This window comes from Scyliorhinus canicula, chromosome 2 (genome assembly GCF_902713615.1).
Source record: "Scyliorhinus canicula chromosome 2, sScyCan1.1, whole genome shotgun sequence".
NCBI classification, from domain to species: domain Eukaryota; kingdom Metazoa; phylum Chordata; class Chondrichthyes; order Carcharhiniformes; family Scyliorhinidae; genus Scyliorhinus; species Scyliorhinus canicula.
The window spans coordinates 66,375,230-66,519,408 of record NC_052147.1 but is presented as its reverse complement, the minus strand read 5'-3'; positions in this window follow the sequence as shown (position 1 = coordinate 66,519,408).

Genomic DNA, 144,179 nt, shown 5'->3' with positions numbered 1-144,179 from the left:
CACCTGATGATTATTTCAAACCTTTCTTTCTCAAAATCATTGAGGGGGATTCTCTGTCCCCCGTTTTCTGGTTTTCTGATGCGGTGTGCCCCTCCGGCAGCAGGATTCTCCATCCCGGCAGCTGGCCAATGGTGTTATCCATTGTGGGCCCCCCACGCCATCGGTAAATCGGCGGGCATGAGTGTGCTGCCGTCGAAACGGTGGTTTCCGCCGACGGAGAATCCAGCCCATTATTTATGGATCACATTCTGTGGGAGAATGTTGTGTCTCCATCTCGTGGGATTGGCGTTCATCAGTCTTAGTGATTACATAGATTGCATAGAATTTACAGTGCAGAAGGAGGCCATTCAGCCCATCGAGTCTGCACCGGCTCTTGGAAAGAGCACCCTACCCAAGGTCAACACCTCCACCCTATCCCCATAACCCAGTAACCCCACCCAACACTAAGGGCAATTTTGGACACTAAGGGCAATTTATCGTGGCCAATCCACCTAACCTGCACATCTTTGGACTGTGGGAGGAAACCCACGCACACACGGGGAGGATGTGCAGACTCCGCACAGACAGTGACCCAAGCCGGAATCGAACCTGGGACCCTGGAGCTGTGAAGCGATTGTGCTATCCACAATGCTACCGTGCTGCCCCATGATGATTTGCATGCTGCAATTGCGATGTGATGTGTGTGTTGCTCATGGTATTCTCCATGTTGTGCTTGCTGTTGATGACGTTGTTGACGTTGTCTTGCTCATTTGTGAGCTTGATGGAGTTGGTGATCTTTTCTGATTTTCTTGTTCTGGTTTAGTCGAGTGTGAGCGCTCGTCTTTCTCATTTGCTGACCAGTTTCAGTCTCAGTGATGTAGGACTTTGGAATTGCTGCTTCACACATTTGCAGGGTTACAGGTTTGAATGATTGGATCCTGTGCACTCAATTTGTCCTCTCAACAACTCAGGCATGGATATGGCATGTTTGCTGAAGTGTTGGCCTTCTAACTGTGCATCAGTGAGAAGATGTCTTACTTCTTCCTGGACAATTAGAGGACCTATTTTGCTTAGCAAATTTGTCTTGCACTTTCTGGCATTGAGTAGCTCAGCAGCCAACTTCATGTCAGCCTTGAGAGATGCTGCTTGGAGTGACAATGAGTTAAGGTTTGGTCCTTCCTTTGTCTCTCAGCATTTTATGAGTGTTCTCTTGATCATCTGGGTGTGTCTTTTTATAAACCTGCGATCCCTTGGGTGATGTATTTCAGTCCAAATGCAGCAAGACCTGGACAATACTTAAGGAAGTAGTCCTAGAAATAGTACATCCATTGGTGGTCATTTTCCAGAATCCTTTGGACTCTGGAATGGTTCCTGTAGATTGGAGGTTGGTTAATATAACCCCGCTATTCAAAAAGGGAGGTAAAGAGAAAGCAGGTAACTATAGACCAGTGAGCCTAAAGTCGGTAGCAGGAAGTTGCGAGAGTCCATTATCAAGTATTTCATAGCACAGCATTAGGGAAGCAGTGGTGTAATAAGACAAAGTCAGCATGAACTTTATGAAAGGGGCATCTGCTTGACATATCGCCTGGAATTCTTTGAAGATGTAACTAGTAGAGTTGACCAGGGATAGCCAGTGAATATGGTTCATTTAGACTTTCAGAAGGCTTTCGATAAGGTCAGTGGGGGGTCTCCCTATTACAGAGGTCCCTATGGGCAGGGTCTCCCTATTACAGGAGTCCCTGCAGGGATCATTGGGGTCATCTCTCTATTAAAGGCACCCCTGAGAGACTCCCTTTTGCAGCGCCTCCTCCTCCCACTTGGTGCCTACAGGGCTCTGCCGATCACCCTTGGGACGGAGGAGCAACTGGTTTGAGCCCTGGCTGCCCCTGCACCACCTAGCTCTGACATGGTTCCCCATGGTCTGCACCATCATGTTGACGCCCTCGACGATGCTCGTCAGTGATTGGGACATGCTCTGCAGCGCCTTGGCAATGCCGACCTGCCACTGAGGCAAACTCCGCAGCGCCTCAGCCATTTGCATCTGAGAGCGGGATATATCCCACAAAATCTCATCAAGGTCAGCCTGGTACTGGGTCATATCACACAGCGAGTCAGACATTCTGCCTGGACCCTCAGTCACCGACTGCACGGTGCCTTGGATGCCTTCATTGTTGTCTGGTACTGTTGTAGTGCACCAGGCTCTCCACTGCGGTCACCACCCCAGCATTGTTGGGTCGGTGCCACTCAATGGCGACAGCTCCAATGCCCGTAGCTTCTGGGATTCCTCCAAGTGGCAATGTATCTGCTGGAATGATGCAGATATCTCCCTCTGAATGTCCCACTCTAACATCTCCATCAGCTCCTGAATGACCTCTTCTACAGGCTCAGCATCAGGCTGTGACCCAGCTGGGTCCTGGGATCCAGCAGATATCCGACTGCTGCCTTGCCTGGGGGTTCCTGCCTCCACCTGATGTATATCAGCAGCAATGTGGTGCTCGCCAGATTGTGCCCCAGGATCCTGACCACTGACATGTCCCATCGAGATGTGTGTATCTGCATTGATGGAGGGTGTGAATGACAGCTTTGATGCGAGTATTATCGCGAGTGGCATCCTCCATAGTGGTCTCATGGGAGACTGAGGAGTGGGTCTGGGTCGAGTGCTCTTTCGGAGGGTCGGTGCAGACCCGATGGGCCGAAGGCCTCCTTCTGAACTGTAGGGATTCTATGGATTCCATCTTCTGAAGTTCTTTCCACATCATTTTGGGTAAAATAATTCAACAGATTCGCCACTCTCCGGGTGAAGAAATTTCTCATCTCAGTTCAAAATGGTGTATCCTGTATCCTTAGACTGTGACTCCTGGTTGTGGACTCCCCCACCATCAGGAACATCCTTTCTGCATCCACACTGTCTCGTTCTGTTAGAATTTTATAGGGTTCTATGAGACCCCCCTCATTCTTCCCAATTCCAGTGAATATAATCCCAACAAACTCAATCTTTTCTCATATGTCCCGCCATCCAGGAATCAGTCTGGTAAACCTTCACTGAATTCGCTCCATACCAAAAACATCTATCCTCAGGTCAAGAGACCAAAACTGGACATAATATTCCAGGTGTAGTCTTACCATGTTCCAGGTATTGTCTCACCAAGGCCCTGTATAATTGCAGCAAGATATCCCTGCTCCTATACTCGAATCCTCTAAATATGAAGGCCAACATGCCACTTCCCTTCTTTACTTGCTGCTGCACCTGTGTGCTTACTTTCAGTGATTGGTGCGCAAGAACACCCAGGTCTCGTTGCACATTCCCCTCTCTCAATCTATAGCTATTCAGACAATAATCTGCCTTCCTGTTTTTGCTGCCAAAGTGAATAACCTCACATTTATCCGCATTATGCTGCTTCTCTATGCACTTGCCCACTCACTCAACATGTTCAAATCACACTGAAATACCTCTGCATCTCCTCACAGTTCACCTTCCCACCTATCTTTGTATCATCTGCAAATTTGGAGATATTCATTTAAGTTCCCTCACCGGGCAGCATGGCAGCACAGTGGTTAGCACTGCTGCCTCACAGCGCCTGGGACCAATTTCAGTCTTGGGTAACTGTCTGTGGGAGTTTCCATGTTCTCTCATTTCTACGTGAGTTCCCTCTGGGTGCTCTGGTTGCTCCCACAGTTCAAAGATGTGCAGGTTAGGTGGGGTTATGGGGGTAGGAAATCTATTTTCTAAACCATTAATATATATTGTGAATAATTGGGGAACTAGCATTGATCCCTGCGGTACCCCATTAGTTTCTGCCTGTCATTTGGAAAAATATCCATTTAACCCGATGCTTTGTTTCCTTTCTGCCAACCAGTTTTCTATCCGTCTCTCACTCCCATGCGCTTAGAATTTACACATTAATCTCTCATGTGGGAACTTTGTCAAAAGCCTTCTGCAAGTCCAAATAAATCACATCCATTGGCTCCCCTTGTCAACTCTACTAGTTAATCTTCGAAGAATTCTTGTAGATTTGTTCAGCATGATTTCCCTTTCATAAATCCATGCTCACCATGTCCTATCCTGCTGCTGTTTTCCAAGTGTTCAGCTATTAAATCTTTTAAAATGAACTCTAGTATTTTCCCCACTACCAGAATCAGGCTGACGGTTCTATAATTCCCTGTATTCTCTCGACCTCCCGTTTTAAATAGTGGGGGTTACATTAGTTACCCTCCAATCTGTAAGAACTGTTTCAGAGTCTATAAGATCTTGGAAGACAATCACCAATGCATCCATTATTTCCAGGGTCACCTCCTTAATTACTCTGTAGATTATCAGGTTTATCAGCTTTCAATCCCATCAATTTTTCCAACACCATTTCCCTACTAATACTGATTTCCTTCAGTTCCTCGCTTTCACTAAAACCTGTGTTCCGCCAACATTCCTGGTGCAGTGATTTCTGATTAGGTTTATCAAATCTGAACACTCTGTGACCCTGACACTCATTTCCTCTCATGGAGCTCTTTTTCAAGTTTATTTTTTAATTCAATTGATACTTTAACTGGGGAGGTGGTGGGGTAAATCGGTGGTTTCTACTTTGAATCATTAGTTATATGATACTCAAAATCTTCAAAGTATTGAACCATCTCATGAAAAAACTCTGGATATGTTTGGGCCAGATCTTTCTTGCTTCTGACTGGAGGGCACTTTTCAATGGGTGTACCACCTCAGAGACACCATCTTTGTCTCATGGTCCCCTGAGATCAGTTGTAGCTCTTCGCAACTGCTCAACACCATCTGTTTCAGTAAGGTACAATATACAGTTAATCTCTCTTCCTATATGTCCTCTGATTTGGGTTGTCCGTAGCTGTCAAATCTCAGTTCCACCACATGCCGCTGTCCACATTGCATTGGTCGGTTTTTTGAGTAGCTTTCTTTGGATCACCATTTTCTCTCCAATTTTCAGGGAAGAGTTCCTGTTGGAGTCTGAGTGGGATAAAAGGGCAGCACGGTAGCATAGTGGTGAGCACAATTGCTTCACAGCTCCAGGGTCCCAGGTTCAATTCCCACATTGGGTCACTGTCTGTGCGGAGTCTGTATGTTCTCCCCGTGTCTGCGTGGGTTTCCTCCGGGTGCTCCGGCTTCCTTCCACAGACCAAAGATGTGCAGGTTAGGTGGACTGGCCATGCTAAATTGCCCTCAGTGTCCAAAATTGCCCTGAGTGTTGAGTGGGGTTATGGGGATAGGGAGAAGGTGTGGGCTTGGGTAGCCGTCTCTTTCCAAGAGCCGGTACAGACTCGATGGGCCGAATGGCCTCCTTCTGCACTGTAAATTGTATGTTGTTCTGTGCTCTGGTATCAAGCTTCAAATGTATGGGTGTGGGCTTAATTGTTATCCTTTCCCTGGTCTGAATGGTTGGGTGAAATTCTTTTCCTTGAGAAATGTCACATCAGCTATTTCATGCAATGGGGCAGTTTATATGTCTATTGTGCCCTGAAATACATTGTCATTTTGCAGGCTATAGATATTTTGGTTTCTTGTACTTCTCATTATCTCTCTGTTGCTCTGCCTCTGTTAACTCTTTTATCATCTTCTTTCTTTGCTCTGCACAATTTTTCCCAGTAAGTTCTCCACAAGCTCTGCAGTTGGATCAATGTGCAGGACATTTCCTTCTGTCTGTGAGTTCACGTGGTCATCCACAGCTCTTGAAAATCTTTCTCTCTCTGCATTCTTCTGTTGTTGTTTAACTGCATGAGCTCTGCTGCCTTTGCCTTTGGGTAGTAAGCACCTTCAATTGTCTCTTCAAGGCTTTGTGTATGTAGGCAGCGTAAATCACGTGTGATATTGTGAGCTTGTCTTTTTGATTCAAGATTTTTGGATTTCAGATTGTGCAGCATTCCAAATGAGCTTGTCTACAGCCTTTCATCCAGTTCTTTGAATTTACATTTGCTGATCACATATCTCAATCTAATTCTTTTTAAATGTCAACAGGCTCACCTGGTTCCTGCCTCAGGCTTTGAAATTCATGATGTGAATCTGATGGCTTGACTTTGACTGGAGATGTGTGCTAAATTTCTCAAAACATTTGTTTGTATTTTTACTATCATCCTCATTCATTTCCCAGCTATTGAATAGGCTTAAACTCTTCCTCCCGTTCACACAAGCATGATCCATTGAATATAGAGGCTGGTGGAAGGTGAGGAAGAGGAAATCGATAATGGTTCTGGGAGGAAGTGGAAGGGGTGAGAGTAGAAGTGTGTGGGGATTGGACATGGTGCAGGGCCCTGTCAACCCTCATATTGAGTTGGAATCCTCGGTTGACAACAAAAGAAAAACACACCAAGGAGTGTCGGTGTGGAACGTTAAACCATCAGAACAGGTGTGACAGAGTCAATGAAACTGGGAGAATGGTAAAGAGTCCCTGCATGAAGCAGCTTGTGAGAAAGTGTGGGCAAGGTAACTACGAGAATCCATGAGCTTGTAGTGAATATTATTTGACAGCTCATCCTTAGAAGTGGAATCAGAGAAGTCAATGAAGGGAAGCGAAGAGTCAGAGATGGACCAGGTGTAGGTCAGGGAAGGGTAAAAATTATTAACAAAAGCCAATGACATATTTCAGTTTATGGTGAGAGCAGGAGATGGCACCAATATAGCCATCTGGAAAGAGAGATGAGTGAGGGGGCCTGAGGAGGACTGGAGCAAGATATGTTCCACATATGGCAAAGAAGACAGGCATAGCTGGGACCTATTAGGGTACCCATAGCAACACATTTTATTTGATGAAAAGGAGTTAAATTGAAGAAGAAGTTACTTAGAGTGAGTACAATCTCAGCCAGGTGGATCATAGAATCATAGAATTGTGGAATTTACAGTGGAGGAGGAGGCCATTTGGCCCATCAAGTCTGCACCAGCCCTTGGAGCACCCTAACCAAGCCTGATGGAGCCATCAATTCACGAGACACGTCCTTTAAGATATGAACAGTGGTTTTAATCTACTTACTACAGAGCCAGCCTGTTACCCATTGAACTCTCGATGAACTGCAGGCTGGCTCTGGACATGGTTATTTATACAGCAGTCAAGGGGGAGGAGTCATGGGCGGAGCCAAGGGTGGAGCCCTGTACAAACTCCTGAGCATTCCCAGTGTTACTCCCCCTAATGGTCGGATAACGCTACTGCGCTTACAATGGTATTGGTAAATACAGTGTGAATTACTACGTTACATTCACCACAAAGCCCACATCGCTACCCTATCCCCATAACCCATAAATCCCACCCAACCTTTTTGGATGCTGAGAGAAATTTAGCATGGCCAATCCAACTAACCTGCACGTCTTTGAACTGTGGGAGGAAACCGGAGGACTCAGAGGAAACTCACACAGGCACGGGGAGAAGTGCAGACACCGCACAGACAGTGACCTAAGCCGTGAATTGAATTTGGGAGACCCTGGAGCTGTGAAGCAACTGTGCTAACCACTGTGCTATTGTGCTGATGGGACTGATTGTGCCTCCATTCAATGAAGAAACAGACAGCTTTGCATTTATCCTGATGGGGGATGACAATATAGAGAGTGGAATTGGACATCCATAGTGAATAGGAAAAGGTTTGGGCCAGGACTCTGAAAACTGTTGAAGTGGTGGAGAGCATGGGAAGAGTCACAGATGTATGTAGAAAGAGACGGTACAAGGGGACAAATACAAGCTCGGTACAGGGAAAATTCATTTCTGTGGGGCAGGAACAGGATGAAACAATGAGTTGAGCAGAAAAATCTTGTTTGTGGATTTTGGGAAGGAGATAGAAGGTGGCTATTCACGTTTTCGGGATGGGAGGGCAGGAGGGGGGGGGGGGGGGGTGCCACGAAAGTGGAGACTCTAGGGAGGAAAATCTCCAGAGGGGATGAGGGTCCGGACAGTCCTGTACACAATGATTTCATGTTTGATAGTGAGATGAAGGTTGAAGCGGATGTAGGAAGAAGTGCTGGAGAGTTGGCATTCGGCCTCTGCTAGATAGAGGTCAGGACAGCAGACAACAAGAATGGCAACCTTATGGTGCTAGCGTTGGACCGTTGGAAGAGAAAAGAGTGAAATAAGTTCAGGAGACAGATTTTAGTGAGTGAGAAGACCAGAGAAATTCAGGAAGCCAATATCATGCCAGCATTTCTTGATGAAAATATCAAGAGAGGATAAGAGATCAGCAGAGGGAGAAAGGATCCAGGTGGAGGAAGAATATTAGAGATGGATAAACAAGTTTCCATGCACCTGGAATGGAAGGAAACAGATTTTTAGCCCACTGCATTCTGTCAATATGTCAGTAGAACTGGAAAGGATGGGAGGAGATGATTGAAGGATGTACATCGTTGATTCCTCACCTATTTTAAGTCATTTGATTCGCTGGTACCTGTGAAGTGTCACTTACCACGAACCTGTCCGTTTGTGGGTGAATGTATTGCAAAATATTCAAATAAGACAAATGTGTTTCCCATCACTTACACCACAGCAACACTGGAGTCAGGAACAGCTTTTCACTCCCAGCATGCAGAATTGTCGGGATGGCAGATGAGAATGTTCAAGATTTCAATACACAGTTTGGCAAAGTATTTGAAAATGCATCTTTAACTATCTTCAGAGAGGACAAACAGCAAGCTGCAGTATGATGGACCACTAATAATCAAATTATTCCTTTCCGGATGTATAATCATCTGGAAGGGAATAATTTGATTAGGGATAGTCAACACGGTTTTGTGAAGGGTAGGTCGTGCCTCACAAACCTTATTGAGTTCTTTGAGAAGGTGACCAAACAGATGGATGAGGGTAAAGCAGTTGATGTGGTGTATATGGATTTCATTAAAGCGTTTGATAAGGTTTCCCACGGTAGGCTATTGCAGAAAATACGGAGGCATTGGATTCAGGGTCATTTAGCAGTTTGGATCAGAAATTGGCTAGCTGGAAGAAGACAAAGGATGGTGGTTGATGGGAAATGTTCAGACTGGAGTCCAGTTACTAGTGGTGTACCACAAGTATCTGGTTTGGGGCCAATGCTGTTTGTCATTTTTATAAATGTCCTGGAGGAGGGCCTAGAAGGATGGGTGAGTAAATTTGCAGATGACACTAAAGTCGGTGAAGTTGTGGACAGTGCGGAAGGATGTTACAAGTTACAGAGGGACATAGATAAGCTGCAGAGCTGGGCTGACAGGTGGCAAATGGAGTTTAATGCGGAAAAGTGTGAGGTGATTCATTTTGGAAGGTATAACAGGAAGACAGAGTACTGGGCTAATGGTAAGATTTTTGGTAGTGTGGATGAGCAGAGAGATCTCGGTGTCCATGTATATAGAACCCTGAAAGTTGCCACCCAGATTGAGAGGGTTGTTAAGAAGGCATACAGTGTGTTAGCTTTTATTGGTAGAGGGATTGAGTTTCGGAGCCATGAGGTCATGTTGCAGTTGTACAAAACTCTGGTGCGGCCGCATTTGGAGTATTGCGTGCAGTTCTGGTCGCCGCATTATAGGAAGGATGTGGAAGCATTGGAAGGGTACAGAGGAGGTTTACCAGGATGTTGCCTGGCATGGAGGGAAGATCTTATGAGGAAAGGCTGAGGGACTTAAGGCTGTTTTCATTAGAGAGAAGAAGGTTAAGAGGTGACTTAATTGAGGCAGACAAGATGATCAGAGGGTGGACAGTGAGAGCCTTTTTCCTCGGATGGTGATGTCTAGCATGAGGGGACATAGCTTTAAATTGAGGGGAGATAGATACAGGACAGATGTCAGAGGTATGTTCTTTACTCAGAGAGTAGTAAGGGCGTGGAATGCCCTGCCTGCAACAGTAGTGGACTCGCCAACACTAAGGGCATTTAAATGGTCATTGGATAGACATATGGTCGATAAGGGAATAGTGTAGATGGGCTTTAGTGGGGTTTATCAGGTTGGCGCAACATCGAGGGCCGAAGGGCCATACTGCGCTGTAATGTTCTATGTTCTAAAGCTTGTTGTTGCCAGTCACTGCATATTTCCTTCCAGTTAGACTCCCTGGAGAAGGCTAGCAGCCTCATAGAAATTAGATAATTAGCCGACAGGATTTTTGATGAATGCACCTCTTTGAGGGCAGACCGATATTTACAACAATAATAATAAGTTGTGCCAGGTTGAGTAAAAATGTTAATTCTTCCAGTCTTTTCAATCCTTTTCATCTTATATTTTCAAGCAGCTGAATGTCTGGAGCTGAAGGGTGATCGTCAGGAGAGGTGGGAACTATCACAGCCATTCAGATGTATGAGGGCCTTGCGTTAGAATATATTTATAAAAATATGTTGCTACAAGTTAGTATTTTTAGGGATGTCACTACATATTAATACATATTAAGATCGGAGACGCACTTGAGAAGACAAACATTTTTTAAAGTGACATTTCCATGACACCTGGCACTCCCAACCTGCCAGTGCCCTTGCCAGTGTCCCTGGGATGAATGTGCATTGATCCTTGAAAGAGGCAGGACATATTGAGAGAGTGGTTAGCAAAGAATATAGGATCTTGGGTTCACAAATTGAGTATTACGTACAAAAGCAGGGAAGTTATGCTGAACCTTTATAAAGTTCTGGTTGAGCCACAGCTAGAGAATCATGCACAGTTTTGGTCACCGCATTTTTGGACATATGTATGTTCCCTTGAGAGGGTGGAGAGGAGATTTACCGCAATGGTTCCTGGAATGGGGGATTTTAGCCACAAGTTAAGTTGCAAAATCTGGCATTGTTTCCCCTTGAACAAAATGACACCGTGGAGATGACGGATTGATTTCCCCCACGGGATTCATGGAGTACAAGCTTTCCCACTGAGGGGCGGTAGCCCAGCAGTGGACCCGTTAGTTCCCCAAGATAAAGTCACCCCAGGGGGGGAACCCGGCAACTCGAAATGGTCCCAGCTGGGACTTGGACTGTTGGTCAGTTGTTGTGTTTCCTAGCTGTGGAGTAGGAGAGAAACTACATTTGAGTCAACTTTTCAGGACTCCTCATTGACTACAATATTTGTAACGAGGATACAACGGAACTACAGACGGCACTGCAGGCCATTCAGATTACGGCTGCTTCTAACACAAAGGAGCAAGGTTTGGACTGTTTCAAAAATGCAGCTCTCCCATAGACTTGAGGTGTTTGATGCGAATGTGGAAGACTGGGCTCAGTCCGTGGAGCACATGCGCTATTTTTTCAGGGTGAATGCTATTACTAGGGAAGACCGCCAGAAGATGATTCTTTTGACCGCCTGAGAAACCCCCACTTTCAGCGTCATGAACAGTCTAACCTGCCGTGTGGCCCCAGACTACAGACTTTGAATAATTGGTGGCGTTCGTAGCAAACCACTATGGCCCTAAGCCGTACCTGTATGGGTGTTGGTTAACCATCATGACGGACCAGAAGACACTGCTCAGATTGTTTAAAGAGGACAAAGTGATTCCACCAATAACATCTGCCTGGATACAACGTTGCGCCCTATTGTTAATGGCGTACAATTATGTCTTTGAGCATTTGGCGTTCCCCGACACGCTACAACACCCCCGACCCAGATCCATAACAGCCAGAAATGCAACCACGGGCGAAGCGGAGAAGACAACCTCCACCCCTCCCTGCAATTGTCATGAGAATGTCACTTTAAGAAATGTTTGGCTGCTCATGTTACTGCAGTGATGTCAGAGTGTGGGTGGAGTTAAGCTCTGGCTCTGCTTTTTAGTTTCACTTTCAGAAAAGCTTGGGTGTGTCTGTTTTTTTTTGGTTTCGTTTCAGTGTTGGAGCTGAAGCCAGACAAAGCAGGTGTACTGTTGTTCTCTCTGCCATGGAAAGACTAGCTCTTGATCATTTGGTGAATCCAGGATTATAAAGATTCTCAGTAGTGAATTTAAACCTGATGTGCTTCTGTTAAAAGGTGTTTCTTTTGTCTTCTGGATGTTGTTTGGGAATTTATTAAGGATTACTTAGTGTTGTATTCTTCGGGGGTTGTATTTGAATTAATGGTTGCTAAGATGTTCACTGTATATTTTAAAAAGGTTAACTTGAGTTCATAGAATAAACATTGTTTTGCTTTAAAAATACTTTTCCATTTCTGCTGTACCACACCTGTAGAGTGGGCCATATGCTTCCCATACCACAATCTATTAAAAATTGTGGGTCAGGTGAACTCCATGATACACTTTGGGGTTCTCTATACCCTGGCCCATAACACAACAGAGGGACTTTCGGATTGGGGGGGGGGGTTGGGGTAGAGATGTGATAACCTCCGAGACACCCACCGGGATGACCCGATTGATCGCTCCGTGGGGCTTGTGGAGTATGAGCTCCCTCTTGAGGGCTGGAGGCCAAACAGTGGGCTTGTTAATTCCCTGAGATGAAAGCCGGTCCAGGAGGGAGCCAACATCTCAGGATGGTCCCGGCTGGGACTCGGACTGTTGCTTCATTGCTCCAAATCCTACCTGTGAGTAGGGAATAATCCTTTTTGTGCTGCTCACTGACTATAATACCAATCTAAAGAAGGGGATACGGGCAGGAGTGACTAAAAGCATGCCAACAAGAGATGTAGAAAGCTGAATATGGGAGAAGGATTTCAGAAGATATTCCAGAATATTTATGTGGCTGAAGAGGTGCTGTCAATAGTCGAGTGAAGTTGGATGTGCATGTGGCCAAATTCAGAACAATGCTGGGTTTAGGAGAAGGAGAAATATTAAGACTGACCATTGCATGGATCTAACCTCTGGAAAAGTCTAAATGGTGTAAGATAATGTGGAAATTGGAGAGATAGTAGGTCAGGGATGGAAATCACTGGAGTTAAAAATAACGAGAATCCACTAGGTCATCCGAGCTTCAGCAGATCTGATTGTGATTGGTCAGTATGCCGTGAAGCAATGTATCTTTAACAATGATCCAAGCTGCCATTACTTGCGCTCATGTCACTATCCATGCAGGCAGGGTGTTCTCTTAAATCAATAGAAACTATTTGGATAAAAGTTTGAATGGGAGAAAGTTTCAAGGATTTTCAGAAAGTACAAGGGAGTAGGACTAATTTGACAATTTTATCAACAAGCCAGCATAGGAATGGTTGGTCAAATGGCCTCTTCTGTGCTGTCTTATTCCATAATTAATTGTATCAATTTTTAAAAGTACGTGCTAAAACTTAAGTAAAACTAATGTATAGAAGTGCAGATGTAAAATGAACCTTGTCAGCTATTCAGGAAAGAAAAGGTTTGTGTTTGAATAGAACGTAAATTAGATAATCTGGGTAATGGCATTGATTGAAAATGACGATAGATCTAAAATGGCCACTTTGACATGAATGAACATAATGGACATTGACATAAAATAGCTTCAATTACTTCTATCTGATTGAATAACTTGTCAGATAATTATTTAAGTGGAATCAACTGTATAGTCTTTTCACGTAATTGCAAATAGACAAGACGGAACTGGTCTGACATTCTCAGTGAAGCAAGCTTCCACATCCCTGAGACCAGTTTTATTATCACTTCAAAACAAGGCCGATTTAGCTTCACAGTATAAACCCATTGCAAAGTCATTCAAATTGATCTCAGAAAAATAAGATGACATAACATTGAAATGATGAGGATTAGATTTAACTTGGGCAATAACTCATAACGGGTGGCAGCAGATTGTTTCAAATTCTGTATTCCGATAGTTTTTTCAGAATGAAGTACTCCCAATTCCTGACATCATTATACAGTGGGAAGGACTCTCTGTTGGGAATACTGTGGGTGGGATTCTTCGTCCCTCCGCACCCATTTTCTGATGGGGCGCACCCCGTTGGCAGTGGGATTCTCCGTCCCGGCTGCTAACCAATGGAACCTCCCATTGTGGGCATCCCCACGCCATTGGGAAATCAGCAGGCGTGAATGGGCTGCTGGCTAAACGGGAGATACAGCCGACGGAGAATCCAGCCCTATATTCACTCGCCGGAGCTGAATTGCACGTGATTTGCACTTACGCTGGGTGCGCAGGATTTACATTGGGGGGGGGGGGGGGGGGGTGGTGGCCTTACGATAGACTTTGGGAGCAACTTCCTTAAAGAGGCACCCCGTTGGCCCACCACTAGGCCCACTGCGTCAGGTACGTGCTTGTCAGGACATGGACCAATCTTTGCCTACGTGATCCCCGGCACAGAGAATCATGCCAAACTGGAGAATATGGTGCCCAGCCCATTAACAGGATGCAAATGGGTCTTATTGTTGGGTTCTTTTGGTTGGAAGTTGAAGAGTTGAAGAGCATGCTGCACACTGGTGAATCATTTCAACTGTTTATAAGTAGATTTATAGCGCTAGATCAGGTGGAACTGTCAGGGATGTGAATCAATACTGGTAGGATAAATTTGGTGGGAGAAGTTGTGATCAGGGAATTTCCTGAACTGAACGACATGTAACTTGGAGGGCAGTTTGCAGGTGGCGGTGTCCTCATGCATCTACTGTAGCCGAGGTGACGGGTTTGGAAGGTTCTGTTGAACAACCTTAGTGTGTTGCTGCAAAGCATCATGCAGATAGTATACACTGCAGCCACTCTGCAATTGAAGAGAGTGAACGTCGAAGGTGCCGAACTAATGGGCTGCTCTGTTTTGATTGATTTGATTTGATTTGATTTATTGTCACATGTACCGAAGTACAGTGAAAAGTATTTTTCTGCGGCCAAGGGAACGTACACAGTACACATATAGTAGACAAAAAGAATAATAAACTGAGAACATTGACAAATGGTACATTGACAAAACAGTGATTGGTTACAATGCGGAACAAAGGGCCAAACAAAACAAATACATGAGCAAGAGCAGCATAGGGTGTCGTGAATAGTGTTCTTACAGGGAACAGATCAGTCCGACGGGGTGTCGTTGAGGAGTCTTGTAGCTGTGGGGAAGAAGCTGTTCCTATGTCTGGATGTGCGAGTCTTCAGACTTCTGTAACTTCTGCCTGATGGAAGGGTCTGGAAGAAGGCATGGCCTGGGTGGGAGGGGTCTCTGATAATGCTGTCTGCCTTCCTGAGGCAGCGGGAGGTGTGTACAGAATCAATGTGGGGGTGGCAAGCTTGTGTGATGCACTGGGCTGAGTTCACCACACTCTGCAGCTTCTTGCGATCTTGGAATGAGCAGTTGCCATACCAAGCTGTGATGAAGCTGGATAGGATGCTCTCTATCGCACATCTGTAGAAGTTTGTGAGAGTTGATGCAGACATGCCAAATTTCTTGAGCTTCCATAGGAAGTAGAGACGTTGTTGGGCTTTCTTGACTTGACTGTCTTCGATAGCGCTGAGTTTATTGTCCTTCGGAGCTGCACTCATCGAGGCAAGTGAAGAGTATTCCACCACACGCGTGACATGTGCTTTGTAGATGGCTTTGGGGAGTCGTAAGTTGGACTACTCACCACAGAATGCCCCACCTCTGATATGCTCCAGTAGCAGCATTATATAAGTGGTTGGTTCAGTGAAAAATGTGTAAGTTAGGATGCCAGCATTGATGTTTTGGTGGAGTTCAAGGTCATTTGGAATGGAATTCAGAAGTCCGTTAAGGATAGCATTGGAGTATGGTGATGATCCATCGTAGATTTTATTTGGTACATTTCCAGTGGTTTGAAATGTAAAGTAAAATGTATCTGCTTGGCTTGGCTGTGTGCAAGGGTGAGGTGTGCCAATTGGGCACTGCAACCTGGGTCTCTTGAAGAGGGTGGTGAGGGTGGTGGCGTGAGGCTGAGTGAGGAGGCAGGTGGAGGGTAGGCTTGGCTGTGTGCAAGGATAAGGTGAGAGCCAGTGAGGACGAGGGGTCACCAAGATGCAGCCCTCAGAAGTGGAAGTTTAAGGTGCTTTGAAGATAGGAGGGTTGTCACAGGTGATATAGGTTTCATTGAGATGTCTGTTCTGTATGATTTGTGTTTCTGGGTGCACCATGTAAATATCTCATATGTGTAATGGTCTGAACATGCTTCATGTATTTCAGAGGTGATGGGCAGGGGAGTGGTGTGTGACATGGGGTGGGCTTCAAACAACATTTCAGAGGCCGTAACCTGGCATAAGGATGACAGGATGGCCTCACCAGGAATATCAGAAAGGTGGAGGCACCCTTGCCCTCACTTTCAAGCCATGCCTCGTATGTCTAGCTGAAAGAAGAGAAAATCGTGGACTCCCCGGTCTCCCTGCCTCCCATAAGGTTCACCCTGGAGCCCCTCCGGTTCCTCCCCAGCGCAAAGTTTAAAGCCAGTTCCCAGAGGCAGCTGAGGACAATGGAGGAGCCAACTGTAGTTAATGGTGGTAGTAGGAAGGCACACCAGTCAGGCGGGAAGGCCAGTTAGGCAGCAAGTTCCCATTCCTCCGATGAGTGCCTGCGAGCCCTTGTGGAGACGGCAACAGTAATGGAAAACATTCTCATACCGAGGGATTGAAGAAGGCCACACACCTCACCAAGAAGGCCGGGGCAGAGGTGACAGCTGTCATTAGCAGCCATGTCCTTACCTGGTGCATTTAAATCCTACGCCTGGAAAGGTTCAAAGAATTCACCCTTGCCGAGCGCAGTAGATCAGAATTGGCATGGTCTAGTCTGGAGGACTGAGGGGTGCCCGTTTATTGTGGCAACCAAGCGTATGGGATTCAGGAGTCTCAGACCACACATCTGACCGTGGCCCTCAAGGCTGAAGAGAAGATCAGGTGTGCAAAGGGGTGGTGGGAACTTTTCACAAGCTGTTTGGGGGGTAATCTGGGGTAGGGGACATATGTTGCTGGAGGTGGGGAGTTGAGTACTCAATAGAGCTCTGTACTTACTTGCAGGAGAAACAGGGCCATAACAACAACAAGGAGAGATCTGCCACTGCTGCTAGAATGCCTAACCTGGCAAACCTCACCAGCTACGAACTGGGAACTGGAGTTCGAGAGCAAGCGGGGAGCGAGGTATCAGTCGTGGAGAGGCTGATGACTCTGAGGAAGGTAAGAGCCCAGTGAGCTGAAGCGTGACAGGCTGAGAGTGAAAAGAATGCATGGAAGTCTCATCCCTCATAAGGAATTCAGTGCTGCGCCAATCACTAAGCCACTGTGATGCCAATGATACCAATCGCACCGGGCAGTATGTCGTGGAAATTTACCATGTGTGATATGACTAATAGTTTGGACCATTTTTTTAAATTCCTAAGCTGAGCCAACCTCCAGAGACGGCCAGGAGGCTGATGATCCTCCATTGACACCAGAGCAGGCGGCCATGGGAGATGCACCTACAGCACATCTTCACACAACACCAAGCATCAGCACAGGTACTGACATGCCGGTGGGCAATAGCATGTCGGCTCAATTGGTAATGCACAGTGGTGAGGGCTCATTATGATCGGTGGAGGCAAGGAGAGCCCAGTGATCAGCAGTGAGACGACTGCTGGAGACCAGGACCATGCAGTCTGAAGCAGATGATGAGCTTCTGGAGTCGGAAATCAGATGGGAAGTGTTGGATGCCCAGCAGGATGCATGGGCGGCACGCTGACACAGTAGTTAACACTGCCGTCTCATGGTGGGAGGGTCCAGGAGTCAATTCCAACCTTGTGTAACTGTTTGGAGTTTGCATGTTCTCCCCGTGTCTGGGTGGGTTTCCCCCGGGTGCTCCAGTTTCCTCCCACAGTCCAAAGATGTGCAGGTTAGGTGGATTGGCCATGATAACTTGCCTGAGTGCCCAAAAGGTTACGTGGGTTTATGGGGGTAGGGAGGGGAAGTGGGCCAAGATATGGTGCTCTTTAAGCGGGTTGGTGCGAACCCGACCCTCTTCACTGTACTGTAGGGATTCTAATTCTATGGGAAGTCGGCAGAGATCCCTGAGGGCCTCTATCATGGAGGAATCCTCGTAGAGCATGAGTGCTGCGTTGACCCTTAGCTACGAACACACAGCATCATCCATTGAAAGAGCAGTTCCAGGAATGGAATGAGGAGTTCATGGGGTTGCACTCGGGCCTGCAAGCCCCCATACTGGCACTGACCTCAGGGGATCCTGTCAGTGCAGGAGAAGGTTGCAGCATCCAGTTCCTCAGGTGGCGTCCATCCTTCATTGCCAGCAGGGAGGTAGGACACACCTCACCATGGTGGATGAGCTAACTGTTGTCACTGCAGCCTCCTCATGGCACCCCAGACAAGGGCAGCAGCTCTTCCACCCCTCTGCCAATCATCGTGCCGTCCTTGGAGTTCACAGCAACTGAAGGGTATCCAACAACGTTGCTGAACTCACCCTCCCAGGCAGTGTCTGTTCAGGCCCGCCCAGCCGGACAGCAAGGTCATCTATGACAACAGGGTGCCACAGCAGCAATCTACCTCTATGCTTATGTCGGGGGAGGGTGGGGGGGAGGGGGTGGATATGGAATCAAAGCTTCCCGAGTGATCCTGTCTCCCTGAAGGTTCCTAATTGCAGCCTCTTCATCCTCACAATCTGGACGGCCAGACTCTGCATCTGAGTCTTAATCGATTTCCTTATCTGAGGCAGGTGCAGCAGCATAAGCATCTCCCTGGTCACCAGAGAGTGAGAGAGAGCGAGAGAGAGAGCGGAATTGTGAAGAGCCTGAAGAGTGACCTTTTCTCTGGCACATATTGCTGGGCTCTCTGGAGCAGTCCAAGCATCCGCACTTCATCTTGAGCAAGCCAATAGTCCTCTCCACCTCCCTCCTTGCAGAGACATGGCAGTGATTGTATCTCTCCTCTGTGTCTGCATTTGGGCACCTGAGATGCATCATGAGCCAAATTTTTAAAGGGTACTCCCTGTCAGCAATCAACCATCTGTCGAGGCGAGGTGGAACCGTCAACAGCCTTGACACATGAGTGGCGTGCAGGCATCATGACAGCTGCCAGAGTACCTTGAACAGACCTGAAGAATCTGTCACAAATGATCTGAACATTCATGGAGTAAAAGTTCTTCCTGTTGACAAAGACGTCCAGCTGGCTCGCTAGCGCCTTGATTGCCGCATGGATGGAATCAATGGCATCCTGGATGTGGGGGATCCTTGAAATTGCCGCAAAGCCTCTGGCCCACTCAGCCTGGCTGACCTGATCAATCTGCCACCAGCCTGAACAGAACGTCAATCACCTGCTTGACGCAGCTGTGTGAAGCTGACTGGGAGACTCCGCAAAGATCACCTCCTGAACCCTGGAAGGTTCCGGAGGCAGAAATGGTAAGTGCCATTGTGACCTTGAGAGCCACGGGCATTGGGCGTCCACCAACACATTTGGAGGTTACCTCAGGCCCTATCATCTGTCAGATGGTTGTGACGGCTTCCCTTGAAAGCCGTTGCCTCCTGTGGCACTGCATCTCGGTTATGTCATGGTTGTTAGTTCACTGCCTGCACTGAATGCCCTGTGCTTGCGTCTCTGCTCTAAGGTGATGCATGCGACCACCTGGCCTCCTCTCTCTGAGTCTCCTTCCTCCTCGTCAGGGGAGGTGCTCCCTACTGAGTACACAATACCCATCTGCAGAGATGCAAATGGGCTTACCCATGCATGACAGAGGCCTTCTGTCTGTCCCTCACTTTTATTTTCTGCAACTGAACCCCCCACACTCCCTATTTAATTTAAAGCCCTATCTGCGGCCCTAGTTATGCAATTCGCTCGGACTCTGGTCCATGATTCAGATGAAAACCATTCCTTCAGAACAGGTCCCCTCTTCCCCAGTACTGGTGCCAATGTCCCATGAATTCAAAGCCACCTCCCCCACACACCAATCTTTGAGCCACACAGATAGCGACTTAATCTTATTGATCCTGTGCCAATTAGCTCGTGGCTCAGGTAGTAATCCAGAGATTATTACCTTTTTGGTTCTGCTTTTTAAATTAGTTCCCAGCTGTTCGTATCTATGTTGTTTCTTTCTCTTTCTAGTTTTTATCCGATTCCCTTTTGAAGGATATTTTTGAATCTGTATCCACTATCTCATCAGGCAGTGCATTCCAAACCCTAATCATTTGTGGGTTAGGTACGTTTTGGTGCAGCCATTTGGGCGCGGCCGTTGTGGCGCGGCCGTTTTGGCGCCAGCCGTTTTGGAGCCGGCTGTTTTGGCGGCGGACGTTTTGGCCATAATAACATTTCTTTATTTGTAAATTAGCCTCAGTTGAGTTGGCTGCTGGTGCGGGTCCGCTGTCACAAGTGTTTCGTTCCATCACCATCTTTTTATATATTTTTTAACTAAACCAATTCGCATACCCATATGATGGCTGAGGAAGTATCAACGAAACGTGGTAAAGAAAAATTTGTTCATAACGGATTCCTTTACGTCTTTGACAAAACAAGCAAAGGTGACAGCGAAGTGAAATTTTGGCGTTGTGAGCAAAAAAAACCGGTGCAAAGCACGGCTCCATACTAAAGCTGCAAACGTGGTGAGGCAGCTGAACAGCCATTCGCATGATGCTTCTGCTGCACAAGTAGAGGTTGCACTCGTGAAAACTAAAATAAAAAAGAGAGCACAGGAAACCCTTGAGGCACCGACTGTAGTTGTTAATGAATGTTTGACAGACATATCCCAAGCTAGTCTACCAGCCATTCCTAATAAATCTACTTTGAGGAGAATGATAAGCAGAAAGCGTAATTATGTATTGAACGCCCCCACCAATCCAAGTGATTTACAACAATTGATTGTGCCAGAATGCTACAGGATATATGTCCCTCAACCAGGAGTGGAAGAAATTTTTTTACTTTGTGATAGCGGACCAGGTCACGACCGGATATTAATCTTCAGAAGATAGAGCTGGCTACAGCACTTTTTGACATAAGAACATAAGAACATAAGAACTAGGAGCAGGAGTAGGCCACCTGGCCCCTCGAGCCTGCTCCGCCATTCAATGAGATCATGGCTGATCTTTTGTGGACTCAGCTCCACTTTCCGGCCCCAACACCATAACCCTTAATCCCTTTATTCTTCAAAAAACTATCTATCTTTACCTTAAAAACATGTAATGAAGGAGCCTCAACTGCTTCACTGGGCAAGGAATTCTATAGATTCACAACCCTTTGGGTGAAGAAGTTCCTCCTAAACTCAGTCCTAAATCTACTTCCCCTTATTTTGAGGCTATGTCCCCTAGTTCTGCTTTCACCCGTCAGTGGAAACAACCTGCCCGCATCTATCCTATCTATTCCCTTCATAATTTTAAATGTTTCTATAAGATCCCCCCTCATCCTTCTAAATTCCAATGAGTACAGTCCCAGTCTACTCAACCTCTCCTCATAATCCAACCCCTTCAGCTCTGGGATTAACCTAGTGAATCTCCTCTGCACACCCTCCAGTGCCAGTACGTCCTTTCTCAAGTAAGGAGACCAAAACTGAACATAATACTCCAGGTGTGGCCTCACTAACATCTTATACAATTGCAACATAACCTCCCTAGTCTTAAACTCCATCCCTCTAGCAATGAAGGACAACATTCCATTTGCCTTCTTAATCACCTGTTGCACCTGTAAACCAACTTTCTGTGACTCATGCACTAGCACACCCAAGTCTCTCTGCACAGCGACATGCTTTAATATTTTATCGTTTAAATAATAATCCCGTTTGCTGTTATTCCTACCAAAATGGATAACCTCACATTTGTCAACATTGTATTCCATCTGCCAGACCCTAGCCCATTCACTTAACCTATCCAAATCCCTCTGCAGACTTCCAGTATCCTCTGCACTTTTCGCTTTACCACTCATCTTAGTGTCATCTGCAAACTTGGACACATTGCCCTTGGTCCCCAACTCCAAATCATCTATGTAAATTGTGAACAATTGTGGGCCCAACACGGATCCCTGAGGGACACCACTAGCTACTGATTGCCAACCAGAGAAACACCCATTAATCCCCACTCTTTGCTTTCTATTAATTAACCAATCCTCTATCCATGCTACTACTTTACCCTTAATGCCATGCATCTTTATCTTATGCAGCAACCTTTTGTGTGGCACCTTGTCAAAGGCTTTCTGGAAATCCAGATATACCACATCCATCGGCTCCCCATTATCTACTGCACTGGTAATGTCCTCAAAAAATTCCACTAAATTAGTTAAGCATGACCTGCCCTTTATGAACCCATGCTGCGTCTGCCCAATGGGACAATTTCTATCCAGATGCCTCGCTATTTCTTCCTTGATGATAGATTCCAGCATCTTCCCTACTACCGAAGTTAAGCTCACTGGCCTATAATTTCCTGCTTTCTGCCTACCTCCTTTTTTAAACAGTGGTGTCACGTTTGCTAATTTCCAATCCACCGGGACCACCCCAGAGTCTAGTGAATTTCGGTAAATTCTGATAAACATCTGATATGTGGTTTGCAGATGGCACATTCAGTATTGCTCCCAGCCTCTTTTCTCAGATTTATGTAATTATGGTAAAAAAAACACGGAGGAGTTACTCCTACGGTTTATGCTCTTTTGCCCAACAAGCAACGCACCACATATGCGAGAATGTTCGCATTATTGAAAGAAATCAAACCCAACTTGAAACCCAGTTCAATCGTCTGTGATTATGAACAAGCTGCGCACAGTGCTATGAAAGACACATTCCCTGATGTTCAAATAAAAGGATGTTTTTTTCATTTAGCTCAAAATATGCAAAAACGTCTAGCTAGTATGGGGTTCCGTAGTTTGTATAACACTGATCCAGATTTTGCGTTAAAAGCTAAAATGATTATTGCCATTGCCTTTGTACCTTTGAACAAAATCGATGAATATCTGGATGCTTTAGCGACCCAACTGCCGCAAGAACTTCAAGATTTACTCAACTGGTTTGAAGATACATATGTTGGTCGTCTGAACAGACAAGGAAATGGTAGACGAACACCTTTATTTCGCCCTGAGAATTGGAAATTTTATCAGAGAACATTAAACGGGGAAGACCGCACAAACAATAATGCGGAGGCAGCCCACCGTCGATTCAAATACGAACTTGGCATGCATCATCCCACCATATGGAAACTAATTGATGGCCTGCGTAAAGTACAGAAAGGTAGAGATGCATATTATGAAAGGTTACTAGCCGGCCATGAACCGCCACAAAAACTAAAAAAGTATAGAGATGCAGATAAAAGAATACATGAAACTGTTCTTAAATTTGAAAACATGGATGCTATCGAGTACTTGAGGAGCCTTGCTCATAATTACCAAATGAATTAAACTAAATGAACTAATTTAAGGTTTTTAACTAAATGAACTAATTTAAGGTTTTTAATTTACAATAAAGTTAGTTTAAAAACTTTTTAAAGCTCATCTTTTAATTTACAGTTTTAAGCTTGCTTTTAAGTCCTTCCTTCGAATGATACTGAATCTTGCAACAATTTACTTGCAACAATTTACTAGCCACAAAAAGTTAAAAAAATTCTGTCGTCTGCGCCCAAACGGCCGCGCCCAATTGTCCCATACCGATCATTTGTTGCATAAAAATAAAATGTCCATGTGACGAGTTCTTTTGTCAATCACCTTGAACCTGTACCCTCTGGTTATCAACCCTTCAGTCATTGAAATCTTATCGACTACCCAATCCTTCATGGTTTTGAACAATGTCTATCAAATCTCCTGCAGGCCTTCTCTGCTCTAAGGAGTACAAAGATGTGCAGGTTAGGTGGATTGGACATGCTAAATTGCCCCTTAGTGTCCAAAGGTTAAGTGGAGTTACAGAGATAGGATGGGGCCTAAGTAGGGTGTTCTTTCGGAGGGTGAGTGTAGAATCGATGGCCTCTTTCTGCACTGTAGGGATTCCATGATTTTAGGATTCTAGCCTCAACCTTTTCAGTCTATGCATGTAACCCTTCATAGAATTTACAGTGCAGAAGGAGGCCATTCGGCCCATCGAGTCTGCACCGGCTCTTGGAAAGAGCACCCTATCCAAACGCACAACTCCACCCTATCCCCATAACCCAGTAACCCCACCCAACACTCAAAGCAATTTTGGACACTAAGGGCAATTTATCATGGCCAATCCATCTAACCTGCACATCTTTGGACTGTGGGAGGAAACCGGAGCACCCGGAGGAAAAACACGCACACACGGGGAGGATGTGCAGACTCTGCACAGACAGTGACCCAAGCCGGAATCGAACCTGGGACACTGGAGCTGTGAAGCCATTGTGCTATCCACAATGCTACCGTACTGCCCCTTCATTCTGGAGCAATCCAGTAAATGCCCACTATACCCTCTCCGGGCCTTCACATCCTTCCTGAGGAGTGGTGCTCAGAATTGGACACAACCATTTCAATCGGTGGGGACAAACTAGTCTTTGATATGGATTTAGCATAACGCCCTGGCGTTTACACAGTGTGCCTTTCTTTACAAGTCTCAGAAACACATACGCTTTCCTTGCAATCTTCAAAGGTTTGTGCACAAACACACCCATGTCTCTTTCTCTTCTTGAACTCCCTTTAAAATACTGCCATTTAGCCTGTACTGTCTAACCTCATTTAATTGTTACTTCTTTCTCTTGGTTACTGGCATTTCCCTAGTGATGGTTTGCAGCAGCTTTTCGATGTTACTGAAAGAAAGAGAAAGCAGTTCCACAGCATGTTAATGTACCTTTGTAGTCCACTACATTTCTAATAAGAATCTTTATTAGCGTCACAAGTAGGCTTACATTAACACTGCAATGAAGTTACTTTGTGCCAAAAGTGTCCTCAGCCAGTTCATGGATAGGGAATGGTCGACTGGAAAGGAGGAACCTGAATCCCTGGGTCAAGTTCAGCATGAGGAAGGTCATTTATACATGCCACATGTTTCACTGTCCCAGTCACTCCTCTATTTTAGCCTTTCCCATGTTGCGTGGGGTCGCCAAGGCACCTTCCATATCAACTATCATTTCTTTGTGGGATTTGGTGGGTACTGTTCCAGCCAGATGTCTTCCTGCTGCTAACCCTCTCGGGGCTGGGGACTGCCACCGATCCATTCTGACTTGCCTGCATCAGTGGCTGAGTCAGCCTATATTTTCGGCCTTAGTCATGGACTAGTGCATAAGACAGAAAATAAAGAGAGGGCAAAACTGCAATGTCCTTGAAATTAACTTTGAAATGTGATCCAAAATTATGGGTCCAGATCTTTGTGCCCAACGTGGGATGTGCCAAGGCTGGTAAATCTCTGTCACAGGATTTGCGATGCTCATTACACTTCGTGAGGCCTAACAATAACTCACAAGGTGCCGCGATTGAGATCGCGGCCTCAATGGGCATAATCCAGATTTGCATATTCAAGTGAGTAGTTAGTCTCACTTGGTGTCTGTGCCAGAGTGGCCCAAGGCGCAGGAACTAACGGCTCCACCTCAGAGATCCTGAGCGGAACCTGTTTAGCACTGGTTTCCACAGATGTGGACCAGTTGTATCGGCACTTGTGGGGTGGGTGGGGGGGGGGGAGTTTCTCAGGCGATCTGGGGCCACCGGATCGTTGGGCTCTGGGCAGGGTGGAACTCTGGCACTCCCAATGCCAGCCTGATACCCTGGCAGTGCCACCTGGGCACGATGGCAGTGCCACCAGTGTGCCCCTGGGGGCACTGCCAGGCTGGGAAGGGCACTGTGAGGGTGCCAGGTGGACAATGCCAAGGTGCTTAGATTGCACCTTGCCCATGCTGGAAATCGGGCGCAGAGTGCCCTGCCCTCATGAGGTGGGGTGCGGGGGGCTCAATGACCCCCCTAATTGGAAAGTAGGGGAGTTGAGGAGGTCCATAGGCTGCAGTGGGGGGGCGGGAGTGGTCCAAGGCTGAGCTCATTCATGCAGGAAATGAGTCTGAGTGCAGCCTTGGTGGGGGTTCCTCGCCAAGGCCCAAAAATGAAGCAGAGTCCCATTTCCGTGAAGCAGGACCGTTCTCGGCACTGTAAGGGCTGGGAAACACCTCGCTAAATTCGCCCAAAACAGGACTCTGTTTCATTTCCATGAAATGATGTCCTTAGTCTCCATATGGTTGGTGACCAGATGACCCTGGAAGTTTCACTTTTGGATCCCTCAGAAGATCTCCATGAGAATTTTGCAGGAAGATTGAACTTTCAATAGTAATTCACCTCCTCTTTGGGACTCACTGAAAAAGTTTCCAATTCTAAATTATAGTCGGAGATTTCGGAGAGTTCTGACTTACTTACCAGAATAATAACTCAAGAACTCAAGTTACCATTAAGCTATTTTGCTGGTAGGGACAGCTGGTTTTCAAACAGTCGTGCCAGATTGGCTTCAGCAGTCACAGGATGTGGAATTTTACGCTCGTTGAAGAGACCGGAGAGGTCACTCTCATTCTTGCTTTTTGACTTGAACAGTTTTTCATTGAAGAGCCGAAAAAAAACCTAGTCTAACTCCTAGTTTGACACAAAAGTGACCTTCAATCACTAACCCCCCATCCCAGTATAACCCTGAGCTCCCCCAACCCGACATGACTAGCCGCTACCACCCAATTGTCCCTTCGCTGAACCCCTGCCTTTCCTGCCAACTCAACCTGACTAGCCCTTGCCATCCAAACTCAATCCCCACTGACCTGACCCCTTCCTGAGCAGATTCCCCGTGGCTGCGGCCTCCGAGATTTGCTGCACTGGGTCCAATATGAGGGCTCCACCATCAGAAGATCACTCCGCAAAAATCTGGAGCAAGCTAAGTGTACATTTTATTCCGCTGATCGGTGTCGAAATTAAAGTTTCCGACCTTGATCAGACGATCTGGGCCATGAAATTCAAGTGAGGAAATTATGACAATGAATTCTTGAAATTAACTTTGAAATGGGGTCCAACTGTATGGGGGGGGGATTCTCCGTCCCGCCAAACCCGTTTTCTGGCGCGGCCTCCCCACGCTGGCAGCGAGATCATCTGTCTCAGCAGCCGGCCAATGGGGTTTCCCATTGTGGTCACTTGACATCGAGAAATCCACAGGCGTGAGTGCACTGCCGGCGAAGTGGGGGATTCCGCTGATGGAGAATCCTGCCCATGATATTTAACAAAGAAAAATATGACATTAAATCTATTAACTCAATGAGACTGCGTTAGTCCTACTTTCTGAGATCTCACCTCCATATCTTGCCAACTGACTGAGAGGAAACCTCCCAGTAACTGTGTTGATGAGGCTCATTATTATGTTAGAATTATGCATTGCCTAGCAACAAGTAGAAATATAGCTGATAAATTGACATGATCTGTCAGGGTAAAATCATCTCCTAACAGACTTGCTGTCTTTACATTATTCTGGTTGGGGCCTGACATGAATTATTATGAATTGTTTCAAGTTATTACTCCCACACTTCAAAAGACTCGCCAGTGATCTGCATTCATTGCAATACTTTCTAGCTAACGCATCCAGTTTAATAGTTAGGTGAAAAAGGCAATAAAATTGACTGCAGTTATGCCTCAAAGACAGAAAACTCACAAACATTCCACATTTAATTATAACGGAGTTAATTTTTATTAAGAACACAACAGAAGTAAATGTTATCCTTTTTGCAATCGGCTTACGGGATTCAAGAGATGTTTCATTGGTGTATATGAGATTAAACATGGATTATTGTATAGTTTCTTTCAAAATGTCACGTTCTCCAATTATAGGTATTGAACTGTATAAATAGCACTGGTTTACAACACATAGAATTCATGATCCTAAGGCGATGACTCAAACATGTGCTCCTGATGCCCACTAGTCTACAGTTCTGCTGACTGAGAGACAATTGATGGGCATCTACAGTTAAATACACCACCATTTATTTAATGACCATAAATTTTTTTAAAAAAAATTTAGATTACCCAATTATTTTTTCCAATTAAGGGGCAATTTAGCGTGGCCAATCCACCTACTCTGCACATTTTTGGGTTGTGGGGGCGAAACCCACGCAGACACGGAGAGAATGTGCAAACTCCACACAGACAGTGACCCAGAGCCGGGATCGAACCTGGGACCTCAGCGCCGTGAGGCGGTTGTGCTAACCACTAGGCCACCATGCTGCCCTCTAATGACCATAAATATGTGCAAACATTGGTCTAATGGAACCTGTTATAATCCTTAAACATGTGAAAGACATATTGCACTTATTATCGCGGGCCCTTTGACACTGCTGTAGAGAAAGCTAACTGGGCAATGTGTTCTCTGCCCCCACCAAGGCAGAAAACTGAGTGCCCATCCACGTGAAATATATTTGAGGGGCATGACTTGGTTCAGGACGACAATTTGCCGTTCCCATTTGGAGAGGAAGACGCGCATTAGAGAGCTGCAGGCCAATGAGGTTGGCTGGCAGCTCTGTCATCCTAGTTAGTTGGAATGGTGGCTACTAGTGGGACCTACAGCCAGAACTTAAAGAAGAGGAGATGATGGAGGCCAGGCTGAAGGTAAGTCTGGGTTATCGGTGAGGCCTGGCTGGCCGGCTCCAACAAGGCAGGTGAGGGGCATAGGTTAGGGTTAGGTGTAGGGTTCATGGGGATTTATTACCTTGAGGAATTGTCCAGGGCGTCCCCAAAGGAGGAGTCCCAACCCACCTTCTTCAACACCAGCCTGCCCAGTAAGATCTGCCAGTCTACCCACATGGAATGGCATCCCCCTGCCACAGTAAAATATGGAGGGTGCAAAAGGAGACGTTTAAGTCGGGCCTCAATAAGCCCAAGGACATGCAAGCTGCCCAATGCCCCCCCCCCCCCCCCCCCCCCCACTCCCCATCCCTCATGAAATGGGAGATCGGTCGATGATGTGCAGGTGGACAGGAAGGTGGTGGGCGGATCATGGGCTACATTTGACTCCACTCTCCTCTCTGCCGCCTTTCTCCAACCCCTGCTTCCTATATTTGGGGAGGGGGGGGGGGGGGGGTGGTGGTGGTAAAATCCAACTAATTCAATGATCTAATTCCCTTTTGAAAGTCTCAGTTGACCTGCCTCCACCACATTCTCAGGTAGCTTTTTTTCATGTCACCGTTGTTTCTTTTGCCAATTGCCTTAAACCTGTGCCCCCTCATTCTTGCTCCTTCCACCAATGTGAACAACTTCTCCCTATCATATCTCTCCAGACCCCTCATGATTTTGAATATCTCTATCAAATCTTCTCTCAGCCTTCTCTTCTTCAAGAAGAACAGTCCCAACTTCTCCAATCCTTCCACATAATTGTAGGTTCTCATCCCTGGAATAATTCTCATAAATCTTCTCTGCACTCTCTTGAATGCCTTTTTTCCTTCCTAAAGTATGCTTTGCTGAGCTGCAGTTCCCACTCACTGTGGCCTTGTGAAGTTCTGCACTATCCAACTCATGGTTCACTGTAATTGCGTGAAGGAATCAATTATTCCTAGGACCGCATGGCGGCACAGTGGTTAGCATTGCTGCCTCACAGCACCAGGGACCTGGGTTTGATTCTGGTCTCTGTCCGTGTGCAGCTTGCACGTTCTGCCCGTGTCTGAACGGGTTTCCTCCGTGTGCTCCGGTTTCCTCCCACAGTCCTAAGATGAACGGGTTAGGTGGATTGACCCCTTGGTGCCCAGGGATGTTCAGGTTAGGTTATGGGGTTGTAGGGATAGGACGGGGTGGATGGGTGAGTGGACTTGCGTCAAGTGTTCTTTCGAATGGTCAAAAATTCTTTTAGTCTTTTATTCTCTAAGAAAAACAGTCCTAACTTCTCCAGTCCATCTTCGTAACTGCACTTCCTCATCCCTTGAACCATTTTGTGAACCTTTACTGCAACTTACCGATTGCTCGACAATATACATCCTTCTTAAAATGCGTAGCTTAACACAACACTCGAGCTGAGATTGAACTGGTGACTTATTCAAGTTCAGTACAATCTCCTTGCAGTTGTATTCTATGTTCCTCATAATAAAGACTGGGATATTGTATGCTTTATTAACCATCCTCTCAAACTGTCTTGCCATCTTCAATTACTTATACATATATACACCCAGGTCCCTCTGCTCCTGCACTGTCTTCAGAGTTGTATCTTTTATTTATATTGTATATTCATGTTATTTTTAGCAAAATGAATCACTTCATGCTTCTCTATATTGAACTTCATCGGCCACCTATCTAGTCATTCCAACATCTTGTCTACGTCCTTTTCAAGTTCTGCACTTCTTTGAGACCGGTCTCTATTATAGCCACAGCATCATATTTCCACATGGAAATCTGCGCCTGTAACTCACCAATCTTAATAACCACACTCTGTGCATTCACATCATGCATAGTAACTCTACCTATGAACTTATGAAAATGAAAATTGCTTATTGTCACGAGTAGGCTTCAAATGAAGTTACTGTGAAAAGCCCCTAGTCGCCACATTCCGGCGCCTGTTCGGGGAGGCTGTTACGGGATTATTATTCCCTACTCTCGTGCCATCCAATTGTCCCAGTATTGTGTGCACCTTGGTATTCCTCTGTGATATAATCTCCTGGTTCTCCTGCCCATGCCAAGTTAGCTTAAACTGCAAGGGATACTGTCCCACCCTGTTCAGTCTGCTCTGCAGTCTGTGCAGTTCCGGTTTCCTATAGTGTAGGTCCCAATGCCCCAGGAGCTTAAAGTCATCCCTTGCGCACCAACCTCACAGTCATATATTCATATGTCTTATCCTCTTATTTATGTGCTCACTTGCATGTGACACTGGGAATAATCTGGAGTTTACTATTTTGAGGTCTTGCTTGCAAATGTTCAACCTAAATCCTTAAAATCATCCTGCAGGACCACATCCCTATTTTTACTTTTGTCATTAGCACCGATGTGGACCACAACTGTTGACTATTCATCCTCCCCTCTCAGGATGCTCTGCCGCTGCTCAATGACATCCTTGACCCTAGCACCAGGGAGGCAATACACCATCCTGAATTCACATCTACTGCTATTGAATGATTATCTGGTCCTCTAACTATCGAGGTTCCTCTTGCTATTGTTCTTCCAGTCTCCCTTGTACCCATTGTACAGCTGAGCTACCTGTGAATGTAGCTCTGGTTGAACTTCCTAGATGAACGATTGCTGTCAACATTATTCAGAACTGAATACTGGTTAGAGAGAGGGATGCAATTGGTGGAGTCCTGATTTGCGTGCTTGTTTCTTTTTGATAGTCTGCTGTTCACAAATTCCCTCTCTCCCTGCATGTTCATATGCAGGGTGACCACATCTATAAATGTTTTATGTACATAGCTCTCAGCCTCCCAGATGTATCACAGTGATGCCAGCTGCTGCTCAAGTTCTGAACCACAGAGCTGTCGCCACTTCCTGCATGCATGCTTATCCAGGACACAGGAAGCATCCTAGTGTTCCCACATTTGACAGGATGTCCACTCTCATGGTTGGAGCAGCTCTGCCATTTCTCACTTTATTAACTGATAACCTCATTACTGTGAGTACACTTTATTACTGTGATAAACTTTACCAGTGCTAATAAAGCTTTACCAATAGTAAGAAAACATGTCATTAATAAACCTTACAAATACTGTTAAACCTAACCAACATTTGGTACACTTTACTAGGATAATAAACTTCACCTAATAATAAAAGTTAAGAATCACTGGTTACTCACTTTTTACTAATAGTTAATAATTTAAACATGGTTTAAATTCAAAGTTATTTGGACTCAGTTCCTAAGCAGCGATGCTCGTAAGTCAATTGCTGTGATGTTATTGTTCACTTATTTCACACTCAGGGCACTCCTGGATTTCTTTCTGCCTTTCTCCTGAAAGCATTCATCTGAGGAAGGAGCAGTGTTCCGAAAGCTAGTGATTCGAAACAAACCTGTTGGACTTTAACCTGGTGTTGTAAGACCTCTTACTGTGCTCACCCCAGTCCAACGCCGGCATCTCCACATCATTTCTCCTGAAAGTAAGTGGTGTAGTTGTTGCTCCTCGGATTGCATTGAACTGCTCCCGGCTCTGTCTCTCCCACTGACCTGCTCCTCTCTCCCGAAGGTAAGTGGCGTTGGCCTTGCTCCTCGGGCTGCATATCCTCTCCCGGCTCTATATATCTCACTGATCTCCTCCTCACTCAGCCTCTCTCCCGAAGGCAAGTCACCTAGGTGAGCTGGTGGTGTGGACAACGTTTTTTTTTTAATTCTTTTTTTTTTCTTTTTTTTTTAATTTAGAGTACCCAATTATTTTTTTTCCAATTAAGGGGTAATTTAGTGTGGCCAATCTGCCTATCCTGCACATCTTTGGGTTGTGGGGGTGAAACCCACGCAGACACGGGAAGAATGTGCAAACTCCACACAGACAGTGACCCAGGACCGGGATTCGAACCCGGGTCCTCAGCGCCGTAGGCAGCAATGCTAACCACTGTGCCACCATGCTGCCCTGTGTGGAAAAAGTTGATGTCTCTCTGGAGTCTGGGAAAGCAGTAACATGAGGCCATTAGCAGAGATGGCCAAATCGGAGATTCAACATGTGCAGAAATTTCCTTGAGCATGGTAATAACTGCAACTGAGATGGGCCTGTGTAGCTACTTGAACTGGATCCAGTGAGAGCAATAATCCACAAGAATAAGAAAGTATTTTATCCTGAAAATCATAATGAAATATCCTGAGACATTCCTGTGGTTGGGATGGGTAGGACAATGAGTAGCTACTTATGGGGCGTGAATCCCGACCCCGCCGGCTGCCGAATTCTCCGGCACCGGATATTCGGCATGGGCGGGAATCGCACCACACCTGTCAGCGGGCCCCCCCTTGGCGATTCTCCGGCCTGTGATGGGCCGAAGTCCCGCTGCTGTAATGCCGGTCCCACCGGTGTGAATCAAACCACCACCCTTACCGGCGGGACTGGCGGTGCGGGCGGGCTCCGGGGTCCTGGGGGGGGGGGGGGGGGCGTGGGTTGAACTGGCCCCAGGGGGTGCTGCCATGGTGGCCTGGCCCGCAATCGGGGCCCACGATGGCCGACGCGGAGGTGACCCCCCCCTGCGCAAGCGCGGGGATGACGTCAGCAGCCGCTGATGCTCCCGTACATGCGCGGAATTCCGCCGGCCGGCAGAGTCCCTTCGGCCCCGGCTGGCATGGCGCCAAAGGCTTTTCCCGCGGGCCGGCGGCGCGCCAACCACTCCGGTGAGGGCCTAGCCCCTAAAGGTGAGGGCTTGGCCTCTAAAGGTGCGGAGGTTCACGCCATTCCATCCTGCCGGGACCCCCCGCCCCGCCGGGTAGGGGAGAATCCAGCCCATGGTCCAGTGACGGATGCAGGATTTTAGATATATTGGATTATAAACATTTGGCAATTTAAAGGTTAACAGCATGGGGTTAGAGTGTTTGATTGCAGTAGTCATGTTTTTTAAAATAATCTTGTTTTGCAAGGCCAGAAAGGTTTTAGGATCCAGAGTTGAAATTGACCAGAGTAATGTGCTTTCAGCCTGGGGAGTTAATTTATTTCAGCTTGGGGAGATGATGTCATTGCACTTTGACAAAACTTTCTGAGGTGAGTTATAATCTGGCTACCATTTTAGACCACAAGTAATGTATTTTGCTCCCAGTAGGATAGTTAATAATGTTTAATAGTATTTAAAGCAGAGCAGACTTGTCTGCGGACAAAGGGAAAGCACAAAGAAACCAGTTGAAACAGCAGTTTGAAGAGATCTGGCCAAAGTCTGCAGTGGATTCTAACCAGAGCAAATTCTGTGCTGGAAAACAAATACTAATCCCACGGTAGCATGGTGGTTAGCATCAATGCTTCACAGCTCCAGGGTCCCAGGTTCGATTCCCGGCTGGGTCACTGTCTGTGTGGAGTCTGCACGTCCTCCCCGTGTGCGCGTGGGTTTCCTCCGGGTGCTCCGGTTTCCTCCCACAGTCCAAAAGATGTGCGGGTTAGGTGGATTGGCCATGCTAAATTGCCCGTAGTGTAAGGTTAATGGGGGGATTGTTGGGTTACGGGTATACGGGTTACGTGGGTTTAAGTGGGGTGATCATTGTTCGGCACAACATCGAGGGCCGAAGGGCCTGTTCTGTGCTGTACTGTTCTATGTTCTATGTTCTATTGGGATGTCTGATGGATTGAGAGTATCTTTTTCTTTCTTGGGATTGTCCAATTGAGAATAGAGATAGCAATTAAGGGTATTGTATTTACTGCACTGAGTAGTATTGTTTAAGGTGTAATTATTAGCTATTTTTGGGTGTCATGTTAATGACTTTAATATTGTGTTAATAATAAAGTTTTATTTTAAAATACTAAATCCCTATTTCTTGTTGCAATCACTCCTGGAGTGAAATATTCTTTCCGCAGAGTTTTACAAAATAAAATAAAATACTGGTGTTTCGGTGCAGTATCCTAGCCACTGTTGAGGTGTGGGGCGGCATTCTCCCCTACCCGGCGTGACGGAGGGTCCTCGAGTAGGGGTGTGGCACCAACCACTCAGGGGTCAAACCTCCCCAAAGGTGGGGAATTCTCCCCACCTTTGGGGGCCAGCCCCGCGCCGGAGCGGTTGGCACCAGAAGACTGGCGCAAAAAACCGGCACCCCCGGCAGCGGGGCTGGCCGAAAGGCTTTCGCTGGTCGGCGCATGCGCCGGCAGTGACGTCAGCGGCAGCTGACCGCTGACGTCACTGCCGGCGCATGCGCGATGCGGGGTTCTCTTCCGCTTCCGCCATGGCGGAGGCCGTGGCGGCCGTGGTGGAAAACAGTGCAGCCAGGGCACTGGCCCGGACTCTGAGGGGGGGCCCCGATCGCGGGCCAGGCCACCGTGGGGGCACCCCCCCGGGGTTCGATCACCCCCCGCCCCCCCCCAGGACCCCGGGGCCCGCTCACGCCGCTGATCCCGCCGTTCCAGAGGTGGTTCAAACCTCGGCGACGGGAGAGGCCTCCCAGCGGCGGGACTTCGGCCCATCCGGGCTGGAGAATCACCGCAGGGTCCTCTCCGATCGGAGTGGCGAGATTCCTGCCGCCGCCACTTCATGGGTGGCGGAGAATCTCTGCCACGGCGGGCGCGGGATTTTTGGCGGCCCCAGACGATTCTCCAACCCTGCTGGGGGTCGGAGAATTTCGCTCCTAGTCTGGGAGAGTAATTGCATTTATGACCTGGACACATCATAACACCATTCATCTCCGGCATCATGCTCCATGGTCCATGAATGAGAATATTGTGTCAATGGCAGAGAACTCCGTTCCAGCCTTCTAAAATGCCAGTCATGGTACCTTGACAGATCTTGGGTGCTGAGGCAATTCCAAAAGCTAAGTGATTAAAACAGTGCCAGCCAAAAGGCATGATAAATGTGGTGAACAATTTTGACTCCAATCAGATTTACTTCGAACTGAGCCCCGTGCAAGCTTTGCCAAGCTTTCATCTACTGATGCCATGGGCTGGGTCTCTTGTGAGGTTCACTACAAATGTGAAGTGAGCAGTTAGGTTTGGTTACAGGCACCATGTTTGAACAGCAAGTAGTGGGTTGCGTTACCAGAGATATCACTCCCTGTTGGAATGTGGAGTCAATCCCTTCACTCACCTCTTTCAACAGAGGGTATGTGACCTTTCATGGGGTAAATAAGCGCACAAGCATGGCATCTGAATTTAATGTAATGTGGTGAGCTGCATAAAGTTTCCCGAGGCACATAAACAATTTTAGAAATTCCCTTTTGCATTTATCCTATTTCAGCTGTTCAGCTCTTTTACCTTGTAAAGAAACTGGAAATCAGAGCAGGATCCTTAATTCAGCACTGAGCACTGCTGATTTGGGATAACATCGAACATTTCTGTAATTTCGGTTCCCTTATAGCAGTGTGGCAGTCATCTGTTCTTGCACCTTGAGTGGGCCATGCAATCAAATGGTCAACGGATTGAGAAGTTCAGGGTTCAGTATATTTACATAGAATTTACAGTGCAGAAGGAGGCCATTCGGCCCATCGAGTCTGCACCGGCTCCTGGAAAGAGCACCCTACCCAAGGTTAACACCTCCACCCTATCCCCATAACCCAGTAACCCCACCCAACACTAAGGGCAATTTTGGACACTAAGGGCAATTTATCATTGCCAATCCACCTAACCTGCACATCTTTGGACTGTGGGAGGAAACCAGAGCACCCGGAGGAAACCCACGCACACACGGGGAGGATGTGCAGACTCCGCACAGACAGTGACCCAAGCCGGAATCGAACCTGGGACCCTGGATCTGTGAAGCGATTGTGATATCCACAATGCTACCGTGCTGCCCCAAATTAGACTTTCAATTCTCACAGATTTTGATTGAATTCAAATTTCACCATCTGCAATAGTGGGATTTGAACCTGGGTCCCCAGAGATTTGCACTGAATCATCTGACTTACTAGTCTAGTGGCAAACCCAATAGCCACTGCTGCACCCATGTCCAACTTAAAATTGGTTTGGTGGCCATTGACCATGATGTCCACAGTCCAACGATGTCCTTAGCTTTTGCAACTTCACCCAAGAAAGGATCTTTGTATTCCTTTATCTTTTAATTCACGGACACTGCTGATCTGATTTGTCTCCTTTTAAACTTTTGACCTGAAAATGGAAGGTTTCCTGCTGCTATAACATAACATTTCAAAATGCATCCTTTTGAAACAGGAGGGCAGCTGGTATTGATGGCTAGGCAGGCCCCATTCCAGTGAGGTTTTCACCTTTCGCAATGCAGACGTGGAAAAGCGGAGTGAACTGCGCCCTCTTCAAACCGGTTCTGGTGTCTGGCAGATCGCCCTTGGGTTAACAAATTGGACCAAGTTGGTGGTCTTTCCCAAATAAAAATCCCCATCACCCCAGAATAGTTGCCTGTTTTGCCTGCCTGATTAACCGTACAGCTTTTGGCAAGGTGAAATCTCTAGACTGCAAGAAGTTTGACAATGTTTAACCGACCAGCCCCACCACCATGCAGTCACTGATGAGCTCCTCAATGTTCCATATTCACAGTTAGCTGCCAGGTGAAGCAGGTCATTTATAAAAGAATCAATATTCTCTCCAGATTTCTGGCCATGCCAGTTGAATTTTGTCTGGTCTAGTATGGTATTGCACCGTAGACTAAAGTAGGAATCAAAGGCTTTGAAGACCTTGTTGTAGTTAGTGGTTTCTTCCTCAACATCCTGCCTTCTTAAAATGGCATTGCCACATCTGCGGATTGCATAAAGGAGAACACTGTCCTAATCCTTGTCTGATTCTGAGCAAGTCTAGAGGTAGTGGCATTAAGGGTAAAGTAGTAGCATGGATAGAGGATTGGTTAATTAATAGAAAGCAAAGAGTTGGGATAAATGGGTGTTTCTCTGGTTGGCAATCAGTAGCTAGTGGTGTCCCTCAGGGATCCGTGTTGGGCCCACAATTGTTCACAATTTACATTGATGATTTGGAGTTGGGGACCAAGGGCAATGTGTCCAAGTTTGCAGATGACACTAAGATGAGTGGTAAAGCGAAAAGTGCAGAGGATACTGGAAGTCTGCAGAGGGATTTGGATAGGTTAAGTGAATGGGCTCGGGTCTGGCAGATGGAATACAATGTTGACAAATGTGAGGTTATCCATTTTGGTAGGAATAACAGCAAACGGGATTATTATTTAAACCATAAAATATTAAAGCATGCCGCTGTTCAGAGAGACTTGGGTGTGCTAGTGCATGAGTCACAGAAGGTTGGTTTACAAGTGCAACAGGTGATTAAGAAGGCAAATGGAATTTTGTCCTTCATTGCTAGAGGGATGGAGTTTAAGACTAGGGAGGATATGTTGCAATTGTATAAGGTGTTAGTGCGGCCACACCTGGAGTATTGTGTTCAGTTTTGGTCTCCTTACTTGAGAAAGGACGTACTGGCGCTGGAGGGTGTGCAGAGGAGATTCACTAGGTTAATCCCAGAGCTGAAGGGGTTGGATTATGAGGAGAGGTTGAGTAGACTGGGACTGTACTCGTTGGAATTTAGAAGGATGAGGGGGGATCTTATAGAAACATTTAAAATTATGAAGGGAATAGATAGGATAGATGCGGGCAGGTTGTTTCCACTGGCGGGTGACAGCAGAACTAGGGGGCATAGCCTCAAAATAAGGGGAAGTAGATTTAGGACTGAGTTTAGGAGGAACTTCTTCACCCAAAGGGTTGTGAATCTATGGAATTCCTTGCCCAGTGAAGCAGTTGAGGCTCCTTCATTACATGTTTTTAAGGTAAAGATAGATAGTTTTTTGAAGAATAAAGGGATTAAGGGTTATGGTGTTCGGGCCGGAAAGTGGAGCTGAGTCCACAAAAGATCAGCCATGATCTCATTGAATGGCGGAGCAGGCTCGAGGGGCCAGATGGCCTACTCCTGCTCCTAGTTCTTATGTTCTTATGTTCTTATGTAGTCCATTTTCAATTGAATTGGCAATGCCTATTCCTCCAATACACAGCTTGGTCAAGGCCCTCTGCAAGGTCCAGAGGTTTGAATAGAGGTAAGACGTCCTCCATGGATCTGTGCACTTCCAAATGGCTGTTGTGGGACTCTGATTGCTTCTTCGGGAATTTTCTTGAGTGTGCTTTGTCGGCCGATGGCTTTCACTCTCCCTCCATATCAGCGTTGACTGGAATCCTTCATAAATGGTGCACAGACCATGTATTATTCTCACAGCTGTGTTCTGGGTGCTTGCAATAGAGGAGAGCTGGAAACCATGCTGTTGCAAACGAGTGAACATTTATTGATTGTGCACTATTTACAGTGGACTTTAACAAGACTCCATTTGAATTTTCTTCCCTCAGGTTCCTGTTGCACATGATCTGACATCACTGATGATGCACTCTTGCTATTAGCATGATAACTATTAACCATTTACAGCACCAACCAGGTACAGAAAATGCTTAAACATTTTCAACTACACCCTGTGAACATTGACTTGCATTGGCCATATGTCTGGGGCAAAATTAGTTTTACAAGGTCTTAAATCATTGATTTTTTTCAGCATTTGACACATCTCATCCATCTATATAAATTTACGAGTTTCTTATCACATCTTCCTGTTGTGTTCTCACCTACTCAAACATCTATTGCAAATGTTGAACACTCTTGTGAGAAGGCAGAGTTGCTGGGAGCACACCAAACTATTTTCCTATATCTGTTCGGACCTGTGCTCTCTTTCACTGTCACAATTTGTTTTGGATTTACCATTTTTTCATTGCCTCCTTTCAAAATTGCTGAACACAATTTTCTTAATGCCCAGTGATGAATTGGAACTTTGCTTCCATGCACTTCAAGACTACAGTCGTTGTTTTACTGTTTATCGTTTATCCTGAACACGTTTTGTCCTGTTTTCACAGTTATAGGCAGTTTCAGAAAGCAGAATGAATTCCAATCGAGCAAAACGTGCTAGCTCTTACAAGACTTACATGGCTTAACGGGCCTTAAACATGATAAACCATTCACTGAGGAAACATGGGCTCATCGCCATTTTCTTTCCCCGCCAAAAGGTGGACAATGAATTTCCTTTGGGAGATATTTACAGAATAAGTCTTATTTGATCAGCAAGATACTGAGACGCAGCAATATTTAATAATTCAAATGTAGGTTCAGTCCATTAGGCATTAATCTTTATAGAAAATTGTTTCTGATGAGGAACACACTTTGGAGTAAATGAGTCAGGTTTTCGCTTAATGGACTGCTAACCTGCATTATTATGTCTGAAGATCAGCTTGGAAAGAGTTTCAATCTATTGCCAAAACTAAAGTTAAGTGAGCAATGCTATGAAATATGCCATCACTCATGTTATGGTAATTTCCTTGATGTAAACGGAAACACTCAATGAAGGTAAAACAAAAGGCAAGGTCCACATGCTGGATGCACATCTTCAAGTGACTTTTAACAGTAATTGTTTTCTGAAGAAAATTTGAACCAACAAAGAAAAACATCTTTAGTTTGTCAGTTCCCATTGTGTATACAGACTTAGCTGACTGCAATGTAGTCAGTTAATGTGTTAGTCATGACGGTCAACAGATTCCTCCTGATAGGCAGCTAGTGGACACCATTTTGAAATTGGATTCTTTCCTAACCAGCTGAGGTAATGCAGAAGAAAACACAACCCAGAATGAAAAATCATTAAAAACCAGGAAGCAAGAATACTGGTCCGAACTGGGCTTGTATACCTTAAAATGAAATGCCAGTAAATACTGGGAAATAAGAACACTGGTCCGAACTGTTTTTTTCCTTTTGAGTTGTGTTCGTCATTCATCAAAACTGACATAGAACAGCTCACATACTATCCATTCCTCACCTTAATGGCTGAGATTGAAAAATTGGCTGGTTGTCCAAGCAACACTCGGAGCAGCCTCGGTTAGATTCCTCGTTGCTCTCCTGTACAGCAGGTAGGACCAGCTCAGGTAAATTGACTATCTAAACATTGGTTCTGGTTCTGATGAAAAAGGTGATAAACCTAAACTCCGTTACTCTCTCCACCGACACTGCCAGGCCTGCTGAATATATCCAGCATTTTCTGTTTTAGCATCAGATCTCCAGCATCCACAGTACTGCTTTTGCCTCACCATCTTTCTGATTGTACACAGATCAAAAGATGGAAGCTTAAGAAATCCAAACCCCTAGTATCGAGCATGGAGAAGAAAAAGATTGAGCATTCCACTTTTGTTGATATAAATAAAAATAATATAAAGAAAACAATTGTTGTGACCTTTTAATTGCAAAATAACAATTTATATTGGACTAGGTGAAGATGTGTCAGCTAATCTTTCATACATCCATCTGGTTCAAAGCTATTCATCCCTATTTAGAATCGTATTAAATTATCAAACTGCTATGAATAATTCAAAATCAATCGAGCCCACTGTTACGATGGCCACAGATATTGAGGGTTTTTTGCACAAAATGTCAGTGTAGAAAGCAGACATGAATTAATCTGCAGAACGCAAGAAGGAAAAGTTTATAAAAGAATAATTTGCCAGTAGCTTTTGGCAAATTTTCAAGTGTTGGAAAACATGTGTATATATTGCAGCCGGATTTGTTTCGGCCGGAATTCTCTCGCTTGTGGCGGGATTCTCCAGTCAGGCCCGCAGCAATCCGCCTCCCTGGGATTCACTGGTGGCAAGGTATGGCTTCAATGGGAATTCCCATTGACAGTGATGGGAGCAGAATATGCCGCCACCAGCAAATAGCGCGCTGCACACCGCCAGCGAGAAACAGACGGCTGAAAGGCTGGAGAATCCCGCCCTACATCTTTATTTAAAGCATTACACAATAGGGCAGCACGGTGGCACAGTGGGTTAGCACTGCAGCCCCACGGTGCCAGGATCCCAGGTTCGATCCCAGCTCTGGGTCACTGTCCGTGTGGAGTTTGCACATTCTCCCCGTGTTTGCGTGGGTTTCGCCCCCACAACCCAAAGATGTGCAAGGTAGTGGATTGGCCACGCTAAATTGCCCTTTAATTGGAAAAACTGATATGGGTGCTTTAAATGTATTTGTTAAAAAAAAACAGTACACAATCACGGTGCTTAGTTTTAGCTTCACCATGGCAGAATAGCAGAGAGCTTACACTGCGGCAAGGATTGCAGCTATAATTCAAATATATCTCCCCTTTTTGCTACACTTGACTGATACAATCAGCAGATGGATTTTTCTGTGAATTCTCGGGTGATGCTTTTCAGATCACTCTTCTCAAATCATTGCCGCCTGCTTTTGAAACCTGGATATACGATTTATCAAGATGGATTAAGATGCGTCTCAGAGACTTCGCACCATCAATTGTGAAGATGCACATGAGAGGTTGGATTACATTAGGAACAATGTATCCCATCTACATTTTGCCCATTAAAGCTCACAATTAACTCTGGTTCATCCTCCAAAGTTACAACCAATTAATATCTATTTTAGCACGATAATTGCAACTGTCCCCTTGGTGATCTGGTGATGAGATGATGATGCTGACCGCAAAACATTCAGCGAGTTTTGGGAATATTGTCCATTTTGCTAAATTATGATATGATGTGGCAAATATTAAAGCGGTAAATTCAGCTTCTCAAGTGGCACCAATACTGTATCTTTTTTTGAAAGATATTGTAGGTGTGGGGTCTTAAGTGTGTGTTTTCATGTACAATTACCCACATATGGGCAGCACGGTAGCGCAGTGGGTAGCACTGTTGCTTCACAGCTCCAGGGTCCCAGGTTCGAATCCCAGCTTGGGTCACTGTCTGTGTGGAGTCTGCACATTCTCCCTGTGTCAGCATGGGTTTCCTCCAGGTGCTCCGGTTTCCTCCCACAAGTCCCAAACGATGTGCTGTAAGAACATAAGAACTAGGAGCAGGAGTAGGCTATCTGGCTCCTCGAGCCTGCTCCGCCATTCAATGAGATCATGGCTGATCTTTTGTGGACTCAGCTCCACTTTCTGGCCCCAATACCATAACCCTTAATCCCTTTATTCTTCAAAAAACTATCTATCTTTATCTTAAAAACATTTAATGAAGGAGCCTCAACTGCTTCACTGGGCAAGGAATTCCATAGATTCACAACCCTAAAAAAGTTCCTCCTAAACTCATCCCTAAATCTACTTCCCCTTATTTTGAGGCTATGTCCCCTAGTTCTGCTTTCACCCGCCAGTGGAAACAACCTGCCCGCATCTATCCTATCTTTTCCCTTCATAATTTTACATGTTTCTATAAGATCATCCCTCATCTTTCAAAATTCCGATGAGTACAGTCCCAGTCTACTCAACCTCTCCTCGTAATTCAACCCCTTCAGCTCTGGGATTAACCTAGTGAATCTCCTCTGCACACCCTCCAGTGCCAGTACGTCCTTTCTCAAGTAAGGAGACCAAAACTGAACACAATACTCCAGGTGTGGCCTCACTAACACCTTATACAATTGCAACATAACCTCCCTAGTCTTAAACTCCATCCCTCTAGCAATGAAGGACAAAATTCCATTCGTCTGGTGAATTGGACATTCTTAATTCTTACCCTGCGTACCCGAACAGGCAGTGACTCGGGACTTTTCACAGTAACTTCATTGCAGTGTTAATGTAAGCCTACTTGTGACAATAAAGATTATATAGATTATAGATTTTGTACTCGTCAGTAGATTGTAAGCAGAGAGAGAGATAGATCACAGCATAGTTAAGATTAGATAGAAACAGCACGTGTAGTTTCAATTAGTTATTACTTAAATATAGATTACTTTATTACTAGTTGTAGTTCTGTGGAGTGTGAAAACTCAATATTAATCAATAGTTATTCAACAAATTAGTTTTGCTATAAATTAGAAATTGGTGGTTTCTTTATAATCACACCATCAGACCATTCTGGATTATGAAGCAAAGAGTAACGATATACTACCAAAGAGTAACGTAACATATCCTTCCGCTGGCCAATGGAGTGCCACTTCCGCTGCCGGAAAGAAATCCCGCCAGGGAGAGTTGGAAAATCCCAGCCATTGTCACGTATTATTCCTTCAGGAATGCCTTGCGCAGCGAGGTGATATTGCTGAGGTGATTATTGTAGCTCTCAAATCTCTCACCTCTTTCTTTGTTCTGCCTTTCTTTTCCCAGTGATTTTGTTCTTCACAAACTCTGTAATTCAATTCATACGCAGGACATTTTCTTCTGTGAACCCATGTGGTTGCCCACAGGCCTTGCGCATCTTTCTCTCTTCCTAGAGTGCGTTCTTTTGTCACGGTCTCACTGCATGAACCCTGCTCGCTTTCTCTCGACTTAACCGAAGGCCAGCCGTTTGGATAGTCAGCATCTTCAGCTTTTTATTTGTGGCTTCGCGTGCTCTGGTGGTGTCTGTGGTCTGCAATTTTGTGAGCTTGTCCTTTCGAACTAAATTTTTCTGCACTTCAACGTGTGTCGGGGCCCAAATAAACTGACCCAGCAATTTCTCGCCTGTGTCCTTGAATTTACATTTTCTACCAACATTTTTCAGTCTTGTTAAGAAATTGCTCAGCCTCAGGCTTTGAAATTCATATCAGTGGATCCGATGATTTGACTTTGGCTGGAAATGTACACCAAATTCTTTTTTAATTATCCGAGTTTCTGCTGTTGGCTTCACTCGGCTTCCAGAAATTGAAAAGTCTCTTCTGTCTCAAATAGGATGTCGCTGACGCTTTGCTCTTCACTAGTGTTTTAGAAAACTACTGAATGTCAATCCAGACTTTCGTTTCAACTCCTGAAATGAGTCTATGACACTGTCATCCTCCCATTTTCAGCTCAGATTGTTGCAAAAGCAGCCATTTCATTTGGGTTTATTTTTCAATCTAATTCAGTGCTAAATTTGTTTAATATGTTTGCGTTTTTACTCCAAAGCAACCCCACTGTAACCATGGCATAATTAATGTCTTCTGGTTTGCAGAATTTAAATAGTCAACCTTTTAGAGTCAAAATGCTGATGCTTTGTTGGGTGCATTTCTTGCTTCATTCCATGTGTTTGGTTGAGTGATATACATTGCGATAGAATATTGATTTGTTTGCCAAGCGAATGCGTTGCATAAAACAAGTACAATAACTTGATATAAATAGTTGCGTCATCACAGGAAGTGATGCAATGTCATGAGTGATGGAACCATCAATTCACCAGACACGTGTTTCCGATGTGAATCTAGGCTTTAATCGACTTCAGAGCCAGCCTGTTACCTGTCGATGAACTCATAGTGACCCAGGCTGACTCTGGACACGGATACTTATACAGCTGCACTAGGGGGAGGAGTCGTGGGCGGAACCAAGGATGAAGCCCAGTACAAGTTCCTAAGTGCTCCCAGCGCTACTCCCCCTCGTGGTAGGATGGTGCTACTGCACTTAAAATAACAGTGTGAATTAGTATATATACATTCATATATTACATTCACCACAATGAGCAGCAGTCAACTTTGTCAGTCAGCAACAGTCAGTACATGCAGCAGCAGAAAGAGGAAACCTCTTGTAATGTTCTGTCTTTCACCTTAATCTATATGCATCTACAACAAGATAATACAACGTGGTGGCAGTGGCGGTGAGTAAAAAGCATTGATCTGAATCTCGAAGCAACAAACTGAATCAGAAGCGTCATCTGAGGTGCTGAAATGGTGTCATAACTCTCACAATTGGACGGCAATAGTGTGGTAAATTGAAGGTGATTGGAACACACTGCTGGTTTTGCTCAAACAAACAAGACAAAAAGCAATGGCAGTTTCAACTGCAGAGATCAGCATGGATTACATGTTGACGTGGATTCCTCCCTGCCATCGCCACACTTACGCACCGTTACCAACACCAATGCCAGTACCCCTCCTGTCTGCAAATTCACACTGCAGCAACACAGTTCAGGGGTGCGAGTCAGCCACCCCATTGTTGCCGGTGCAGAGCCAGGCCCAATGGGTGAATCACTCAAAAGCCCCAAATCAGACGCCACACTGGGCCAATCATACGTCATCGACTGGCTCCGCCCAGGACGCTGGCTGACAGTGCCAGAGTACCCACACTCCAGGTTCTCACTGCCTGGTGTCAGGCCCAAGGTGGGGGGGGGTTCTTGGAGGGGAGGTGAGGGAGGGTTTCCGGGTGTCTTCCCAAGGATGGAGGGATCAAAAAAGCAGGGGAGGCGCCTGAAAGGGGGGGGGGGGGGGGGGGGGGGGGGGGAGAATGGGGCCGTCGGACAAAATAGCACCCAGATCTGCAAGAAGCCTTTTCTGGGAGATCTCGCCAGAGCACCAGCAGAAAATCCCTCCAAATGTGGCCTCGTCGGAGAGAAACTTCCCGAGGTCAAAACGTGCCGTTGGATAGCGGGATGTTTCTCGTTGCTGCAGCCATTGAGAAACGCCCCGCTCAGCTTGCCCGTCAATGGACTTTAACTTCTGTCCGCTGAATCCAGTCCAAAGCATGGCTTGTGCTCCGTTCCGCAGCTCACTGCAATTTTTAAATTAAGATTTTCCCTACAAGGGAGGCTTAGATAACGGCAGAAAGATTTTCAGCGATGGGCTGGAAAACATCTAAGTCCAAGATGAATTCAAATTGTTTAAACAGAGGACAGAATTGTGCTTCCTGGGCCATGAGGCTGTGGACACAGTGAGGCAGGATGTAAACATTAGGATCATCATAGGAAACAAAGGTCTCTGAAGAATCAGTACCTCTGGTTTATATGAAGTTGACTAGAAAGCTCCATCAAAGCTATGGGCAACATTAAAAAAATAAGTTTAAGATTAAAGTAAATGTCAGTGCATCACCTGGCACTCACACAGTATGGACAGAAAGCCAACGAGAGCTTGGATGATTTTGTTAACCAACTCAGAGAGAAAGTAAAAGAATTAACTTTTCTGCTACTGAACTCGTAGAACTAATTATGAATAATATTATTGCTTCTATTCCTATTTCAGCATTCATAAATACCTGCTTGAAAAGCTGAAGGTACATGGCATGAAGAGTACATTACTGGACTGACAGAGATACACGACACTTGTTGCAGGTGTTTGCAAGGCTTGGGGTCCAAAAGGCTTATTGCCAAAAAAGCCAAGACACCCAGGCAGAACAAGTTATGTGGTAACTATGGTCTCTCCCACAAACCTCATAGATGGCCGCCAAATGCAGACATATACAAAGCTTGCAAACTTAGAGAACACTGGGCCAAACTTTGCAGAAAAAAATCCAGGACGAAGCCAGAACGGACAGCACCCAAATTGCAGAAAACCGCCACCCAAGGCGAAGGGAGGCGAGATACCTCCAGGCATCACCAGGAGCATGAAATATGGGAATGCTTGACCCAAATGGATGAGGTAGATCAAGATGAAGAAGCTCGCGGTGAGCAGCAATTTCAGTCAGCGGGAAAATATCTGACAAATGGAGTAGAATGTGGGAAAATATGAAATTGTCTATTTTGGTGACAAGAATAAAAAACAAGCCTATTATCTACAGTGCAGTGCTCTGTGATGTCAAGGGATCTGGGTGTCCTAGTGCATGAATCAGTGAACTCTACCACAGAGGTACAGCAAGCAGTTAGCAAAGTTTTAGACTGTTATCAATTGTTAGGGGAATTGTGTGCAAAAGCAGGGAGGTTATGTTTCAGTTATACAGGGCATTGGTGAGATCACATCTGGTGTACTGCCTTGAGTCTCCTTATTTAAGAAAGCATACTAATGCGTTAGAAGCAGTTCAGGGAATGTTTACTAGACTAATACTGGTAATGGGTGGATTGTTTTATGAGGAAAGGTTGCTCAGGCTAGGCTTTTATCTACTGGAGTTTAAAAGAGCAAGTGGTAACTTGATTGAAACATAAGATCCTCAGGGGATCTTGACAGGGCGGATGTGGAGAGGGTGTTTGTCTTGTGCGAGAATCATGAATTAGGGGCCATTGTTTAAAAAGAAGGGGTCATTCATTTAAGACAGGCATGAGGAGAATTTCTTATCTCAGAGGAGCATGAGTCTTTGAAACTCTCTCCCTCAGAGAGTGGTGGAAACAGTTGTTGAATATTTGTCACGTAGAGATAGATAGATTCAGTGTTTGCATGGGTTTCACCCTCACAACCCAAAGAAGTGCAGAGCAGGTTGATTGGCCATGTTAAATTGCCCCTTAATTGGAAAAAAATAATTGGGAACTCTAAACATTTTTTAGAAAGAGATAGATAGATTATTGATTGGAAAGGGGGTAATAGGTTATTGGGGGTAGGCAGGAATGTAGGACTGAGGGTGCAAGAAGTTCAACCATGATCTTATTGAATGGTGGAACAAGCTCGAGGGGCAGAGTGACCTACTCCTGCTCTCAATTCATATGTTTGGATGTATGTTCACAGATTCACCAAGCAGAACAGTATATTTTGTTGAGAAAGCAGAAAGCTTTTGTAAATGATCTTCCATGGTAAGACTGAGAGTGAAGATTGGCACAGATGTAATGAGAAGATCGACACAGATGTAAATTACAACAATCTATCTTTCCACATTCACAAAGGCATAAACCAGATGTCATGGAAGTCAGTGGCCCAACCCACAAGCATGAAACTTACAGCGTACACGCAATATAAGAAAATATTTTTTCAGACAGCGAGCTGTTAGGGTCTGGAATGCACTGCCTGGGATTGGGGTGGGGGCAGGGTCAATTGAGGCATTAAGTGTGAATTAGATGATTATTTGAAGAGAGACAATCTACAGGGATACAGGGTGAAGACAGGAGAATCGCACCAGGCGAAGTTCACATTTTAAGAGCTGGTATAGACATGATGGGCAAAATGGTCTCATTCTGTGCTCCAACAATTCTGTGATCCTGTCGATGGCTCAGCAATAAAGTATCTTCCACAACCATCTCGACTACAGCTCCTCATACACCACTTCCCATAAGGGCTTCATCCTATTCTCCCAGTTTCTTCGCCTCTGTCACCTCTGTTTGATGATGCCATCTTCGCAAACTTGAGACATATCTGCAGTCTACTGTTTTCCATGTTCCCAACGCGGTTTTCTTGACATCAAGGAGACCAAACCTAGACTGGGTGGCCGCTTTGCAAAACATCTTCGCTCAATCCACAAGCATGACCCTAACCTTCCTGTTGCTTGTCATTTCAACTCACCATCTTGCTGTCGTGCTCACATGTCTGTCCCTGGCCTCCTGCAATGTTCCAGTGAAGCCAAACAAAAACCTGAGGAACATCACCTCATCTTCCAATTCGGCAGGTCACAACCTCCTGGGCTCTACATTGAGTTCAACAACTTTGGACTGTGACCTTTCTCTTCCATCTTGACCCTTTATTAAATCCAAATGTGTTTCGTCTCAATGAAGACCCCTCTCCCCCACACTTGTTCTTCAGTTTCACTTTCACTGAACAGTGGCCTTTGTCCTCCTGGTAACACACTCCGCTCTCTTACCTTTCTGCAGCTATCAGCACCGGCTATAGCCCTTCACACTGCCATCAACACTTCCTTTATTTCATACCCCACACATTTTGTGCAATCCACCTAGCTCCCACCTATCACTGATCTTCCAGCTGCCCCGCTCCCTCTTATACAGTATAAAACACATCACATTTCTCCCTCTTTTAGCTCTGAAGAAGAATCATATTGTCTCGCAATGTTAACTCTGGCAAGGTTTTCTGACCACCCCAAGGCAGCCTTGGGAGGCAGCCAACTGTTAGCTGGTGCTGTGATCTTCTGGTTCCACTGCTGTCAATGGGATTTCCCATTGAGTCCATCGCATATTGCCAGAAAACCTCCAGAGGGTGTGCACCGTCGGTGCATCTGGAAGATCCCATCAGCGTGAATAGCCAGAAGATCTTGCCCTTCATTTCTCACTCCACAGATGCTTCTAGACTTTCTGAGTTTTTCCAGCATTTTCCTCTTTTTATTTCAGATTTCCAGCATTTGTAGTATTTTGCTTTAATTATATTAAAGCATCTATGTTCCCTCGTCCTGCTATACAAGAAGAAATAGTCAACATGGCCTACAAGATGTTCCACACCAGGCATTTTCAAAGTGGATGTCGCGACCCGCGGGTGGGTCGCAGGCGGGTGTTGGGAGTGTTGCGGAGCCATCATCGTGGCATTCCCAATCGCGGCAATTCACGCGTAACAGCCGCATCAGCTAGCTTTTAACAATGTCGGCTGCGAGCGGCTTTAAACATGGCGGTCGCAACCAACTAAAAAATGCAGATGCGTGCCCGCTCATCAGGGCGCATGCGGCCTGGGCGTGTTGGGATCTGAACCCGGGGTCAAAGTGCGATCCCGGCATGGCAGTGGCTGACTGCGTGCTGATCATTGATGACGAACAAGGCTATGACCTCGATCTGTTTCGCATCCCTAAACATTACTCAAATGATCTGGAGAGAGAATATATTCCTCATGATTTAATCATGGACAGACTGAACGTTTGGCAAGGGATTAAATGAAAGCCATGGGAAATCATCACTTCATCGTCCTCTGTGTACTGAAATGTGGCTATAAGCTTTTTGACTATATTAAGGCATTGAATCAAAACAGTGACCAGTCAATCCCAATGACGGTGGACTTCATCCACTTGAAGAGTTACTGTAGTGATCAGTCAACAGGGGAGCTACTCAGAGTTTATGAATTGAGCTACGAAATCCACCCTTTCCTCCGCAAGAAACTGTCCTCTCTGGCTGATTCCTTTGCTGATGAAACTTGGATGCTAACTATGTCTTACCTTGCAGACATCTTTTCAATTCTAAATGAACTGAACCTCACATTGCAAGGAAAGGATGATGATTGGTTTCGGCACTGTGAAGAATTTGTAGCTTTCCAAAAGTCATTGAAAGTTTGGCAATTGCGAGTGCAAAGCCAAAATTACTACATGTTCTCCACACAGCTACAACACATCCAAGAAAACAGCATTAGTAAGGACACTATTAATTGTCTGGCAAGTCTGACTCCAAATGAAGCACCTCAGCTTTGACAGCACATTGAATACATGGCACCAGTCAATGAACTTGTCACCATTCTGGAGTAGCGTCTCTAAGGAGTATCGGAGCTGAGTAAAACAACCTATATGTGCGAGGTTGGATTTTCTGTCCTCACAAAGATGAAGATGGCACAAAGGAACCTGCTGAATCCTGCATCCAATATGTGCATAGCACTCTCCTCCTGTGAACCTGATTGGAGTGAGATTGTGAGGACCAAGCAGGCTCACCTCTCAGATTAAAGGTCAGAGAAAATGGTGGGTCGCGAATGTCGGCCAGCGTGGGTCACAAAGGTTTACAGGCGTGGGTCGCGAAGGCTGGCCAGCGTGGGTCGCAAATGTCGGTCAGCGTGGGTCCCGAAGGTTGGCCGGTTGGTAAAAATGGGTCCCTGGAAAAATCTTTGGAAAACACTGTTCTACACAGTGGATTTATCCAGGTTAGCAGAAGCAGGACTGCAAGTTCGCAACGAACACAACATGGTCACCAACCATGAGCTGACCCAGTCAGAAGACTGCAAAAGTCAAAACACGTACACTCCAATTGATTTGGTACAGACTCTGCAGGGGTTGTATCCAAACTGATTTGACATCATTCAGAACTTACACAGGAAACATCCTTTAAAGAAATGGCAATGCTGTCAATCAACCCACTGTGAAATCTCAGCGTGTACATTCGAGAAAATTAGAATATGGAACTGGATGGGATGGAAAACCAAGGCATCATTTGACAAGTGCAACATTACATGGATTGGTGGAGTTCTATTATCTTTTTTTATAATCCCTATTGTCACAAGTAGGCTTCCATTAACACTGCAATTAAGTTACTGTGAAAATCCCCCAGTTGCCACATTCCGGCGCCTATTCAGGTACACAAAGGGAGAATTCAGAATGTCCAAATTACCTAACAGCATGTCTTCTGGGATTTGTGGGAGGAAACCGGAGCACCCGGACGAAACCCACACAGACACAGTGAGAATGTGTAGACTCCGCACAGATAGTGACCCAAGCCGTGAATTGAACCTGGGACCTGGCGCTGTGAAGCAACAGTGCTAACCACTTTGCCACCGTGCCACCCACGTTATCACCGCCATGCAGAATGATGGTTCAATTTGACTTTGTTTAAACACAAGAAGGTTACACAAAGCTTTAAAGACATGGCCTCATAAGATTCTAATACTAGAAAAGGTAAATCTGGAATGAAACACTTTTCCAAATTAGACACAAAAAGCAGATAATGGTCTGTTAACTTGTCAAGAAAGTTGCAATGTTTTGAACTCCTTTTGGCAGGTACTGTTTCTTCCGTTTAGCACTCGTGCTGTCGGTCAGCCAGGAAATATTTCAACAGAATACGGACCGGATAACGGAATAAACACTGGGCTACGTTGCAGATGACATTACTGTTGTAGGATATACGAACTAAAGCATGACAGAAACTGAGGGAATCCACCAGATGTGAAGGTTTAGTTTTCAACAGCAACAAATTCTTCATTAAGTCAGATCATTTAATTTTTTTGAGTGCCATTTACTGAAGCTCAGGTATTTTCCAAGACTCTGGGAAGATTGGAGATATCCAGGCAATGCCGACACTACAGGGAAAGGGCAACCTCCAAAGGCGTCTAGGCCTATTCAGCTTCCTCATTGCACAAATATTGAACTTCTCAAAGGAGGCATCTCCACCATGGGAAGTGCTGAAGAAGGACATGTCAGTCAGGATTTACCAGCCTCATTCCGCCTGACCTAGTGTTGCAACAAGGCCATTGAATCTCATGAGAGACCTTTTGCAAGATTCTCGCTTTTTGAGACATCTCGTGAGATTTAACCAAACCTTGCGAGATGTCGCGATCTGGATCCACGCTGAGGAACTAACGGTTAGGGAATTAACAGCCTCTCCAGCCAAGACTTGATGATGCGCTGTTTAGTATGGGCCACACAAACGTGGACCAGGCATAACGGCACCTGAGGTGCCGCCTGAGGTGTCGCATTCCGTTGGAGACCCTTGGTGATCAAGGACAGGGAAAGGTGGCACCCTTGCTCTCCCTATGTTATCCAGGGTGCCGAGGTGCCACTGCCAGGCTGGTAGCAGCACTGTCAGGGTGCCAGATTGTCAGTGCCAGAGTGCCCAGATGCCAGGGTGGCACTGCCAAAATTAGATCCTGTGGGAAAGAATGCCCATGAAAGGGAGAATGAGGAGTTATGAAGGGTGGGAGGGTGAAGGGTGGGGATCCTTAAAGGGAGGGGGGGGGGGCGAAATGAGGGTTAATAGGCCTGAAAAGGAGGGAACCCGGTGACCCCATAGCGAGATTTCTCACATTGGGTGGGGGAGGGTTGTGGGGTAATGCGCATGTGTGGCAGACAGGACCATAAAATCTACCCCAACATGTGGGCGAGACCAGGGAGAATCTATCCAACCCCCAAAAATTACTAAGTGTGTTTTAATGCCAGTGAGGATTTCACCCAAAAAGCCAATGGGAAACAATTCTCCAAACCCGCTCCGAATGACTGTTCAGAATTTTTTGATTGAATTCTGTCCATTATTCCTTAGGCAGGACGATCACCAACATGCATGCAATACATTAAAATAAGTGCTGCCAGTCGTCTCCTGTCTTCAATACTCTGGCCCTCGAAAAGCGACAGCATTATAAATGGATACATTACAAAATAGCATGCATACTTCAAGGTGACAAACATTTGATTCAAAAGATCAGTCGCCAGCACAGGAAAATTACTCGAATATCAAACAAAAAACTCTTGCTCCTGTCTTCGGGATCATCAGGTTCCACGCATACTTATTCGAGAATGAGTTCATGGTCGAGATAGACCATAACCTGCTGGAGGTGATCTGGAGAAAACAGCTCATAGGTGCACCACCTCGACCCATCAAGATTCAGGACTGAGGGCAGCATGGTGGCCCAGAGGTTAGCACTGCTGCCTACAGCGCTGGGTTCGATCCCGGCTCTGGGTCACTGGCAGTGTGGAGTTTGCACATTCTCCCCGTGTCTGTGTGGGTTTCAGCGCCACAACTCAAAGATGTGCAGGTTAGGTGGATTGACGACATCAAATTTCCCATTAATTAGCAAAAAGTAATTGGATGCGCTAAATTTCTTTTAAAAAAGATTCAGGGTTGTAACCGTGATGTCAGATACAAACCAAATGGTCAGATGGTCCCATCAGACACTCTAAACAGGCTGTCTAACAGGGGGAAAATGTGAGACATACCTCTCGACTTTGACATAGACAAAGTCCGTGAAAGGTTGGAGGATGTCCATAACACAGATCTCATGTACTTCAGCCATGTCAAGAGAAGAATTCCAAAGGTAAACGTTTCTGGATCCTGCACTCGCAGCTCGATGGCAGTCATGAGAGAGGGTTCACCTGAGATTATCGTGATGGATCTGGAAATGTATTGGACACAGAGCGATGAAATCTATACATGCAGTGAAGCACTCTTCAAAGAACATCAAGTACTCACTGCAACGATTCTTTAGTCTGACACACTTGATTAGCTCCAGTCAGGGATCATGGGAATGAAGGTGAGAGGACCTGCTCATGAGTCAGTGTTCAGACTCAGTATCAGCAAGGACAGCGGCCAGGTGGTAAGATCTTGTGATGCAGTTAAGGAACATTATGCTTGTCAACAGAAAGAAATTTTGCGATGGCATGGTGTGCCATTATCTTCATGGAACAAAATAGTGACATATCTATTGACTGTGGCAGAAAAGATTATCCGCTATTGACCGACTACCACTCCAAATATCTAACCGTTCAGAAACTTTGGGGCACATCGAGCGTAACAGTGGCCAGAATGATGGCACTATCTTTCGTCTTTTTGGTGCCCTGATTTAAAAGGTATGCAACAGTGACCCTCAATACATTGGAAAACTATTCCATGGTATGTGTGAATGATAATCCATTGATCCAGTGACCAAGTCACATCATCACCCCAATATCCTTCTTCGAATTGGATGGCTGGATGTCTGTCGAAAAGGAGAAAAGGAACAACATGTAAACTATTACAGTCTCATATATTTCTTGTACAGTGTAAAAATGCTAATTTTCATTAAAATATTTTAAAAACAGTGTTTATAATTTGTCAAAGTATCCAAGTTGCGTTATTGCATCTATGCACAGCGACATTACACTCCAGATTGCTATTGCCTGCTGAGATTCTGTTTGGTTGACTGGTGAGAACCGTACTACCAAACCATAATCTCACCAAATAATCCATGTCAGAGAATGTCTACATGAGAGGCGAAATAAGATGAAGGATGTACAAGGCAAGGGTCCTCCTGTTGCTATATTTACTCGCTATAAATAAGGTTGCCCTTCTTTGTCTAGATATTGATATTATATTGCTTTCAGAGTCACCAGGTATCAAATGATACCACCACAAGGTTCAACCGGATATCGATCAAAGACCCACCAACCAGTTCAATAATACTTTATTTACATACAAGATTATCTTATACATGCAACATAAACAGTACAAGCTAAATTACACCTAACACTATGACAACCTGTACTTAACTTCAGGCACCCGGTTTAGGTCAGCGGAACAGTGGCCTTTGTTCGGATCTGTATCTATTGGGTCTATAGAAGTAACTGCGGTTCAGCTAGGCTCATCCGTCTGGTAGCGAGCGTTGAACTTGGACTTGCTTCTGGTCGTCGTGCGACAGTTGGAGATAGAAGTTGCCGGAGCGCCAGGTCCAAAAGAAATCGAACACATGGCAGTGTCTCTCTTTATCCTCGGGGGGTTTCGAGCTCTTTCGGGCGGTCCTTAGGTTTGGACCCAATTCATTGGGCAGTTCTCGATCACTGCCTTCGATCTGAACCAATAAAGGGGCAGGTGCCTTGATGGCTGGACGTGTCCCAAGTGGTTATTGACCTTGCTGTTTATGCTTCCTGAGTAAAGGGAGTGGCGCCGATGTGTCTGGAATTGTATCGGTTACCTGAGTACAAGTCCTTTGTCTTAGGGAAATGGGTCATTAGAATGCAAATCGGCTGGGGGTTTCGATACTGTCTGGTTCTCTGCTTACAAATATACATTTAGGATCTGAGCCTGCCTGAATCTCGTATTGGCCATACTCCCCTTGAGTCTTTGCAAATGTCCAGGTTTCTTGATCAGTGGCCATCCCAGATGGCTACACTACACCTACAAGAACAGGTAGGGATGCCCAAGATGCACAAGGAAACATTTTCGTATGAGGTGACAAAACCAAATGGTGTGGTACTGCAAAGGAATCAATCTCACTTCAGGGAACTCTCTACTAGCCAAATGCAAGGTGACCAACCAACATTGCCTACATGCAAGTATCTATGTTTTGTAGATGAAGATAACAAGCAGCAAACTGAACATCATATTAACTGTGCACAACCAGTCCAAGCACAACATCCAGAGTGAAGGAACAGGAGGTTCAAATTCAAATCTTTGTGTGATGGTTATAAGGTCTGATTGGGTCAGCCAATGACCAGGACTTCAGAGACTGCAAACATAAGCAACACCTTGAAATGGGTAATCCAAACGTTCTCCTTATGAGTTAAGAAAATATGTTGCATAAAATAAATACAATCATTTGCATTCATGTTTATGTAATTATGTCATCTTAACTGCAGCAGCAAGAGGAAACCTCCAATAAAGTTCTATGTCCAACCTCTACACTGGTCCTTTAGGTTTTGTATTAGGGGCCTTGGATAGACAGTTGGTTTGTGATGCAGAGCAAGGCCAGCAGTGGTGGTCCAATTCCTGTACTGGTTGAGGTTATTCATGAATGCCCGGCTTCTGAACTTTGCTCCTCGCCTGAGGTGTGGTGATCCTCAGGTTAAATCACCACTAGTCAGCTCTCCCCCTCAAAGGGGAAAGCAACCTATGGTCATCAGGGACAATGGCGACTTTACCTTTACCTTATTCATCTTGAACAAGATCATACAATAATGCACTAATTGTTACTCAGCACATGACAGTAGTGATACAATGAATTTTGTGCCCAGTGATATATGTTCAACTAACATCCATGTTATTAATGAAGACCCCACCTCCTCAACCTTGCCCTTTGCCTGAGGTGTGGTGACCCTCAGATCAGATCACCAGCAGTCAGCTCTCGTTCTCAAAAGAGGAAAGCAGCCTATGGTTGTTGGGAATCATTGTGACGTTAATTCACCTAATAATTAGTTCCACGCTCTTTTACAAATAATATAATAACACAACATAAGTAAGATCATCTGGATTTCCTGAGTAATTACTGTTCCAAAAATATGGGCTGGGATTCTCCGAGCCCGCGCCGGGTCGGAAAATCGGCGGGAGCGTGGGAAATTCCCGCCACGCCACTCAGACACCGGCCCGCCAATTCTCCGGCAACCGGGGAATCGGCGCCAATCACGCCCTCGCGGTCGTCGCAGCGGCAGTTGGGGGCAGCTGAAATAGGCCCCCACGGCAATTCTCCACGGGCGGCCTGCCTCCTGCCACCATGATTTACATCTGGTACCACCCGGCGGGAGCGCGGACCCGTGGCCGCAATGGCGGTCCTGGTGGCGGACGGGAGGAATCTGACTCCGGGTGGGGGCGGGCTCAGTGGTGGCCAGGCCCGCAATCAGGGGCCACCGATCGGTGGGCCATCGCGATCTGGGGGGGACCTACCATCCTCCGCATGGGCCTGCTGTGTGGCTCTGCCATGTCGGTGATTCCCGCACTGAAGTGGGCTGCCCCGCGCATGTGCGGACCCGCTCGGCCGCACAGTCTGGACTGCAGGACCCCGCCGGCAGTGAGAGCTGCGGGATGCATGCAGGGGCTCTGCTAGACCCCTGGAAAATGGAGAATCACCCCAGGCTTTCGAGGAAAAAGTCGGGAGTGATTCTCACCCATTTTCCGGCGGGCATGGGGACTTAGTCCCCAAAAGGGAGAATCCCGGCCAGGATATTTCATTTGGTCATGTCTGTGATCCAAAAGCACAATGGTTTGCTAAAACATAGATGGTGAATTATGTTGCTACCATGGGCGGCACGGTGGCACAGTAGTTAACACTGCTGCAACACAGCGCCAGGGACCCAGATTCGATTCCACCCTTGGTTGACTGTCTGTGTAGAGTTTGTACGTTCTCCCCATGTCCACGAGGGTTTCATCCAGGAACTCCGGTTTCCTCCCTCAGTCCAAAAATGCTCAGGTTAGGTGGGGTTATGGGGATAGGGCGGGGGAGTGGGTCTAGTTAGGGCGTTCTTTGGGAGAGTTGGTGAAAACTCAATGGGCCTAATGGCCTCCTTCTGCACTGTAGGAATTCTATGGAAAAACAAGGCCCTGGGAAAATACAGTAGGTCAAGATTCTATGTATTTCCCTAAGAGCAATGTTCGTGATTTCTAAAATTAAACATGGACAAACAATGTGCAAAGGAATGATCCCAGTATGGATTAAGACATCAGCAGCTATCAGCCTCTCAAGATACAAGGCACACTACATCACTGGCAAGTCATTTGGTGGATAACTTACAGAAGGATGTGTTATCAACTTTCAATACAGCACATTCAAACTGTCACAAAAGCACAGAAGTCACTGTGTGCCCATGTTCAAGACAAAACTCCTTAAAAAGAAAAACTACAGTACGGTGGGGTAACTGCAGGTTTTCCCATCAAAAGAATATACCGAACTAATGCATAAAGTGTAAGAAAACAAAGAAAGGAGAATGTGATATTATTATAACTCCCACAAGGACCACGGGAAAACCATTATTGATCTCCCCATGGGAACGGTGGAGTACGAGCTTCCCAGATCAGGGGAAGAGGCCGACCAGCTGAAGCTCGTTACAAACGAACATAAAAAACAGCCCAGCGTTCTCCGAGCAAGGACTATAATGGGAGCGAGTTGCTGCCCTGGGCAGATTTTTGTAAATAGTTAATTCATAATAGTAAATCAGCCTAGGGGCTGATTTAGCTCACTGGGCTAAATAGCTGGCTTTTAAAGCAGACCAAGCAGGCCAGCAGCACGGTTCGATTCCCGTATCAGCCTCCCCGGACAGGCGCCGGAATGTGGCGACTAGGGGCTTTTCACAGTAACTTCTCGTGACAATAAGCAATTTTCATTTTTCATTTCATTTCATTAAACAGCTATTCTATTTCACTGACCTCCTCAAGTTACTAAACTGGCGACGAGGGACAAAATAAACTTTGGACTCATTCATGGAACCGTCGAGCTGCCCAAAAATTTGCTTTCCCCGATGAAGGGACAAAACAGTTCAAGATGCTACTAGTTGGGAAATTGGAAGCCATTGATGCAGGCCAGAATGTGGAACACAGGAGGAATTTCTTCCAGGTCAATGGGATTTTGGGGGAAGACTGTCAGAAAGGCATAAAGAACTAAGCACTGCAGATAGCCTATATAGAAAGTGCAAGGTCAAAGTCAGAAAGGAAATAAGGAAATCAAAGAGAGGGCACGAAAAAAAGATTAGCAAGTAAAGTTAAAGAAAACCCAAAGGTATTTTATCAATATATTAATGCTAAAATGTTAGTTAAGAAAAAAGTGGGACTTATCAGAGATGAAGAGGGGAACTTGTGTGCAGATGCAGATCTGTGGGAAGGGGTTTAAATGAATATTTTGTTTACAAAGGAAATGCATGATGCACAAACTGTAGTCCAGGAGGAACACTGTGAGATACTGGATGGGATAATCATAAAGGGAGAGGAAGTACTTAAAGGATTGAGATCCTTGAAAGTTGATAAGCCACCAGTTCCACATCAATTGTTTCTGAGGCTACTGAAGGAGGTCAGGGAGGAGATAGCTGATGCACTGAGTATGATTTTCCAAAACTCACTAGATACAGGGGAGGTACCAGAGGACTGGAGAAATGCAAACGTGATTCCATTGTTTAAAAAGGGATTGAAGAAAATGCCGAACAATTATAGGCCAGTTAGTCTTATGTCAGTGGTGAGCAAATTAGTAGAATCAATCCTGAGAGATAAGGGGCTGGATTTTCTGATCCAGCATGGGAAGGGTGAAGAACTGGCGCAAAACGGCCATTGATTCCCCGTTTAGCTGGGGACTAATAGGAAGGCAGCGTACTGCACCCGGCTCTAGCTGCCGATGAGGCCTAGAGAATTTCCAGGACCATGGCCACGCATGTGCACGGCGGCGGCTGGCAGCAGTCGCGCCATGCTTCATGGCGGATGCCGTTCACGGGCCCGGCCTGCAAAATAGTCCCCCCTTCGGCCGGCTCGCGCACCCTGGACTGTCCCACCACAGTGTCTTCAGCCCCGAATATGTCCATCCCTACCCGCGGATCGGTCCTCCCCGACTGTGGCAGCGCTGGACTGAGTCCGCAGCCGCCATGCCGAGTTCCCGACATGCCGACGGGTGAGACAACATGCGAACTCGGCCGGTCGAGGGAGGAGCATCAGGGGGCGGGCCTCAGGCAATGTTCTGAGGCTGTGGATACATGGCACGGCATACTCGATGCTTTGGAGGGGGCGGAGTATCGTGAAAGCGGTGCTGCCCCCGATTCTGTCGGGAATTTGGCGACCGGAGAATCCAGGAGTTTTGTTTTCCAAATTTAGAGTACCCAATTCATGTTTTCCAAGTAAGGGGTAATTTAGCGTGGCCAATCCACCAAGCCGGCACATCCTTGGATTATGGGGGTGAAATCCATGCAAACAGGGGAGAATGTGCAAACTCCACACGGACAGTGACCCAGAGCTGGGATCGAACCTGGGACCTCGGCGCCATGAGGAAGCAGTGCTACCGGGCTGCCCCTGAGGGATAGGATTAACTGTCACATAGAAAGGCATGGACTAGTCAGGGATAGTTAGTATGGATTTGTTAAAGCAAGGTCTTGCCTCACAAATTTGATTGAATTCTTTGAGGAAATGGCAAGAAAGGTTGATGAAGGCAGTGCAGTGCATGTGGTGTACATGGATTTTAGCAAGGCGTTTGACAAAGTCCTACATGGCAGATTGGTCAAGAAAGTGAAAGTCGCCCATGAGATATATTGGCAATATGTCAAACTGGATAAAAAATTAGTAGAGTAACAGGAAACCAAGGGTAATAGTCGATGGTTGCCCTTACAATTGGGTAGTTATTTCAAGTGGTGTTCTACAGGGCTCGGTGTTGGGACTCTTACTATTTGTGTTATATATTAATGATATGGAAATTAACATAGGGAGCATGATTGGCAAATTTGCAGATGACACAAAGATTGGCCAAATGGCGGGCAATATAGTGGATAGCTATAATCTCCAAAACGATATAGATGGATTGTGGAATGGGCGATAAAGTTTACAAGAATGTTGCCAGGGCTAGAAAAGTGTAGCTACGGCGAGAGATTGGATAGGTTGGGGTTATTTTCCTTCAAACAAAGAAGGCTGAGGGGTGACTTAAGTGAGGTGTACAAAATTATGAAGGGAAGAGACAGGATTGACAGGATAACATTGTTTCCCCTGGCGGAGAATTCTAGAACCAGGGGACCATAGATTCAAATAAGTGACAGAAGGTGTATAGGAGACATGAGGAAAAACCTTTTAAGCAGAGGGTAGTGGGCGTCTGGAATTTGCTGCCTGAGTTGGTGGTGGAAGCGGAGACCCTTAGCTCTTTTAAAAAGTACCTGGATCTGCACCTCAAGTACTCTAAGCTACATGGCTATGGTCCTGGTGCAGGAAGGTGGGGTTAGAAAGGGCACGTGAGTGTCCAAGGGCTGGCAGAGACAAGATGGGCCAAATAGCCTCATTTTGTTCTGTAACTTTACGACTCAATGATATGATTCTATGAAAGTCATCCTGCTGACCCCCTGCAGGGCCAAGACTTTTGGGATTATAAAAAGTTTAACTTATCCAGTTGCACCAGACTCAAAGTCATTTGATGAACTGGTTGCTTTGGATACTGAACACGATGACCCCAAGCCTTCCATAACTGTGCAGTGGTTTCATTTTAAAAAGGCAGTGTGGTCTACAGGTGAATCGGCCACTGATTTCTTTACCCGCCCAAGAATTGCGAGTTTGAGTGATAAGATAGTGTGTGGCACAAACAACATGGCCACTCAGAGGAAGCTGTTGGCAGAGCCCACCTTGGATTTGAAACGGGCCATTGAGCTTTCGCTAACCCAAGAATATGCGGAGAAAGGACTGCAGGAGCTGCAGGGGTCCATGGACTATGGCATCCATTGTTTTGCCCAACCTTCATTTTGAACTCCCAGTGCATCACAGGACAGTGCCAGTCTGACCAGACCTCCTGAGAAAGGGCAGCCCAAGAGGCAATTCCGCAGCCACGTCGGGCTCTTGGGAGCTACCGCTGACTAGTGGGATACGTCCCTCGAGGATAAAGGGTAGAGCTGGCCACATTGCCAAATGTGTGGTCAGAGGCCTCTTGATGGTCAGAGCGGCCAATGTTGGCGCAGAAAGCGCCATCCACAACAGCTGCTAAGATCACCGCGAACTAGGCCCTTACATGTGGGCCCCCTGGTTGAGGAAAACTGTTTAATACAACTGAACTGTGTCACCGCCTCGAAGGGAGCACTGATCAAGGTCATGTTACAGATCAATGATTACCCCGTGAAAATGTAAATGGACACTGGAACTGCCATCTCCATCGTGGATCATCCAACATTTTGGCGACTCCATGCAGGGATCATGTCACTGACCTTGCATGACACCAAAGTGAGGTTGGGGACCGATACCAGTGAGCCTTTGAATATCATGGGGACCACCATGACTCGGGCGATGCACGGGCATTAGTTGGTCCATCTTCTCTTGGTTGTAGTGCAGACACCAGGGCCCAATTTGTTGGGATGGAACTGGTTGTGAGTCCTCTGTTTCAACCGGCGACAGCTTATTTGGATGGGCACCAGGAATCAGTATGACGTGCTGGGCAAATAAATACCCCAAAGTGTTCCAAGAGGGTCTAGGCAGGATAAAGGGGGTCAAGGCCCATATCTACGTGATGCTCAGCTCTGGTATTTCAGACGAGGTCTGTCCCTTACGCATCGCTTGCCAAATTTGACAGGGAGCTTCGGCGCCTGAAGGATCAGGGAGTCTAAGGCCCGGTTCAGTTTGCAGAATGGGCCATATCCATGGTGCTGGTAATGAAACCCGACAAATCTGCCCGACTCTGCGGAGAATTTAAGCTCACAGTGAACAGAGCTTCATGTTTGGACCGTTACCCTACGCCTCGTGTGGAGAATTTGTACGCAAAGCTGGCTGGAAGATGTTCCTTCACAAAGCTTGACATGAGCCATGCTTATTATTTACAGGCAGAGCCATACCTAGAGTCCAGAGAATTTGTGACTATTAACACTCATCAGGGGCGATTTAAATACACCCACCTTACGTTTGGGGTTTCATCGGCCCCGGCGATTTTCCAGTGGGTAATGGAGAATATTTAGCAGGGCCTGTCGAAGTGGCAGTCTATCGGGATAACATGCACATGACAAGCATCACGGAGAAGGAGCATATGGACTACCTGCAGGAAGTACTCCAGCGGTTTTCCCAAGTGGGTGCCCGGATAAAGAGAAGTAAGTGTGTGCTCCGTGCTAGAGTGGTGATCTATTTAGGATAGAGAGTGAACAGGGTTCGTCAACACCTGGTGGAAGATAAGATTCAAGCTATAAAAGGGTCCCCGACTCCAAAGAATGCCACTGAGCTCCGATTGTTCCAAGGCCTGTGACAGACCACAAGCCTAGTTGGCCTTTTTAGGGAGGAAGAGGGAATTGCACCCATCGCATCGGCAAGAAATCAGCTTCTATTCGCAGCGTATGAATATTTGTTTCGATATCGCCCAGCTAGGCAGATTGCCCATGCCATTGCTATACAGATTGCCCATTTGCCATTGCCCCAGAGAGCCCCAACTCCACCAGTGGCGGATGAAATGGGGGCCTGAGGGCCTCAAAGATGAAGATGTTGGCCCATAGTTATGTCTGGAGGCTTGGCATTGATGGCAACATTGAGAGGGTCGTGTGCAGCTGCCCAGTGTGTCAGAAGCTCCCGCCGGCAACCCTATAGGAATGGCCAGGGTACCCGTGGGTGCATTCCCACTAGGATTTTGCAAGGGCGTTCATTGGATCCATGATCCTCATCATCGTGGATGCCCACTTAAAGTGGCTGGAGGTGTACAGGTATGGCCTCAACAATGTCGAGGGCCATAGCAAAAAAGCTCCAGGGTTCGTTTAGCACCCATGGGATCCCTGAGGTTCTGGTAACAGTTAACGGAATGCCATTCACTAGTGAAGGCTTTGGCGTGTTAATGAAGTGAAATGGCTCTCGCCATATTTGAAATGCCCCCTCCAATGGCCTAGCAGAAAGGGGCATGAAAAAAACAATTCACAGCTTCCATGGACATGCGGCTGCCATGGTTCCTTTTAATTACTGTATGCCACCACGTGTGGTGACGGCAATCACCCCTGTGGAATTGTTGACGGGACTACGACTGAGAACCCGATTCAGTCTCACATTTCCGAGCAGGAAGATGGAGGTGCAGCAGGAGACACAGAAAAGGCACCAGAACCTGAGAATGCCAAAGCGACAGTTTCACTCAGGGGACACAGTCCATGTCTGGAATTTTGGTGATGGGACACTTTGGCTTCCAGGCATCCTGCCGAAGAGAACAGGTCCAGGCTCCTACAAAGTCCAAGTTCAGGGGAGAGGTCAACAAAAGTGTTTGGATCACCTGAAGAAGTGAGAGCCTGAGCTTCTTGATGCCCAACCAGCAGTGTGATGTCTCCTCCATGCCAGGAACCGCCCCTCAGCCTGGGGAACCCAGCTGTCTGGATCACAACACCCAGTCTAGCAAGAGGACTTCGACTCCGGATCAGAGATGGACATGGAATTGTTGGTACCTACTGACAATGTCGTGTTAGGGACCAAGATTCCAGCAATAACTCTTCGGAGATCGGCCAAGGAATGGCGGTCAACAAACCGATGTACCCTGCCCAACCCACTGCCACTGCAGGTGGAAGTACAGACGCAGGCAAATTGGCGCAGAAGGCCCCCACCATTGGCAGCTGAAGGAATTTTGGGGGAGAAGTGATCTGATCCCCCATGAAGAGCATGGGGAAACCGTTGTTGATCTCCCCATAGGTCATGTTGAGTACGATCTTCCCAGATAGGAGGCGGAGGCCACCTAGCTGCAGCTCGTTACAAATGAACATAAAGGACAGCCCAAAGCAGTGCCTGGTGTGGTTAGTTCTCCCAGTAAGGGCTGTACTGGGAGTGAGTTGCTGCCCCAAGCAGAATATTGCATATCTTTAAATAAACCTCTGTTCTCTTACCACTGGCTTCCTCAAGTTATTAAAGATATGAACAACACAAAAAATGGAATCGAGAAATTATTGGATGCCATTCGCTCTGTTAACGCTGCTTTGAATATCAACATCTTCCAGATGAGGGACCTTCAGCTGCAAAGAAGGAATTGTTGCAACATTAAACTCCAAACTTCTTTTGCGTAGATCATAGACCAACTGGTAGCTGCACCTTCCAAAGAAAAGCCCCAATTTTAACCTCTCCTGCCCTGCCGATATGATGCAGAATAGGGGATCAGAATGTCAGCCTAACCCCAACCTGCTGCATTTCCATCCAAGCTATTTTAATTACCAGATTTTTGGGAACACTGAGGCTGTCCACCATAAATAATGAAATGGAATTTTAACTGCGAGATGTGCAAATGAGCACGGTCTTCAATGACCTTTCAAAAACTTGAAACTGCATGGCTTATTGGGTTTCTTCTGACCTGATGCCACCAAAACTTGGCTTGAAGTGGCATCAGGTCAGAAGAAACCCAATAAGCCATGCAGTTTCAAGTTTTTGAAAGGTCATTGTAACCAGGAGGAGCTCTCCTTCTGGCTGAATAAAGGATGTTTTATACATCCTCTGCCCAAGCTCATCACCCTCTCCATGTTAAGGGATATCAGCCTGACATCACTAGAAAGGGAATGTGTCATGTGGTCCAGTCTTGATTTCACTTTTGCTTTGAACAGAGCACATCCACACAGCTCTGATGCTTTTAAGCTATCTAACAATGTACAATTGTTCATGCCTCATCTTAATAAATTAACCCACAACGTGCTTACTCAATCATTATGAGTGATTGGTGCTTTATGTCTTGTACAGTAAGTAAGACCAAGGTATTATTATATCATGAAAATAACACATCACCCAACTCTTCACCATCAGCTTCAGCTGAGTCCCCTCCACTGGGCCACTAGTGGTGTCCAGCTGTGCTAACAGTGATGACGTCATCCCTGACAATTCTGGGTAGGAGGCAGATCTAATCCTTTAAAGTGTATGATGTGGAGATGCCGGCATTGGACTGGGGTGAGCACAGTAAGATGTCTTACAACACCAGGTTAAAGTCCAACAGATTTGTTTCAAACACTAGCTTTCAGAGCACTGCTCCTTCCTCACCTGAGGAAGGAGCAGTGCTCCGAAAACTAGTGTTTGAAACAAACCTGTTGGACTTTAACCTGGTGTTTAAAGTGCAGTGCAGGAACAAAAAAATGAACTCTGATGCACACCTACAAAATTGTGGGCCGTTCTCACCCTCAGCAGAAACCAAGGCAACAGTGTGTCAAGACCACCAAACAGACTTCCTTATTGTTTGCTGATCCTGAGGGTGTTAACTTATGATAGGAGGCATTTGCCTTTTTGAGGGTTGAATACAGCCTTTGACACAATACTGTACATTATATCCACAGTTTCTCGTGGTACAGATTGTCGCGCAGATAGTGGCTTATTATCTATTTCAAATTAATTCAGAAAATAATAACATCAGTCGGGACTGTATCATTCCACTTCTGAGTGTACAATTCAGTAACACACACATCATGAAATTATACAACATACACTAACGTACAACATGGAATTTAGTGCTAGTTAAAAATATCGAAATTTGTAGATTCTATGTTCAGAAGTGTAACTTAAACCTGCAAGATCTGGATTTGGGTTATTGTCACGTGTATTGAGGTGCAGTGAAAAATATTGTTCTGTTTACAGTCCAGGCAGATCGTTCCACACATGAAAAACATAGGACATGCGATAAATACACAATGTAAATACATAGACACAGACATCGGATGAAGCATACGGAGTGTAGTACTACTCAGTATAGAAGATGCATGGAGAGATCAGTTCTCCTGAAGAGAGTCATTCAGGAGTCTGATAACAGTGGGGAAGAAGCTGTTTTTGAATCTGTTAGTTCGTGTTCTCAGACTTTTGTATCTCCTGCCTGATGGAAGAGGTTGGAAGAGAGAATAGCCCAGGTGGGAGGGTATTTGATTCTGCTGCACTCTTTCTCAAGGCTGCAGGAGGTGTGGACAGAGTAAATGTATGGGAAGCGGGTTCACGTGATGAACTTGGCTGTATTCACGACTCTCTATAGTTTCCAATGGTGTTGGACTGAGCAGTTGCCATACCAAGCTGTGATGCAGCCTGATAGGATGCTTTCTATGGTGCATCTGTAAAAATCTGTAAGAGTCAATGTGGACATGCCGAATTTCCTTAGTTTCCTGAGGAAGTATAGGTGATGAAAGATAATATAGAAACCTCCTCTATTTGTGTATGGAACCTATATTATAGAATTTACAGTGCAGAAGGAGGCCATTCGGCCCATTGAGTCTGCACCGGCTCTTGGAAAGAGCACCCTACCCAAGGTCAACACCTCCGCCCTATCCCCATAACCCAGCAACCCCACCCAACACTAAGGGCAATTTTGGACACTAAGGGCAACTTATCATGGCCAATCCACCTAACCTGTACATCTTTGGACTGTGGGAGGAAACCGGAGCACCCGGAGGAAACCCATGCACACACGGGGAGGTTGTGCAGACTCCGCACAGACAGTGACCCAAGCCGGAATCGAACCTGGGACCCCGGAGCTGTGAAGCGATTGTGCTATCCACAATGCTACCGTGCTCCATTGAAAGTATTTTCCAGGGAAAGTCAGGCTTTGAACACTCATGTATACATATTTAACTAAAGGATTCTATGATCTCAGATTCAGCAATTTAGCCTTTTCAATGTAAAGTATAATTAGATATTCGAAATTCGATATGCATAATTATTCTCACCTATGGGAATAAGTAACAGGAGTGAAAATGCCATGATTGGGATCTCTGTTCTATTACTTAATTTCTTTAACGAGAAATTTTTTTTGAAAAACTATTAAAAAGTCATTAGAAGTATAGTAGTTTATTCAATCAAACTTGGAAAATAAACACCATTTTGCATTTAGAAAATCTATGCTTCATTTCCCTCAGAATGTCTCATCATCGCCAGCTGTGGGGAGACAGGACTGAATTGTCACATATCACAAGGGAAATGGAAATCAATATTTAGTGGATAACCTATGATGCATGCCTTCACAATTTTTTCATTCAGAATTCTAAATTAACACCATTGCTGCTTCAGTACAAGCAGAGCTCTCGCAGAATACCAATTGCTGGCAATATTAACATAAATTAAAACTCACCCTGCTTTGTGCCAGCATTCCAATAAGATGCAACTTTAGAAAGTGGTTCAAAAAGGTATTCTTCAAGAATTCAATTAAGTGGTTCAAAAAGGTATTCTTTAAGTATTCAATTAAGACTCTCACATGACTGATTATGATTCCATGAAATGCATACTCTGTAAAGGCTGTAAAGGCTGGGTTACATATTTGTGTTAAATACACCTCATGAAGCAGTTTAAATGCTTTTGTATAGGCAGATGCAAATCTTGTCGTGTGACATTTGCGTTATTTGCATGCTACTTAGACAGCCTTTTCCTTTTCTCTCCATGACTAATCCTCTTCTATCTTCGTTCATTCTACGTTTTCCCTCCTGACGAACTCACAGTACTTCTCCTGTTGGAACACAACCCAGTCCCTGAAATCCCATAATTGTACGCACACATTGGCAGAGGTGGAACTGTCCAGTTTTGCTTAGGCGTACCACTGAATTACAACCTCTAAAATTGTGCAGCACATTCGGGCAAAGTGAATGCATTTTCTGCTGCTTATCTAGCTGAGGTCACCATCCCACTTTGGACATTGACTTTCTGGGTTATCCAGAGCCAAGTGCAAGAGTTTCAGGCCCCCAGTGTCAGGTCCAACTCTCCAAGTGGCATTAATGACTGAACCTGTCTCTGGTGGAGGCAGTGGCGTAGTGGTATTGTCACTGGACTAGTAATTCAGAGACCCAGGGTAATGCCCTGGGCAGATGATGGAATTTGAATTCAATAGAAATCTGGAATTAAATGTTTAGTGATGACCATGAAACCACTGTTCATAGTTGTAAAAAACCCATTTGGTTCACTAATGTCATTCAAGGAAGGAAATTGGTCATTCTTACCAGGTCTGGCCGACATGTGTTCCAACAGGAGAAGTGCTGTGAGTTGGTCAGGAGGGAAAACGTAGAATGAACGAAGATAGAAGAGGATTAGTCATGGAGAGAAAAGGAAAAGGCTGTCTAAGTAGCATGCAAATAAAGCAAATGTCACACGACATGTGACAATCACAGCAATGTGGTTGACTATTAAATGTCCTCAAGAATGGGCAATAAATGCTGGCCCAACCAGCAACACCTACATCCCACGAAAAAAATGTCAATTATCAACAATATCATTGCAGATTTGCCTAATAGAGGATTAATTGCTGACACAAAAGTGAAATACTGTGAATGTTAGAAATTTTAAATGAAAAGAAAAAGTGCTGAAAATACTCAGCAGACCTGGCAGCATCTGTGGAGAGAGACGGCCGGGATTTTCCACCCCCTTTTCCGATGGGCGGTAAAGCCGGTGAGGGAGTTCCCAGATATCTTTTACAGCAGGGGAATTTCCCCGCTCTATTGTCCCCATTCCCGCCAATGATATAATGGGGTGCCCACTAAAAAGGGTGTATTTTTTCCCCATCTCCCCCCCCCCCCCCCCCCCCCCCCCCCCCCCCCCCCCCCGGCCGTGCGCCGGCAACTGGTGTGACGTCACATTGCCGGGGTTTACAACAGGTCTGGACCAATGGGGGCCTGGAGAAGGGTTTCCTGCCAGGGGTGCACAGGTAAGTACAGCCCAGGCTGTGCCACCTGGGGGAGATGCTTCCATTGGAGGGGTGAGGAGGGGGCATTTACTGGGGGCTGTCGCGCATCTGTGGGGGTTGGGGGGGCTGGATGGTGATGGTCCTTGGCGGATCCAGTTTCCGTGGGAGCAACCTTTTTAAAATCTTTTGTAGATTTCAACCTAGTGTCAAAAAATATGGTGGTTAAAGCCGGCCGAGGAGCCAAGCATTTCCTGCCTGAGTTGACACTTGAGTCAAAAAATGAAAAATTTCTTCCCCGTCTTCTTGTTTTTCCAGTTCAAAGGAAAGGTCACCAATATGAAATATTAACTTTGTTTCTCTGCACAGGTCCGATCCTGAGTGTTTCTTGCATTGACAGGCAGGCTTCCAGAAATGGTCCCAACCCTCGGTTAGTTTTTGAAGATTTTGCCCAAGGAGCCTGCCTATCACACACAGGAGAATTACTGAGCCATGCACAGTCCAACCCTGTCACTGCTGTTTCGAGTAAGCATTGCCTAATGCAATCCCTGGGCTCTATTATTTATCTTGATATTAGGCAAGTCCAGAACTCTGGATCACCAGGAGGTTCATTTGCTGCAGTGAATGGCGGTTTTGTATGTGCCCAAATATCCTTTGCAGAAAATGATGGACAGGAATCTGGGATTGTTGCTATATACAACTCGAGTACCTCTTGGATATTTGACAAGCACTTGTATTCATGTCCTTCATTTTTACCTGTTTGTACATGGGATTTCCAACACTAGAACTAATCTGGGCAGAAATCCCCCTCCCCTCACCTCACTCCCCATCCTCTCGCCCCCCCCACACCCCTCTCCCCCATGCCACTCATGAGTTGTTCATGCCAGACATAATGAACCAACCCTCCCGCTGACCACATTTCCATTCTCCGCAGGATCTCCATTCGATGGCGCTGGCTCATCCTGGGTAGCCTGCTCCCCTGCCTTCCGGGAGCACACGATGGTGGAGAACCCTGGAGATGTCATCACTGAGGCGTCACAGCTGTCATACCTACCACGCACCAGCGCGGAGACATACATCTCTGTGGGTGACATTAGAGGATAGGCTTCTGAGGCTCAATCTCATGAGCACCACACGACTGCTGATGCATAACGGGCCAAGGCAGGAATGTCCGGGGGGGGGGGGGGGGCAGCAGTCAGAAGTCTGCTGGATCCCAGGACCCAGCTTTCGCCCTGTCCGACCCTGAGGCTCTGGAACAGGTTATTCCAGAGCTGATACAGTCACTAGGTTGTGGCCGTGGGATTCAGAGGGGGATGTCAGTGACACTCCGGCAGGTCCATAGCCAATTGGCGGAGTTCTAAAGGCTGCAAGCGCAGGAGATGGCACTGGTGAGCACGGCACTTAGACCAACACTGCTAGGGTGGCAACCACAGTGGAGAGTTTAGAGCATGACATCATCACCACAAGGGGAGGTGTCCAAGGTGTGGCTCAGCCAGTGACGGCCATGGCTGAGCACTTGACAGCATGTCCGGTCGCTGGAGGACTTGTTCCTGGCACAGGTGAACCTTGCCAAGGCGCGGCGGAGCATGTGCCAGTCTCAGGTGGGCACTGCTGAAGTATAGCGGAGCACGTCCAGTCTCAGGTGGCCATTGCCAAGGCATGTCAGAGCATATCCCAGTCATTTAGGACCATGTCCCAGACAGATGTGGACATTGCCGAGGCACTCCAGAGTGTGGCCCGGTCACAGAGTGGCATCGCTGAGGTCATCAACACCATGATACAGACAATGGGGAGCCACCAGGGCTGGCAGAGCCAGATGATGCAGGGCCACTGACGATCACTCCAGAGCGAGTGCTGGCAGCTGACCCCGAGCCTTTTTACAGGGAGATGATGGCAGTCACTGTTGTGTTATGTACTCTGGGATAACACAGGCTGCAACTCGATGCAGCTTTGACCAGAAGATACTCCAGACTTTGAAGTAAGTTCAATGTGATTTATTGAACCATTAGCACGGTTCTCTATGAGTTTGATTCTCCTGCTAATCTTGCTATAGTAACTCAGTCTAACTCACCAGTCTGCTCTAAGCCACGTGGTGGGTGTGATGCTTCTGATCTGCCCCTGTCCTACTCTCTAACTGTAGCTTGTGGAAAGAGACAGAGCATGTGTGCCCTGTCCTTATATATGGGTTGTGTAATGCCCCCTTGTGGTAGTGTCACCTCTGGGTGTCTTGACTGCCCATTGGTCGTGACCTATTCTATGTGTTCATTAGCTGCATGTCTGCATGTCATGACGTCGCTCCCTCTAGTGTTTACTTTTCATTTTCATTTTTCATTTAATTTTCACTTAGTCATAGTGTATTTACATTAACCCCTTGTGTATTTACAGTGATGCATGTCACCAGTCACTTGTTCTCCTGAGTTTCCCTAGAGACAACGGCACGTCTCTGGGTAAGCGGGCAGAACAGGGTAGCACAGAGAGGCATATGAGACCAATAAGGCGGCGAGGGCCCTCAGGCCCCAGGTCCCCCATTGGATGGCCACCAGGAGCATCAAAGGCCACAGGTCTCAGAAATCAGCAGGCTGTGTCCACCTCCGATGTGCATCCTGGGAACACATCTACATCTAGATACAACGGTAGAGCACAGAGGGCTAAGCAGTTTGAGGATCACTGAGAGGACACTGAGGGGAGGAGGGCGGCACCATCAGTAGCTAGGGACATTTAGGGTCACGATTGTTCGCCAGTAAAACACGCAACACACGAGACATGTGGAGCTTCTGTCATGTTATTCCGTACTGCGGGCTGGTCTGCACCTCCCACCCCCTGTTAGCCTCCACCCTCCCCAAACCCAGCCCCCCCATGCACGGTGGTCTTAGATATGGCTCTTCCCTTCCCATTCCCCCTCCCCCTCACAAGGCATACCACGTTCAGGTGATGGGTATGAGAGCCTGTCAGCAGTTAGACAGAAGTCAGACTATGGCATAGATTGAGGAACGCCAGAGCTCATCGCACAGTGGGTGATCATCACCCTCCTGTCTTGTATTTTGACCCACTGACAGTGCCATTAGAGGCCCGTCACCCTAATGTGTTGATACACAGACATTGGAGAGAGGGCCAAGACAACTGGGGGAGCGGGAGGAAAGAGTTGGTGTTGGAATTGTTGGGGCGGGGGGGTGGGGTAGGTGTGTTGGTGGATGGGGAGGATGGAACGCAGGGGGGGGGGGGGGGTGGATGGGAAGGGGTGTGTCGACGGACGAAGCCGTGTCTTATAAAAAGTGGTTGAGGATGAGGGCGTCCTTGCTCTTCCGGGCATACCGGACCCTCACCGCCACCATCCATCCTCCAGCTGCTCCCATGGGTTCTCCCCATGGCTTGACCTCGAGTCCATCCTGGTCCAGCTCCTCCTCGACCTCCTCAGATGAGGCCTCATGTTCCTCCCTTCTCCACCTCAAGCAGGTCGCCCCACTGCTGACCACCACCAAGTGGGCAACCCTCTGGGGGAGATGTTCTGCAGTGCACCACCAGACCGGTCGAGACATCAGAACCGCATTTCAACAGTCCGATGTACTGCTCAAGGACAGCCCGAGTGGCCACATGAGCCTCGTTATGTCGGTCTCCGCTTCAGTCCCCAGCCTCTGCACTGGCATCATTAGCCAGGACACCAGGAGGTGCCTCTTATCCCCCAAGAGCCAAACAGTCATCCTGGGATGCCCTTTGAAGATACTAGAGATCTCCGATTGCCCCAAGATGTAGCTGTCATGCACACTCCCGGATCTTGGGGTGGTGGTTGCACACAAGTTGAACTTTCAGGGAGTGGAACCACTTCCCTGTTAATCAAGGGTGCTCCCGGACTGCCTGGTGCACACAAGGCATCATGCACGCCATCTATTACCACCTGGATCTTGGGCATCCCAGCGATGCCTGGGTATACATAAGAACATAAGAACTAGGAGCAGGAGTAGGCCATCTGGCCCCTCGAGCCTGCTCCGCTATTCAATGAGATCATGGCTGATCTTTTGTGGACTCAGCTCCACTTTCCGGCCCAAACACCATAACCCTTAATCCCTTTATTCTTCAAAAAATATCTATCTTTACCTTAGAAACATTTAATGAAGGAGCCTCAACTGCTTCATAATATCTTGATGGGCTTGATTGAGGTCAAAATTTATGTAGTCAGTTGCCCGGGAAAAAAGAGATCTATAACTTTACGGATGCACTTTTGGGCTGTAGGCTGGGAAATGCCACATAAGTCCCTGGCTGAGCTCTGGAATGAAATGAGGTGGAAAAGTTCAGGGCTTCAGTGAACGTGACAGCCACCGGGAGTAGGCACCCTTCTCCACGTGTTGCCAAGACCACAAAGACATGGCACTGGTGCTGTACAATTCCCTTGTTGAGACGGATTTCCCTGCAGCATATGCTGTCCGACATCTCCTCAAACGACCAGCGACGCCTGTACACTGGCTTCCCCCTTTGGGTCCCTCCCCGGTCTGATGAGCGGCAGGATTGTCAGGATGTGGGGCGGGCCCCAGCACATGGGCTGCCCTCTCGAGTCTCCATCGATGCTGCTGCCATTGCCTTCTCTGCTGTCTGGCCCCCTGACCTGGCACCAGCACCACGAGGGTAGCCGCTGAGGGGTCCACAATTTCAACATTGATGTGATATCTGTCAGGAATTGGAGATGGAGAGAGACAGTCAGTTAGGCTGACACCCCATGACCTTCGGGTCTCCCAAGCCTCCTCCATCTTTACGTTCCCTGCCATCTCTCAAGGTGCCATCCAACGAGCTGGTTGTGCAGGAGGGATCCATCCTGCACACGTCCTGCACACGCACCCTTGGCCACAGCAGGAGTCCATGGGAACTCACTCCCACCATAGGGGCGACCCCCCTCCGATGGCAAACCCCCCCCCCCCCCCCCCCCCCCCCCCGCACCCCGAGCACTGGGACAGCAGCTCCAGTTCCAATAACCCCGGGATGATTGCCTGGTTTTGAAGATGGCTACCAATCTCCTCTGATCTCCACAACAGCCAATGCGCTAGCTTCACATTTTTAAATCAGTGTGCTAAAGAGCGTCCATGTGACCGCTTGCTGGAGAGCCGGTTAGATCACGGGAGGCCGTTAGATAAGGGATTTGTCACGTTAACAATATGGAGAGTGGCCTTAATTGGTCATTATAAGTTTTTCAACATGCCTGGGTGGGATCCTGATCCCGCCAACGGGTGCGGGCTGGTAAGACCGGAAACCAATCGGCGTCCGACGGGGATACCGATTTTCTGACCTAATCGGTTAGCACCGATCCGCACCAGGCGCAACCCGGCTGTTGGATTGCATCCTCCTAAAATTCACAGGATTGCAAGCCTTATTTAATTTCCCAATTAAAATCATTGTTGAAATTAGGTTACACAACACATTCCACTGCGGGGATAGAAAATAAAACATTTACTGATGAAGCACAATGATAACAGAGCATGTCTTGATGATTAATGAACAATTCTCCTGCTGTACATGACTTCTCTCGTGAAGTGGAAACAGTTTCCTGGCTGGGAGAACAAACAGGAATCTATAACAGCTACTCATTCTGACACAAGTGACGTCCGTGCTCTCTCTGAGGTAAACAGACTTGGGTTCAGAATTCGTACAAGAGGTGACATCTGACAAGCCCATTAAATTAATAATGTGTGATCCCAAACTCATTGGGAATTCAGCCCTCCATGTTCACGGATGCGTGAGATGCGATTGTTTTGATTTAGTCAAAGACAAAAAAAAAAAGTTGAATATTTTAGCAATTGGTTTGTATGCAAAATTAATGCGAGGCTTCAAGACAGGGAAAATGTTAACGATTCGTGAATTAGAGAATGGCCGTGTCAAGAACACTGATATCAGGAAGATGAATGGCTCTGTCCAAGGGACACAATCTTTCTTCCTGATTACTGTCACCAAGGCCTGAATGTGCAAACATTTTGCACAGATTGCATTTATACACGCATGTCACTTCACTGACACTGCAATTAAGCTTTTCAGAGTGCCAGGTAAGACAGATAGTTCCTTGTATCGATTTGTTTCTGCAGGATATCATAGAACTCCATCAAACACATGATGATGACAGTAAGGCAACAAAACATTCTTTTGAAGGATTGTGACCAATGTTGCATTCCCTTATTCATCTTCTAAGGACTATCCAGCTCTGTTCTTTAATGCACAGGCAAGAAATAACTTCCATTAGAGACAGAATGCTTTCTGTGCAAAATCATCTGCAGCAAGATAAGGTTGTCTATTGAGCAGTTTACCCAAAGGTAAACAAGTTATGCATTGATAGTGAACTCTGACAACCCCGCTCAGTTTATGCCTTAGTTTTAATCTTTGAATTGGGAGCGGAAATTTAGCTATTTCACCCAAACTTAACGAATATAGTGAATTTGGCAACCTGGTGTTGTTGTTTCCAGATGCGAGTTAAGTTTAACATTTGTGTTGAATCATTACTGTTGTGGGCCCAAGACATTAAAATCCCAAAATACTGATGAGGTGCAAAGACGGCAGATTATTCCCTTCCAGAAAGGAAGTGCGGTGGTGGGCGAGTTTTGCGCTATGTTTCGCTCTGGGCCGTGTGGCGGGAAATCACGTCTCATTTCACACTCAGAAGCTCATTAATTATGTCTTGGTGGGTAACTCTCCAAATCACATGGCGGGGTGGGCACTGATTTGTCCACCCCACTGTCACCTAATGGGGTTGAAGGTCCGGGCCTTGTCATAATATGCACCGATGCACATCATGAGGTAAAAGCAGGCAGTGACAGACACCCAGGTGAGCCAATCAATATACAGAACAGAACACGACCAATCACAAGACAGGACACCAGAGGGGGGCTTCCAACTATAAAACACACGAGGCATCAGCACTCTGCCTCTTTCCACTGGTGATCACTGTAGTGACAGCCAGGGTGTACAGATCTTTCAACACCTTCTACACGTGGATCGGAGCTAGCCTGGTCTAACTAGTTAATGTTAGTTTACTTAGAGTAGTAGAGAGTCAACCCACAAGCAGCTATGTGCTTCGTTACTGAAGTTCAATAAATCTTATATTGAACCAACGCCCATGTTTGGTGTATACTTGATCAGTTAACTGCATTGTGTGCAGTCCGTGTTATCCCAGGGTGAACAGACATATGCTTAAATGCCACTCAAACACAAACATTACTCTCAGCAGGCCAGATCTGTGCAGGGAATATCTTGAAATGGCTGTACCAAAGCAAAATGCTGTTCCCAGTTTCAGGAATGACTCTCTTAATGCCATTATCCATGGTGTCCTCTACCAAAGATGGCTGGCACAAAACTAATTGCGATCTTCCCACACTTTGTGCAACAAATGAACTCCAATGTGAAAATACATTGAGCTGGAGTCCCCAAGTGCCTGGCCTGGGGCTCAGTTGAGGGCTGTTAACAAGGGGGAGCTGCATTTCACAGTCCGTCAGCACTCACTCCCAGTCAAGCCAGGAGAATGGCAGTGCAGAGGCCTGCTCTTCATTTCCTGGAGGGCCACCTGAACTGGGTTCTGGATATGGTGGAGGAGAGGTGAGGAAACCTGTGCCCCCGAGTGGGTAAAAAACCCCAAAGCAACGTGACTGACCCCACCTGGGATGAGGTGGCTGCTGCAGTCAGTGCCAGCAGCCTGAGAGGGAGGATCAAAAACCAATGTCGGAAAAAAATGAAGGACCTCCTATGAGCTGCAAGGGTGCAATCCCACCTCTTTCCTCCTCGCATCTGTCACCCTGGAATGTCACCATCAAATTGTTGCACGTTTTACTATGGGCGTAAAACGCGTTTATTGGAGTGTATTAACACGCCTCCGAGTTCGACGTGTGCTTAACACTGCTAGGCTCTGTTCTATGTAATTATTTAGCTCTGGAGTCGCCAGTTGCCGTATAGGCAACGTCACAAGTATTCCAAGGTCAAGTTCAAAGTAATAAAGACGATACACCGATTAGTCAAGTTCAAACGATCAATATTTATTATACAGTTAATAATAAATACTCATGCACACACTAAGAGACTAAGCTATAACTAAACTTAAGCAAACAGAATACTTATCTAACAGGAACAGGCAAGGTCAGAGAACGAGGCCTTCGTCCTGGTTTTGTCTGCAGCCTTCAGCAAGCGTTCTGGCACTTGGGAGTCTAGCGGGCTTGGATCGCGTAGCGAGCGTTGAACTTACGGTTTCGGCGGCTGGTGCTCAACGGCTGGAGTCAGGATACCAGGTGTCAGTCGGAGCCGGAGCACGGGTTTAACAGACCGGACAACACGAGGTCCCTATCTTTTATAGGGGTTCCGTTGTCCTTCCCTCTTCCCGGGCGGGCTCTACCTATTGGATCAATTTCTTATCGATACTGGATTAATTCCCCAATGCGAGGGGGTCTCCGTGATGGAGGGGGCGTTTCTTATGTCCTTTTGTTTGGAGGTTTCTGGTGCCTCGATGTCTGGGTCTTGATTGGAATGTGTCCATTCAGAACCAAATGTATCTATTGTGTGGGTGTTCAAGTCTGATGGCCTCATTAGCATGCAAAGCGTTTTGCCATTTGCACCTAGCTAAGGTCTTTTCACCTGAGCCCAAACTGGTTTCTGCTGCTGCAGAATGCAAACTGCTCTTTGCAGACTGCTGTTCTGGCTGAACTGTCTGTTTCCCAGCAGCCTTCCATTTTAGTTTGGCTCAGTGTCCATTTTGCGTGGCCAGCATGGCTACATTCCCTCCTTGTGATCCTCACAATCATACTATTGTGAAGGATCACCTATGTACTTTGCCTCCTTGTGTTCTGACCTCTTGCCAGTTCCTGTTCTACTCTGTTCTAAACTATGGGAAGAAGAGAAAAAAAATTTTAACTAACATTTCTACTTGGCCCTATGTCAAAGGGACATGCATTACTACAATTGGGAACCTCTACCTATCACTATTAACCTTAACCTTAACTTAAACATTTAATCACTCTAAAATCTTAACCATTCACACCACAACATCACACTTCCCAACTCGGCAGTCGAGTATGGAACAATATAATACATGGCTGAATTTTATTTACAGAGTGTTGTAATCAGTGAGGGGTTGAGGGGTTTGGTGGAATCCGAAGATGGGGGATTGCACTCTATAGATGGGTGAGGTGCTGGAACGAGAGGCTCTCCTCTTCCATTTCCTCAACCTGAGGGTCTGCACTAGGATGATGAGGATCGCGATCACCAACAGTGATTCGATTATGTAGGACATGGAGTACCACGTCATGAATTTAGTACACCAGGTCTGAACCTCGCTGATCAGAGCTGAGCACTGGGGGTTTGTTGTACTAACATTTACGGTGGGGGTTGTGGGGGAAACGTGTCTTGTTTCCACACATATACATATGACATTAAACAGTAATAAGTGGGCTTCCATCATTTTGCTGTTCTTCTTCTTTCTCTTCCTTCTTCCTCCGGTATTGACAATCCTGGCTTCGACCTCTGTCTCGTCCTTTGAAACCTTTGGGATCAAGCACAGTATCTGTCAATACACAGTTTAAGACCTTTACTTGTTAGTGCCTCTGTCTTTCAAATCCCAATTGACCCTTAAAAATGACTGGCTAAGTCACACCCTGTGACTCCCCTCATTTTTTTTTTCAAAAAGCGAATTTAAAGACCAGCATACACCTAACAATCCTTCCTTCTGCGAGCCGTCTCGCAGGCTTTGCTGATTTACCATCCGAATGTTTCCGGATGTAAATAGCATGTGGGATGGCGGCCGAAGGGCTACCTAACCTAAAATGAAAACAAACTTGGAAACAAACATCCGAATGAGTTGCGTATGGGCCGCTACGGGTACGAGTTGGATGGGATCCCCGGGTAGGGCGTGCTGTGCCATACCCGAGCTTGGCTGACCAAGGGTTGGTTCTCAGACAGGGCGGGTCCTCAGTGCCGTTTGTCCACTGCCTGAGTAACCTGGAAAGAAACGGGTACGAATGTGTTGACCATGACTTGCAGCCTCTATTTCGCCGAATAGAGGGGCACCTAAAAAAACCAAGGGAGCCAAGATGCTCCAACTGAGGACATCACTGAAGTTCTCAGAGATATCTGCAGATAAACTATTTGGCGTGTGGCCTTACAACTTTGGAAAAGATCTCCAATCAAACCGAAGTTCTCAGAAGTATCTGCGGACAAGCTAACGTGCATGTGAGGTGGTCACAATCTTTTCAGCTGAAAAGAAGATGTCCATCCTCCAGCTGAAACATTTACATTGCTGAAAACAAACAAACATAAAACGAAGACAAACATACGTGCAGGTTCCATCAGAAAGGACATCGTTTCCCTCAAACGATTCCTATCTTACATCATCTGGACACCTCACTTTGATTCTGCCTCTGTGAACAGGGTCACAAAGGGGTTGCCGTGTCGGGAGTCAGACACCGTGTCGTCCTGCTCTCCCGGATCCCACACCCTTGTGTGGATCAGGCATGAAACTTTAGCATTGTGTGACCGGGGGTCACTTTCGTCATTGCGGACAAGTCTGTAGGAATTGTCCCTGTGCCATTGTGTAGTGTCGAGTGTGTTGTCGGGGTAGTCGGGGTCGGGTGGTGGTTCTGGATATTTGAGGTAAGTGACTTCCATGGGGTCACTGGAGTCGGGGTCGTAGTTGGTGCAGTGTGGGCTGTATGGCTGTGTGGTGTCGCTGTCTTCAGAGTCAGTGTCAGTCCTGCTGTCTCTGCTGTGGCAGCTTGTGGGCGTGTCGGGGCGTGGTCTGTTGTGGTCTGTGGGCGGAGTCGTGGGCGAGTCCGTTGATGAACTGGTCTGTGAGGGGGATGGTGGAAAAGTGTCTCTGGTGGGCGGGGTGAAGTGTTCTGCCGCGTCTAGCAGGACATGGTGAGCATGGTTGGCCTGTGTTCCATAAGCCTTTAACTGGTTTATATGGAACCACGCGGTCTTCCCATTAGGATACTTTATCCTGTAAACGGAGGGGCTAATTTTGTCCGAAATTGAGTAGGGACCGGAATATTTTGGAGCCAAAAAACTGCTGGGGTTATAAACAGATAACATTACCTGTTGCCCAACCTGGAATTCTGTGGTGTGGACGGTCTTATTGAAACAGGCAGTCCGTTGCTGTCGGCGTTTCCCTAGCTGGACTGCGGCTGCGAGCTGTGCAGACCTCACAGTCTCAACTAGATCTTTAACTGCCTTTTCATGTGTGAGGGCCGTCACTTCGGGGCTTGTCATGTCCAGTCCTAAAAGGAATTCTGTACCTTTCATAGGGCGTCCGGTCATGAGTGTGTGTGGTGTGTATCCTGTCGATGTGGAGACAGTGTTCCTTATGAACATAAGTGCAAATGGGAGCACTGAATCCCATGTGGAATTGTTCTCTTGAACCATTTTCCTAAGGGTAGTTTTTAGGGTCCGATTCATGCGCTCCACAATCCCGCTGGACTGTGGATGATACGCAATGTGGAAGTTCTGTTTGATTCCGAATATTGTCAGGACGTTCCTCATGACCCGTCCTGTAAAGTGAGATCCCTGGTCCGAATCGATACTTCGGGGTAAACCCCATCTCGTGAAGATGTGGTGGGTCAGGATCTTTGCAGCTGTCTTTGCTGTATTTGTTCGTGAGGGAAATGCCTCTACCCACTTGGTAAAGGTATCTATCACCACCAGAACGTATTTATAGCCATTCCTACAAGGGGGCAATGGACCTATAAAGTCGATCTGGAGGTTTGTCCAAGGGCCGTTAACTGGGCGAGTATGCCGAAGTTGTGCTTTCTTAGAATACCTCTCCGGGTTATTCTGAGCACAAATCAGGCAATTCTCTATGTAGTGCGTTACATCATTCCTGAGATTAGGCCACCAACAGAGTTGCCTGAGGTGCCTCGTTGTTGCATCAATTCCCTGATGCCCGTGTCCGTCATGGAACAAGGCAATCATCTGATTCCTGTCCTGCTGTGGGACCACATAAAGTTGGTCCTTAATGATCACACCCTCATGTGTGGTCAGTGCGTGTTTAAAGTGCTCGTACGCAGGCACAAAGTTTCCCTTGAAAACCTCCCTGAGGTCTCCGTCCTGTTTCTGTGCTGCCACGAGATCTTTAATATCAGTCTGTGAGACTTGGACTGCGCTCACAGGGGCGCTAGCTGGTGCGCTAGCTGGGGGGGTCCATAAGTGTCCTCTCCTGGAACCTGCCTTAGCCAACGCGTCGGCTTTTACATTCCCAGGGGGTGATGACCTATGGTGGCTTCTTACTTTTATTATGCCGAAGGTCCTGTCCTTCGCTTTTGCTAAAATATGCTGGAGTAGAGGGGCTGATGGAAGGGGTTTTCCGTCTGCGGAGACAAAACCTCGTGTCCTCCACAGGGGCAGAAAATCTGTCAGGCTATTGCAGACATATAAGCTGTCTGAATATATGTCTGCTGGGCTGGGGAAAGAATCGGGGTGGTCCACTATGTACGCTATGGCTGCTAGCTCTGCTGCCTGCGCGCCTAAGTGACCTGGTAACTTAAGAGCGATTTCTTCGAGAGCGCGCCCCTGCGCGTCCTCTACATAGATGCCGCATCCTGTGATACGCTCACCATTTAAAACTGTGGAGGAACCGTCTACATAAATCCTCAAGGGTCCACACGTGTCTGTGGGCTGGGGGCTTTGTTTCGGGTTCCCTATCTTCCTGGGGGGTGTTTTGGCTAAAAAGGGTCCTGTGTTATGCAGGGGAGCTACAATTTCACAGTCATGGGGCTGTCCGGGGTATTGGAGGTTGTCTGCTAAGTATGTGTGTGTGCGTGTCCGTTTTACTGTAATGTCCCGTCCTTGTAAAAGTAGGGTCCACCTAGCTGCCCTAATCTGGCTAACTGAACCGTCCTTCAGTCGACCGTCTAGTAGTAGCTGTGTGGGTGTATGTTCGGTTAGAATGGTGATGGGGTTTAGTCCGGTGATGTATGAGAAATACTGTACTGCCCAGAAGACAGCAAGGAGGTGCCTCTCACAGGCTGAAAATCCTTGTTCTACCGGGTCTAACAGTCGGGAGGCATAAGCCACTGGTCTTAGCTGCTCGTGCCGTTCTTGAAGCAACACGGCCGAGAGGGTCAGATCGGTGCTCGCTACCTCTATTGCGTACGGTGAAAGTTGGTCGGGGACTAGCAGCGCGGGTGCTGCACTAAGGGCTCGTTTTAACTCTTCCACAGCGCCTGTATGCTGCGGAAGCCATTCCCAGGGGGCTCCTTTCTTAAGGAGGTCTGAAAGTGGGGCGGCTTTTGTCGCGAATCCGTCGATGTGGTTCCGACAATAGCCAACCAGTCCTAAAAACGACCGGAGGGCTGAAACATTCTGGGGAAGGGGCAATTTGACAATTGAATCAATTCTTTTGAATTCGATCTCGCGTTTGCCGTGCGTGATGACTGATCCCAAATACATCACTTTACTTTCCAATATTTGGGCCTTTTTCGGGTTAACTTTACAGCCAATTTCAGTTAAGAGTTCCAGGAGTTCGGCCAGAAGCGAAATGTGCTCTGCCTTTGTGTCTGTCTGCAGTAGTAGGTCGTCTACATACTGTACCAGACATTCGGGTCGGGAAAATTTTTCTAATCCACTTGCCAGCTGTCGGTGGAAAATGGAGGGTGAATTGTGGAATCCTTGTGGGAGGCATGTCCACGTGTACTGCTGTGTTTTAAAAGTGAATGCGAATTTGTATTGGCACGCTTTTGCCAATGGTATTGACCAGAATCCATTACTGATGTCCAATACCGTGAAGTACTTGGCGTTGAGACCCTGCTTGAGCATGGTCTCGGGACTAGTAGCTACCGTTGGGGCTACTGCGGGGGTTACTTTGTTGAGTTCCCGATAATCGATGGTCAGACGCCATGATCCATCGGGCTTCCTCACTGGCCAAATAGGGGCATTGTTGGTGGAGGCTACCGTTCTCAGTACACCTTGGTCCAACAAGCTGCCTATAACTTTTTCTATTTCCACCTCTGCCTCGAGGGGAAATCTATACTGCTTTTGCGGTCGGGGGTCCTGTCCGGTAACATGAACTTGTCCAGTCATTCTGCCACAGTCATGACGGTGACTTGCAAATGCTGTCCTGTGTTTGTTTAGTAGGGCCTTAATTTGTCTGTCGGTGTGGAGTGTAGTCAGGTCGAATGAGTACTCTCCCACTGCGCTAATCCGATTAGCGTAGTCTCCTACTGTGAGGGTGGCTGGGGCTCTGTCTGATCTCGCCATTCGCCAGACACACTGGTTCACTGGGTCGAACGACAAGCTATGAGCGTTCATAAAATCTATCCCCAGGATGTGTTCTGCTGTCCGGGGAAGATTTACTAAAACTACGGGGTGCCTTGTGCTAATGTTCCCTAGCTGAATTGCTACGGGTGCTGTGATATGTCCCTGCTGCGAGTGTCCGGTGAACCCGCTAAGTGTGATGGTGGAGGTGGTCGGCCACGTGTCTGCGTGTGCCGTGGTTGTGGAGTTAATGGTGGTGCGGGATCCTCCTGTGTCCCACAGTAACTCTATGGGCTTCCCTTTGACTTTTGCCGTGACTACGGGCCTCCCTGATGAGTCCCATAGTGTGTCACAGACCCAAGTGGGGGAGCCCGAACACCGTCAGTTCGTCTCGTCCACATTGGTGGGTCCTGACTGTACTGCCACATTGTGGATGGGTTTTGCCTTGTTGCGGTTCAGAGTGCCTGTCTGCTGGCCTCTCTGAGATCGCTGGGGTGCTTGGCACTCTTTTGCCCAATGCCCTAACTGTCCACAGTTATAGCATTCCTGTCCTTTCTGTTGAGGGCTGCTCTTGCCTTCATTTACCCATGCGGGCTTCTGGTGCTCTCTGACTGCTTGGATATCTGCAGCAGCCTGAGCCTCTTCTGGGGATCTAACCTTTCCTTTTGCCTGAAGCGATTGCTCCCAAGCGCGGGACAATCTTTTCAGGACCCATTTTTCGTTATGGGCCTCTTCTGAGGGGTCGTAATTATTGCAAGCGCTCTGTCCTGCTTCTGTTGCGTGGGAGATAATTGTGCGCGTCCACTTAACCATGTTTTCGCGGGTTAAATGCGCTCTATCTAGCTGTCCGAAAACTGCGCTGAAATGAATCCACAGCCTTCCTGCGAATGCTGTGGGGTGTTCGGATCTCTTCTGCCTGCACTTATTCAATCCTTCTACGGGGTCACCTCTATTGTACCCGATGGCATCTAAAATGGCAGTGTGCATCTCCTCTAGGCTGCCTCCTGCCACGTTTTGTGGGTCGGGGAGGGCTGCTACTACACTCTGGTCTAAGCTCAGCACGGTGAGCTTAACCTGCTCTCTCTCATCCAGGCCGTACATGGTAGCCTGCTGTTTTACTTTAGCGAAAAACTGGTGGGGGTCTGCGATGGGGAGGAACGGAGTGATCTTTTCACAAGCGTCCCTTAGCTGGGTTACTGTTAAAGGGGTGGTGTAAGTTATGTCTGGGGCGCCTTCTGATTCGGCTTTCCTCTGTGTGGTTACGGGATTCATGGGTGCGGTTATGATCTGAGCTGTGGGGGGTTGGGGTGCCTGTCGTTTCTGCTGAGCTGCGGGCGCACATGTTCCCTGAACATAACGCTGCGCTGTCTCGCTTAATTCCTGCCAATCTGGGGCATTTTCCCCATCTAACTGAGCTCCAAAGGTGCTTTGGAAGCCATTCTGCACCGAAAGCAGAGATTGCAGTTCCGCAATCTGTTTCCTGCATTTCGCGTGGTCAACTGTGCTTTGTCTTTGTTCGGTCGTTGCAGCGTGGAGTGCTCTCAAAGCTGCTTTGAGATCGGAACATTGCCTCTGCAATGCCTCCACCTGCTTTTCCGATTCCTGTCTTATCAGAACGGCACGTTGCACGTCCTGATAGGCTTTCTCATACTGGGTCTGGGAACTGTTCAGATGAGCTAGACAAGACTGGTGAGCCCTCTTGGCATCATCCACCTCTCTACCCTTCTCTGCCAACTTCCCTTTTAATTCCAGGTTTTCTTTCTCGATGTCCCTGACATCGACCTTACTCATTCGGTTCCTTTCCTCTAAATCTGTCCGGAGCGTCCTGATGACCTCCTCTGCGCCTCGCAACTGTGCCAAGCAGGACACAATCGCCATCGGCTTGCGTGCTTTACCTAAACTCTTTTTGTGTATCTGAGAGAGGTTCTCCCACCAAGTATGACCTATACTTCCGGGACCTGTCTCCTCATTTGCACAAAACTCTTTCCAAAGGGGCCATCCCTTTCCCTGCAGATATTTGCGGAGTTCCAGCTCCCACGTGGGACACTGGCCTACTCTGCTACTGCTGCTGGTCGCTGCGACCACAAACTTTGCTGGATCCATCAGACGTTCCATTGCCTGCATGGCCATTTCCTCTGACTCTCTTTTTATAATTTGGAACAGGGGGTTGCTGGGGTGGTGTTTCGAGAAACGGGTACGGCTTACGCTATTTTCCGATCACAAAACTACCGAAAGTTTGTCGCAACAAAAAGCTTTCAGTTTTACCTTACAGCCCTGTTAGTACGCATGCACTAAACACACTTCCGAATTTCGCTTATTATTTTGAACACCTTGAATACTTGTGATCTCTTTCTTTCTCTGCAATTTGGAGTTCTAATTCAAATTTCAGGGTCCTGGACACTGTGGTGTTTCCACTTACAACAGGGTCCCGGCGGATGTCGCCACTAAATGTTGCACGTTTTACTATGGGCGTAAAACGCGTTTATTGGAGTGTATTAACACGCCTCCGAGTTCGACGTGTGCTTAACACTGCTAGGCTCTGTTCTATGTAATTATTTAGCTCTGGAGTCGCCAGTTGCCGTATAGGCAACGTCACAAGTATTCCAAGGTCAAGTTCAAAGTAATAAAGACGATACACCGATTAGTCAAGTTCAAACGATCAATATTTATTATACAGTTAATAATAAATACTCATGCACACACTAAGAGACTAAGCTATAACTAAACTTAAGCAAACAGAATACTTATCTAACAGGAACAGGCAAGGTCAGAGAACGAGGCCTTCGTCCTGGTTTTGTCTGCAGCCTTCAGCAAGCGTTCTGGCACTTGGGAGTCTAGCGGGCTTGGATCGCGTAGCGAGCGTTGAACTTACGGTTTCGGCGGCTGGTGCTCAACGGCTGGAGTCAGGATACCAGGTGTCAGTCGGAGCCGGAGCACGGGTTTAACAGACCGGACAACACGAGGTCCCTATCTTTTATAGGGGTTCCGTTGTCCTTCCCTCTTCCCGGGCGGGCTCTACCTATTGGATCAATTTCTTATCGATACTGGATTAATTCCCCAATGCGAGGGGGTCTCCGTGATGGAGGGGGCGTTTCTTATGTCCTTTTGTTTGGAGGTTTCTGGTGCCTCGATGTCTGGGTCTTGATTGGAATGTGTCCATTCAGAACCAAATGTATCTATTGTGTGGGTGTTCAAGTCTGATGGCCTCATTAGCATGCAAAGCGTTTTGCCATTTGCACCTAGCTAAGGTCTTTTCACCTGAGCCCAAACTGGTTTCTGCTGCTGCAGAATGCAAACTGCTCTTTGCAGACTGCTGTTCTGGCTGAACTGTCTGTTTCCCAGCAGCCTTCCATTTTAGTTTGGCTCAGTGTCCATTTTGCGTGGCCAGCATGGCTACAAAATCACTCTCTGCACCTCACAGCCTCCCAACACCTGACTTCTTTGTGTCTCCGCAGGAGAAGATAGTTCATAATAAAAGGGAGAGGGAGAAGATGGGTGGGGGGATGCGTGGGTTACGACTTCTCACCCCCCGATGAAGAAAGAGCAATGGAGATCGGAGAGAGGCCAAGAGCGCGCTGTGACTGACTGAAAGGTTGGCCTGTGCTAGAGAAATGAAGATCCATTGCATCAAATAATCTGTCGCAAATGAGTTATTGGGGCTCCCCTGGACCATGGACCTCAGGCCGGACCTCTTCTTGAATCTGCGCTCGATGGTGCTGGGCCCTTCTTCTCCTCAATCAGTTCACTGCCATTAATAATAATAATAATAATAATTAATAATCTTTACTGTCACAAGTAGGCTAACATTAACACTGCAATGGGGTTACTGTGAAAAGCTCCCAGTCGCAACATTCAGCGCCTGTTCGGGTACACAGAAGGAGAATTCAGAATGTTCCAATTAACCTAACAGCACATCTTTCGGGACTTGTGAAAGGAAACCGGAGCACCCGGAGGAAATCCATGCAGACACACATACAGACTCCGCATAGACAGTGACCCAAGCCGGGAATCGAACCTGCGACTCTGGAGCTGTAAAGCAAAAGTGCTACCCACTTCATTGAAGCTTACTCATGACAATAAGTGATTTTTAAATTTTGTTTTAGAGGAAACTGCAGTGACATGTACGAACAACTGGTAGAGAGGGCAGACACTGTACTGGATGTGACGAGGAGGCAATAGAAGAAGACTTGAGGCTCTAAATATGGTGGGAACTCTGGAGCGAAACACTACATAGGGTCAACTCCACCTCTACGTGTGCAAGACTCAACCTAACGTAACTAAAAGTGGTACATAGAGCCCACTTAACAAGAACCCGAATGAGTTGGTTCTTCCCGGAGGTGGAGGACAGATGTGAACGGTGCCAAAGAGACCCGGCCAACCACCCCTACATGTTCTGGTCTTGCCCCGGCCTTCTTCAAGGCAATGTCCAAAGTGGTGGGAATGAAGGTGGAACCATGCCCAAAAGTGGCATTTTTCGGGTTTTCAGATCAGCCAGATCTCTTCATGTGGAAGAGGGCGGACACCCTTGCCTTTGCCTCCCTGATCGCCCACCGCAGAATCGCCTAAAGCTGCAGACTGGGTGTCCGACCAATTGGAATTTCTCCAAATGGAGGAAATCAAATTCGGAAGATGGCTTCCTCAAAACATGGGAGCCATTCACCAACTGTTCCGGGACCTGTTTGTGGCCAACAAACAAACAAACAAATAAACAAGTCGCCAGGAGCCAGGGGAAAGTTGCCAAGACATGATACAAGAGAGGGAAGGGAGGGAAGACTGGGGGGTGGGGTGGGGGGGGGGGGGGGGGGGGGGGGGGGGGGGGGTGGGGGGAGAGAGCGTGGAGCAAGAGGGAGTAGCCAAACACAACAGAAAAGAAAAGGGAGTAGCAGAGAAGAAGAGGGTTGGAGGGGAGGGGGAAGGGGAGAAGGGGTGGGGGGGAGAAGGGGGCAGGGGAGAAGGGGGGAGGAGTGGGGTGGAACAGCGAGGGAGGAAGGACGAGGGAAGGAGAACAACAGAGGGCAGCCAGAAGGGAGGAAAGAGGAGGGAACACAAACTGGGGGAGAGCATAGGAAACGACAATGACCACAACAAGCACAGCAAGGCGAAAGGGAGAAAGAATAGGAAGACGTAACGACAGACGGCCAAAGCTGAGGCAAATGGACAAAAAAAAAGAAAACCGACCAAAAGATGCAAATGACATCAAGGGCACCACCCAGATGCCCCATCCACCCGGTTTTGTTTTGCTTGTTTTGTATATTAAAAAAAAGTGAAGAAGCGGGGGAGATCCCCCCCCCCCCTCCCCCCTCCCCCACCCGCCCCCCTTACTGGCACGCCTAATTAAATTGTTATTGCCTCTTTGCATATATGCTTCCTCTGTTTTTATTTTCTCTCCCTTTGTTTTTAGATTTCAGTGTTTTTTAATTTATGTTTGGTTTCTCTGTGTGTACATCTGTAGGTATACCATGTATAAAGCCCTATAAAAACATTTATATAAAAACAAATATTGCAGTTCTCCCACTTGCAGACAGAAAGCCACTGGCATGCCCTCGAACTGCATCTGCACCACTGTTTTGTAGCTGAGGCAGGAACTCTCAGATCGAGGTCACCACAGAGGATGGGAGAGGTTTGGACACTCTCATGAAATGTGCCATCATTCCAAAGGCACTCCTGGAATCTCTGATCTGCTTTAGCAATGACTAGTCTGTTAGCCATTCCAATTGGAAAGTACATTAGAGAGGCTTTTGTTGATGATCTGGCACATAAGAAGTAGCTGTGCTTCCTTAACCGTTGCCTGCATTTTCCAATCTCACATCCCTCTCTGTTAATGGTCAAATGAAGCAACTGTATTGTGAAGCCAATGTCTCCTGCAGTCTCCTGTTAATGCGTACCAAAAGGCAGTGTCTTCAATCACACCTTCTCATGGAAATCTTCCTCTTTTCTCTTCGCTCTGACTGTTTTAATGTTGTGTCTTTAAGCAGTTTGGGGGTGCACCTGTGTGACAGTTGAGGAGTATTTATCTAAGGTCTCTGCGATTAGTCGAAGTTGTAAGCTACTAGACAAGGTCTTGTTTATAACTAAAGTGAGACTCGCTACATGGGAGATGTAATTATAGTATAAACAGGGTGCCTTGCTTCCACTATCTTCAGTGTACAGGGTAGACTGTACGTAGATTACTATCTTTTCCTTAACTTCAACTATATACAGGGTATTTCTAATTCTTGAGAGCTAGGGATGGGCACATGACCCTCCAGATAGACTCAGAGGGTGAGAATATGATGAGTCTTAGCTGAATGTCACTCTTATTTATTAAAATAGACACGGGTCTGTATGGTAAAATATATACGCAATTTATTTAAAGATAAAAGGGTAATACAAGTGTTTTGATAAATGATACAGTTTGACAGATACAGGATATGTGATGAGTTAGCCTCTGACCTTCTTAACTACATATTTGCTTAAACTATTAACATCTCATACTCACATTGACTAGTAGTTCTCAGAGCTCGCTACTCAATCAAGAGCTGAGCTCAACAAGTCGAGATTGCAGTTTTAACACCCAGTAATATCCTAAACAGCTCTCCAAGCGAAACTCTGACTTTTGCAGCGTTTGCTTGATTATTTATATTGTTTTTACACTCAGGGGGAGCTAGGGAGTTCGAGGGGAGTTTTAGCTTAGCCCCTTTTTCTGAAACCAAGTTAACTCCCCACAGTTAATTGAGACAAAGAACCATCTCCTTCTCTCTTGGTCGACAAGGCCTTAATTTCAGGGAGGCCTATCAGGGCGCCTGTTTCTAAAGATACGAGGTTGATACCTCCGGTAGCCATCTCCAGAAAAACACCAGCCTCTCTTCTTGGCAGGGTCTCTTGCCAAGCAGTAGCCTCCCTTAGTGGCAAGGTCACTAGACAAGCAATAACCTTCCTTCATGGCAAGGCCATTAGACTTAATGAGTTTGCTGCATCTGGACTCTTATAATGATAATAATACATATTGAAAAACATTATTGCGATAAGTCATGGTTTACATTGATAATGGACTCATCAGCCATCAGTTTTTAATATAGGGTTAAATACATGATTTAATACGGCATCAGCTCTGATCAGCTTTTAGTATAAAGTGAATATATGAGGTAATATAAAATCAGTTCTGATCAGCCTTTAATATAGGTGGATGCCACCACACCTGAAAGGGTCACTTAGTCCAACTGTGGGCTCCTCCCACTCTGCCTCAGATCTAATCTGTAGATTATTTTATACTGTGCAACAGCTTCAGGCTTTCAAGATGGTAGTGCTGCATTTTTACTTTGCAACCAGCTTCAAACACTGCACACCCCCCCCCCCCCTCCCCCCCCCCCAACACCCCATCAGTGCGTGGGTCCCTTCCTGGAAGCTCACGATGTGCAGGTAGATCTCCCTCCAGTTATTTTCCAGCCTTTGCCAGCAACCCTGGATCCCATTGTAATTGTGGTGGATATTCCAGAACTACCCCCCCCTCCCCCCCAACCCATCACTGTTGATGTCTCTCATGCCCCATGTGAACCTTACCTCTCACTCCCAACTTTATAACGTGTTCCCCATTTGCAGGCTGCAGGTGCCTCGACTAACCACGGCCATCCCATCTTCAGCCTATTCCTGAACTGTACAACCCTACCGCCACTGACAATTAACACGCCCTGCACACCATGGTGTTCTCTATCCCAACACATGGGCCTTGCCCCCCACCCCATCCCCTCGTGCCCCCCAGTGCGGGACTACAATGGCAGACTCGATGGGCTGAATGGCCTCCTTCTGCACTGTAAATTCTGCAACATGTGTGCCATGCAGAGCCCCATAACATGGCCTGCAAAGCCCCACGGCTGCCTTTAATGTCTCAAAGGACAAAGAACAAACAACAATACAGCAGAGGAACCAGCCCTTTGGCCCTCCAAACCTGTTCCGGTCATGATACCACCCTTGGCCAAAACCCTCAGCACTTCGTTATGCCTTATACTCCTCTCTACCCATCCTATCCATGTGTTTTTCAAGATGTCTTTTGAACGCCATTAATGAATCTTTTTCCACAACCTCCTCTCGCAACGGACTCACCACCCTCTGCTTAGAAAACCTACCTTGCACATATCCTCTAATCCTTGCCCCACGGACCTTAAACCTATGCTTCCTGGTGACTGACCCCTCCAAACTGGGAAAGAGTGCCTGCCCATCCATTCTATCCATGCCCCTCATAATCTTGTGCACCTCTATCAGGTCGGTCCTCAATCTCTGTCTTTCAAATGAAAACAGGCCGAGTCTGTTCAGCCACTCCACATACCTAACACCCTCCAGACCAAACAACATCCTGGTAAACCTCCTCTGCACCCTCTTCAAAGCCTCCTATCCTTCTAGTAGTGTGGCGACCAGAATTGTGTGCAATATTCCAAGTGTGGCCTTACCAACTGTAGCATGACTTGCCATTTTTTATACTTGATGCCCCGTCCAATGAAGGCAACCATTCTGCATGCTTTCTTGCCCTGACTATGAGGTGCACAAAGCCCGTGGACTGCCTTTAATCTCTCTTCTTGAGCTCTTGGCTCCAGACCAGGGGCTATGACTTTCTTTCAGTGAGAAAGTCCCGTTCCTTCAGGACTGATCACAACACAGCCTCCCTCCCAACTCCACCCACATGATTCTCCGCACAACCTATCCTTCATGTGCGACCCTGTCCCATTGCACACCTGTGCGACCAATCCTTCACAGTAACACCCCCCCACACGCACTCCACCTCCAGAGTCTGCATGCATGCGCTCCCATTCATAAATTCCCATCCACCAACATCTGTGAATGTATTCATGTGTTCCACGTTGGTCTCCAGCTTCCCCGCCCTTGGTCTCCTCCTTGCCTGCCATTGACCCCGCCACTTTTCCAACCCCACCATAGCCCATTGTCCCCCATGAATCTGCCATCTTCCCCCCCCCCCCCCCCCCCCCCACCACCCCGTCCCCATTTACAATGCTGCTGTCTGTTTCACAGTGTTCCTTCAAGCCTGTTCTGCCATTCAATAACATCATAGTCGGTCTTCTACCTCAAATTCACCTGCCTGCACTACCCCCAAGATAACAATAAACCTTTATACCTTAAGTTGGTGTTAAATATAATTGCAAATCAATGAATCCCCTTGCTATCATATCCATTTTTTTCACATTCTTGTCTCATAGATGTAATTAATATCCATTCTGCTGAAATAATTCAAGTCTTATTAAAAGCTAACCAAAAAATTAATTTCCAGCCTTAGATTCTTGGTCTAGGTGACATAGCTCGGGGGTGAAATCGCAAAACAAGCACTAGAGTATCAATGGTCTGTTTTTCTTTTCTACTGTGGTTATTAAAGGGCAGAGTTTAAAATAAGCTGTTGAATTGCAATCACCCCAAGATCAAATTCATGTCCTTATAAGCCTCTTTCCTCCTATCCTAAAACAACTCAGTGAAGCAGCTTATTCATTTGATCTACAGCTTGTAGGTTGTCTCTGCCATTAAGTTCAAATTTCAGCTGCTACCGCAGTAACTTATTTGCTGACCTTGTCTGCTTCTCCCTCAACCTTCCATAGACAATAATCATTGCAATCTGCACTTGTCTGCATGTCAAATCCCAACCTGCCTCCATGGCACTTCAGCTGGATGTGAAAATAGTGCTCTTTATTCTTTTTGTTAGTCCTTTTAAAAACACGGGTGCGAGCGTTTTTGCAAACATTCAGTCGAAGCAAATCTGAACATTTTCAAAGTGCAAATAGTTTCAGTAATAGAACACATGGGAACATGAGGTTTCTGAATTAAAGTGCAATGCCTGTTTTGATTCCAAGCTACTTGTCGGAAGAATTCTTTGAGAAGGTCTGTTGTATATATTGGCCGTAAATCTCCAGCCGTTGCGATGCACCGTTGCCATTGGCAGCGTACCCCCACCGACGGCTTCCGCAGCGGCGTGGGTTGGCTTCAATGGGAAATCCCATTGACAGGCGGCGGAGGTAAGGAATCCCACGACCACCATGGAATGATGTGCCGCTGAGAAACACATAGCTGGGGAATGGAGAATCCAGCCCATTACCTCTTTGCACAGAAATTTGCAATTTTATCCCCCAAAAATCTACCATTATAAAAAACTTAAAATAACAATGTTTGTCACATAATTGTGAACCATAATTCATGGCATAAAGCTCAACAGTTGCTCATAGATCCCCACTATCCTCAACCTTTATTTATAGAGCACCCTTACAACATTCCTTGGCACTTCAAAGGACCAATACAAATGAAATGAAATGAAAATCGCTTATTGTCACAAGTAGGCTTCAAATGAAGTGACTGTGAAAAGCCCCTAGTCCCCACATTCAGGCGCCTGTTACAAAATGAAATGTGAGACCGAGCTAGATACGGAGATATTAGGTCAGATGACAAAAGGGCAGCATGGTGGCGCATTGGGTTAGCCCTGCTTCCACACAGCACCGAGGTCCGAGGTTCAATCCTGGCTCTGGGTCACTGTCCGTGTGGAGTTTTCACATTCTCCCTGTGTTTGCATGGGTTTCGCCCCCACAACCCAAAGATGTGCAGGCTAGGTGGATTGACCACGCTAAATTGCCCTTAATTGGAAAAAATGAATTGGGTACTCTAAATTTATTTTTAAAAAAAGATCAGATGACAATATCATGGGTCAATGAGGTATTCTTAAAGGAGTGCCTAAATAGAATATAGCGAAGTCAAGGGGTGGAGGGTGCAGGAGTGGAGTTCCAGATCTTGGGTTCGGAGCAACTGAATGTACAGGCACCAATGGTGGAGCGAATAAAATCAGGGTGCTTAAGAGGTGAGAATGAGATGAGCACACATGCTGGTTGTGAGTATGAGAGGAGATAAGAGAGATAGGGAGGGGAGAGACCCGTTGGAGGATTGAAAACAAGGAGGAGAATATTTAAATCAAAACATTGCTCGACTGGATACCAAGGTAGGTCATCAAGCATAGATCATGATATGCGAACAGGATTTGTTTTTTTTATACTTTTATTGGTGTGGGTATCACTGATTAGACCAGTATTTATTGCCTGTACCTAATTACCCTTACCCTTGAGAAGGTGGTGGTGAGCCACCTTCTTAAACTGCTGCAGTCTATGTGGTATCAGTACACCCACAGCGCAGTTAGCAAGGGAGTTCCAGGATTTTGATCCGCGTCAGTGGTGGAATGGATAGAAATTTCCAAGTCAGGATGGTGTGTGGCTTGGAGGGAACTTGCAGGTGGTGGTATTCCATTACAGCTGCTGCCCTTGTTCTTTTAGCTAGTAGAGGTTGCAGGTTTGTAAGTTAGTGTTGAATAAGCCTTGGTAGTTGCTGCAGTGCATCTTGCGGATGGCACACACTGCTGCCACTTTGCATTGGTGGTGAAGGGAGTGAATGTTTGTGAATGGGGTGCCAATCAAGCGGGCTGCTTTGTCCTAGATAGCTTTGAGCTTCTTGAGTGTTGTTGGAGCTGCCCTCATCAAGGCAAATGTAGAGGATTCCATCAGACTCCTGAACTCTGCCATGTAAATGGTGGACAGGCTTTGGGAAGTCAGAAGGCGAGTTACTGTATGCAGAATTCCCAGCCTCTCACTTGTTCTTGTAGCCACAGCATTTATATGGCTGGTCTAGTTCAGTTTCTGGTCAAAGGTAGCTCCCACGATGTTGATAATAGGGGATTCAGTGTGACAATACCATTGAATATCAAGGGGAGATAGTTGGATTCTCTCTTAAGAACAGAGGGCGCGATTCTCCGCTCTCACGCCGGTTCGGAGAATAGCGGACCGCGCCGATTTTCACGGGCACAAACTACACGTCGGCATTCCCGGCAAAGGCCTCGACAGATACCCCGACACGACCAGAATACCGACTTTTTGGCCCCCCGCTTTTCTCCGGCCCAGATGGGCCGAAGTCCCGATGTCCTCACGCCATGTTTTCACGCCGGCCAACACACCTGCTTTTGAAGTTCGTCAACCAGTCGTGCTGGCTGACGAGAGCTTCGAGGAGCTGAGCGCACCGCTCAGCGCACCGCTCAGCGCACTACTGGAGTCTGGCCACAACGGGGAAGGCATCCCCGAGAACGGGAGGGGGTCCAGAGCGAGGGGGAGTGGGGGAGACGGAGGAGGGAGTGTGGGAGACGGAGGGGGGGTGAGAGATGGAGGGGGGAGAGTGGGAGACTGAGGGGGGAAGTGTGGGAGACGGAGGGGGGAGTGGGGGAGACGGAGGGGGGAGTGTGGGAGACTGAGGGGGGAAGTGGGGGAGACGGAGGGGGGAGTGTGGGAGACTGAGGGGGGGAGTGGGAGACTGAGAGGGGAAGTGTGGGAGACGGAGGGGGGAGTGTGGGAGACTGAGGGGGGAAGTGTGGGAGACGGAGGGGGGAGTGGGGGAGACTGAGGGGGGAAGTGGGGGAGACGGAGGGGGGAATGGGGGAGACTGAGGGGGGAAGTGGGGGAGACGGAGGGGGGGAGTGGGGGAGACTGAGGGGGGAAGTGGGAGACTGAGGGGGGAAGTGGGAGGTGGAGGGGGGAAGTGGGAGTGGGGAGGGTGGGGAGGGAGTGAGCGAGTGACTCGTCCAACCCCGGTTACAAAGTGTCTGCCACCATGCCATGGCGTGCTGGTCACGAGGACACGGCCACTGGTTGCCCTGTGGCTTACGGCCACAGGGCACTGATGCACCGGTGAAGAGGACGTAGTTAACTGCCCGTTGGATGCAGAAAGTGACCAGGGGTTAGGCTACCCGCATGTCAGCAGCGCAACCAGGCCACCAGGACACACAGGTATCCCGTGGCAGGCGGCTGCCGAGGTGTCGACTAGCCTCCGTCCAACATGTCCCGTTTCTCTGCCCCCCACCACCCTTCTGTAGGTTAGCAGCATGTGGGGGGAGGAGGAGGAGGAGGGGGAGGAGGAGAGAGTGAGGGTGCAGCCACAGCGCCAGAGGCGACGACCAAGGCCGAGGGTGTACCGTGCCCGGACCTCTTTCCAGACAATGACGGACATCACCTGCAGGAGGAGGCTCCGGCTGAGTAGGGGGACAGTGATACATATCTGTCACCTCGTGGCACACCTCGCCCCACGTGGAAGGGGGGAGGACACGCGATCCCGGTTGCCATCAAGGTGACGATCGCTCTTAACTTCTATGCGACCGGCTCCTTCCAGTCTCCGAGCGGGGGCCTTTCCGTGATCTCCCAGTCAATGGTGCACAGGTGTATCCGGGATGTGACCGACGCCCTGTATGCCTTCGCCAATCGCTACATCACCTTTCCCGAGGACCGAGCAAGTCAAGATTCACAAGCTCGTGGATTTGCCAGCGTGGCCGGGATACCGATGGTGCAGGGCAATCGATTGTGTTCACGTCCCCATGCGCCCACCTGCAGGGGACAGGGAGGTCTTCACAAACAGGAGGGGGGTCATACTCCATGAATATCCAGGTGGTATGTGACCCCCACATGACGTTCATGAACGTCTGTGCAAGGTTCCCAGGGATTGTGCATGACTCCTACATACTGCCGCAGTCGTACATCCCTGCGATGTTTGAGGGACATCCCCCCCCGGTTGAGGGGCTGGTTGCTAGGCGACAGGGGTTATCCGCTGAGGTCTTGGCTGATGACGCCTATACGGAGGCCTCAGACCAATGCGGAAACCCGATAAAACGAGGCCCATGCAGCAACCAGGGGTGTGGTGGAGCGCTGCCTTGGCCTCCTGAAGATGAGATTCAGGTGCCTGGACCGCTCCAGAGGGGCCCTGCAGTACCAGCCCGACATGGTCGCTCGCATTGTAGTGGTCTGCTGTGCGCTGCACAACATCGCGATGCAGAGGGGAGATGACCTCCTGCAGGAGGCGGAGGGAGAAGCCAGAGGATGCGGTGCCAGCAAAGAGGAGGAGGAGGAGGAGAGGGAGGAAGAGGAGGAGGAGGAGGCTGGCAGAGTGGCGGGCGCAGCACGCAGACACGACCCAGGTGCTGGTGATGCACAGGAGGCGGCACGACAGACCCGGCGAGGATGGCGGGCACGCGACGCCTTAGTGGCAGCACGGTTCACGCATCGCGTGTGACGTCCCCGCTGAACACCAAACCACCACCTGCATTGCTAGTCGTGCAGAGGTTCAACACACAACTGCCACGACCACAACCCCCCCCCTCCCCACCCCCCCTCCCCCGCCCCCACCCACACACCCGCTCTCCATGTACACTGCTCCACTTCGACATCACCCTTACCACTGGATCCAGACGGTATGGCACGATATTGATGGCTGTGTCAGCGGGTGTGATCAGTGCCATGTGGAATGATGACAGCCCGCTCTGCGAACAGCTGTGAGCTCAGAATCGTTAGAGAGAGTCTGACCCATGGCAATAGCTGAACCATCCACCTTGGTGGCCGCTGAGTTTGTCACGGACACTCTATCACGTGGCCGCGTGGGGTAGCTGTGGGAGGGGGTGGGGGGAGGGGAAGGGACTGCACACCCGGCCCCGAAGTTTCACCGCTCGTCAACCCCAGCGGCACTCGGTCACCATCACGATTCCTGTGGCTGTGGAACAATCACACGGTATTACAAGTAAGGTGGAACAGTGCGTTTAATGTTAACAATAATTTACAGATGCCCTAGCCCCTACAACTAAACTGTGCCCTTCACCCGTGCCAACTTACTCAGTGTCTCTCTTTGTTGCCTTACGGGCCCTACTACTATGTCTAAGTGACTCCCCAGATGATACAGCAGGAGTGGAGGAGGACTGCTGCGAATCGCCCCCTTCGACTTGTTTCTCCTTCGACAAGCGTTTCCTGGGTCGACCCGGCCTTGATGGGCCAGGCTGCTCTGCGGGCGTCTCGGGTGACATTGTGCCACCCTGCTCTGCCTGCTACCCATCCGATGCACCAGGGATGGGGCGGGGGAAGGCCGAGAATTCCGGGACGTCCCGTGATGGAGTTAATGGGACGGGCCCAGAAACCTCCTCTTCCCTCGGGGAGCCCGGTGGCCCCCGGGTCTCACTTTGGGACAGAGGTGCGAGCGGGGAGGTTCCCCGTCGCACCACCGACACCTGGCGCTGCCAGTGCTGGAGGCCTGCAACGGTATCCACTAGGATCCGAAGGTTTGCAGAGACGGAGTCCAGGGAGTTAGACATTCCCGCCATGCAATGTGCGATCTCAACCTGTGAGTGCACGAAGCCATCCAGCACGTGTGTCAGTCGGTTGATGCTCTCCACGACTGACTGCTGGGACTGTGCCATTGACTGCTGTGACTGTGCCATGGTGTACTGGGACTGGGCCATGACCTGCTGAGACTTGGTCAAGGCCCGCAGCGTGGCAGCAATGTCATGTTGGCTCTGGCGCATTGCTGCCTGTGAGAGGGCAACACTGTCCAGGGCCGAGGATGACACGTGCTCATTAAGCCCAACGCCTTGCATAACCTGACCCATTGCCTCCACCGCGGATGCCACCCGTGCGGTGTCGGCCTGGGTTGCTGCCATGAGCGGCACCACTCCCTGCTCGTGGACGCGGTTCAACTCCTCTAACAGCGTCTGCAGAGTCTGGAAGACAGCCCTCATCCCGTCATTGTGTCCCTGGGTTTCTTGATGCATCGGCTGTGCGGGTGGGTTGAGAAACTCCAGGAATTCGGAAAACATCTGGGAGCCAGGTGGATGCTGGGCCTGGCCTGCCCTCCGCCAGTCCGGGCCCTCGGCTGCTCCGACCTCCACCTGCTGTACCTGCTCAGCTGTGATGTGCGACCCAGACTGTGACCCAGGAGCCTCATCACTAAATAGCCCAACCGGGGTGAGTGTCTCTGGGATGGTGGATGGTGTGGGAGATAGCTGTGCCGCAAGCTCGAGGTCATCTTGGGTGCACGCCTCCTCTATGTCATCGGCCCATTGAGAGGCCGCAGGGCGTTCGCGGTCCATTTCTCTCTCTTGCTCTGTCGCCGCCCTCTGGGCGTCCTGCTCCACAAATTCGGTTGGTGAGGATGGGACTCCCCGCTGATCGGGAACCCTCTGTCGTGCGGCCCTGGGTGCGGTGGGGGCAGATACCTGTGTCCGCCTGGAGGCAGACGGCCCTGGTCGTTCGCCATCATGTCCTAGGGAAAAGAATTAAACGGGTTATTTAGAGACGCTCGGCCGGGCGCTGGACGGTCCCAGTGGGCAGGGTGTGAAGGGACAAAGGATGGGGGAGGTGTTCCAGTGGGCAGGGTGTGAAGGGACAGAGGATGGGGAGGTGTCCCAGTGGGGAGGGTGTGAAGGGACAGAGGATGGGGGAGGTGTCCCAGTGGATGGGGGGGGGGGGGGGGGGGAGGGGTGTTTGTCATGCAGGGTTGTCTCATTTGTTGCAGCTCCGCCAACCTCGCATTGCGCGATCTCCCGGGTGGCAGATCCCTCAACAAGGTCCAGTGCTCTCTGCTCAAATGTGGTGACGGGGTGTAGGATGGGCAAACCCCTTCCAGTCTTGTTCCGCTCACGAGTGTTGTGAACGGTCTTGTCCTGTTGGGGGAGAGGGCATAGGTAGATCATTACAATCCGGCAGGTATCAGCAGTCCGTTCAGATACTGGCACAGTTTGGGGGTCAAGTTGTAATAAGACCATTGTATCTCTCCACGGGGGCCAGAGTAAAGGGGGGGAGAGATGGTTGTGACCTGGGGGCACCCTCTTGGCACTTGCCCTGGTGAGGTCGTGCATCTTCTTCCGACATTGCTCTGCTGAGCGAGGGGTCTGCCCCACAGCACTGACGGCAGCAGCCACCTCACGCCAGGTCTGGCGCACCGCGCTGGCAGGGTGGCGATGTCCTCTACGCGGGCAGATGATACCCCTCCTCTGCTCGATTGAATCCAGCAGCATCTCGACGTCAGCCTCCACGAATCGCGGGGCTGCTCTCCTTAGCTCCGACATCCTGGCCTACAGTTTCTGTGCTCGCCCGCGCCTTTTTACGGCGTCGGGCGGTCTCACGTGGGTGTGTTCGTGTCATCGTCGTGTTCCGGCATCATTGCGCACGTGATTTACGCGGCCCCGTTCCTAGCCCCTTTCCCGGACGTAAATACGTCGGGAACGGGGCCGTGTCGGGCCGTCGCAAAGGTGACTTCGCGATTTTCCGCGGGTGCGGAGAATCACGCCCATAAGAACTCGGAGCAGGATTAGGCAATTCAGCCCCTCGGGCTCACTCCGCCATTCAATATGATCATGGCTGATCTCCTCTCGGCCTCAACTCCACTTTCCTGCCCGTTCTTCAGAACCCTTCACCCATTACTGATTAAAAATCTGTCCATCTCCTCTTTAAATTTACTCAATGTCCCACTGCATCCACTGCAATCTGGGGTAGTGAATTCCACAGATTCACGACTCTTTGACAGAAGTAATTTATCCTCATTTCTATTTCAAATTCCTTATCCTAAATCTATGACGTCTCATTCCAGATTTCCCCATAAGAGGAAGCATCGCTCTACATCTACTTTGCCAATACGTTTTATCATCTTGTATACCTCATTCTTCTAAACTCAAGAGAGTATCGGCCTAAATTGCTCAATCTCTTTTCATAAAACAAGCCCCTCATCTCTGGAATTAATTTAGTGAATCACCTCTGAACTGCCTCGAATGCAATTACATCCCTCCGCAAATAAGGGGATAAAACTGCACGTAGTACTTCAGGTGCAGTCTCACCAATGCTTTCTACAGTTGCAGCAACACTTCCCTGCATTTATACTCTATCCCTTTAGCTATAAAGGACAAAAGTTCATTGGCTTTCCTGTACCTGCATACTAGTTCTCTGAGATTCATACACAAGGACACCCAGATCCCTCTGCACTGAAGCATTCTGAAGATTCTCTCCCTTAAATTGCCCCTTAATTGGAAAAAAAAAGAATTGGGGACTTTAAATTTTAAAAAACAAGATACGATCACCCTCAACAATGTCCACCACTCTCCCACAACCCCAGCAGTGTTTCCTGCCTCCCTCACTCCCCCCAACACTGTTCTCTCCTTCGCACATCACCAGCAATGCTTTCCCCTTCCCTCACTCCTCCCTACAGAACCATAGAACTCGTACAGTTCAAAATTAGTCCATTCGGCCCAATAGAGTATGAAGAACATTCCACCAAGGCCCACTACCCCGCCTTATACGGTAACACATTAACCCCACTTAACCTGCACATCCGTGGACACTAAGGGTCAATTTATCATAGCCAATCCACCTGACCCGCACATCTTTGGACTGTAGGATGAAACCAAAGCACCCGGAGGAAACCCACGCAGACACAGGGAGAAAGCACAAACTTCACACCGTCACCCAAGGCCGGAATTGTACCCGAGTCCCTGGCGCTGTGAGGCAGCAGTCCCCACCACGCACCACTGTGCCGCCCCGCTCAGCTGTGGTCTTCTCCCAGCCTCATACACAACAGTGTTCTTCTGCTTCCTTCACTCCTGCAGAGTTCTTGTGCCTCCCTCATCCCTATAAATATTCAGTCCCGCTAACTCTGAGGATAATTACCCTCAGCCAAGGGGCTGGTTTAGCTCACTGGGCTAAATCGCTGGCTTTGAAAGCAGGCCAGCAGCACGGTTCGATTCCCGTACCAGCCTCTCCGGACAGGCGCCGGAATGTGGCGACTAGGGGCTTTTCACAGTAACTTCATTGAAGCCTACTCGTGACGATAAGCGATTTTCCTTTCATTTCATTTCATCTGATCCAACTGTTGTAGAAATCATAAAGTGATTCAGACAGGATAAAACTGACAATCAGAAGTTTAAACTTCCCGCCTAAGTACTGGGAACGGCCACACATTGGGGCGTCCGTGTGGTCCCTACGCATATCTTTCGGGATAAACTGGGCCATGTGCTTCCAATTTGTGGTCAAATTATTTTTCAAAACCTTGTCCAACATTAAATTGGGAACAAACTGACAAATGTGCCTTACTTCCTGTGCAATCTCGTGGGATGGTGCAGCTTGGGCGCGATTCTCCCCCCCCCCCCCCCCACCCCCCACCCCCCCCAAATCGGCGTGTCGTGTTTTGCAACAGGCCGCTCGGAGAATCGCCACTCCAGTCGAGCGGCGATTCTCTGGCCCGGATGGGCCGAGCGGCCTGCCTAATATGACCGGTTCACGCCGGCGCCAACGACACCTGGTCGCTGCCGGGGTGAACAGCGGGGCCTGTGGGGGGTGGAGGGAGAATCGAACACCAGGGGGGTGCTCAGGAGGGGTCTGGCCCGCGATCGGTGCCCACTGATCATCGGGCCGGCGTCTCTGAAAGACGGACTCTTTTCCCTCTGCCGCCCCGCAACATGAATCCTCAATGTCCTGCGGGGCAGCGGAGGGGCAAATGGCAACCGCGCATGAGCGGGTTGGCACGGCCAACGTACGCATGCGCGGGTGACCTCATTTAGGCGCCGCCGGCCGCGTCATTCAGGCGGCGCCGCTTTGACGCAAGCGTCAAGGCCCGGCACGTGAGATTGATGCGCCACTGCTCCTAGCCCCTGGGGGTGGGAGAATAGGGGGCAAGGAGTGGCCTCCGACGCCGGAGTGAAACACTCCGGTTTTCACTCCGGCGTCGGCACTTTGTCTCCCTTTGGGAGAATCTTTTGGGAGAATTATATATTAACGGAAGTTATCGTTAGTGACAGAGATATATCAAATTTTCTCAGAGTAGATAGATGTATAATGCCATTGATAAGTTTGACAATGGGGCAAAAATACTGTTTGCTTTTTATAAAATCCGCATCTACATATTAAGTTAACGGTTTAATTCATTCAAATTTTGAATAACTAATGCTGTGATATATTTCATTACATTTTATAGGATTTTGATGTGCTTTCTCTTAATTGTCCTGAAAAGATTTTTTTTTTCTCTCTTCTGTTTCAAATGTCAAGACTTGAATGTTTCAAAATATCAAACAATATTCTTTAAGACAATAAAACAAGATAAAAAAATGTGAGACAAAAAGATGACTCAGTAAGGTAATGCACAGGTTCATTTCTGTTTTAACTTGAAAACTTGTTATTGGTGGGCACAGGTCAAGATTTGGGAATTTCTCCTGTCCACCCAGCCAAATAGATGGCACTTTTTCAGCATCTCATTTGATACCCTCAAAATACCCTCTTCATTCTGACATGTCAGCCTTTGGATCTTGAACAACCACCTGAGTGGACGGAAAATGAAGGCTGTAGTTTAATCTTTCATCTGAAAGACGGGAACTCCGGCTGGACAGCATTCCCTCAAGCATCTGGAGTGGAACGTGAACCCTCAAACTTCTGACTCAGCAACAAGAAAAGTTCACAACTGAGCCATGGCTGGTACTAGCCAGGAGGGCCCGTTGGTTCCAGGCCTGTGCCATCAGCTTAGCAGAAGAATGACTGACAAAGTAATATCTGTGGAACCCCTGTAAATGTTAAGATTCCTCAGGCTGTGGTGTTTCCACGTTTGTGATGTTCTGTTGAGTTATCTGCTCCTGAGCAAATATTCACACCATTCCCGGGACCCAGGCTGGCCTATTACACTGATTTGTGTTTGCATTTTAGGTTCAAAACTGTCAGTGCAGAATTCCTGACTCTTCCCCCAGTGAAAGGCACACACCATAACATAAGAACATAAGAACTAGGAGCAGGAGTAGGCCATCTGGCCCCTCGAGCCTGCTCCGCCATTCAATTAGATCATGGCTGATCTTTTGTGGACTCAGCTCCACTTTCCGGCCCGAACACCATAACCTTTAATCCCTTTATTCTTCAAAAAACTATCTATCTTTACCTTAAAAACATGTAATGAAGGAGCCTCAACTGCTTCACTGGGCAAGGAATTCCATAGATTCACAACCCTTTGGGTGAAGAAGTTCCTCCTAAACTCAGTCCTAAATCTACTTCCCCTTATTTTGAGGCTATATGCCCTAGTTCTGCTGTCACCCGCCAGTGGAAACAACCTGCCCGCATCTATCCTATCTATTCCCTTCATAATTTTAAATGTTTCTATAAGATCCCCCCTCATCCTTCTAAATTCCAACGAGTACAGTCCCAGTCTACTCAACCTCTCCTCATAATCCAATCCCTTCAGCTCTGGGATTAACCTAGTGAATCTCCTCTGCACACCCTCCAGCGCCAGTACATCCTTTCTCAAGTAAGGAGACCAAAACTGAACACAATACTCCAGGTGTGGCCGCACTAACACCTTATACAATTGCAACATAACCTCCCTAGTCTTAAACTCCATCCCTCTAGCAATGAAGGACAAAATTCCATTTGCCTTCTTAATCACCTGTTGCACTTGTAAACCAACCTTCTGTGACTCATGCACTAGCACACCCAAGTCTCTCTGAACAGTGGCATGCTTTAATATTTTATTGTTTAAATAATAATCCCGTTTGCTGTTATTCCTACCAAAATGGATAACCTCACATTTGTCAACATTGTATTCCATCTGCCAGACCCGAGCCCATTCACTTAACCTATCCAAATCCCTCTGCAGACTTCCAGTATCCTCTGCACTTTTCGCTTTACCACTCATCTTAGTGTCATCTGGGGCAGCACGGTGGCCTAGTGGTTAGCATAACCGCCTCACGGCGCTGAGGTCCCAGGTTCGAATCCCGGCCCTGGGTCACTGTCTGTGTGGAGTTTGCACATTCTCCCCGTGTCTGCGTGGGTTTCGCCCCCACAACCCAAAAAATGTGCAGAGTAGGTGGATTGGCCACACTAAATTGCCCCTTAATTGGAAAAAATAATTGGGTAATCTAAAATTTAAAAAAAAAAGAAAGAAAAAAAACACTGATAAAAAAATCTTAGTGTCATCTGCAAACTTGGACACATTGCCCTTGGTCCCCAACTCCAAATCATCTATGTAAAGTGTGAAAAATTGTGGGCCCAACACGGATCCCTGAGGGACACCACTAGCTACTGATTGCCAACCAGAGAAACACCCATTTATCCCAACTCTTTGCTTTCTATTAATTAACCAATCCTCTATCCATGCTACTACTTTACACTTAATGCCATGCATCTTTATCTTATGCAGCAACCTTTTGTGTGGCACCTTGTCAAAGGCTTTCTGGAAATCCAGATATACCACATCCATCGGCTCCCCGTTATCTACTGCACTGGTAATGTCCTCAAAAAATTCCACTAAATTAGTTAGGCATGACCTGCCTTTCACGAACCCATGCTGTGTCTGCCCAATGGGACAATTTCTATCCAGATGCCTCGCAATTTCTTCCCTGATGATAGATTCCAGCATCTTCCCTACTACCAAAGTTAAGCTCACTGGCCTATAATTTCCTGCTTTCTGCCTACCTCCTTTTTTAAACAGTGGCGTCACGTTTGCTAATTTCCAATCCACCGGGACCACCCCAGAGTCTAGTGAATTTCGGTAAATTATCACTAGTGCATCTGCAATTTCCCTAGCCATCTCTTTTAGCACTCTGGGATGCATTCCATCAGGGCCAGGAGACTTGTCTACCTTTAGCCCCATTAGCTTGCCCATCACTCCCTCCTTAGTGATAACAATCCTCTCAAGGTCCTCACCTGTCATAGCCTCATTTCTATCAGTCGCTGGCATGTTATTTGTGTCTTCCACTGTGAAGACCAACCCAAAAAACCTGTTCAGTTCCTCAGCTATTTCCTCATTTCCCATTATTAAAACTCCCTTCTCATCCTCTAAAGGACCAATATTTACCTTAGCCACTCTTTTTTGTCTTATATATTTGTAAAAACTTTTACTGTCTGTTTTTATATTCTGAGCAAGTTTACTCTCATACTCTATCTTACTCTTCTTTATAGCTTTTTTAGTAGCTTTCTGTTGCCCCCTAAAGATTTCCCAGTCCTCTAATCTCCCAGCAATCTTTGCCACTTTATATACTTTTTCCTTCAATTTGATACTCTCCCTTATTTCCTTAGATATCCACGGTCGATTTTCCCTCTTTCTTCCGTCCTTCCTTTTTGTTGGTATAAACCTTTGCTGAGCACTGTGAAAAATCGCTTGGAAGGTTCTCCACTGTTCCTCAACTGTTCCACCATAAAGTCTTAGCTCCCAGTCTACCTTAGCTAGTTCTTCTCTCATCCCCTTGTAATCTCCTTTGTTTAAACACAAAACACTAGTATTTGATTTTACTTTCTCACCCTCCATCTGTATTTTAAGTTCCACCATATTGTGATCGCTCCTTCCGAAACCAGAAACACATTTAAGTCATTTAGTGAGATATTTGCACAAATTCCATGATCAGATTAATTTACTATCATTGGAGGTGTGCCCAGGGATCACAGGCTATTTATACCCAGTCGGAGCATTGACCTTCATTTGCTTTATGTGTCAAAAGATCTCAAACAACAGAAATAGTATCCATTTGGAAATGCAGCACAAATGTACAGAGTATTTCACTTCCAAAATCCTCGTGATTCACAGTGCAAAACGGAGCAGCTTCAAAGCACCAATAAATGCTTCAGTCATGACCTTTCTGTTTGATGAATTTATTGCCTCACATGACTCTGGGTTTCCAATGAGCATTGTTTAAGTAATGCCGAGGTGAGGAAAATACCAATATCTACTGTAGAGGATGAATTTCATAAGACCATAAGACATAGGAGCAGAGTAAGGCCACTCGGCCCATCGAGTCTGCTCTGCCATTCAATCATGGCTGATATTTTCTCATCCCCATTCCCCTTTCTTCTCACCATAACCCCTGATCCCCTTACTGATCAAAATCCTATCTATCTCTGTCTTAAAGACACTGGCCTCCGCAGCCTTCTGCGGCAAAGAGTTACAAAGATTCACCATCCTCTGGCTGAAGAAATTCCTCCTCATCTCTGTTTTAAAGAATCGTCCCTCTAGACTGAGATGGTGTCCTCTGGCTCTTGTTTTTCCTACAGGTGGAAACATCCTCTCCACGTCCACTCTATCCAGGCCTCGCAGTATCCATTAAGTTTCAATACGATCAGGCCGCATCCCTCTAAACTCCAACAGACCCAGAGTCCTCAACCGTTCCTTACACGACAAACTCTTCATTCCAGGGATCATTCTTGTGAACCTCCTCTGGACCCTTTCCAAGGCCAGTACATCCTTCCTAAGATATGGGGCCCAAAACTGCTCACAATACTCCAAATGGGGTCCGATCAGAGCCTTATACAACCTCAGAAGTACATCCCTGGTCTTGTATTCTAGCCCTCTTGATATGAATGTTAACATTGCATTTGCCGGGCAGCACGGTGGCCAAGTGGTTAGCACAACCGCCTCACGGCGCTGAGGTCCCAGGTTCGATCCCGGCTCTGGGTCACTGTCTGTGTGGAGTTTGCACATTCTCCCCGTGTCTGCGTGGGTTTCGCCCCCACAACCCAAAAATGTGCAGAGTAGGTGGATTGGCCACGCTAAATTGCCCTTTAATTGGAAAAAATAATTGGGTAATCTAAATTTACAAAAACAAAAAAAAAAACATTGCATTTGCCTTCGTAACTGCCAACTGAACCTTAAGAGAATCGTGAACAAGGACACCAAAGTCCTTTTGTGTTTCTGATTTGCTAAGCATGTCCCCCATTTAGAAAATAATCTATGCCTAAATTCCTCTTTCCAAAGTGCATAACCTCACACTTTTCCACATTGTATTTAATTTGGCACTTCATTGCCCACTCTCCCAGCTTGTCCAAATCCTTCTGCAGCCCTCTTGCTTCCTCAATACTGTAGTACCTGTCCCTCTAGAGATCTTTGTATCATCTACAAACTTGGCAACAGTGCCCTCAGTTCCTTCTTCCAGATTATTAATGTATATTGTGAAAAGTTGTGGTCCAGCACAGACCCCTGTGGCACACCACTAGTCACCGGTTGCCATACTGAAAAAGACCCCTTTATCCCCACTTTCTGCCTCTGCCAGTCAGCCAATCCTCTATCCATGCCAGGATCTTACTCTTAACACCATGGGCTCTTAACTTATATAACAGTTTCCTATGCGACACCTTATCAAAGGCCTTCTGGAAATCTAAATAAATCATGTCCACTGGTTCTCCTTTATCTAACTTCCTTGTTACCTCCTCAAAGAACTCGAATAGATTTGTCAGGCATGACCTCCCTTTGACAAAACTCTGCTGACTCAATCCTATTTTACCATGCACTTCCAAGTACTTTGCGATCTCACCTTTAATAACAGACTCTAAAATCTTACCAATGTCCGAAGTCAGGCTAATCAGCCTGTAATTTCCCGTCTTCTGCCTCCTTCCCTTCGTAAACAGTTGTGTTAAATTAGCTACTTTCCAGTCCTCTGGGATCGTTCCTGCCTCCAGTGATTCCAGAAAGATCACCACCAATGCCTCCACAATTTCCTCAGCTGTCTCTTTTAGGACACCGGGGTGTAGTCCATCCGGTCCAGGTGACTTATCCACCTTCAGAGCTTTCAGTTTCCAGAGAGTTTTCTCCTTAGTAATGGTCACTACACTCACCTCTGCCCTCTGGTTCTCCTAGAGCTCTGGAATCCCACTGGTGTCTTCCACCTTGAATACTGGTGCAAAGTAATTATTCAGTTCATCTGCCATTTCTTTGTTTCCTATTATAACTTCTCCAGCCACGTTTTCCAGCGGTCCAATGTCTATTTTTTCCTCTTGCATACCTTTTATGTATTGAAATAAACTCTTCCTATCTTCTTTTATATCACTAGCTGACTTGTGCTCATATTTCATCTTCTCTCCCCTTATTGATTTTTTAGTTGTCCTTTGTTCGCTTTTAAATGATTCCCAATCCTCTGGCTTCCCACTAATCCTGCCGCTTTGTCTGCGTTTTCTTTCACTTTTATGCTATCCTTGACTTCCCTCGTCAACTTTGGATGCCTTGTCCTCCCCTGAGCATGTTTCCTCCTCCTTGGGATGAATTTCTACTGTGCCTCCCGAATAACCCCCAAAAACTCCTGCCATTGCTGTTCCACTGTTTTCCCTGCTAGGCTCCTTTTCCAATCAATTCTGGCCAGCTCCTCCCTCATGTCTTTGTAGTTATCTTTACTTAATTGTAATACCGTTACATCTGACTCCAGCTTCTCCCTCTCAAACTGCAGGGTAAATTCTATCGTATTGTGGTCACTGCTCCCTAAGGGTTCCTTCACCTTAAGATCCCTAATCAAGTCTGCCCCATTACACAGCACCAAATCCAGAATTGCCTGATCCCTCGTGTGCTCTACCACAAGCTGAGCCAAATAACCATCTCTTAAACATTCCACAAATTCCTTTTCTTGGGATCCATTACCAACCTGATTTTCCCAGTCCATCTGCATATTGAAGTCGCCCATGATTATTTTCATGCTTTCTCTATCTGCTGATTTATTTTCTGCCCCACATCCTGACTACTGCTAGGGGGTCTGTACATAGCTCCCATCAGGGTCTTTTTACCTTTGCGATTCCTCAACTCTACCCACAGAGATTCTATGCCTTCTGATTCTATATCCCTCCTTGCTATCGATTTGAATTAATTCCTTACTAACAATGCAACCCCACCCTCTTTGCCCATCTGCCTGTCCTTTCGATAGGACACATATCCTTGTATATTCTTGTCATCCAGTTGTAGTGCGGTTCTCTGGTAAGGGACCTGGCCAAGACCCCATTCACAATGCTAAATACAAGATTTGCCTCAGTATCACACGGCTGAACTTGGGTTTCTGCTGCTGGTTAACAGTCCAACACTGACCCACTGACATGGACTGAAAGCAGCTCACAACTAGCACAGGAATACAGAGTAAGGTGGGAGAGTGGGAGTTGGAGGTTTGAAATGCCAGCTTTAAAAAGTCTAGGGTGACTGAAGATTCCAGTGGCATGCTGGGGAAAGAGCTGGAAGAAGCCTCTTATAAAACCAATGTGGCAACTGTCAGGTCAGCTGCAATACATGGGCGTTGTCTGCTCTCCGTGGTAAAATAAATTAATTTAGAGGCCAATGCAAATAAGCCATCTGTGGCCTGAAAGATATAAATGTGTACAGCAGGTGGGAGATTGGTCAGTTATCTGGAAAGGTCCAGTGGTGAAAGATTTTAAGACTGGCCCATCCCTGTCACTTCAGATTCTTACAGGTCTGTGAGGAACTTTACTTTCCACTTGCAACCTTCTTCCAAAATGTCCATTCATGATTACAAATGGACAGAGACAGGATTGACGTCTGTGAAAGAAGGCAGTCTTTGTGATGAAGAAGGTGCGGCATTGGAAACTCATTACATGTCAATCAGGTTTGAGACACTATCAATGATTAGCTTTACCTTGAGACATTGATTGTAGAGGGGAAGAATATTCAGCTGGAAGTGTGTTTATATCACTCTACAAAATACTTGAGGTAAAAGCAAATTACTGCGGATGCTGGAATCTGAAACGAGAGGGAAAATGCTGGAAAATCTCAGCAAGTCTGGCAGCATCTGTAGGGAGAGAAAAGAGCTAACGTTTCGAGTCCAATGACTCTTCTTACTGATACATTTGGATCCACATGTTTAGGTTATCACCTATTAGTTTTATTTCATGAAAAATTCAGCTTTAAATCTGTACCTGGACCATTAAGTAGGACTTGCTAATGAATAGTAATTGGCCTGAAACTTTAACCTGTTTATCTCTCCACAGAGATGGTTCACTAATGTCCTTTAAGGAAGGAATCTGCAGCCCTTACCTGGCCGGGATTTACTGACTTCATGCCGGCGGGAAATTCCGGTCACATGCCAGCACACCGGTTTCCCTGCGGCGAGGGGCCACTGGCGAGCTGCCTTCCCTGCCGGAAAACATGCAAGGGGTGGTCGGTAAATCTCGCCCCTGGTCTGGCCTGCTTGTGTCTCCAGACCCACAGCAATGTGGTTGACTCTTAAATGCCCTCTGAAATGGCCCAGCAAACCTGTATCAAAACCGCTACAATGTCCAGAAAGAACTAAACTGGATGGACAACCCGGCATCGATCTATGCATTGGAAACGAGAGGCCAAGCCCTGCCCTGCCGACCCTGTAAAGTCCTCCTTACTAACTGGGAGCATATGCCAAATTTAAAGAGCTGTCTCATAGACTTGCCAAGCAATAGCCTGACATAGTCATACTCACAGAATCATACCTTCCAGACAATGCCCCAGACACCACTATCATTATTCTTGGGTGTTACCTGTTTCACTGGCAGGACAGACCCAGCAGAGGTGGTGGCACCGTGGTATACTGTCGAGAGGGAGTTGCCCTGGGAGTCCTCCACTCTGGATCCCATGAAGTATCATGGCTTCAGGTCAATCATGGGGAAGGAAACCTCCTGTTGATTACCACGTACCATCCACTGTCAGCTGGTGAATCAGTACTCCTCCATGTTGAACACCACTTGGAGGAAGCACTGAGGGTGGCAAGGGTGCAGAATATGCTCTGGGTGGGAAACTTCAACATCCATCACCAAGAGTGGCTCAATAGCACCACTACTGACTGAGCTGGCCGAGTCCTAAAGGACATAACTGCTAGACTGAGTCTGCAACAGGTGGTGAGAGAACCAACAAGAGGAAAAAACATACTTGACCTCATCCTCACCAACTTGCCTGCTGCAGATGCACCTGTCCATGGCAGTATTGGTTAGAGTGACCACCGCACAGCCCTTGTGGAGATGAAGTCCTGTCTTCACATTGAGGATACCCTCCATAGTCTTGTGTAACATTACCACCGTGCTAAATGGGATAGATTCAGAACAGATTTGGCAACTCAAGACTGGGCTTCCATGAGGTGCTGTGGGCCATCAGCAGCAGCAGGATTGTATTCAACCACAATCTACAACCTCATGGCCCGGCATATCTCCCACTCTACCGTTATCACCAATTCAGGGGATCAACCCTGGTTCAATGAAGAGAGCAGGAAAGCATGCCAGAAGCAGCACCAGGTATACTGAAAAATGAGGTGTCAATCTGGTGAAGCTACAAAACAGGACTACTTGCAGGCCAAACAACATAAGCAGCAAATGATAGACAGGGCTAAGCGATTCCACAATGAACGAGGAGAAGGCTCCACAAATATCCCCATCCTCAAAGAGGGAGGAGCCTAGCACATAGGCTAGCACATTGGGCAGCACGGTAGCATGGTGGTTAGCATAAATGCTTCACAGCTCCAGGGTCCCAGGTTCGATTCCCGGCTGGGTCACTGTCTGTGCGGAGTCTGCACGTCCTCCCCGTGTGTGCGTGGGTTTCCTCCGGGTGCTCCGGTTTCCTCCCACAGTCCAAAGATGTGCGGGTTAGGTGGATTGGCCATGCTAAATTGCCAGTAATGTCCTAATAGTAAGGTTAAGGGGGGGAGTTGTTGGGTTACGGGTATAGGGTGGATATGTGGGTTTGAGTAGGGTGATCATTGCTCGACATAACATCGAGGGCCGAAGGGCCTGCTCTGTGCTGTACTGTTCTATCTATCTATCTACATGTGCAAAAGACAAGGCTGAAGCATTCATAATCATCTTCAGCCAGAAGTGCCGAGTGGATGATCCATCTCAGTCTCCTCCCAATGTCCCCAGCATCACAGGTGCCAGTCTTCATCCAATTTGATTCACCCCAAGTGATATCAAGAAATGGCTGAAGGCCCTGGATACTGCAAAGACAAACTGATCCTGACCATATTCCGGAAATAGTACCGAAGACTTGTATTTCACAAATAGCCGTGCCGTTTCCTAAGCCAAACTGTTCCAGTACAGCTGCAACACTGGCATCTACCCAGCAATGTGGAAAATTGTCCAAATATGTTCTGCACACAAAAAGCAGGACAAATCCAACCCAGCCAACCAATTACTAATGTATCAGCCCACTTTCAATCATCAGAAAAGTGACGGGAGCGGTCAGCAACAGTACTATCAAGCAGCACTTAGCAATAACCTGCTCAATGATACTCAGTTTGCATTCCGACAGTGTCACTCAGTTCCTGACCTCATTCAAATATGGACAAGAGAGCTGAACTCCAGAGGTGAGGGAAGAGTGACATCAAAGCAACATTTGATCAAGCATGGCATCAAGGAGATCGAGCAAAACTGGAGTCAATGGGAATCAGGGTGAAAATTCTCCACTGGTTAGAGTCATACCTGGCACAAAGAAAGATGGTTATAATTGCTGGAGGTCAGTCATCTCAGCCCCTGGACAACACTGCAGGAGTTCCTCAGGATAGTGTCCTAGGCCCAACCATCTTCAGCTGCTTCAACAATGACCTTACTTCCAACATAAGGTCAGCTGTGGGGATGTTTGCTGATGTTCAGCACCTTGTGTGACTCCTCAGATACTGAAGTACTCCACATTCAAATGCAACAAGACCTGGACAATATCCAGGCTTGGGCTGACAAATGACAAGAAACATTCACGACACACAAGTGCCAGGCCAAGGCCATTTCCAATAAGAGAGAATCAGACTATTGCCCCTTGACATTCAATGCCATCATCACTGAATCCCTCACTATCAACATTCTGGGTGTTACCATTGGTCAGAAACTGAACTGGACTAGCCACATAACTATTGCGGCTATATGAGCAGGTCCGATGCTAGGAATCCTGCAGCGAGTAACTCACTTCCTGACATCCCAAAGCCTGTCCACCACCTGCAATGCACAAGTCAGGAGTGTAATGGAATGCACTCCACTTGCCTGGATGAGTGCAGCTCCAACACTCAAGAAGCTCAACACCATCCAGGACAAATCAGCCCACTTGATTGCCCCCCCCTTCCGCAATCATTCAAACCCTCCACCACCGACGAACAGTGGCAGCCGTGTGTACCATCGACAAGATGCACTGCAGGAACTCACTAAGGCTTCTTAGGCATCACTTCCCGACTTGGAAATATGCCACCGTTCCTTCACTGCCTCTGGGTCAAGATCCTGGAACTCCCTCCCTAATAGCACAGTAGGTGTACCTACGCCACATGGACTGCAGTAGCTCAAGAAGGCAGCTTACCACAACCTTTTGAAAGGCTAGGGATGGGCATCAAATGCTGGCCTAGCCAGCGAAGTCCACATCCCGAAAAAATAACTTAAAAATTAGATTCCAGAACTGTCATGTATTTGCAGTTTTTTCAGTTATTTTATCTTACATCCACAATGTTTTGCAGTAAACCTTATTTTGCCCAATATCTAGAAAAGCAGTCATTTTGACAAAGAGCCATTACAGTACTCATCACAACATGAATGTTCTCTCTTTACAGATAGCACATCAAATAAACATTGTTTCCAATTTGAAATTTGGCCTTCGATCAGTAAGTGTATTACATTCATAACTAGATCAATAAATAGTGCACGGTTTATCACATTGAGATTATAGATTTCCTAGAATTTTCAGCTCGTAAAGTAAGAATGGTGCAACTTCCTATCTGTCAAAACATGAATCTTCAACCATACCACAACTTTTAAACTAACCTGACTTGACATGTCAGACTGGCATTGAGCATAAACAACTCAGCCTTACAGCCGATGTCTGCATGTTACTCACACACACTGGCTGCCTTTTTATTTGCTCTATTTCAATCCCTCCCTGACTGAAAACTGCCGGTATCAGTCAGTGAGATGAAATCTCTGGCCACCCAAGCTGTCATCTCTGAGCGCTTCAATGTATCAGGCCCACAACTCTTTATAATGAAGGTCTTGGAAATAACTGTCAATCAAAATCTTTGGAGCTGTGAGGAGGAACTTGTGCACACCCCTTTAAATCCTGCAACAATAGGCAAATGATATACCTGTCCCGATTCCACTGAACCAAAATGGCTGTTCATCAGCACTAAATGGAAGCAATGTCTATTCATGACCCAAGGGGTTTGTGTATGAATGAATCATTTCAGTTAATTGCAGCTTCCCATTATTTGCAGTTTTATCAATCCCCATATGTAAGGAATACTGTAGCCTGTGTGTCTGGTCTAAAATGATGAGAAGTACCTCGTCTGATACTGCCTTACCCCTTATCAGCTAATTAGGGAGATACAGAATATTATAAGTTAAAAATCACCATCCACATCTCTCAGTTTTCAACCCTTTCCTCTAATTCTCCTCCCAAAGTAGTTCCCGACAGTGAATTAACTGAAAATAAAATAAGCAGAGTCACAAAAACCTTGCCGACAGCACCTCCCTCACACCGAAAAGGGCAAGAGCAGCAATGTCATGGGAATACCGTCGTCCTCCATGTTCTCCTGCAAGCAATGAGCCAACCTGACAGAAAAATATAACACTGATCGTCCACGCTGGGACGACCAGATGCAGACTGGTTTATCATTTTGCAGAACACCTCTATTCACTCAACAAGCATGGCCCTGAAGCTTCCAGTCGCATGTCACCTTAATTCTCCACCTTGTTCCCGCTCTCACCATCATGTTCCTGACCTGCTGCAGGTCAGTGAGGTCAATGCAAGCTCAAGGGGCAGCAATTAACCTTTTGCCACAGCAATCTAGTCTTCCCGGCTCAGACCTGAATTCAGCTGCCTCAATTTTGTTTTTTGGCTCTTTTTGGTTTGACTTTCCTTTTCCCTTTAATTTCTCTCTTATGGTTCAAGACCCATTCCAGGTCTTGAGCACAAAATTCCAGGCTGACACTCCAACACAGTACTGAATGAGTGCTGCACTGTCAGAGGTGCTGACTTTTGGATGAAACATTAAGCCAAGGCTCCATCTACGCCTCAGTTGGATTTAACAGATCGTCTGACTCTAGAAGAAACGTAGAGTCCCGACAAATATATATCCCGTTTGCTTCCCAACTGTCCCACTCCCTTTGGCCTCACCATGAAGCCTTCTGTCATTTAATCTCTTCTGTCCACCATCCCATTGCAGATATTCCTTTGTTTTCTATTTCCCACCCTCCTCCCTGCCACTCGCTTACAACCCATTACATTTCGAATGTTACTCATTTCCGATTAAAGGTCACGAACCTGAAGTGTTGACTCTCACATAAACTGCCAGACCTGTTGAGCATTTCCAGCATATTCTGTTTTTCTAATGCCGTTCTCTGTTGTTGGTTTAATGGCTCAGACTGATCGATCATACGGAACTACGAGAGCATCATCACCACTAAGAATGCAACAGTTCACAGCGAATGCCCATCACTACTTTTTCAGGGGAAACAACATAGAGGCTTGCCAGCATTGCCCACATTGTGAGGAAAGGTACACCTGCATATATATATAAAATGGTGTAAAAACTGATGTTCACCAGGATATAGCCAGGATTGAATCATTGGAATTGTGGCAGATGACATTTCTTGCAGAGAAATGTGTGAAAAGGGGCATTAAAAAATATAAAATGGAATAGAAGCATAGGGTGGAGGTCTGTGTAATATCCAGCACAGGACCTATGGGACGGGATTCTCCCTGACCTGGCAGGGCGGGGGGTCCCGGCGTAGCAGAGTGACGCCAACCACTCCGGCGTTGGGCCTCCCCAAAGGTGGGGAATTCTCCGTACCTTTGGGGGCTAGGCCCACGCCGGTGTGGTTGGCGCCACGCCGACTGGTGCCAAAACCGGCGCCAACGGCCTTTGACACCCGCCGGCCGGCGTCGGGACTGGCCGAAAGCCCTTCGCCGGTTTGCGCATGCGCCGGTGCGCCAGCTGCCACGGCGTCACCACCGGCGCGTGCGCGGTAGGGGGGTTCTCTTCCGCCTCCGCCATGGTGGAGGCCGTGGCGGCGGCGGAAGAAAAAGAGTGCCCCCACAGCACTGGCCCGCCCGCCGATCGGTGGGCCACGATCGCGGGCCTGGCCACTGTGGGGGCACCCCCCAGGGTCCGATCGCCCCATGCCCCCCCAGTACCCCGGGGGGCCCGCTCGCGCCACCAATCCCGCCGCCAACCAGAGATGGTTGAAACCACGATGGCGGGAGAGGCCTCTCAGCGGCGGGACATCAGCCCATTGAGGGCCGGGGAATCGCGCAGGGGGCTCACCAATCGGCGCGGAGGGCACGCCGATCGGAGCAGCGCGGTTCCCGCCCCTGCCAATTCTCAGGTGGCGGAGAATTCCGGCCACGTTGGGGGCAGAGAATTTCGCCCCTTGTCTCCCACACTCCTTGCGGAGTGTGAACTCCCCTGCTAGGGGTGGGGCATCTCAATTGTGGTCATAAGGTTGGGCACCGACCAAGAAGGAGCCCAGTAGCGGTCAACCGGGAACTGTATATATATATATATATATATTGTTTGTAAATAAAATATTGCACTTACTTTTACTCGGTGCAGACCCCGGGGCGGTATTTTTCGGCTGCACCCACTCAGCAACCCGAAATTCCCATCAGAGGTCAATGGACCTTTACATGGCAGCTGCAGAATCCAGCACAACCCCCCCCCCCCATCCGCCCCCGTGTCCTTATTAAAGCTTGCTCTGCTGGCATGAATCCCGATGGACCTGGAATTGTGCAGAACCTCTGCTCGTAGTGGAATGCCAGGCCCACGATGGTGGCATGGTGGTCAGTTAATTCAATGTACAGAGGCATGGAGCCCAGCAAAATATACACTGGGGGCCGGCAGGAAGTTGTCCCAAAACCTGTCATCAGCTCACAGGATCAGACTTCTACCTGACAGTGAGCCAGGTGCTTTGATGGTTGGAGAACAAAGGGAGGGTGAAGGGCACACATTGACTTCTCAGTGAGTGGGGTGACCAGGGTGGAGTGGTTTGTCTGCTTTCATTGGTAACTTGATGTTGAAAGAATATACAGAGGTCACATGGGTGTATGCCAAGAACCAATGGGTTTTCAAAGGCATCATGCCTGCCAAAACATGTTCAAAACGAGTGATTCACAGCCCTTCCTCGTATATATGTCTCTCAGCGCCAGCGACACTGGCTTGATTCTGGCCTTGGATGACTGTGTGAAGTTTGCATATTCACCCAGCGTCTGCGGGGTTTCCTCTGGGAGCTCCGGTTGCCACCCACAGTGCAAAAATGTGCAGGAGGCTATGTGGATTGGCCATGACCAATGCACTGGGTTATGGGAATAGGCGGGGTTGGTGGGGGGTGGCAGGACCTAGGTATAGTGCTCTTTCAGAAGATCGGTGCAGACTCGATGGGGTGAATGGCCACCTTCTACAATGTTGGGATTCTGTGATTCTATGAACTGTCCCTCCATGGACCTGGCATTTAATGTTGCAACTCCAATGTACAGGTCTCCCATCCTCCTCATCCACTGAGGAGTGTCTGTTTCTGTGGCTGGAAAGCCTCCCAATACCCTCTGCTGTAATCCATGACACTCTCTGAGGCACATACTGGAGAACTCGGCTGGAACTTTTCAGGCAGCAGAACTTCATTTTCTACATTCCAATGTTCTGTTCTGACCCATGTTATGCTCTTCGTGCTCGATGTGGGAGTTCAGGGATGCGGTCAATGCCCCTGACTCCTTCATGTGCGGGAAGTGTGTCCAGCTGCAGCTCCTGTTACCGCTTGATGGCTCTGGAGCTGCGGATGGACTCACTTTGGAGCATCTGCGATGCTGAGGAGGTCGTGGATAGCACGTTCAGTGAGTTAGTCACTCTGCAGATGAGGATTGGTGCGGGAGACAGGGAATGGGTGACCAAAAGTCAGAGAAAGAGCAGGAAGGCAGTGCAGGTGTTCCCTGCGGTCATCTCCCTCCAAAACAGGTATACCATTTTGGATACTGTTGGGGGAGATGACTCACCAGGGGAAGGCAGTAGTAGCCAGGTTTATGGCACCGTGGCTGGCTCTATGCACAGAAGGGCGGGAAAAAGACTGGCAGGGCTATAGTCATAGGGATTTCAATCATAAGGGGAGTAGACAGGCGTTTCAGTGGTCGAAAACGAGATTCCCGAATGGTATGTTGCCTCCCGAGTGCACGGGTCAGAGATGTCTCAGGACATACTGAAGGGGGGGGGGTGAACAGCCAGTTGTTGTGGTGCATATAGGCACCAATGATATAGGTAAAAAATGGGATGAGGTCCTACAATCAGAATTTAGGGAGTTAGGAGATAAGTTAAAAAGTAGGACCTCAAAGGTAGTAATCTCAGGATTGCTACCAATGCCACGAGACAGTCAGAGTAGAAATTCAAGAATAGTCAGAATGAATACGTGGCTTGAGAGATGGTGCAGGAGGGAGGAGTTCAGATTTTTGGGACATTGGAACCTGTTCTGGGGGCGGTGGGACCATTACAAACCGGATGGTCTACACCTGGGCAGGACTGGAACCAATGTCCTAGGGGGTGCTTTTGCTAACACTGGTGGGGAGGTTTTATACTAATGAGGCAGGGGGATGGGAACCAGGGCCGGGATTTTCCCTTACCCGACGGGGTTGGGGGTCCTGGGAAATTTGAAGAGAGATGTGCGTGGAAAGTTTTTTACGCAGAGGGTGGTGGGTGCCTGGAACGCTTTGCCAGCAGAGGTGGTAGAGGCGGGCACGATAGCATCATTTAAAATGCATCTGGACAGATATATGAACGGGTGGGGAACAGAGTGTGGTAGTATGACTAGAGGTATTATGGTACCTAACAATGCCGAGACACCATTGATGGATAAGGCTCGCTGCTTATTGGTCCATTGGTATGTAATACTTGTCATCTATTGGTTAAGGCTGTAAGGTAGCTCCGCCCAATAAAGGCGGGGTATAAGAGCCCGTGTATCCTCCGCAGCTTCCTTTCTGTACCTGAGCTGCTGGGGAAAACATCTAGCCTATTAAAGCCTTCAGTTCGGACTACAACCTCGTTTCTGTGGTCATTGATATTGTATCAATTTAATAGGCTAGATTTTAAGGGATGGAGCTCCGCATCAAGCCGGAGCATCTACAACTCAGCCCCCACGCTGCAAACGCAGCAGCAACCTTTAAGCACTGGCTAGCGTGTTTCAATGGCTACCTTGGAACGGCAGAAACCGCACCCACAGGGGAACAGAAACTGCAGATCCTGCACTCGAGGGTGAGCCCAGAAATATACATGCTCATCGAGGACGCGGACGCCTTTAATTCAGCAATGGAGCTACTAAAAGGACATTATATTAGCCCCGTGAACCAAGTCTACGCCAGGCATCTACTGGCAACGAGGCGACAGAGCCCTGGTGAGTCACTAGATGAGTTCTATCGTGCGCTCCTTGTGTTAGGGAGAAATTACAGCTGCCAGCAGGTTTCGGCAAATGACCATACAGAACTGTAGATTCGGGACGCTTTCGTTGCAGGAATGCAGTCCTCACAAATCCGCCAGCGGCTGCTTGAAAAAGAAACTCTGAGCCTCAAGGAGGCACGGACCCTCGCCAACTCGCTGGACGTGGCCTCTTGAAATGCCCACGCCTACCCCCCCCCCCCCCCCCGACCGCGCAGCGGCCTCCTGGGCAGCGTGGAATCCCCCTGCAATGGACTCTGAGTCGCCCTACGTTTCTCCACAAGCTTGCGCTGCAAGATGGCCCGGCGACCCCTGAGGGCCCCATTGTTATTTCTGCGGGCAGGCAAAACACCCCCGACAGCGCTGTCCGGCCCGTTCGTCGACCTGTAAAGGATGCGCCAAAAAAGGCCACATCATGGCGGTCTGCCAGGCCCGGGCAGTCGCTGCGGTTCACGGCGGCGAGTGCGGATCGCCGCTACAAATCTCTCCACAGGCCCTGTGCGGCCAGCGGACGTCGCCGTCTTCCTTCCCTAGAGCCACGTGTGGCCTCCGGGTGCCGCCATTTTGTTCCGCCAATGCCACGTGCAGTGGATGGGCGCTGCTATTTTGTTCCGCCGACGCCACGTGCGGGGGATGGGCACCGCCATTTTGTCCACCCTCAGCCATGTGCGACCAGTGGGCGCCACCATCTTGGATGGACTCCAAGGAACTCAGCCCAGGTGACCACGATGAATCCCAACTTCTGCCACGGTTAGCCTCGGTGACCCTGGACCAGTCTCGACGTCGAACACTTTCAACCGCTACAACGACGGTATTAACCAACGGGCACGAGGCGTCTTATCTGATTGACTCCGGGAGCACGGAGAGCTTTATACACCCCGACACGGTAAGGTGCTGTTCTCTCCCCGTCCACCCCGTTAATCAAAAAATCTCTCCAGCCTCCGGTTCCCACTCGGTAGAGATAAAAGGGTTCTGTGTAGCAATCCTCACGGTCCAGGGAAGGGAGTTCAAAAATTACAGACTCTATGTCCTCCCCCACCTCTGCGCGGCCTCACTCCTAGGGTTAGACTTCCAGTACAACCTCCAATGTCTAACTTTCAAATTCGGCGGCCCTATACCCCCTCTTACTGTCTGCAGCCTCGCGACCCTCAAGGTTGATCCACCTTCCCTGTTTGCGAACCACACCCCGGATTGCAAACCCGTCGCCACCAGGAGCAGACGGTACAGTGTCCAGGACCGGATCTTTATTAGGTCAGAGGTCCAACAGCTTCTGAGGGAAGGTGTCATTGAAGCTAGCAACAGCCCCTGGAGAGCTCAAGTCGTGGTGGTAAAGACCGGGGAAAAGAATAGGATAGTCATCGACTACAGTCAGACCATCAACAGGTTTACGCAGCTGGACGCGTACCCTCTCCCCCGCATATCCGACCTGGTCAACAGGATCGGGCAATACAAGGTCTTCTCCACGGAGGACCTCAAGTCCGCCTACCACCAGCTCCCCATCCACGCGAGTGATCGCAAATTCACTGCCTTCGAGGCGGATGGGCGACTCTACCACTTCTTAAGGGTTCTCTTCGGTGTCACGAACGGGGTTTTGGTCTTTCAGCGAGAGATGGACCGAATGGTCGACCGATATGGTTTACGGGCAACATTCCCGTATCTCGACAATGTCACCATCTGCGGCCACGATCAGTAGGACCACGACACCAACCTCCGTAAATTCCTCCAGACCGCAAAGATCCTTAATCTTACATACAACAAGGATAAATGCATGTTTAGCACTGACCGCCCTGCCATCCTTGGCTACGTAGTGCGAAATGGAGTGATAGGCCCCGACCCTGAACGCATGCACCCCCTTATGGAGTTCCCCCTCCCTCACTGCTCCAAGACCCTGAAGCGCTGCCAAGGATTTTTCTTTTACTATGCTCAGTGGGTCCCCAACTACGCAGACAAAGCCCATCCTCTGATCCAAACCACAACTTTTCCCCTATCGACAGAGGCCCGCCAGGCCTCAGCTGCATCAAAGCAGACATCGCAAAGGCCACGATGCACGCCATCGACAAGTCCCTCCCCTTCCAGGTCGAGAGCGACGCGTCTGATATAGCTCTGGCGGCCACCCTCAACCAAGCGGGCAGACCCGTGGCCTTCTTCTCGCGTACCTTCCATGCTTCCGAAATCCGCCATTCCTCAGTCGAAAAGGAAGCACAGGCCATAGTAGAAGCTGTGCGACATTGGAGGCATTACCTGGCCGGCAGGAGGTTCACCCTCCTCACGAACCAATGGTCGGTCGCCTTCATGTTCGATAATGCACAGCGGGGCAAGATAAAAAACGATGGAGGATCTTGCGGTGGAGGATCGAATTATCCACCTATAACTACGAGATCCTGTATCGTCCCAGGAAGCTAAACGAGCCTCCTGATGCCCTGTCCCGTGGCACATGTGTCAACGCACAAGTGGACCACCTCCGAGCCCTCCACGAGGACCTCTGCCACCCGGGGGTCACTCGTTTCTTCCATTTCGTGAAGACCCGCAACCTGCCCTACTCCATTGAGGAGGTCAGGGCAGCCACTAGGAATTGCCAAATCTGCGCGGAGTGCAAGCCGCACTTCTACCGACCAGAGAAAGCGCATCTAATAAAGGCTTCCCGTCCCTTTGCATGCCTCATCATGGACTTCAATGGTCCCCTCCCCTCTACCAACCGCAACACGTACTTTCTCAACGTGATTGACGAGTACTCCCATTTCCCGTTCGCCATCCCTTGCCCCGACATGACCACAACCACCATCATCAAAGCCCTCCACACCATTTTTTCCCTGTTCGGATTCCCCGCCTACATACACAGTGATAGGGGGTCATCCTTTATGAGTGACGAACTGCGTCAATTCCTGCTCAGCAAGGGCATTGCCTCAAGCAGGACGACCAGTTACACTCCCTGAGGTAACGGACAAGTTGAGAGGGAGAACGGAACAGTCTGGAAGACCGTCCTACTGGCCCTAGGGTCTAGTAATCTCCCGGTCTCCCACTGGCAGGAGATCCTCCCGGATGCCCTCCACTCCATCTGGTCACTACTCTGCACCGCAACTAATCAAACACCTCACGAACATCTCCTTGTTTTCCCCAGGAAGTCCTCCTCAGGGACCTCGCTCCCGCCTGGCTGGAAGCTCCTGGGCCCATCCTGCTCCGAAAAAACGTGCGGGCGCACAAGTCGGACCCGTTGGTCGAGAGGGTCCATCTTCTACACGTTAACCCCCAGTACGCCTACGTGGAGTACCCCAACGGCTGACAAGACACGGTCTCCCTACGAGACCTGGCGCCTGCCGGATCCCCTCGCACACCCTCGCCACCAGTCCAACCCTCCACCCCACCGGTGCACCTCATGGCCGTCCCCTTCCCTGGAGAATCGGTCTTTCCGCTGGCACTGCCTGGGCCTCCCCGCACACCGACGCACTCTACAGACGCTCCCTTCCCAGGTCAGTCAACCTCCCCACCAGCGCCATCTAGGGGTGTTGAAGCCGCCACGGAGACCGAGTCCACGCTCCCGGAGTTACAGACGCCTGAACCTCCACCGACATCACCGCCAAAGCTCTGTCGAACGTAGAAGACGACCAAGGGCCCCCGACCGTCTGATTGCGTCACTGTGAACTGCACATAGACAATTAACGTGAAATGTACATAGGCAATTGTAATTTTGCAAGACTGTACTATATTGTTGTAAATAGTTGTGACTAGTAGGCAAACGCAGTACGAAGGTAATGAAGTACCTCCATAACCATTCATACTACCAGTTGTGCTATTCGACCCGTTCATACTATTAGTTATGGGTTGTGCGACCAAGCCGCCACCCCTGCCGGACTCTTTTTTTCAACAGGGGGTGAATGTGGTAGTATGACTAGAGGTATTACGGTACCTAACAATGCCGAGACACCACTGGTGGATAAGGCTCGTTGCTTATTGGTCCATTGGTATGTAATACTTGTCATCTATTGGTTAAGGCTGTAAGGTAGCTCTGCCCAGTAAAGGTGGGGTATAAGAGCCCATGTATCCCCCGCAGCTTCCTTTCTATACCTGAGCTGCTGGGGGAAACATCTAGCCTATTAAAGCCTTCAGTTCGGACTACAACCTCGTTTCTGTGGTCATTGATAGTGTATCACAGAGGGAAGTAGATCATTGGAAAATAGGTGACGGGTTTATATAAAGGACCTGGATCAGCGCAGGCTGGGAGGGCCGAAGGGCCTGTTCCCGTGCTGTAATTTTCTTTGTTCTTTGTTCTATTGTAGACCTTGTGGAACCATATGATCTATGAGCCCCTTAGCTGGAGTTTGAGGGTTTCTGACTGTTGCCATCAGCAAGGTCTCGAGTAGATAACCTCTGTCATCCAGAATCCATCCCTGCAGGCCTGGGGTGGGGGGTGGGGGTGTCTCCAATAACTGTGGTACCTGGTAGTTGCAAATAATGCGTTATTTTATTGTGTTGCTGGATCTGGATGGAAGTGTTGTGGACTTTCTATTCTCCCAAAGTATCCTGCCCAAGTCATTAATTTCTCACTGCCACCATGTTTTGTTATCTTGTTGGAGTCCAATTGGGGCTTTTGGGAATTTTTCTTTCTCCCAAAGTATGATGCTCAAGTCATTAGTTTCTCAAAACTATTACTCTTTACTTACAGCAAGTATTTACACATTTGAGCCTCTAAATGAAGTTGGAGCTTCTCCTCCTTCTGGATCTCGCTTCCTCCTCAGTTATATGAGCTGACATCACTATTACATCAGGAACATGTTTGCTACATAAATGCAAGATTATCCACCATTTTGGCAGAAAGAGACAATTCAGTCCACCGTCTCTATGTTAGCTCTTTGAAAGAGTAGTTGTTTTCAGTTCCCCATCTTCACTTTATGTCTGTAAATATGTAAGTTTCTCATCATCAAATATTTGTTGCAATCCTTTTTATAATAATTTCTGAAATTAGGTTCTGCCAATGTTTTTGGAGGAGCATTTGAGATCTCCACAACTGCCTGAGTGAGAGTCATTGGCCTGAAACGTTAACTTTGTTTCTCTCTCCGCAGGTGACATCTGACCTGCTGAATTTTTCTAAGGTTTTCTGTTTTTCAGTCCAGTTTTCCTGAGCACTGCCGGTCCTCACACAATTTAGAAACATTGCTTCAGCGCTATTTGTGAGATGTCTCTGTCAGAGCCAACTAAAATTGCTTGGTAACTTGGTGAGTCCTGAAAGGGAAACACAAACTGAGAAGTGTGAAGGAGTGATAAACACAAAATGGGGGGAAAGAGCGAAACACAAACAAGAGGAGAGAGAGGGGAAAAAACGCAAAGTGGAGAGAGAAAGAGAAGAAAAACATAAGTAGGAAGAGAGAGAGAAATACAAAGTAGGAAGAAAGATGTAAGGTGAGTTCAGAGATATGACCTGAAGCTTTATTTTGAGGGGGATTTTAAGTGCACGTTGCAATTTAACAAGATTAAAGGATTTGGGTTCAAAATGGCTTAAGATTCTCCCACCAATGCTTGAACAATGGAAGGTAGATACAGAAAAAAACAACCTTTTGATTATATCTGCTTCTAATGGCGACACTTTCAGCATTTATCATACTTTTGTTCAATGCTCCAAATAGTTTATGGTATCGGAGATCAAATGGCCCTTCTAAATCACAGTACTGAATTCTGGGGAAACTAAAACATTAATACTGGACACTGGACCAGCTGACCAAGATAACATCTGGTATCAAATCCAACTGAGGCAGCCGACAAATTCGGAAGGGTCTGACCAACAGTCAAATAATGGTAGGTAGTTCGTCAAGAGACGTAGGTGTTGTCGGGCATTGCTTAAAGTGTTTAAGGCATAGGTTTGTACCTAAAGTGACAGACCTGTGACCAAACAATTGTTGGAGAGCAGACCTCTGTGAGTAGATTCTAACGGCTCCAATCCTATCAGATATGGCCAGTGAAGAGGTAGAGCTTGAGTGGATGATGGAGGGGTCTCTGACACACCGTTTGGCAGAGAAACAGACAAAGTTGATGGAGAAAATGATTAAACCCAGTTGGATGTCCCAAGACCCGCCGGTTGTTCAGCGGGAGTGGTGGGAAAAGGAAAGGAAGGCCACACCAAGGATGTGGGCCAAGAGCAAGCTGGACTGTGGGTCAATTAACACCGTACCAGGAAAGATTGCAGGAGCACTGCACCTGCCACACAAACCAGAAGCGATGCAGGCGACAGAAAACATAACAGCACTGGCAGAGCAGGGGATTTTAAGACCAACAGTGTCTATTGTGAACTCTCTAATGTGTCTGGTTTGGAAGCCCAATGGGAGCTACCAGTTAACAATCGATTATACCTCCCTCAATAAGGTGACACCAAAGGAACACCTCACTGTAGCTCGTCCAGCCACGATTTTCAAAGCAAAGAGGCGAAATTCTCCATTCCGCAGACTGTGTTGATGCCGGCACAGGATTCGTGGAGTTCCACGACAGCAAAACTGGCACCGCACCTGGATCAATTCAGCTGCTGTTAAGGGGCTCGCGCCACATGGAACATAATTGATTCCAATGAGAAATGGTGCCGGATTCACCAGGTCCGAGATTGACACTCAGAAGGCTGACAAGCTGCAGCTGCAGTCGCCATGCCTGGGCGCAGGTGCCAGAGGCGGTCAGCGGCGTGAGCAACACCGTCCAGACTGGCGAACAGTGGCGTACAAAACTGCACAAACTCTTCAGGTTGAGGAGGCAACATTGTTACCCTGGCACTAACCCCCGTCCCATACACCTGTTACCCCCCCCCCCCCCCCCCAGGAGAAGGCCTCTCATAAACGATGGGAGTGGGAGAACACTGGGGGACTGCCAGACCTGCGGCCCCTCACCGTGGCACAGCTGAGAGGCCTGGATGTGGTCGGCGGTCTGGGGGAAAGTGAGGTCGCCGGGGTGGAGGCCAGCCACGGGCAAGGAAGTCAGACCCAACTGAGTTTTGGTTCCCCCTGCCCCATTCCCTAACACCACCCCCACATCACCCTCACCCCAACACCACCCTCACTCCCACTGCCCTCACCGACCCCTGCCAGTGGTCTAATTATGTATCTTGTCCTGCGTCTTGCAGGACCTGCTGGCCCACCTGTTCTCCCTGCCCCCAGCCAGTGCCACAGCCGGAGACCCCCGTGAGCCAAGCAGTGACAAGTAGAGAAATTCGTACGGCAGCCTTTGACGCAGGACTCAGGAGACCCTGGAGCTCAAGTCTGATGTTGACACAAATTTCCCGTCACAGTGTCTCCGACACATTCCACCATCCCACAGACATTCAACTCGGTTTTGCACTGCAGTGAAGAGATTCCTAGGACACTATCTAGTGTATGCCAAGCAATTGCTCTGGTACAGCAGATGGAGGTAGGACTTCCCTGGGGTCGGCCCAGCCTCGGAAGGTGGGCTGACCCCAGGGACTAGCTGCCGTCTAGACAGATTTCGGGCTTCTGGAATGGACAGTCCCATCGATCGTGGAGATGCAGTCACAGAGCCAGGGACTACATGAGGGGTTGTCGGCGAGCATCCAGCACCTGCAGGTGCAGTTGGAGGAGTCCAACCGCTTGCAGGAGCAGGAGGTTGTGCCGAACATGCGTGACACCCAGGTCAACACCACACAGATGCCATCCGAGGTGGGAGCATTGGGGATGAGGGTTTTGGCTATGGATCAGCATGTCCAAGGCCTGGGACATACTGTGCAGGCGCTGGATGAGGCACAGGACAGGGTTGCCGCCTCACAGGCAGCCATGTGCCAGAGCCAGCTGAAATTGCAGCGGCAGTTCTGAGCCTGGCCCAGTCACAGCAGGCCCTGGCTGGGAACGTCGGCGACATTGTCCAGACGCTGGCCAACATGGCTCAGACACAGAGGGAGGTGGCCCAATCACAGAGGGAGATAGCTCAGTCACTGGCTGATGTAACACAAACCCAAAAGGTGGTGGCATAGTCGCAGCGTGATGTGGCACAGTCCCAGACACAGATGGTCCACTCCCTGTGCTCCATGGCCGTGAGCATGTAGACCCTGGTCAAGACTAGAGCGGGCCTCCAGGACTGGCAGCACCAGGTGGCAGGGGAGCCTCAGGGGATGGTTCTGCTTGCACCCCAGTCCCATGGAGTAGCACAGGGGCCATCAGGCTCCCTGAGGCAGGAGGAGGTGATGGGGCCCGTGCCGGTGATTCCCGCAGGGGAGGTGCCGGAACAACACAACACCTCGGATTCCCCCCTCCTGTCCCTGGAGCATCTGGTGGGCAGTGGGCAGAACAGGGCGGCATCAGGCCACCTGGGACCTGATTGGGGCTAGTGCACAAATTTGTATCTGTCTTGTCACATTAAACATCTGTTCAAACTGTGACAACCTGCCTTGGTGCTCTGCCAGATGGGCGTGAGGGGTTGGCTGGTATGAGCCAGCCAGAGAGGCGGTCTGGAATGGGCAGCTGTTGCAGGTGGCATGGTCTCCCCACCCTCTGTCCCCATCCCACCTCCCCCCCAACCAGTCCCACCACTGTCACCCCAGGGATTCAATGGCACATTGTGATGGAATGGCCAGTCCACATGCAGGCATCACCAAGATGGACAGTGGAAAGTGCCATCGTGGACAGGAGTCAGATGGTATCAAATGATGCGGAGCACCAGAGCTCATCACAGAGTGGGTAGTCAGCATCCTTCATTCCATGGACCAGACCCGGTGTTACTGCCAATCCAGGGCTTGCATCTCGTAGTGCGGCAGGTATGTATCACAGATAGAGTTGCAGGCTACGGGGTGGCCTGGCTGGGAGGGGGGCTGTGGGGGTGGGATGCAATGTCCATGCCCCTGGCCAGTTCCCACCCCCTCAGCCCCCAGTCGGTGAACATGTGCATTTGGTCCTGGCGCACACGTCATATGGCCTCTGGTGACTTCCCATGTCTAGGCCCCATGTCCTGCCCACCCTCCCAGCTTCTTGCTTGTTCGACGATGCCTGACACTCATCCTCCTCCTCCAGTATGTCATCTCGTCTGCGCTATGTTGTGGAGCAGGCATGTCAAAGTCGGAGGCGCGACCCATGGGTGGGTCACGGGCGGGTGTAGAGAGGGTCGTGGAGCCTTCCTTCGCGACGCTCCCGATCACTCAAATCCAGGCACAACAGCCGCAGCAGCCAGCTTTTAATAATGCCGGCTGCAAGCGGCCTTCAAAATGGCCACGAACATATTTTAAAAATGCGGCCGCACTGCGCATGCGTGCCGCTAATCGGTGCGTATGCTCCGAGTTTTTCCTATGCCACCGATGAGCGGGCACGCATGCGCAGTGCGGCCTCATTTTTTTAATACGGTCACAGCGTTTATTTTTACAAATTCAGGGAGTTTTTATTTAATTAAATTTTATAGGAAAAAAATGCAGAAAATGTTTTCATCCTCTAGAAATTGGAGGTTCACCACATTTCACCTAAACATTATAAGGTAAGAGAAAATGGTGGGTCACGCAGGTCAGCTGGCATGGGTCGCGAAGGTCGGCCTGCCTGGGTCGCGAAGGTCGGCCGGCGCGGGTCGAGAAGGTCGGCCGGGTTGGGTCCGGAAGGTTGGCTGGTTGGTAAAAATGGGTTCCCGGAAAAAAAGTTTGATAACATTGTTGTGGAGGACACACCAGGCCGCCACGATGCGGGCAACCCTCTCAGTGTCATACCCAAGGGTATACTCCAGAGAGGTCAAGGCACCAGAGGAGGCCGAAGCACCACCGTATCACACCCCTGGTTGCTGCATGGGCGTCATTATAGCGGATCTCTGTGTCGGTCTGTGGCCTTCGGATAGGTATCATCAGCCACAACCACAGAGGATAACTCCTGTCACCCAGGAGCCAACCTACCAGCCAGGGGTGGGGGGGTCTCGAACATGTTAGGAATCGTCGAGTGTGTTGAAGGCGTTGCGCACACTGCCCGGGTATCAGGCGCAGATATGCATTGCATGCAGCTGATAGTCACATATCAGCTGCATGTTCAACGAGGAACCCTTTTCGGTTTGTGTAAAGTGGCCTGTCATCTGAAGGAGCTCACAGGGGACATGCATCCCGTTAATCACCCCCTGGACCGGGTACAGGTTGGTGATGGTGGCGAACTCCGCTGCCCGGGCATCCTGGTGGGCTCGGTCCAGATTGAAATGGATGTATTAATCCAATTTGGCACAGAGGGCTTCCGTGATGGCGCGGATGCACCTGTGAACCAAGGTCTGTGAGATTCCAGACAGGACCCTGTTATGTAAATGTTTTGGGCAACCATCACCTTGACATCCACCAGGAGCAGGTGTCCTCCCCCATACCCCCGCGGTGCCAGGTGTGCCATCATCTGGCAGATATGTCACACTGTCTCCCTGCTCAGCCGGTGTCTTCGATGGCATGCCCGGTTCGACAGGTCCTCGAATGACGAAGCCTCGTGTGGTGCCTCCTTTGCACCTCCTCCTCGGCCTGTTGATTAGCCGGCTCTGCATCCTGGGTGGCTGCCTCCTGTTCCTCTGGGGCATGCTTTTCTGCTACATGCTCCAATGCTGCAGCTTCCTCCACCTCGAGCAGCGCCAGCTCATATAACCGCATGGCATCCCCCAGGGCTGCGGCGACTAGGAGGAAGGCCACCATTGCTGGTTGTACTCCAATATCAATGGTCTGCAGAGGGTGAAAAGCCGACATGTTAGCATGGTGCCTACTCCCATGCCCAACCAGGTATACCGAGCTACAAGACACTCCCCGCCGACACAAAACAGCGATCGCTAACATGCTCCGACTCTCGACAGTGCGAGGTGCTGCTTAACAGCAAAAGTGACGTGACACACTTCCCTTTGAGTGAATTACATGCTGCTAACCCTTAAAGGCATATTACAACATCTCCCTTTCTTTTCAGAGTTGCTCTCTTTCCAAAGAAATATAACTATTTATACTACATATTCATGTCTAGTTACTGCAATGGACAGGAGGGGTGTTAATTTAGACAGCAATCATTTCTCTTCTCACCACCGCTGTAAACAGAAAGCTGATTTGATTTGCTTCCCTCTTTATAAGCGGTGTCATATTTCCCCCGCACCTTCGTTTTTGTGTTACCCAATTTGCTATTGATAACTTCCCAACAAACCTGAGAAAGGATTAAATCAGAGGGTTAATTTACTTGCACATAGTCAAAATGCAACATCACCTCCACACACAGACAGCACACAGAGGGATGGAATAAAGAAGGCTTTACTTTACAGAGACCACAAAGAAAATTAATATTGGTTCACATGAGTTCCAGAGTCCACAATCACAGTCCAATGGGATATTCCTTCATGGAAGTTGACGGACTGAAAACCAATCTTGTAGAATTTACTTTTCCAGATGAGCTAAACATACAGAGATGGATCAGTTTTGTAGGTGACAGCTTAGAACTCCCAATAGAAGCACATAGATGGGAACAAGGGTTCAACATAGGCCAGAGCTCCTTTGGTGTAACCTGCTAGTCAGATGTTAAATAACACACTGAGCTTTTCAGTTCAGCAAGGCAATATTACTTGTCCCACAAGCCAGAGGCCCATGTCACATGACTCCTGACCTCTCCACTATCTTTGACAAAGCATGTGTATTCATCATCAGGAATCCAAAGATAGCTTGGGCTATCAAATGCAGATGGCCTACGTGTAGCTCTTTTTGAAGTTGGACTGTACAGTCCTCAGAGTGTCATTAGTGACTCCTCAGAGATAGCGAGGTGTGGGTTTTCTTAATACTGTCAAGTGGTTTATTTTCTTCCAGAATCGCAGACAGATGCAATTTCAGCCATTCTGAAGTTTTTTATTCCGGTTAATTTTTTTTTTAGAAATAGCATTGAGCATATACATTATTATAAAACATACAATATGAGGTCTTAGTCCCTAACATGATCATTACATATGTATATAGGACAGATAAATCTATGGGTCTCAAAAGCAAATAAGTAATCTGATGGTTCATACAGATCCTGCTATGTTAATCTTGTCCAGAGGTGTCTTTAATTGCTCACAGTAACCAATGTGACCATCATTCGTGCGTGCATTTTGGATCTTGTCCTCAATAAAATATGGTGGTTGAGGAGTTGAAATGCATTTGATTTGTCCTTGCTTTCTGCGCACTATTGCACCTTTGTGTGGAATGTCATCATAGGACCTTGGTTCCGAACAAATCCTTGTCACCTCAACTGGTTGCCACGTGCCTTCTTTGGGATCCTGGAAGCAAACCTGTTATCTCAACTGTAAACCTGGTAACTCCGTACCTGCATTTTATCATGCACATTGGCCATCTTCTTTTGCAGTTTCAAAAGTTTCTCTCTAGTTTCTGAGATAGTAGAATGGGTAAGAGTAGGTAGATTGTTTTGAAATAGTCTGCATAACACGAACTCTGTTAGGAATAGAATAGATGGACCTGAAGGTACCACTCTGAGATGCAACATTACAATGTGTGGATCTGGCTTGGTCTGTGTACAGTGGAGAATCAGGGACCTCGCCATGTAAATTACTCATTCAGCTTGGCCATTTGATTGAGGGTAATGAAGAAAATAAGTAGTATGATCAATATACCACTTCTCAAACATATCCTGAAATTACTTATCAATAAATTGCAGACTGTTATCTGTAATGATCTCTCTAAGCACACCAAATAAACTGAAAATAACACTTAGAACGTGTGCAACAGTTCTGCTTAACATATTGAGCAATTGTCAAACAATGGATGTGCAACAAGACAATGATGTCAGTGCCATGGGAATAAAAGAGGTCAGATGTGACTTTGGATCAAGGCTGAGTAGGAACTTCATGTGCAAACAATGGTTTCTCGTGCTGACTTGGCAAATATTCTTGACATGCCTCACACTTCAATGTCATTTTTCATACCTGACTAATAAATTTCCTTTCTCGTGAAGCTTCGCATCTGAACTACACCCAGGCATGACAAGGTGGCACTTTTGCCTCACAGTGCCAGGGACCTGGGTTCAATTCCAGCATTGTGCGACCATCTTTCTGAAGTTTACAAGGTCTCCCTGTGTCTTTGTGAGTTTCTTCTGGATGCTCTGATTTCTTCCCACAGTGCAAAGATGTGCAGATTAAGTGGATTGGCCATGTCAAAATTGTCCCTTAGTGTCCAAATATTTGGTCATATGGGGTTACAAGGTTGGACTGGGGGAGTGGGCTTAGTTTGAGAACTCTTTCAGAGGTTCGGTGCAGACTCAATGGACTGAATATCTTCCTTCTGCACTGTGGGTATACTATGGTTCCCTGGTGAGTGAGCGATTGTATCTATGTTTTCCATGAGATTGATGGTTCAAAGCATGTATTCCCACTTTTTGTCTTGCCATGAATATCATAATCATGTTTTGGATTGTCAATCACTTCGGCTGAAATTCTCTGTCCGTTCATGTCAGTGGGATTATCTGGTTCTGGCTGCGGTGAGTGGAGTTTTGGCTGAACACCGAATTTTCCATTCTCCCTGGCAGGGGTGGAGGGGCCAACTCGGATCGGAAATTCCAGCCCACATGTATATGCGTCTGTTGGGATATCGGATCACCATTCTTATTTCTTTAAGGTACCCATTTTGTACAGTATGTTTGGATCAGTGCATGGCTCCCTGTGGCTGTACCAGCCTTTGCTCTCGTGCCCTTCTGCTGCAAATGGTCCTTCCTGCACATGCCTTACCGAATTGATGAAAAGTTGGACATTTATTTGGTGCATGCAGAAGACTACATCTTCCACATGTCTCGCTAGGTTTAGATATTGTCCTAAGTGTGTCAACAATTAGGGCTATACTTAGGACCTGTAAGCTTTGTCGGCTGCAAGAATTGCTCCGTACTTACATCCATCCTTGAATAGTTCTATATGCTAGAAGTTTTGGGGCTTACCTAGCAAATATTTCTGGAACGCTTCCATGGGAGCAGATGTGATCTCCAACTCAATAATTCTGTTTGCTAGTTCTGCTTTTGAACAATCACACGAAGTACCATTTTCTTTGCATATGCTGACAAAGCGGTATATCGATTCTGCAGGCTGTATCAAATGTCATGAACACTCGTTGATGAATATGTAAGTTTAACCAATACTGAATGGTCGTGCAATGTAGTCCATACCTTTTGGAGATCATTTAGCTCTTCTGCTGTTAATCCTGGTGTATTCCGCTTGTGTAGACCTTCATTCCCAATTGGTAGGCAATTTTATATGGCTTTCTTTTTTGGTTGAGATCCACCCGAATTAAAAAACCAATTGCTTAAAAATTTTGAAGTTGGATAATAGATCGTATACATCTGAATTGAAACTGAGGAATTTTGTGGACATTTTGACAATACCTCTTTGACCTTCCTTCTCCACTTACGCGTGTTTTTCTGAAGTTCCACCAGTTACAATTGCAACCTTTTCTAGGCCGATTTTTATCAATTTTTCTTGGTTTGTTTCTTTATTTGACTTCCCCTCACTTGAGATCAATCCAGCCCACAACCTGGTCATTCACCTTTCCCAACCAAGCTAACCCAATTCTTATCCTCTTGACGCACTGTCCCACTAACTGAACTGACAGGTTGTGTGCTGCAGTCATACCCCGTGGGATCCATCTGCTTACCAACTCTTTACTTGAGCTCTATGCCGGCACTGGTTTCCAAAACATTTCTGTGCAGTCACCATGCTGCCAAGTCAACATGCTCTGATGCTGCGGCTTCATTGCGGTCTGAGCAAAATGCCAAGGGTTGTCTCATGTATGATCCAAGACTGTTCACTATATTGTACCTGTACTGAATCTTGCTGTCAAGCTGAGCAGCATGCTATTTAGAAAGAACCACTGCTCCACACCATGTCATGATTTTACAATGACGTAAAGGCACCAATCATTCATATGGGATTGGGTAAACATATTGTGGGTTCACTTATTAATTCTAGGCACATGTTAACAGACATACATGGATATAAACCCTGAATCCAACAGAAGCAGAGCTGTATGCTACGGCATAGTGGCACAGTGGTTAGTACTGTTGCTTCACAGCATCAGGGTCCCGGGTTCGATTCCCGGCTTGGGTCACTGTCTGTGCGGAGTCTGCACGTTCTCCCTGTGTCTGAGTGGGTTTCCTTCGGGTGCTCTGGTTTCTTCCCACAAATCCCGAAAGACGTCCTTGTTCGGTGAATTGGACATTCTGAATTCTCCCACTGTGTACCCGAACAGGTGCCGGAATGTGGCGACTCGGGGCTTTTCACAGTAACTTCATTGCAGTGTTAATGTGAGCCTACTTGTGACAATAAAGATTAGTATTATTATACTGTGTGCTCTGCTTAAAAACAAAAGTGAAACAAAAACAGGATCACTTGACACACTTCCTAGTGCATTACATGCTAATGCCCTTTAAGGACATATTGCGACAACCTAGTGACAGTAATGGAACAGGGAACTGTCCCTACACAGCCCCCCCACCACCATCCTCCATTTCCTAGCCCTTCATCCATGCATTCGACCCCGAGACAATTCTACTCATTGTGTTACGATGTGTTGGTCGAATTGTTGATGCCTTCAACTTGATGTAAAATGGACATAAATATAAAGTGACTAGGTCAACAGTTCCTTCATTCCATGGGTTGGATATCACAGGGCATTGTTTTCCTCCCACACCGACTAAAAAGTCAGTCAGGAGATCTCCACAACTAATTCAGCTGCTCCACAGCCATTTTCTGGTAGATGGGGCATTAATTGGCTATGGGTGGAACTTCTGCCACTATCTTGGGAAGAGGTCACGCCTTGGAGTGTTGCTGGCCAATCTGATTGGTCGACAGCTCTGTCCCAACATTGCCAGTTTTGAGCGGTGGCCACCACTAGGGCTAAGACCGGGTCGCAAAGAGGAGGAAGTTATGGAGGCCTGGCTGAAGTCCAATATGCCAGCGTTGCCTGGCTGGCATGCCCAGGGAGGGGCTAATGGAGATGGGGGTAGGGTATGTTCCAGAGGTTAAAGGGGTAGGATTAAAGGAAAAAAACAAGGGACCCACAAAGGAGGTTTCCCACTCTTTCCTGACACCAGCCCACAAAGGTAAAGCTGTTGGACTATCCATTTGGCATGAGCCTCCCCCATGTAAATTACTGGTGGTGGTTGTAAGTGGCAGCTAAGAGCCTTAATAGAGGTAAAATCCTGATCACCCCTCAGTGAAAAGCAAGATGGGCGCAGGACAGGCTTAATGGTGGTGGGCAGGCCATGTGCTGCAGTTTCCAAGTCCCCCACTTTCAAAGGTATCGGTGGGGGAGTGTAAAACCCAACCCTTTGTGTTACTCCCACAATGTGAATAACCCAAATATCAGATTATTTTTTCTGCACTAATTATACTTTAATTTTGAAATGCTGTTTATGAATCTGGTTGGATACCCTTACCCTTTTCTCCAGTTTCTGTAACTGTAACTACAGTAATGATTACTCAGTTCTTCAATACTCATAGAGTCTTGACTCGATGGTAGCCGCCAACTCTGAGTCAGAAGGTCATGAGTTCAATTGGCATTTTAATTGAGCATATTATCTGGCATATACTTCACTAGGGTAATGAGGGACTGGTGTCATGTTGGAAGAAACAACAAGACGATGCTCATCTGTTTCGTCAGATGGATGTAAAAGATCTCATAACAGGGTAGTTCTGTCCTGGCCAACATGTATCGCACAACCACCACCACTTAAATAGATTATCCAGTCATTTGTATCTTGTTGTCTGTATCCCATGCCATGCACCAACTGTTTGCTGGATGTGTCCACATTGCAACAGTGATTACAATTCATAAGTACTTCATTAGCTGAGAAGCTGTTTAAAATGTGCCACAGTCCTGAAAGACATGATTTAATTGCATGTTCATGTTTACTTGGGCCTGAAGGTATAGGATGGTTTAGTCTCTCTCCCCACCATCTGGTTTAGCACAGGGGTAAATAGCTGGCTTTTAAAGCAGACCAAAGCAGGCCAGCAGCATGGTTCAATTCCCGTACCAGCCTCCCCGAACAGGCGCTGGAATGTGGCGACTAGTGGCTTTTCACAGTAACTTCATTTAAAGCCTACTTGTGACAATAAGCGATTTTTGTTTCATTTCATTTCTCATTTCATTTCAGCAGGAGAGTCGGCAGGGAATGCACCCCCATGAAGTCCAACAGGCCTGCTGTCATGTTACACTCAAATAAGTGTTGATTGGCAACAGGTGGGGCTTCGATCCATACTTGGAAGTAAGTCCCACCTTTGTACCCGTCAATTACATTGGCTGACAACTCTGCAGCCCATCCATGCACAACTCTCAGTGGCTGGATAAGGCACTGCAACTTTGTGCCTGGGACTACGTGCAGGGAGCTCGTGTGAAGGCAAGTGGCAAGGGTTCCAGGGAGGGAAGGATAGTAGATGCCTGTGAGGATCACAAGAGAGGTGATTTGGTTATTGAGCGATAGGCATAGGAGTGAGGGAGTTCTGGAGGTATCCAGTCTGTGTGGGGAGGTCATCCCTTCGCTCAACCCCCCCCCCCCCCCCCCCCCCCCATCCCCCCCAGGTCAGGAGTGGGCTTTTGATGGTGCCGCCTTGCCACCTGAGCTTAAGGATGTTGTCTGGTGAATTATCAGACAATTCAACCAGTTCTTTCTTAAAACATTTAACTAGGTGCCTTTGCTTATTAGACGAACAAAGGTCAAAAACAGGTTTGGGTTTAACCCAATTTTATTCACAGTTATCCGATTCTTTTACTGTAACTCTATTCTATCAATCTTCAACATTACTCACACAAAATATGACTCAGACACACAGCTGAACTCTAGGTATTATCGGTACATAGCAAAGTAGGCTGGCCATGCTATGCTCACTCGATGTGGATACCTTCTTCTCTGAGCTCAGAGCTCAGAGCCTCTTCTTCCCAATGGACAACGGTGGTGCCAGGGGGACATCAATGTTGGCATTGACGATCTATTCTGATGTACCTTCTTTCATACTGGTTCTGCTAGCACTGAATCATAGGTATACCCCCCCACCTGGCCTGAGTTCTATTGTTCCATCCAGACTTAAACATATGAATAGGAATACACAGGATACTCCTGTTCAGACCAGGTGATTAAATCAAGATCCATTGCCCTCTAAAACACTCTTGTCTGACCAGCTATTAGCCCATTATGGAGTCTGATGGCTTCTTTCTTTATTGTTCATCTGCTGAAAGGTATCACTTCTGTCTGGAACAAAGTCCATATGGCAATAATGGGTTTCTGTGTTGACTTGAGCGCTCTTGTAGATGCCCAGTATCAAATTCAGCTAGGACCTTATTGGCAATTTCTGTTTCTAGCCTATATGTGTGTTTTCAGCTTTTTCAGTAGCACAATTTGATTTTGTCTGCTGTCCACCAGCCTGAAATTTGAGGCAGGGTGGGAAAAGGCCCTTAATTGGCCATTAAGCGGCCATTTAATTGCTTTGATTTGGGGAAAGGTTAGGCTAGCAGCCCAAGGCCCTGCCAGATCGACTGTAAAATTGCATCTGGGCCGAGGCGGGCGGGATCCTGGAGAGAATCCCGTCCATGCACTTTCACACTCCCCTTCCCCACCTACAAACCTGTTGGGGGGTTGGGGAGCTTAATATTCAAGCCTTGGAATAAATAATTTTGTCTCTGAATCTATTTATATATAAAGTTTTATAATTGCATGACAGAGGGCAGCACGGTGGTGCAGTGGACCTCACGGCGCTGAGGTCCCAGGTTCGATCCCGGCTCAGTCAGTGTCCGTGTGGAGTTTGCACATTCTCCCCGTATTTGTGTGGGTTTCGCCCCCACAACCCAAAGATGTGCAGGGTAGGTGGATTGGCCACACTAAATTGCCCCTTAATTGGAAAAATGAATTGGGTACTCTAAATTTATATTAAAAAAATAATAATTGCGTTACAGAATGTGTATAACTTTTTTTTACAAGTTATGTAACAACTCACAATATAGATTAATAATTTGCATTGTTAGAGTATTGATATTCTCGTTAGTACTTAGGATGTAATTTTTTTCCTAAATGACGCATCAGGTAATAATACATGTTGACCTATCATTATATTCAGTATTTTTGATTGGATCTTGTAGATTTTGATGTATCTTTGGAAGCAGACATTCCAAATGCTATGGCTGATATTTAACTAATTTCCTGTTTATATGTCAATACAGTTGAAAGAATGCAATGCATTTTGCTCATTGAATTGACTGGTGAGCAGTATGCCTAGGTTCCTGTTTATTCTTTACTTACCAGATCAGGCTTGAAAAAAGTAGGTCACCACTTCAGGCTCCCTGTCAAGACTACTGCGACTCTGGCACAAAATTAAGTCTTTAGCTTACTGATGACTTACTGATGAAATAAGCATTGACCTGAACCAGAGCCAGTTTGGCATGTGGGCACCGAGGCTTGTATCTGAGGTAAAGCAGGGAGCCCAGAATCAACCTGAGAAAAGCGGCAGATGTATGCTTAAAATCATTTGTCAGTGTCACACATTTTGTACAAACTGTCCACAATTAGCAGACGGACCGAGTACTGCTGTGTGCTTGGCTGTAGTTGGGAGGTAATGTTGACAGCCCCAACGTTTGTCGTTCTTGGGCTCGTATCTCTGAAAATTGCTGAAAATCTTCAGAGGCTTGGTGCATTGTGTTTGATGGAAGAAGTTATTACCGGTAGTGTAGCGATTATGTGATGCACTATAAATTACAACGAGACAAGAGTAGAGAGTAATCAAGGCTTTATTAAGCAGAGATGTGTTTCCTCCTGCAGCTGCTACCGGAACTGGCTGCAGCTCGGTGAGCAGACATATTTATACTCCGCCTACTGGGCGGAGCCAGCAGGGATCTACCCCCTTACCTGTAGTATAAGCGCCTGACCGTATTACCTCTAATACACGTATTATACAAACATTCACCCCCTGGTAAAAAAAGAGTCCCGCGGGGGTGGTGGAAAACCATTTACAGGTATTTGAGAATTTTTAAAGTGTACAGTTTGGTGAAAGTCTTCAAATTCAGCCAGTCGGGTGCCTTCACCCTCCGCTGTGAACGCCGCATTCCGGTGGTGATGCAGGTGCCGGCTTGGTCACCTGTGACTCCGGGAGCGTGTAGTCCTCATCTTCATCCCCAGGTGGAACCAATGGGAGGACGGATCGTCCTGGAGTGGGGGCTGTAGTGAGGTGCGCTGGGGGGGAGGATGGATGGCGTAGGGGTAATTGGAGGGGGGGGTGGGGAACCAGCTGGTGCCAGGTCCCTGAGGGAGACTGTGCCTTGGCGGCCGTCGGGGTACGTTACGTAGGCGTACTGCGGGTTCGAATGCAGCAGCTGTACCCTTTCGACCAACGGGCCCACCTTGTGGAGCCGCACATGCTTGCGCAGGTGGACGGGTTCTGGAGCTGCCAGCCATGTTGGTAGCGAAACCCTGGAGGTGGACTTCCTAGGGAAGGCAAAGAGACGTTCATGATGGGTTTCATTAGTCGCAGTGCAAAGTAGCGATTGGATGGAATGAAGGGCGTCGGGGAGGACCTCCTGCCAGCGGGAGACCAGGAGATTTTTAGATCGTAGAGCCAGCAGGACGGCCTTCCAGACCGTCACGTTCTCCATCTCCACCTGCCCGTTTCCCCGGGGTCGTCCTGCACGAGGCAATGCCCTTGCTGAGCAAGAACTGATGCAGCTCATCACTCATAAAGGAGGATCCCCGGTCACTGTGGACGTAAGCAGGGAATCCGAAGAGGGTGAAGGTGCTATTGAGGGCTTTGATGACTGTGGCAGACATCATATTGGGACATGGGGTGGCGAAGGGGAATCTGGAATATTCATCGACCACGTTCAGGAAGCACGTGTTTCGGTCAGAGTGTGTGTTATTGAACATGAAGGCAACCGAATGTTGGTCAATGAGGAGAGTGAACCTCCTGCCGGCCAGGTAATGCCTCCAATGCCGCACAGCTTCTACGATGGCCTGGGCCTCCTTTTCGACAGAGGAGTGCCGGATTTCGGAGGCATGGAGGGTGTGGGGAAAATTTGAAAAGGTTAGCGTCGTGGTCCTGCTGTTCGTGGCCGCAGACGGTGACGTTATCTAGGTACGGGAAGGTGGCCCGCAGTCCGTACTGGTCAACCATTCGGTCCATCTCCCGTTGGAAGACTGAGACCCCATTAGTGACGCCGATAGGAACCCAAAGGAAGTGGTAAAGGTGGCTGTCTGCTTCGAACGCAGTTTATTGGTGGTCCGCCTTGCGAATGGGGAGCTGGTGGTAGGCAGATTTCAGGTCCACTGTAGAGAAGACCCAGTACTGTGCAATCTGATTGACCATATCAGATATGCGTGGGATGGGGTACGCGTCGAGCTGCGTGTACCGATTGATGGGTCTGACTTATCAATGGCCATCCTGTGTTTCTCCCCGGTCTTTACAACTACCACTTGGGTTCTCCAGGGGCTGTTGCTGGCCTCGATGATGCCTTCCCGCAGTATCCACTGGACCTCCAACCTGATGAAGGTCCTGTCCTGGGCACTGTACCGTCTGCTCCTGGTGGCAACGGGTTTACAATCCGGGGTGATGTTTGCAAACAGGGAGGGTGGGTCGACCTTAAGGGTCGTGAGGCCACATACGGTGAGGGGTGGTAGGGGTCCGCCGAATTTTAGAGTTAGACGTTGGAGGTTGCACTGGAAGTCCAGCCCAAGTAGCAAGGCAGCGCAGAGGTTGGGGAGGACGTAGAGACAGAAGTTGCTGAACTCTACACCCTGGACGGTGAGGGTGGCGATGCAGTACCCCCGGATTTCCACGGAGTGGGATCCGAATCCCAGGGAAATTCTTTGGATAACGGGGTGTACCGGGAGGGAGCAGCGCCTTACCGTAGAGGGGTGGATAAAGATCTCCGTGCTACTGAAGTCAAGAAGGCAAGGCGTCAAGGCCATCGACTTTCACCGTCGTCGTCGCGGTTATGAGGTTGTGCGGCCGGGACTGGTTGAGCGTGATGGAGGCGAGCTGCGGCTGGTGTTGGTGGGCCCCTGGCTGGTCGGCGGCAGTGGCAGGCGATGAGCGGCCAGATGAGGTGCCAGACGAGCAGGGGTCCTGAAGCGCTGTCCAAAATCGCACCGAAGATGGCGGTGCCCACGGGCTGCACATGGTCTGATGGGGGGGAAGATGGCAGCACGTGGGCTGCGGGCACGAAAATGGCGGTGCCCACGGGTCGCACATGGGGTGCAGGAACAATGGGCCTGGACACAGCAGCGATCGACCGGGCCTGGCACACCGCAGTGAAATGTTCCTTCTTCCCGCAGGTCTTGCAGATTGTACTCTGCTCCGGGCAACGCTTCAAGGGGGTGCTTTGTCTGCCTGCAGAAATAGCACTTGGGCCCCCCCAGGGTTGGCTGGCTGCTGCATGGCGCAGGTTTGGGGTTGGCTGGGGCGGCCGCAGGTGGGGCCCATGATGTACATGAGGGGGCACTGTGCAGTCGGGGGCGTACGATTGTACATTACGGGAGGCTATCGTTAGTGAGGTCGCGAGTTGCTTGGTTGCCGCGAGGTCGAGCATACTCCCTTCTAAAAGGCGCTGGCTGATGTACGCCAACCCCATGCCCGTAACGAAAGTGTTCCTGATTAAGAATTTAGTATGTTCCATGGCCGAAACTGCCTAGCAATCGCAGTTCCTTGCCAGGATGTGCAGGGCATGCCAGAAATCGTTCAATGACTCACCCGGGAGTTGTTGCCGCGTGGACAGGAGGTGCCTGGCATAGAGTTTGTTGATCGGCCAGATGTAATTCCCTTTCAGAAGCACCATGGCCTCAGTGTCGTTGGGCACATCCCGGATAAGGGGGAAAATATTGGAGCTCACTCATGGGTACAGGATCTGGAGTTTCTGTGCTTCTGAGGGTTGTTCTGTCGCTGATCCGATGTCGGCTTCAAAGTAAGCTCGCCAATGGTCGGAGGCTGACGTGGCTTTGTCTGCTTGAGTGTGCAGCTGTAGGAGATCTGGCTTGATGCATAGTTCCATCGCTGTAATATCTCTGCTTAATAAATTGATGCACTATCAATTAGGACGAGGCGAGAGTAGAGTGTAACCGAGGCTTTAATAAGCAGCGATTTTTTTTTTAAATTTAGAGTACCCAATTATTTTTATTTTTTTTTCCAATTAAGGGGCAATTTAGCGTGGCCAATCCACCTAACCTGCACATCTTTGGGTTTTGGGGCAAAACCCACGCAGACACGGGGAGAACGTGCAAACTCCACACAGACAGTGACCCAGGGCCGGGATTTGAACCCAGGTCCTCAACGCCGTAGGCAGCAATGCTAACCACTGTGCCACCCTTATTAAGCAGAGACGTGTTGCCTCCTGCAGCTGCTACCGGAAATGGCAGCAGCTCGGTGAGCACACACATCTATACCCCGCCTACTGGGCGGAGCCAGCAGGCAGCAATCTACCCCCATACCTGTAGTACAGGAGCCTTACTGTATTACCTCTAATGCACGTATTATACAAACAGTGGTGACTACCACATTATGATACAATGTTAGTAACTCAAATTTGATTTCAAATCACCACTGCATTTTCAACAGCTTTTCCAATGTCCATGCAGTTGCATCCTTAATACAAACCTGTTGGGTCAGATGCCAACTCAGTGATGTCTTCTGAGGATGTTCTCACAGGTTTGATGGAGAGCACCAGTAACTGGCACAAAACGAGAGAAACCTTTTCAACCATGATTGACAACAGACATTGGCAATCGGACAAACAATTCAGAATCAGTTTTGAGTAATTGCACAACATTGTGGATGAATGCATCCATTGATCCTGCTTCATCCCCTCTGATTGCATTCTTAGTCTCATGATGCACTGCACCATAATGTATTTGGGTGATAGCTCCAACATGCTTCAAGTAGCACTGTTAGAGCTCTCTGCTTCCACCTAACAGCTTTCTGTCTGCTTGATGAATCACTGTCAAGCTTGATTAAATTAAATATCAAAGTAACAATGCTGTGGTTATAGCTGGACAATAATCAAGGATAATGATAACTTGCATTTATTTTACAGAGAATGGACAATACAGAAGCAGGCCATTCAGCCCAGCTGCTCCATGCTGGTG